Raw genomic sequence first — 144,179 nt, forward strand, 5'->3', positions numbered from 1 at the left:
TGTGTTGCAACTACTTTTAAGCAGTGTGTTTTTATTGCCTTTTGTTATGAAACATTTGCTCCTTGCTCGGAGCCCTTCATTAACCCATGGACTTTGAATTGTAATTGTATGTCCCAGCCCAATTTGCTTGGACGTATTCCTGGAGGTTTCATCACATGACATAATCTTTAATTAAAGATTAATCTTTAATTCCTGGAGACTCCAGGACAACCCTGTAGGGTTGGCAACCCTAGAAACTTCATTTGCAGAGGCTGGGGGTCTGATGCATGAGGTACATAGAGAGTTTTATCCCTGATGCTGCAGTGCCTGGGTCCCCAGGAAGCTGAGAATAAGGGCATGTCTACACTACAAAATTAGATCAACCCCTAACTTGCACTGGCATACAGCCGCCGCAGTAATTACAACACTTGTGCATGTCTACACTCTGCTCCTTGGATCGGTGGTGCGCATCCTCACCAGGAGCGCTTGCACTGATTGAACTGTGAGTGTGGGGCATTGTGGGATGGCTTCTGAAAGCCAGCAACAGTCGATATAAGCAACACAGTGTTTACATTGACACTGCGTCAACCTAACTATATCGACATTGATGCTACACTTCTCGTGGAGGTGGAGTTATTAAGTTGGTTCAGCGGGCAAGTTACGTCGGTGGGAGTGAAATTTTAGTGTAGACACTCGGCTTGTCAACACATATAACGCTGCAACGGCGCAGCTGCACGCATCTGGTGAAGCTGCTCTATGTCACCGATTGGCATAATAAAACCATTTCTGAGAGCGGCAATAGCTGTGTTGGCTGGAGAAGCTCTCCTGCCGACATAGCGCTGTCCACATTGGCGCTTATATTGGTGTAATTTATGTCACTCAGGGGTGGTTTATTCACACTCCTGAGTGACATAAAGTATGCTGAGAGAAACTGTAGTGTAAACACACAGCCTCACATAGTTAGGTTGACGTAAGCTGCTTTGCATTGACCTAACTCTGTAGTGTAGACCAGGTTTGGGTCTACACTTGAACTACTACAGCAGCAAAACTGCAGCTGCACCACTGTGGTGCTTCAGTGTAGACGCTACCTATGCTGTCAGAAGTGGTTCAATCTGAGAGGCAACAGCTAGGTTGACAGAAGAATTCTTCCATCGGCCTACTACTGTCTTCACAGGGAGTTAGGTCGGCATAGCTACATCTCTCAGGGGTGCAGACCAGCCCTGAATTAAGGGGTCTCCTCATGCTTTGCCCTAGAGGGGAGCAAGCCAGGGTCTCTTTGATACCCAGGGCTGGTCTACATTAGAAAGTTATGTTGACCTAGCTACGTCGCTGAAAGATGTAGTTAAGCCAACCTAAGCCCCAGTGTAGACAGCGCTAAGTTGACACATGAATTGTTCCTTCGACTTAGCTACCACCTCGCAAGGGGGTGGATTTACTACAGCTACTTACAAGTAAGGCCTTGTCTAAGCTAAAGGGAAAAGTCGATCTAAGCTACACCATTTGAGTTACATCAATAGTGTAACTCAAATCGACGTAGCTCAGATCAAATTACCGCGGGATCCACACTACGCGACGTCGACTGGAGACGCTCTCCCGTCGACTCCCCTTACTTTTCTCGATCAGGTGGCGTGCAGGGGTGGAAGGCAGAGTGATTGGTGGTCAATTTAGCGGGTCTTCACTCGGCCGCCGATGCATCTATCGCCGAATCCTCCGGTAAGTGTAGACAAGCCCTAAGCGTCTACGCTGCAGTGGTGCAGCAGCAGCGCAGCCGTGGCGTTTCTCAGCAGTATGAGGGCAGCTCCTTGGGGAGCAGGGCTTTCAAGCCACTAGGCAGAAGGGCTGTTTTATTCTTGTGTGGGACGCGGGGGGTTCGTTTTCAAACTCTGAGCAGACCCAGCACTTAGGGCTCCCCCAGCCTTAGGCTTGGCAAAATTCACTTTTTAATTTTTTATCATTCCAATGGATAATATCAACGTTTATTTTTAAGCATTGTTAATTTTTATCCATTTAAATTTCCACAATTGTGGGAAATTGGGGGCGGGGGGGCGGGGCAGGGGGCTCAGCCAATCGGGAGCTCTCAGCTAATAATTAGTTAATGACAATAGACCCTGCCATCAAAAAAATGAAAGCTTTGTACCTGGGAAAACGCAAAGTGTCAGAAAACACAGTGTAAATACCCCTCAATCAAACTCTAGTAAGTTCTCCAGCATTTTTCTTCCTTTGCCTGGCTGTAAATGTTGATGATCCCTGATGGAAATATTTTTTCATGGGACTTGGGGGATGTACAATAAAATCTATATTTACTGAGAAAAATCGAGTCCTTCCAAGCCTTACCCATTGTGCATGCAACCCCCAGCGCTGGCCCCCTTCCCTGGCACACCCCCCCACCCCCCCGCATCTCCGCTCCCCCTACCCTGCTGCATGCCCTGTGCACGCCCCCAGCCCCGCCCCTCCACAGTCCATGTCCCCCTGTTGGGGGCCCCAGCTCCTCCGCGCTGAGCCCTGTCCCCGCCCCGTGCGATTGTCTCCAGCTAGGGGGTGGCTCCCGCTTTCAGCCCTGCCCACCTCACGCCGCTTGGCTCCTGGAGTTACAGAAGGTGCAGCTGCGGGAGCCTGGTGCACAGCGAGGCACAGGGAGAGAGAGCGAAGTTTCCGCGGAAGGTGAGTGAGCCGGTTGCACACGGACTGCAGCTACATGCAGCGGGCGGGAGGGTGGAGGGGGCGCAAACATGCTGTGCCACCAAAGCAACTTGCACGGAAGACGGGGGAGCCTGGCCGCGGAGGGAAGCCACATGCACGGGGCACAAGCCTGCAGATTGTTGCAGGTCACGCGACATGCACCTGGAGCCCGGGGAGGGGGGAAGCATGCAGAGTTCATGCTGCTGTGGTTGCCCGGTACTGGGGTGGGGCAGGGTATTGCTACAGATTGCAGATTGTAGCTGGCTGTCAAGCGAAGCTATCCTCGAGGGGCCGGGGAGGCTGTGCAACCAGTGTGCGCTAGCCGGAGTGAGACATCCGGTTGTAACAATGGGCTGGGGTTGCTTTGCAAGTAACTCTAAAGTAGAGAGCAGAGCTCGGGGAACTCTCCGATTCTCCCTTTTTACTTTGCATCCCCCCATTCGCTGGGCGCACTCCAGAGGCTGCCCCGTATAGCCTCCGTTTTGCCTCGTTTGCTGCTCCGGACGAGCCCGAAGTGAAGTGCGTGTTGAGCGGGGAGGCTCAGTAAACAGAGAGCCTGGGAGGGGACTGTGCACTCCTCGCCCAATGGCTGAAAGAAGAGATCTGGCTGTGTGTGGTTGGGTTGGGAGCCAAGTAGTGGAGCCACCTCACGCTTTCTCTTTGGGTGATGGCTGATGCTCTTGCATGTAGAATCAGCTCGATGGAGCAAATCCTTTCTCTCTTCCCTCCGACCCCCCTTTCTCTCCACCCTCCTCCATTCACTTCTGAATGGTGCCTTTTACATGACTGCCACGAACGCAGACTACCCAAATCCCGTGGCATACAACTGATTTTTTCATCTTCAGACCTGTCAGCATTTGAAAGCTATCAATAAGGACATTTGGGGAAGAAAAATGGAGACCTCCTTTTAACTGCTGAAATTCATTGGAGCGGGAGGGCAAATGACAGATCTTTTGCTTAGTAGAGGCTGTCCCTGCTAAACGGGGGCAGTTAGTATAGAAGTTTTGAAAAGGTCCTTTCATTTCAGTTTTGTGAGTGTACTGTTCTAGATTTGTACTTATACAGGTTCTATAATTAGCAAATTTGGTAACTGGACTTTTAAGTGCCTCCTGGAAAAAAAAATAGGTTTGGGTCTGGACTCACTCCTAACACTCACTGAAGGTGAAGCACACTGAGGTTTCATCATCTCTCTCATTCCTCTGAATTTATTTTAACAAGAAGGAATTCATCTTAAGACCAGTGTTTGCTCTGTTAACCTTTTTGGAATTCACATTTTTTCACTTGCAGACTTTGAATATATAATTATTCCACGCAAAGGAAAAAATTTTCTGCAGTAAACATAAATTTAGGCAATGCATGAGAAAGAAGATCCCAGAAGACAAGCTTTTCCCGTAGGAAGGAAAAAAACAACAGCCCTTCTTACATTATTCTGGACTTTGTAGGATAGACATGAAAAAACAATAAAGTGCACAAAATCTTTTATGTTGTCTTTTTACAGGGACAGTTGCACATTTCAAATAATAACAATATTTCTTGTATTAATTAGCACCTCAGATTATTAAAGCTGGGAAAAAACCTAAGTCTAATTTACTGTGTCTTTTATGCTGTCCATTCACACTTTGAATAGCTCTCAACAGTGGAAACAGACCAAGTGCAACAAGTTTTACTTTTGGATTCCGTTGCTGCAAAATATGTGTTGCAAATATTACTGGGAGTGCACGTCAGTTTGTTTTTTCCCCTGCAGTGTTTCTGTAGGGATTTACAAAACTAATGCTAAGGAATGTTGTTTACAAAACTTTATTTGGGGCCAGGTGTGATCTCTTTAAAAAGAGAGGGTGAACAGTTGTGTTTAAACCGAGACTGTTTGAAATGATACTCTGGACACTTGTTGTTTGTGAAGTTGATTTTTTTACTGTCTGTTTTAGCTTAAATCATCTCTCTTATTTTTATATTCTTCCATTTGGCAGATATAAATATTTCTCTTTCTCCAGCCTTTTATTAATAATGGCGATTGGCTCACTATAGGTCTGAATTAAGTCTGATTCCTGTGTAGCTGCTGTGATGGTAGCATTGAAATATGCCATGAAGCACTCAGATTTGGATCAGAGGATTTACCTGCTGGCTCTTATTTTTCATCCTAGCAAAGTGCTATATCACCTTGGCCAAATACTGTATAAAATTTGGTTGCCCAGATGAATTTTGGCTTGTAGTATTTATTAATTAATTTATGCTAGCACCACGAGGCCCTGATCAAGATCGTGGCCTCATTTGTTCTAGGAGTTGTACAAGTGTGGAAGTAGACATGGTCTCTGCATTTACAAGCTTACAGTCAGAAATATGTTTGAAGGTATACTGTAGGACAAAAAGAATCTGAAAGTTCAAATGTACTCAGCGCCTCCAATACCTATTGAAGTCAACGGGAGTCCTTCCATTGACTTGCAGGGGTTCTCAGAACAAATTTTTTGGTGGCCTCAGAGTGCGGCCACCAACTCTTGCTGGTGGCTGCACTGACACTTTTCCCTAAAATACTTAATTAACTTTAGGAAAAACAAATAAATATGCATGTATACACATCCAGTTCATTGCAGTTTATTTATGTAGGGTTTTTTTGCGGACTCAGTAATTAAAATAATGCTGTGAAAAGTGATATTTGTAGGTTTGTTAATATCACTTTTCACAGCAAGTCCTGGCAAGTTAAGACCTGGACCGAGGGGTCAGGGGTGAGACAGTGGAGGCCAGGAGGATGGATGGAGGAGTGGAGGGTGAGGCAGCAGAGGCCAGGTGTGATGGATGGGGAGCCCCGACACCGTGTAGTCGGAGGAAGGGGTTGGTGCTTGGGGCTGGGGGTCGGCGCCCTGGGCCAGAACCCACGGGAGCCCAGGGTCTGCACCCACAGCTGGATGGCCAGGGACCGGCGCCCAGGGCAGGGGATCAGCACCTACTGCTACGCAACTGAGGGTCAGCACCCAGAGCCAGCACCTGCTGCTGTGCTACTGAGGCCGGGGGTCGGTACCCAGGGTTGGCACTTGGGGTCCGCACCCACTGCTGCACAGCCGGGGCTAGGAGTCAGTGTCCGGGGCCAGCACCCGCCGGAGCCTGCTGCTGCGCGACCAGGACTGGAGGTCGCCGTTCAGGGCCAGCACCTGCCGGAGCCTGGCATTGGTGCCTGCTGCTGCGTGACTTGGGCTGGGGATCTGCACCTGGGGCTGGGGATCGGCACCCATGGCCAGCACTTGCCGTAACCCAGGGTTGACATCCAGGAGCAGTGCCCAAGATCAATGGCCACAGCTGGGGGTTGGAGTGGCCAGGGCTAGGGGTTGGCATCCGGAGCCAGCAACCACCGGAGCCCAAGGCCAGCACTGGGGGTCTGCATCCAGGGCCAGCAGCTGCTGGAGCTCAGGGTCGGCTCCTGGGACCAGCACCTGGGGTCAGTGACTAGGGCTGGGGGTCGGAGCACACGGATGGGGGTCAGCGCTTGGGGCCAGCGGCCGCTGGCGGAATTGGGGATCAGGACCATGCAGCCAGAGCCAGGGATCAGAGCCCGCCCCCGCATGGCAGGGGTTGGCGTTTGAAGCCCATGGCTGGAGCCTAGTCTGCAGCCAGGCTCCCTAAGTCCCCGCCGTCCAACCACCCCAGGGCTGAAGTCCGAGCCCCACTAAGTCCCCCCTGTTCTCCCTCAGGTAGAGAACTCACCTTGCTCCTTCAGTGTTGTGCCCCATCAGTCTTCGCAAAGAGGCGCATCGAGGAGCAACAGGAGGAGGATAGGCTGATGCTTTGCCCCAGCCCCCCATCACCACCCAGGAAGCTGTCGTGGTTGCAGGGGAGCCCCCTGGTGGCCGCATTTGAAAAACGGTGCTTTAGTGGGCTTTGGATTAGGGCCTTGTGTATAACACCAAAGATGGTAACCTGCTGTCAAACATCTATAGACAGGCATGAGTTTGAAAAAGATGATATCTCCCTTGCAGTCTGTACTAATTTCTGGGTACTTCAGTACTGGAAATTTGTAGATAACGTGGAAGAAGCTGGGGGAAGAGAAACTAGAATGATTAAAGACCTGGAGGGCTTGATTTCTGAGGGAAGATTAAAAGAACTAAACATGGATATATTGGTCAAATGGCCACTAACTTCTGTGAGTAGGGGGAAGTGAGAACATGGTAGTGTACAATATTTGGAAGTACTGTAGAAGCATCTCCCAGGAAAGAGGGAAATGTAATCATGATCGTCCAGTAGATTAAAGCTATGTATAATATAGCTTGGTAAGGGATTTGGGGTTCTTCATGATGAAAGATGCTACATATGTAGCATGATCATCAGTGAAATTACATCTTAAATACCAGGAATAATCTCCTGACAGATAGCTAGATTGATTACTGTGGAATAGTCTTTGAAGGAAAGAGGTAGAAGCCCTTTTTAAGACTGGGGAAATCCCGTAGAGAATAACTTTCAGAGGGAGCTAATGGGTTTTTACTGTGGAAATCTAGCTCTGTAGATATTTTGGATTTCAGTCAGGAAAGCTGAGGATTAATCCAGGATCTGCCACTCATCAAAAAGATGCTTGCTTGAAACTCAGTGGGGGACTGGATCTGAATGGGGGGCCAGCATTCGTCAGCTTTTCACTTATTATATATCCAGGAAGAGACTTCTAGCAAGAAGACTGGCTACCGTCCGCCCATGAGGTTGGAACAGCGGGTGTTGGGCTGCACAGCTGTGTGCAGACCATGTCCAATTGATCTGTTAGCCACCAGAAAGTGCAGGAAGTTGATAAGTTTGTGTAAGAAAAAGGAAACAAACTAGTAGTGTGTTCTTCTAGAAGGTGATAGGTTTTAAAAAAAAAAAAGTAAACTGTTTACTTCTCCCGCCGGTCTGTTGGGTAGAATAAAAGGACAATCAAATACTCTATAGAGAAATGGAGGATAGATAATGGTGATTTGGTATAGAATCGTAGAACCATAGGGTTAGATGGGACTACAAGGGTCATCTAGTCTCACCCCCTGCCAAGATGCAGGATTTGTTGTGTCTAAACCATCCAAGATAGCTATCCTGCCTCCTTTTGAAAACCTCCAGTGAAGGAGCTTCCAGGACTTCCCTAGGCAGTTTGTTCCATTTTCCTACCATTCTTACAGTTCGGGAGTTTTTCCTGAGATTTAATCTAAATCTGCTATGCTGTAGTTTGAACCCATTGCCTCTTGTCCTGCACTCTGTGGCAAGAGAGAACAGTTTTCCTCTATGCCTGATTAGTCACTCTCAAACTGCACTAGTTCAGCTAAAGAGAGAGTTCATCCAAGTAATTACCATCTCTTCTGTTTCAGTGCAGGAAAAGACGGTTTCCTAAAAAGATTCTAAAGAGTTGTTTTGTTTTGTATTGCCTGCCTCTGTATAATACTGTCTTTTCATCATGTCCAGGGCAGCCCTCTGGGAAGACCAGTTATCTTCATTTCCTCGGACTTCTAAACTGTTCTCACTTCATTTATTTTTATTACTCTATGGCAGGATTGTCTCTTGAGGGTCACAGAGGATAATTCAAAGCTGAGGTTGATGCTGTAGTAGGTTTGAATTGTTTTCTGGTTCAGATCTGTAATTCCATTGCTTTAAGCTGACCTCTGCTAGCTGGGTAATGGATTTGTAATTTTCTCTCGATGCTCTTTTTCATTTTCATAATCTGTGTGTGCAGATTTGTGGTGTCTGATATCTGACTTATGCCACCAAGAATAACATTAAATGAGGCAAGAGAGACCCTTCACCCCATGGTTCTTGCTCAAACATTGTTGAGGCCTCACTACTTTTGCAGCATTAATTCGTACGGCATGATCTCTGCTTTATGTGAATGAGGAAGTATCCTGGCAGAAAGATTGTGACATGACTCTTCATAAACAAGCATACGCAGTATCACTTTAGAGGAAAACTTCACCCATTTTTCTCAGCTCAGTAGTATGAAAATTCACACATTAAGAAGCAATTCACTAGGGATGAAATTCATCCCAGAGCAGAGAGTAAGGCCCTATACTTTAAATGTGATCAGAAAAGTGTGTGTGTGTGTGTGTGTGTGTGAGAGAGAGAGAGACAGAGAGAGAGAATGTATGTGAGAAAATTGGTTTGTGCTCTCTTTGTCTCTTTGATGTATAAAGAAGGCCTGAAATGTGTTTTTTCCACATAGATGAAAATTATATGGAATATATAAAAATTATACTTGTCCCCTCCCCCCAGAAATGTGAGACATGTCAAATCTTATCTTCCCTGTTTTTGCTGTAGGGTTTATTGGTGACTCAGAGTGGGAGCTTTTTCAGAGCTTAACTGAAGGGGTAGGGTTTAAATAGCCTGAATAAAAATCACTTCCCATCTCAGTTAATCAAGGTTCACTTTAATGGTTTCTCTGATGTCATAATTTTACTAGTTCTTCATTCACCCATAGAGTCTTCCAGGAAAAACAGATCAGACAATACCTGAATTTCTAATGCAAAAAAACAAACAAACAGAAAAAACAAGCAGGGGACGAGATGTTGGGAGGTGGTAGTGGAGGTGGGGGAAACTTTCCCAGCCTCCTTCACACGTCACAAAGAAACAGAAGAGGCACAGACCCCATTTTCTGTTCCTTTGCAAATCATCAGTGATTCCTGCACTCAAGTGGGATGTTTAGGGCCATTGTGCTGCTTCTCCTGCATGGGGATGAATAAAAATGACTGTGGATAAACTGAAATAACAAATCCCTTTTAATAACAGTTGCCATTTCTGAATCTCTTGCTGGGAAGTGACACCAGCCGTGTTAGAACACAGCATTAAGAGACTGTAATCCAGTTTCCAACCTGCGTTAACAATGTAACGGGCATAGGGGAATGAATGTTAAGATACGTTACATTAACCATTGTTTGGATTCTGCCCTTGTGGGGGAGAAAACATGCTGGCTGGGAGAAAGTGCACTGAAAATGTCTGCATTTTACAGCGTTTCGAGGGCATGGTGTGCTTTCAAGCTGATCTGAGGTTGTATAGGCAGTCCTGCTAGATTGCTTAGTGAACTCCCCCCAAACACACACGTGTGCCGGACAGCATGATTGATTTAGTAACCGAGGCTCCTCCTTCAGAGTTGCATGGAACCCTTTGTGTGAGACAGGGGTAGGTGCTATGGGAGAGCAAGTTAACACTGCCGCTAGTGACACCAACTCCCATGTGGGTTTCCATTGGGAAAGATGCTGAATTCAGAGAGGAGCATATCACCTAGAGGATCTGATTTCCAGCCCTCCCAAACAGATGTGGAGAGACATCCATGGACCATGTTGGCTTGGCTCTGCTACTCAGATCCCTGTGTGTGCGTAGGGTGCTCTGCACTGGGCAGCAGAGGAGAGTAATAGAACCGTAAGTGTTCAATTTAAGACACTAAACATTATAAGAAGAACTAGAATAGTCTATTATGTTGGGCTTTGACATTGCTGGTTCACAAAAGACATCCCAGTGCAGACATGGCTGAGGCAATAAGGACTTTTAATTATCCACCAATGGCAGAAACAGCGGAGAGTGTAGTGTAGACAGAAGTCCGCCTTTCTTACCATAGTCCTCTAGCCCTGCTCTGTGTAGAAATGTGAGAGTCCCCTTTTCAAGACACCTCCATCAATAGAGAATTGAGGTCCAGGTGCCTTGTTATCAGAAGGTCCTGTCTGTAACTAAACTTGAACAAAAATGCCTCAGAGGGCATACTATGAATCCCCTGCTCCCCCGGTCAGCAGCAGTTACCTGCACAAGTTCTCCTGTTAACAACAAGTGCTCCGCGGTGAGAGGAAGAGGTTGGTAACCAGATCCAGTGTTTGCTCGTAAATTTCTCTTGATCGATGAACTTCTAGGTAGCTGGTCTGAAGAAAATGGAGGCATTTTTCCTTTAGAGGACAGCATGTGTTGAGTTGTGGAAATGTCTCCATCCCCTTTAACCCAAAGCCCGAGTTCTTGCAGTGCTTCCAGAACTGTTGTTTTTCTTCAGGCCTGTGTATTTTCTGACACTGCTGCAGTTTCAGATAACATCCAGACAAGGAGTGTATTGTGTCCAGGAAACATTAGAGCTTGACCTTCCAGTTTACTTTAAAGTTTACTTTTTTGTATGCTACTGTGTTCACCAGAACCCAAGCATTGGGCAGAGTGAATAAATCATGCTGCTGACAAAGCAAGTAATAAAGCAAAATGTTCTATCTAGATACTAATATAGGCCCTATCACCACAGTAGTTGGGCTCTTGCCTTCTTGGTAGTGGTGATAGGTGGTTTTCCTGGGCTGATGTGTACATGCATGGTTGGTTGTTTCAAAAAACTGCTTAGAGGCAGTTGCTGTGTTGTCAGGTACTTGATGGGAATGAAATAATCATCATATCTGAAGGCCATGTATGAGTTGTAATCAACACTTAGAAATGTAACCTTGGCCGTTAGGCGTTTTCTTTCCACAGATGCTTGTCCATGAAGCAGTTGCTGAAGTGTAAACAAATATGATTCAGCCTTTTCTGACCAAGAGCAGGATGACCATGCCAGTCAGCATAGGCACGGGAACTAGGGGCGTGGCGGGTGCTGCAGAACCCCCTGGTTTTATGTGGGATCCTGGCCACCGACCCAACGCCCAGGGTCCCGGTGCTGCTGGCCCCAGTCCCTGGGTTCTGCTCCTGGCCCCATGCCCGGAGTTCTGGCTGATGCCGGGCCTGCACCAGGGGGTCTCCTCCTGGCCCTGCACCTGGGGCTCTGCTCTGGGGAGAGGAGGCGCCAACAAGGGTAAGGGGGGTGCAAAGTAAAAAGTTTGGGGACCACTGGCTTTCAGCACCCTCATTGTAAAAAGTGTTTCAGTGCCACTGCCAGTCAGCACAGCTCAAAAAAGTATCCAGGCCTGTATGCCCTGCTAACAGCCAGCTAGTAAGATGGAATGTGATCTGCTTTGTAGGTTTTGACTTGAGAATGGTAAGTTACTTCTTATTTCAGATGGTACTTAGAGCAAATCTGTCAATAATGATTACGAAATACCGCACAAGGCCTTTCCAAAGTGCTTCCTCTAGATAGATAATGGTAGATGAAGGATTTTGTTGTACAAAGGAGGCATGAAATACTGGTTAAGTAGAAGACTCTCAAGTTGGAAGATGGGTTCTGTTCCTGGCTTTGCCATTGATTTGTGTGGAGAAAGTGTGTCTGAGAAGTGACCCTGAAAGTGACATTGTAGAGTTCCATGGTTACTCATTCTCATGACTTTGAAATAGTGCTGATGAAGAAAAAGAAGGGCAGCACAAGATTCGGTGTGGACTATAGATAATTAAATGAAGTTGTTTTTAAAGGATTCTTACCATTTTCCTGGTAGATATTGGCAAGTGGAAGTGGATCCAAGAGACAGGGAAAGGACAGGGAAAGGACCCCCTTTTTGTCTTAATGCCAGCCCTGGAAGTCACTATGGGTTTGCAAAGTTAAACCAAGCGTTTTCCATTCCCACATCATCATAACAAAAGTTCAATGCCCCCAGCCCCCTACACCCATTCTCAGTTGACCCCTAGGCACTATCATAATAAACATAAATAATACTTATGCCCTTGTTGATGCCTGCTAGTGCCATTGCTTGTACTAGGTTTATACCAAATTGGTGTAACTTTTGGCCCTGAAATTGGAACTTAGTAAACAATTTTGTTGATGCAAAGAGGTAATAGAATCCAGATTTAACTTTTGGCCCTGAAATTGGAACTTAGTAAAGAATTTTGTTGATGCAAAGAGGTAATAGAATCCAGATTCACACCCATAGACGTTTGGCTCACAATAAAATTGAATTTGGTCACTATTTGACTCTGAGTCTAGCTGTATAGCTGGTCTGCGGAGTAGAGGTGCTGGTTTTGCACTGTTGCTTTTCAGAGTAAAGCTACTCTAACCTTTCTCTGCCTCAGGCCATGTGTACATTATGGGCACGACAGTGGCACAGTTATTGCACTGGAGCTGTGCCACTGCAGTGCCATAGTGTAGATGTGTCCTACACAATGGAAGAAGTTTTTCCACCTTCTCGAGTCACAGTGGCTAGGTTGATGGAAGCATTCTTCTATCAACCTAGCTGTGCCTATGCCATGGGTGAGGTTGGCATACTGGGCTTCGGGTAAAATGGGAATAATAAATTACCCATAGGTATCATTTAAGGCTTAATTAATTAGTGTGTTAAAACAGTTTTGAGCCTCACTAGAAGGTACTGTAGAAGTCCAAGATATTCACTTGATATTACAAGATATTACACTTGTAATTACACTATTACACAGTGTGGGAAAACAGAATTTATTTACTGAACCTACTTGCTGTAGTATTAATTATGCTATCAAGGCCTGGTTGGGAAGGGATCTAATTGGACAGAAGGTAAAGTGGCTACATTCTCTGTAATATAGGTAGTTGGTAATGTATACATTTGAAGAGGAAACAGTTTTGTGGCATTCGAATGTTAAATAGCGCTTGTCCTGTATATCTTAGTTAAATTAACTGAGAAGTTTTGCATGAGACTCTAAACATTTGATTTTGTATTATAGTTGATTAAGCCCTTACCTTGAAATGATGCATAAGTGCTTTTGTATATTACATTGGTCACTATGGTCTGGTCTATACTACCCGCCTGAATCGGCGGGTAGAAATCGACCTCTTGGGGATCGATTTATGGACGCGACAATCGATCCCCGAATCAGCGCTCTAACTCCACCAGCGGAGGTGGTAGTAAGCGACGCCAACAAAAAGCGGCAGAGGTCGATTTTGCCGCCGTCCTCACAACGGGGTAAGTCGGCTGCAATACGTCGAATTCAGCTACGCTATTCACGTAGCTGAATATGCATATCTTAAATTGACTCCCCGCTGTAGTGTAGATGTACCCTATTAGAAGTGTGACTGATGTTCTTGTTCAGAGCTTGAAAATCCAATTGAATCTAGTGCTTCTGGTCCTAAGGAAAATCTGAATGTGAATCTATGTGAGCAGATTTGAGCCTAAGGACAGTCAGCTCTGCTGCCTTTGCTGCTGCAGCGTGAAATTGACAAGATTTGGTTCAGTTTCACTTTGCTGTTGCTTTGCAAAGCCCTGGGTGTATCAACCTGAGCAGGGACTGGAGCTGGTCACAGGGAAGGAAGATTCAGAAGTAACAAGCACTTTCTGGCCCTTACAGCAAGATTACAAGAGAAAAATATACACCTTCAGTTGATGCAATTGTCCGCTGGCACAGCAAAGAGAATAATCATTACTTCTCTCAGTCTGATTGGCAGCCAGTTTATTTTGAACCTGATCCCAATCTGTATCATACACATGGAGAGCAATGAGACAAGAATTGTGGCTTGACAGAAACTTTATATAACATGCTTTATATTTCCTAGCATTAGCATGTCGACAGCACTCTAGTTCCAAACAGGTGTTATGTCTCTCAAGTGCTGTACAAATGCCAGCTAATCCCCACAACACCACTGGGAAGTAGGTAGATATCAGCCCAGTTTTATAGATGGGGACACTGAGGCACAGAGGTGAAATGACTTACAGAGGCCAGATTCAGGATTACAATTCAGTAGTTTCTGGCTCCCTGTCCCAAACTTGATCTGCTAGTTTATGCTGTTCTCATTTAGGTTTAGTTTTTCAGTTTGTTTGTTTTGTGGCCTAACTTTGACTCTTTGAGTTTTTAATATGGTTCTGTTGTTGTGCTCTGATTGCTTGGCATTTGCTAAACTGTCAGGTGTTTGCCTACAGGTTAGGGTAAAATGCCTCTGGGGTTGCAGTAGCTAGAGTAAGAGTGTAGTACTTATAAAATCCTATCATCATTGCTCAATAAATCTGCCTTTTTGCCATGTTTAATATAAAAATGACAGGGGGCCCTGAAGTAGTTTAAAAATTGAAATACATTAATCCTGCCACTCTCTCCTGACTAGTGCAACTGCTGATTTGGTTTAATAATTTTGTTTTTGGAAGTACAGATTCCCCGTCTTCAGTTCAATTGCTTAGGAGAGCTGTTCCATTATATATAAGGTACCTGCAGTAGTTTAAATCATTTAGCAGTCTAAAGTTCATTTAATCTGATTAATAGGGGATGAGTTTCCAGAGTGATACCTGAACCACGTCTGTCTCAGAGGGTTAAATTGGTGAGGATACTATGAGATTTCTTTTTTCTTGTCTGTCCTCATTTTTAGACGTACTCCAGGAGAATCCCTCACTGGAGCTGGAGCAGAGGAAGCTAAGCCCTATTGTGCAAGGATGCAGTGCTGACTATCTCCTGCTACTGGAGGTCTTCTGTGGAGTGGTAGAGGGAGGAGCAGACCCTAAGGCCATGTCTACACTACAGCCTATGTCGGCAAAACTTATGTCGCTCAGGGGTGTGATTTTCCATCCCCCTGAGTGATATAAATTTCGCTGGCATAAATGATAGTATGCACAGCACTATGTCAGCTGGAGAGCTTCTCCGGCCGACATGGCTACCACCGCTTGTTGAGGTGGTGTTATGATGTTGACGGGAGAGCTCTCTCCCATCGGCATAGAGCAGCTACACAGGAGATCTTACAGTGGTGCTGCTGCATCGGTACAGCTGTGCCGCTGTAAGCTTGCTAGTGTAGACGTGCGCTAATATACAAAACGGGAGAGATGCACAGAGATGGGGAGAAAAGCAGAGAAATGTAGCCATTAAATGGGCTGCTAGCGCTTCCCTATTAGAACTCAAGTATCTCCCCCCTCTCCCTGCCTTGAGAGTGTGTATGGAAAATCTGCTCCTTTTGTCTGATGCTAATGGAATTTCAATAAGCCTGAGAAGTTTGTCAGTTAGTGCAGGTTAAGTAGGTGTGTCATTATGTGGTGGGCTTTTTTTATTTGTTTTTTGGTCCGGGGAAAGACACTCAATTTTATGCATGTGGAGTATGGTTCTAATACTTTGTTGTGGTAGAATATCTACCATGGTCTTGAAAAGATTGTTTAGGGACTAATCAATTTTCTGAGGGGTAGGGAGAGTTTGACAGATCAAAGGCATTTCTTCCACCTTCTTCCTTCCTCCCCAGAAATTGAGAATTCTACTCCCTCCTTCTTCTCTACAGAAATTGAGAATTTGTCATTTACTAAGATTATAGATAATTGGATCTTTGTGACTCACTAATTGATACAGAAGTAGATTGGTAATGATGTCTCAGTCACAAATTTTAGATGGGTTGATTTTAGAGAGTCTGAATGTTGGATTAGACTCAGATTATTAGACTCAAATGTTTAGGTTGATTTATAGAATGACTAATATGATGAGAAGCTGAGATGACAGGTGCATTATAGCAGGGAGAAGTATAGAACAGAGAGGCAAAAGACTTTAGTAGCCTGTGGTTTCTTCACAGCACCAGTGAGGGGATCAAGTTATCTGTATAATGTGTAAGCAGCTGCTGGCATCGCACCATAGCACTTGTTTCTTGCTGGAACATTTGCAAGGAAAATGTCCTCATAGCATTAATCTTTCTGAATCTGTCTTTGACTAATCCAACAGGTATTTGTGCTGCATAAATACTTACAAATATAAACCTACACTTTTTAATATGATCTAATTTTTTTATTGAAGACCTTAGTTGGGGAGGAAAGTTATGGTATGTCTACACTTAGAGGAACTATACTGGCATGTAGGTGCAGTCTACATCTCCCTGAAAGATGTTAGCTACGTCAATGGAAGCACTCTTCTGTTGTCATAGCTGCGTCTACACTGGGGGTTATGGCGACATAGCTACGTCAGTTGGGGTGTGGTTTTTTCACACCCCTGACTGACACAGCTATGTCGATATAACTCTTTTAAGTGTAGACCAATACTTAGTCATGTTTTAATTAGTCCTGATACGTCTGTAACCACTTACACCTGACACTAGTGGTAAATGTAATTGGAAGGACCCAGAATTTCAAGTGGTTTGGGAAGTTTGGCACTCGGTAACTTAATAAAACTGTATTTTGGAGCGCTGATGGAGTGGTGTGAGAGAAGCCATCAATCCAGCGCTGTTCTGAATTGTATCTCCCGACCTTCATGTCTGGGAGCCTTGAGTGTAAGACTTCTGCAATGTTCAGTGTGCATGTGTTAGCAGTAGTAATTGAAAGGGCTGGAGAGAGGAAAATATGAACTGATACTGGGCCCCAGTCCTGCAACTGAAACCATTTGGACAGCCCCCTGCACTCCTTGTGGAGCCCTGTTGACTTCCTTATGGTTTTATATGGGCATAGGAATCTGTCCACATGTTTTGAGTTGGAGTCTTAGTTTGTACCGTATGCTTGTGTACTGCAAAAGTAGGAGCTCCAAAATGGAGCTACAGTAACTCCTCACTTAACGTTGTAGTTATGTTCTTGAAAAATGCGACTTTAAGTGAAATGATGTTAAGCGAATCCACTTTCCCCATAAGAATGAATGTAAATGGGGGAGTTAGGTTCCAGGGAATTTTTTTTTTTTGCCATACAGTACAGTACAGTACAATACTATAGTTGGGAGGTGCCCCCGCCTTACCCCACACAGGCACAGCCCACTGGCACTGGAGACAATGAGGCAGGCAAGGAGGCTGAAGATGCTGTGGGCTAGGAGAAGAACGTTGCACAGCAGCAGCGGCAGCTTCCCCTACTCTGCAAGCACCAGGGGCGGGGTCTCAACCCTCGGCCTGCCCACGCCACTCCTTCCCCCAAGCCCCACCCTTAACCCGCCTCTTCTTCCCCTCCCTTTACTCCGCACGCCACGTCCTCGCTCCTCCCCCTCCCTCCCCTGCCTCCTGCCCGCGGCGCTGTGGGGGGGACGTAGGGGAGCTGATAAGGGGGCTGCCAGCTGTGGATAAAGCAGGCAGCCAAACGATGTTATAGCTAAGCATTGCACAACTTTAAATGGAGCATGTTCTGTAATGGAGCAGGGACATAAGATCGAAACAACGTTAAACGAGAGGACGTTAAGTGGGGAGTTACTGTATATCCATACCCTTCAGCGATTAGTCTGCCATGCTCTAGTTTCTAACAGTTGTGCTTGTGAATCCTGAATTTCTGCTGATTTAGCATTGTTCAGAACTTGATGATAGAACTGGCTGTTTGTTTTATGCTAACTTGCCTACGTGATAATATGTAATGAAGAAACTAACTAGGAATTCCTTATAGAAGTAATTTGTTAGAGGTGCCCTGCAAAGGATTAAAAAAATTATTGGACTTGAGTCCCTTTTCCACCAAGTCAGTTCGTAACTCTGGTGTTTGTAACTCTGAGGTTCTACTGTAGGTAATTGACACTTGCAGTTTCTATAGAAAAAGCTCAGTCCTGTTTAAATATATATTTTTAGTTGTATTTCATTTTATTTTCTATGGTGGAAAGAGGGAGCGCCTAAGGTAAATTTTTTAAAAGCACCTCAGTTCATCTTCAAAAATGGGATGTTGGAAGCAATATAAACTAAACTGAAAAAAAGCTTCTCTAATTCCAGAATAAGAGAGTCCACATGTGGCGTCATCCTGGTATAGCTACAGCTTTGTAGTTATACTGGCATAGTTATGTGGGTACATTTCCTCATGTACACAAGTCCTAAATCACTTAGGCACTTTTGAAAAATGTCACCTTTAGAGTCTGGGAAAGGCTTTTTCAGTAGAAATGAAATAAATCCTGGAACTGCATGCGTCGTTATTATTTGAAGTCGATGCTCTGCCCACATGCACACAGTTGCAGAAATGGGGCCTGAAATTTGTAACAGAACAGGATAGGAACCAAAACTCATGCGCTACTCTGCCTACAGAACAGTTGCAGTGAAGGCGCAAGTAATAGCAAATTCAGGTTGTTCAGCTTAATCCCTTTCCATCCGTAGACCAGTTGGGAGGTAGATAAACTCATTGTGATTGAAGTCTATCAGTAAAGAGGGCATAAAAAGTATTACGTATTGCCTCTGTGCTTCAAGAACAAGCATAATAATCAATAATAATGGCTAATAATGAATGGATGTGGGGGGCATGAGCATTCTTTGCCATGGGCCATAAAACATTGATTATGGAAGATCAGGGAACATTGTTTAGGGAACATTGATTACACATGCTGACCCACATGCTTCAAGGTAACTTGTAGACAGGCTAAATCTTTAGAAACACTTGTTATTACCCAGGAGTGTTATCTAGTGGTAAGGTGTGTGGCTTTTTCTGTCTCTTATTTTTTTTTTAACCTCTAGGTGAAAGCCCCCCTCACGCCTAACATGTGCGTGTTAATTACATGAGGAAATTCATTCTTCTTTGCACATACGAAACTGGACCTCCCCTTCCCCGCACCTTCCTGCTCTGGCCTGCCTAGTAGCATCCTGGCACCTTTTCCTTCCCTTGCCCTCATTCAGTGTCCCTGCCCCTCCATTTTTCCTCCATTCCCACCCCCCAATTCTTTCCCCATTGTGAACTCCCTTCTCCCTCCCGTGTTTCCTTGATCCACATGGTCTCTCTCTCCTCTCCACAGTTCCCCTCCACTTTCCTCATGTTCTGTCTGGGCCTTGTACGGGGACAGGTTTAGCTGAGGGCAGTGGACCTCATTCCCACTGGGAACAATAAGGGATGGCAGCCATCTTTACTAGGAGCAGCCTCACTTGTACCTGAAAAGGCTGTGGAGAAGTGGCAGTTGCCTTGGCTGAGGGCAGTATATGGCTTCTGTTCCATTGAGAGCAATGGGACATAGTAGCCATTTTAAGCAAGGGGGAGAGGGGAACGTGAGGAAAGCTCCTGCTTTCTGCTGGCTGGACCTGAGTACAGCGTAGATGCCCAGAACCAGGAAAAATGTAATAGTGTGAAAGTTGGCAACTCTGGAACCGGGGTCTGGTACTGGGACCCCGGGTTCTGTTCCCAACTGTGGGAGGAGAGCAGTTAGAACAAGGGCTGGGCTGTGGAGCGTCTGGGGTCTATTCCCAGGCCAGCTGCTGTTCCGGTGCAACTAGCGGCTTCTAGCTGGGTGCTGGGAAATGCCAGGCTGTAACATGGCCGTATTGCCGCAGAAACCAGCAGGCCGATCTTGCTGGGGCAAGTGCCTCCTAAGCCGGGCTGGGTGCCCTCCTCCACTCCCGTTGGCTTCACTGAGTCAAGGGTGCTTAGCCACAAGGCAGAGTCGGGTCCCAAGGAGTGCAGGTCCTGAAGGGAAGTGTCCTTTACAGGCTTACTTGACTGTCCTGATGTTCATAGGACGATGAGCCATAACTCGGGTCGGGGGTGGAGGAAAGATTGAGAGTGGGGAATAAAGTGGGACAGCATTATAAGTTGCACACAAACTTGTATTAGTTTAATGAAAGATATAGATGATTCAGTTAACCATTGCAAGTTAGTATGTAGATGTTCTTATTTCATGTTAAGGTTTAGCTTAATTCTGTAAAACAAACAAAAATATTATGTTAAAACAAACCACTGAATTTGAAAGTAGTGTGCCCATACTAGGGGCTTGTACCAATTTAAAGCAGTTTATAAATTTATCTTGTTAATTCATTTCTCAATCCATGTAAACAAGGCCGTAATCAGTTTCTAAACCAATTTAGTTAAATCTGAAAAACTTTTGTGTGTAGACAAGACCGTAGTTTTAAGATTCAGGCAAACTGAGCAAATCTGCGTGAAATATGATAGTTTAGATATTCAGATCACTTGGAGAGGGTCTTCAGGGTAGAGGGAGACACTGTCCTCTTCATAGTGTGATTTTAGATTTGAGCCTGGAGGACAAGCCCCTGTACCAATTTACCTGTGGCAGCCTGCACCTAGCTCACTTTTTTCTGTTTGTTTAAAAGCATCATTGCAAGGTTCCTGATGGATTCCCTTCCGCTAAGCCAGTGGAAGCAAGAAACTGCAGCAGCAGTGGTGGATATCATATTACCCAGAAGAGAGAGACTTGCCTTTTTTATTTTTAATAGGCGTGTCTACAGGATATTATTGTATAATGTTCTGTACTCTCTATAAACCATTGAAATAATACGCATGCTGTCTGATACACATTTCTCTTCCATTCTCCTCCTTAAATCTTATATTGCTTAAATGGTATCCTGTGGTGTTTACATTATCAATAGAATATACTGACCTGAAAAAATGCCCCCTAATTTATGAATGCACCTTGTAGATTGTGTTTATGCCTGATTCAACCTTCCTGTAGACAGCTCCTTGCTATGTAGTGGCTGCTTTGTTCTGCTACATTCAAAATCTCCATGGAAGGTTTTAGCTAAAACAAGGTTAACTACATTCTTAAGCAAAGATTTTCTAAGAGTTTGCCTTGCACGTACTGTATCTGCCTACTTTAGAATTAGGTTTCAAATGTACCTGGGGCGTAGTCTGGCAATGCCAAAGTCTTTGTTAACATACTGCATGATTATAACAAATGGGCTAAATGCAAATGGTCTCTTTTCCCATTGCTTGTTTAATTAGACATGAGAGCATGACTTCTGTGTCATAGTGCTCTGTATGTTTTGTAAAATCATTAGCATGTCAGAAGCACAGTGCAACCGCTCTGGACTTTAGTGTTAATTGACGCATCTGCGGGAGTCTTGGAAAGTTTACTCATATGCAAACTAGTATATTACTATAGGGGAAACTTTTGGACAAGCTATTTCACAATTTTTGTTTTGTAAGTACTTGACTTTGCTGTGGTTTGGGAATAGGAGCTCAGTGCTCTCAAAGGATGAGGACTTCGAATGCACCAAAGCTTTGAATGTGCATCTGGCATGTCAGAATATAGTTGAAGGCTGGAGAAACCTGCTTGTCTGGTTGCCTTGGGTGAGTAGAAATTTTGCATGTGTTGAATGGGATAAGAGTCTTCCGAGGGATTGACACCACATGTGGGGGCAGAGCAGTTTCTCCAGGAGAGGAGCGTGAGAGAGCACAGTCTCCTAAGTGATCCCTCTTGGCGGATGGGAGCGGGGAGCAGAGGACAGAGAAAGGTATTGGGGAGAGTCAGTTTCATCAATACTAGTCATTTTCTCCCTTGTTGAAAACACCCTTGTGAACACCAACAGAGGAACAGGAAAACCCTTGAAAAAAGATTTTGAAAAGGAAATAAATTCAGGACATATCATCTATCAGAAACTCGGGTTTTAAAAAATCAGTCAACTTCACAAATGTGGTGTTGACAGTGTCCCTTTAAATCTAATCTCATGCCACAGGATACCAGGCTTTATACAGAATAGCTAAGCAGGCCTGTTTGTGCCCATGCACAAGCATTCAGTACTGTATCCTCTCAGGGACCACTTTCACGCACACTATTGCCTTCTGTCCAGCTAGTGTTGTACCCCAGCTAAAAACATTTACAGAGAGCCCAGGTCTCTTCTTCATGCTCTGATGTTACTGCACATGGAGTCATTGGAATATACCCAATTGAGTGTTCAAATGATAATCCCTTTGAAACTGTATGGACTGGATGTAGATGCTACTGTGTTTTGTGTGTGAAAGAGAAACTGTTCATAAGGAGCTGGTCTACCTTGGGAGCTTCCATCAGCCTAGCTATGTCTCTCAGGGGTGTGAAAAATCCACACCCCTGAGAGATGTAGCTATGCCAACCTAACCCCTGGTGCAGACAGTGCTAGGTCTTGAATTCTTACGTCGACCTACCTACTACCTCTCGGGGAGGTGGATTACGTATGCCAATGGGAGACCCCCTCCTGTCAGTGTAGGTGGTATCTACACCAGTGGTTCCCAGACTTCAACAACCTGCGAACCTCTTTCACTAAAATGTCAAGTCTCATGAACCCCCTCCTAAAAATGAATATTTCCAGGGATTTCTCCCTTAACTCAGCATAAATTATAAAAGCAGTGGTCTTGGAAATACAAAATTTGTTTTTATGACATGCTTATTACACACTATTTATTAATAATTGTTTATCATTACAGTATTTTTATTACATTATGAAAACAGTAACACTCTTCCAAGATCTCACTTTTGTAGCTTGTATCACTTTTGATTAAGCCTGTTATAAGACAAGGCTCCTATCAGAGACGCCAGTAGAAAAAAGAGGTGCGGGGGCAAAGCCCCCACACACCCTGGAGTCTGGGGGGAGCACTGCTGGAAAAGTGGGGGGTCCCGTGAGGGCCGCCAGAAAAAAAGGGGAGGGACTCGCGGGGGGGGGGGGCGGGGGCACCGACACGGGGGCGGCACATGACCCTCATACTGGTGCCTCTGGCTCCTATGTTTCATCAAGGAGTATCAGATGTGAAACGGCAGGAAGGTATTTAAGAAGCCAACTCAAAGAGTCCCTCCTACACAAGTATTCAGGTCTTGAGCAGTCCAGGCAAACAATGCACGTTACAACAAAGCTTAAACTTGTTCTTCATACTAATTTAAAAACAACACTAGCAGCTATAACGATGCTGCCACTGGCAGGACACAACTGAGAGTATCAATTCAGGACAAATTCCTTAGAGCAGGGCATTTACAGCCCAAGGCTGGGTTTCCTTTACTATTAAGGTACAACAAACCAGCCAAACAGAGAGGACTTCGATCTCACCCCTCTGGCTAACCATAAGTCATACAAGCAATTCCCTTAGACACTCCAGTTTCCCAGTATCACCACCAGTGCCACTCGTTATGGGGACGAATGGTTATGAAAACCAATACCCCAGTAAAAGAAAAAAGGTTCTCCCAATCCCGAAGTACTAAGCCCCAGACCCAGGTCAATATACAAGTCAGCTCTAATCCACAAATCACGCTGATGCCAATCCTTTAGAATCTAAAATCTAAAGGTTTATTCATAAAAGAAAGAAATATAGATGAGAGTTGAAATTGGTTAAATGGAATCAATTACATACAGTAATGGCAAAGTTCTTGGTTCAGGCTTGTAGCAGTGATGGAATAAACTGCAGGTTCAAATCAAGTCTCTGGAGTACATCCACAGCTTGGATGGGTCATTCAATCCTTTGTTCAGAACTTCAGTGTAGCAAAGGCCCTCCAGAGGTCAGAAGCAGTATTGAAGACAAGATGGAGGGGTTTCCAGGACCTTTTATATTCTCTGCCATGTGGAAGGACACCCCTTTGTTCTTACTGTGGAAAATCACAGCAGCAAGATGGAGTCTGGAGTCACATGGGCAAGTCACATGGGTGAGTCACATGTCCATGCATGACTCAGTTCTTTGGAGAGCAGCCATTGCTCACATGCTACGTCTTATGTGGATTGGAGTCTCCCAAGGTCCATTGTCAGTTAAGTGTTTCTTGATTGGGCACTTCACTAATGCTACTTAGAATCAAACACATTGAGATACAAGTACATAGCCAATATTCATAACTTCAACTACAAAAATGATACACACATGCAGATAGCATAATCATAACCAGCAAATCATAACCTTTTTATAGACACTTCACACGACAACCTTTGTACAATATTTGCTGCAAATATATAATAGTGGTTGCCACAATGATCTATACAATTATGTAATTAACGTCACAGCAGCCTATTTAATTTTAAACACAGCAAAAAATATCCACCTCCCTTTCTATGTTGTATAAGGAGTCTTGAAGTTTAAATCTCCTCGGTGTGATAGATATGCTTGCTTTGATCTGCTTAGCTCTTGGAAGTCCAGGAACTCCGAGCTGCTGGCCCCATTTGACAGATGGGCAGCCATTTGACAGCTCTGTCCACCATTAGGGAATTTTTTTCCTGAGAACCCCCTGTAACATTTTGTTAACCCCCAGAGGTTCACGAACCCCAGTTTGGGAGCCACTAATCTACACTGAAGTACTACAGCGGCATATATGTACCCAAGCTGAGAGATTTCCTGAAATGTCTCACATACTTTGTCTGTTTAGTTTCATGCCCCCTGTCCTGGTCAAAAGTGAGATTAGATTTCCTCTGTAGTCTATTATGGTGCCAGTAGGAATTCATCACTTTGGGAAAATAGTTTCTGCATTTTTAGAGGGGTTGGGGGCTTCTTTTCGGGTGTGGGGTGGACAAAGAGGACAATGACAATAAAAAGTGACTTTTTATATAGTCTAGAAGTAGGGGTATCTTTTACATAGGTTAAAAAAATGAGAGGGGGAGAGAATATTAACTATCTCAGTAGGTTTTTGCAGCACTTCATAGGAAATTTCAGAATAAAGATCACAATACCCCAGAGTAAGGAATAGCTGTTACTGATGTGACGTGTATTTGACAGATCCTATATTTATATACCACATGTTGGCGTTCCCATGTCATTCAAATGTTCTATTAGTTGTTTGAAAAAAATAAACAGCAAAAAATACGTATCCCTTTGTAATAGTAGAATATTCCATGATTTCATGATCAGTATATATATACATACACACTCTTCGATGGAAGATAACATTTGTTAATAATTACAGAGTATTTTGTATTTAAATCTGCTCGTATCGTAGTTGACATCTGGGTGGGGTTTTCAAAAACATCTAAGTTAAAATCTCACACCTATGTATAAAGTTACATTGATGCTATAAATGGCACCATCTAAATATTTTGCTATTTCATTTATACATATTAATTATATCGGTTTATTGCCCCCAAGCCCCAGGCACCTTTGGGGCTCCACTCTGTAGGCACCAGACAAACACACTGGAAGTCCATCCCTCAAAGTGTCTGCAATCTTAAAAGCAATAAATAAATAATGCAAAATACGAGCATATTGATCCAGGGTTATGGTTGGAAAATGTCCAGTGAAGTGTGTGTGTGTGTGAGAGAGAGAGAGTGAGTGTGTAAGGCTGTTAAAAACAGATAGATTTATTTTTCAGCAGGGAGCAAGAACTCTGCATCTTCACCTTCTGTTTCTATTTATTTATTGGCATTTCCATGGCACTCATCGCCATAGCATCTAAGAATCTCAGCAGAATCCTGAGTTAAGCCTCATAACCACTTTTGAGTTAACAAAGTATTGTTAACTCCAGTTATACAAGTGGGGAAACTGAGGCACATCATCATTAAAGGACTTAGCCACATACAGAGATAGTAGTAGTGCCAGAAACTCCTTAATCACTGTTCTATGCCTTAACTTACACTTTCCTCTCTCTCTTCTGTCTTCCCCATGACTAAAACAAAGGGTAGGTCTACACTTACTTCCAGGTCCGGCGGTAAGCAATCGGTCTTCTGGGATCAATCCCGGAAGTGCTCGCCGTCGACGCCGGTACTCCAGCTCGGCGAGAGGAGTACGTGGCATCGACGGGGGAGCCTGCCCGCCGCGTCTGGACCCGCGGTAAGTTCAAACTAAGGTACTTCGAATTCAGCTACGTTATTAACGTAGCTGAATTTGCATACCTTAGTTCGAAGTGGGGGGTTAGTGTGGACCAGGCCAAAGTGTCATCTACCCCTACCTGTGGCACTTTTGCCAGGGCTCAGTTAAAGAAAATGTTCAGATACCTTCAGAAAACCCTGCATTTATACTTCATGCCTTCTGTTTGGGATTAGCTAGCACTGAACTAATGCATAGGGAATTTTTCACAACGAACTAAACTGCGCTCTGTTGTCGGAGTAGGAAGTGAAAATAGTACTCAGAGATAATGTTTTCTTGCTGATGAAACCCTTGTTTGAAATGTAACTACAAGTGGATTCAAGCTGCCTTAAAACTATATGTTCATTTTGAAAATGAGGGTTAGCTTGAACTTGTGCAACAAACCAACTCTCTTCCTGTGAACCCTCAGTCTTTGCAGAGTTTAAATTTGTTGGCCTAGAGGTATGATTCGTGCTCTGTGGATATGAGGATCAGATTTAAATCCCAGAAAAGCCTTTGAAGAGATTTGTAAAAATTAGCTGCACCTATACATTTGTAAGCAAAGGTCGTCGTGTGGCTGAGAAACCAGAGTGGAATGCAGGAGACTTGGGTTAAATTTCAGTGTCTGCTGTAGATTCCTGTGTGACCGTGGTCCATGAATAAATCACCTAACCTCTTTGGACTTCCATTTCCCCATCTGTCAAATGGGGATCATGCTTCCTGGCTTGCGAGTATGTTGTGAATATAAAATTCATTACAATCGATGCTCAGATACCCCCATGTTGGGGGCCATATTCGAATGTACAGAAAGACATTTTTAAAAAGCCAAATGTAATGAAGAAAAAGCTTTCAGTGGGACCCTCTGCAGTGCTGTCTATTGAGTCTGCAAATAGAGAATCAATAGTTGTGAGAGTTGTGAATTGTCCTCGGTTGTCTTACTACGTTCCCAGCATTAACTCTGAATCCTATTGATGAACACTGAAATATCAACATTAACTCCCTTTCACTGTTAATAATTTTAGCAGAAACAGTCGCCTGTTTGGGATTGTGGGAAGAGCTTAAGTAGAGTGTCCTCCGATCTGGTTGAAAAGGTCATGATAAGATTTCCTTCAGTCAAGACTATTCTAGAATAATTTTATGGGATGGGATTTTAAGAGGAGCCTATGGGAGTTAGGGTCCATTGGGAGTTCATCCCATGATTCCCTTACACTCCAGTGAAATCCCAGCTGTGTTAACATTTATCAGAGTTTTAACTATGCAGCCTGATCCCTGCAGGAACCTATTTCAGCTCAGGGCTTTATGACATGTTTTAAATATATTAGCATAAACTTTGACATGACAGCTTTCTCCTTTTCAATAACATTGCTGATATTTAGAAAATACTTCATCTCACAGAGATAACATAAACTACAGAAATGCACCAAATTGTCCTTGACCAATGCTCCTACAATTCTTCCCTTGTCGTCTTTGACGATAAAGTTGCTGTCGTCAATGGATTATTTTTGTCATCAGAATACATTTTGATTGTGTAAAACCCCATTTCCAAATAGTGTTAGGAATTTATATTTTAATTGGTTGGATTGTAAGTATTTTGGAAATCTTTTGTTTATCACTCTGTGGAAGATATGCACCGGCGGCATCTCTAAAGAATGTGTATGGTCTTGAATGTTATAACGTGTATAGTGAGTTTGTGGTTCTGGATTGTTAGCCCAGTAAGAAGCTGGAGATTAAGCCTCTTAAAGTAGCATTTCCCCTGAGGTTTCAGTGGTTGAGTTGGACCCGAGTCCCTCACTCCGTTGATGATTACAAACCGTGACTGATTTGAATGGACACTGGGTAAAATTTTAATAAGTGACCGAGGCTCCTAAATCCCATTGACTTTGAATGGGATTTAGATGCTTTTGAAATGTTGACCTGCTAACTATATTGTACCTGCAAAGCACATGTTTTAACAAATGCAAACATTTTAAAGCACCAGTGTGTACAAGGAGTGTGATTCTTCAGGAAGATATTGATTCATGTTATCTGTAATACTAATCAGATGCAATCAGGGTGGATATGATTTAAATAAATCACTAGTCAGGATTTCTACATAAAAGTGCATTCTTGTTGGTTGTTACAACCTTAATACATATTCTTCATACAACTCAGAGATAGATGTAGGTTTCATTTTTAGAAGGTACACACTTTACATTTTTAAAGTGATTTATTTTGAAAACTTTTCAGATTAGTTTTACAGCTATATCAGAAAATGAATGATTGTTTGGTTATTTCATTTATCAAAGGTAACTGAAGCAGATATTTATGAAGTCTCTGGGAGGTGAACTATCTCCAATTCAACAGGTTAATCATTAATACTTGGAGAATTTTCTTGCCATGCTGTATTAGGAGGAGAACATCACCAGATAGATATTTAAATTGTTTTATTTAACTAAAACAACAATGTTATATACACCTCTACCTCGATATAACTGTCCTCGGGAGCCAAAAAATCTTACGCGTTATAGGTGAAACCGCGTTATATCGAACTTGCTTTGATCCACCGGAGTGCGCAGCCCCGCCCCCCCGGAGCGCTGCTTTACCGCATTATATCCGAATTCGTGTTATATCGGGTTGCGTTATATTGGGGTAGAGGTGTATTCTGGATTTCTTTCTTCATCAACAAACATATAATATTTTAACAAAACAAGCATATGAGTTTTTGAATTTAGTTAAACATTCAAGTTTTCTAAATTCAGGTTTGTTTTTGTTAAAATTGTTTTTAGCTAAAATAGTTAAATGAAATATTTTACAAAAAACCCACAAAAATTAAATCGACTATGTCAGCCAGTCAACATGAGAAACTTAAAATATTGGATTCTGCAGCTAACATAGGGCTTATCTACACATTCATATATTCGAGGGGCACAGACGCTTCCTCCGTTTCACAGTGGGGCAGGAACACTAGCAATCCTCCCGTTTGGCCTGTCCATTGCCCCCAAGGTATTCAGGAAATGTATGTCAGTGGTGGCGGCCTACCTCAGGCACTGGGGGGTCCAGATCTTCCCCTGTCTGGACAACTGGTTGGTCAAGGGCAGCTCCCGGTAGCAGGTGCGGGATCACATAGCGCTCCTTCTGGCCACGTGCACCACTTTGGGCCTGTTAGTAAACAACACCAAGTCCACGTTAGTCCCGGTACAATGCATAGAGTTTATTGGGGTGGTCCTGGACGCCTTGTCGGCGGACTGGTTCGAGACCCTGAAGGGGCTCATTGATATGGTCAGAAGGTTTCCGGTGACAACAGCCAGAGCGTGCCTCCAGTTCTTGGGTCACATGTCGGCGTGCACATATGTGGGCTGTCATGCCAAACTCAGGATGAGGCCCCTCCAGCTCTGGTTGGCCTCGGAGTTCTCACAGGCTAGGGACAGGGACAAAGCCAGTGATCACCTCCCTACTGTAGTGGTCCTCCCCGAGAAACATGCTCCAAGAGGTCCCATTCAGGGGCAGGGCCCCGTTGCTGAAACTGGTGTCTGACGCGTCGGACCTGGGATGGGGGGCGCATGTGGGGAATGTTCAGACTCAAGGTCTATGGTCAGCTCAGGATCTGACCCTCCATAAACATCAAGGAGCTCAGGGCGGTACGGCTGGCGTTCATGGCCTTCTGCTCGCACCTGTAGGGTCGGGTGGTCAGGGTCCTCACGGACAACATGGCCTCGATGTTCTACATCAACAGGCAAGGCGGGGCCCGATCCTCTGTCCTCTGCCATGAAACCCTCAGGTGGTGGGACTTTTGTATAGTCTACGACATCTGCCTACAGGCCTTCCATCTGCCGGGCACCTGGAATGTGCAGGTGGATCGCTTGAGCAGGGACTTCTCCTCTCAGCACGAGTGGTCTCTCCACCCAGAGGTGGTGCACAGACTTTTCCAAGTGTGGGGAACTCCCTAGGTGGGCCTGTTCATGACTCGGCAGAACTGTCGCTGTCCCCGGTTCTGCTCCAGTGGGGACTGGGCGCCATCTCTGATGCCTTCCTCCTGTCCTGGTCAAGCCAGTTTCTCTATGCCTTTTCCCTGTTCCTGCTGATCGGCAAGGTCCTGGAAAAGATGAAGATGGACAAGGCCCGGGTCCTTCTGATTACCCCGGCCTAGCCCAGGCAGCATTGGTACGGGACCCTCACTGGCCTGGCGGTCGCCCCGCCGTGGCTGTCCCGCCCGGACCTGCTCTCCCAGGACCAAGGCTGCCTCCTCCACCCCAATCTAGTGGCACTCCACCTCATGGCGTGGCTGCTCAATGGTTAGGTAGGGAGGAAAGGACGTTCTTGGAAGGAGTTCAGCACGTCCTTCTAGAAAGCAGGCGCCCTTCCACGTGCCGAACCTACTTGGTTTTCCAGATGGGTGGACGAGTGGGGCGTTTCCCCAGTGGCCGCCCCAATCCAGCTGATTCTGGACTACCTCCTTCATCTTAGAGCCTGGCGCCCTCATCAGTCAAGGTGCACCTGGTGGCCATATTGGCCTTCCATCCATCGGTGCAGGGCCACATGGTATTCTCCCATGCTATGACTGGCCGATTCCTTAAGGGGCGGGATCGTCTCTTCCCGTATGTTAGGCCCCCAGTTCTGCAGTGGGACCTAAACCTGGTGTTGGCCCATCTCACGGGGCCCCCGTTTGAGCCGCAAGCCATGTGCTCCTGGTCACACCTCTCGTGGAAGGTAGCCTTCCTGGTTGCGATCACGTCGGCTAGGCAGGTCTGGGAACTCAGGGCCCTGACCTCTGAGCCCCTGTACACGGTGTTTCCTAAAGATAAGATCCAGCTCCACCCACACCCCTCGTTCCTCCTGTAGGTGGTCTCCACCTATCACATGGGTCAGGACATTTTTCTGCCGGACCTCTGCCCCAAGCCCCGTGCGTCCAGTGAGGAGCGCCGCCTCCACACGCTGGATGTGCGACAGGCTCTGGCTTTTTACCTGGAGTAGACTAAGCTTCAGAAAGTCTTCGCAACTGTTCATCGCCTCGGCCGAGCGCATGAAAGGTCGTCCGATCTCCACTCAGCGGCTGTCCAACTGCATCACCTCGTGCATCCGTACCTGTTATGACCCGGCAGGAATCCCTCTGCCACCAATTGTGAAGGCGCACTCAACTCGGGCGCAGGCCTCGTCGGCTGCCTTTTTGGCCCATGTCCCCATTCAGGACATTTGTAGGGCTGCCACATGATCTTCAGTTCACACGTTCACCTCGCATTATGCGATTTTCTCTCAGACCAGGGAGAATGCCGTGTTCAGCAGGGCTGTTCTCCACCCCAAGAGTTTGTGAACTCCTTCCCACCTCCAACAGATATAGCTTGGAATCACCTATTGTGGAATACACATGAGCAATCACTCGAAGAAGAAAAGACAGTTACCTTTTCCTTAACTGGTGTTCTTCGAGATGTGTTGCTCATGTCTATTCCACACCCCGCCCTCCTTTCCCTCTGTCGGAGTTGTCTGGCAAGAAGGAACTGAGGGTGGGGGGAGCGCTCCCCTATAGGTACTGCTGGGGAAAAACTTCTGGCACTGGTGCACGTGGCGAGCGTGCACACCTATTGTGGAATAGACATGAGCAACATATCGAAGAACACCAGTTACGGACAAGGTAACTGTCTTTTTCCTGTTTGTTCATAATCTGGAAAGAAAAACAAGCTTTCCTGCTTTTTCAGGTCCCAAACGATTTCTGAATTTGGAATGAATTAGTCCAAAGGAAGAAAATAATCTTTCTACACAGGCAGAAAAAGCTACTGCTGTTAAAAGTGAGATTATCACTTCAACAGTCTCTGAATCCAAGTGCTTAAGTGACTTCCACCAGTTCACTTTAAACATCTTTAAAACATCATCAGCAAACATGTATTTCTTGAATGGTTCTTATTCCCAAAATGGGTCTCTTTTACGGCCTGCTCCCATTATAGGTTTTCCCTTCTAGTGAGAGAATAGTATGATAGATCTCAAATCAATGAAGGCTACACTCAGAAAGACCTCAAGACTTCTGGAATATGCTGCTCAAACAGTTTCACTTTTGTTTCTACTACTGCCTGTCCCTCCCTTCTCACATTTATCTCCAGACTTTTTCTCCTTGTCCAGATCTATTCCGCCCCCAAGAATCTTCTATTAATTGAACTTTTTGAAACTTTGCACTTTTAGAGAGAAGTAAGGGATTGACTCTGTTTACACAAATTTGCAGAGGGACAATAGGGTTGAGGTCTGTTATTTCTCACCTCTGTATGTTATTTATTTAAAAACATTTTTGCTGTTAACAACCATGTTATCTCTGGAGACACAAATCCACAATTTGAGAACTGCAAAACTAAGCATCTCTGATGGTATCTTCTAGACTGAGCATTGAGTCCCATTGGGTAGATAGAAAGATTAACCTAAATAATCTATACAGAAGCCCATGGAAACCCATAAGATTGGGTCCCTAATCCATGAACTTTGGAACTCATTTACAAAACTTTTCTTAAACATTACATGAATATATTGTCTCATACTATAGAATTAGATTTTATAATCCCAATTCCATGATGACAACAAAGATTTTGGTGGCACCTTAAAGACTAACAGATTTATTTGGGCATAAGCTTTCGTGAGTAAAAACCTCACTTCTTTGGATGCATAGAGTGAAAGTTACAGATACAGGCATTATATACTGACACATGGAGAGCAGGGAGTTACTTCGCAAGTGGAGAACCAGTGTTGACAGGGCCAATTCAATCAGGGTGGATGTAGTCCACTCCCAATAATAGATTATCTATTATTGGGAGTGGACTACATCCACCCTGATTGAACTACATCCACCCTGATTGAATTGGCCCTGTCAACACTGGTTCTCCACTTGCGAAGTAACTCCCTGCTCTCCATGTGTCAGTATATAATGCCTGCATCTGTAACTTTCACTCTATGCATCCAAAGAAGTGAGGTTTTTACTCACGAAAGCTTATGCCCAAATAAATCTGTTAGTCTTTAAGGTGCCACCGAAATCCTTGTTGTTTTTGTAGATACAGACTAACACGGCTACCCCCTGATACTTAATTCCATGATGAGATATCTTTGAGCTATAATGTATCTTAATTAAAACTATCTTTAGATAGGCTTTTCCCCCAAAAAGCATTTTATCAAAAAATCCGATTTAAATAAAAAACATATATTTTTTAAATTAAAAAAAAAAAAAATCATTGATTTTTATCCACCCTGGATGCAATGCTCAAGCAAGTAAAACCCCAGCAGAAATTGAGGAAAAATCATACAACTTTGAGAATCCTTCCTGAAATGTCTTGTCCAAAGGGGTTCCATGGCATGTAAGACATTGCCAGCAGAGTGCAAACTGGGCAATTGCTTTTATTTCTTTACATCAGTTGATTCACAATTATCTGGCTGTCCTTGCAGCTCTTCTAGTACTGCTGTCTTCACTGTCCCTGTCCTGTTCCTTTGGTTTATTTGTTGCATTTCCTTGTTGCATCATGCTTGAAATTGGATGATTGGCCCTTTAAGGCAAGGGCTGTCTCTTGCCTTTTTATGTAACATCTAGGTTCTGATACTGATTTAGGACCTCTGGCCCTACTGTAATACGAATAATAAGTGAGAGCCAGGGAAATGCATCTGCTTTGGTCATGGTGGTGGGGGGGGAGGAAGGGGAGAGAAGACGGGAGAGAACAAAGGGTTACATGTACATTACAAACAAATTGAAAGCCCTTTTTTGAACATTGATCACATTTTATTTTATGTCAACAATGCAAAGGGCACAGGAATAGGATAAAGTGAAACAGTAACATGAGTCAGCACACTTCTATATCTTTATAGCCTTTTTGTGTGTAAATATCTTTGCAGGTCATCTATATATCAAACTAAAATAGATAAATGTGCTACCGACTGATTCCCATCCTCCCCCTGTTTTACAAAGCACAGGGGAAACACAGGTTTCCGTGGTAGCTGTGTTAGTCTGTATCAGCAAAAAAACCGAGGGGTCCTTGTGGCACCTTAGAGACTAACAAATTTATTTGGGCATAAGCTTTTGTGGGCTAGAATCCACTTCATCAGATGTATGAAGTAAAAGATACAGGAGCAGGTATAAATACATGAAAGGATGTGGGTTGCTTTACCAAGTGTTAAGTCAGTCTCACGAGATAAATCAATTACCAGCAGGATATCAAGGGAGGAGAAATAGCTTTTGAAGTGGTAAGAGAGTGGCCCATTACAGACAGTTGACAAGAAGGTGTGAGTAACAGTAGGGAGAAATTAGTAAACCTCTGCCCCGATATAACATTGTCCTCAGGAGCCAAAAATCGTACCGCATTATAGGTGAAACCGCGTTATATCGAACTTGCTTTGATCCACCGGAGTGCGCAGCCCCGCCCCGCCCGGAGCGCTGCTTTACCGCGTTCTACCCGAATTCATGTTATATCGGGTCGCATTATATCGGGGTAGAGGTGTATTGGGGAAATTAAGTTTAGGTTTTGTAATGACCTAAACCATTCCCAGTCTTTATTCAGACCTATTCTGATGGTATCTAGTTTGCAAATTAATTCCAGTTAATTAATTCTGCAGCTTCACGTTGGAATCTGTTTTTGAAGTTTTTTTGTTGAAGAATTGCCACTTTGAGGTCTGTTATCGAGTGACCAGAGAGATTGAAGTGTTCTCCTACTGGTTTTTGAATGTTATGATTCCTGATGTCAGATTTGTGTCCATTTATTCTTTTGCGTAGAGACTGTCCGGTTTGGCCAATGTACATGGCAGAGGGGTACTGCTGGCACATGATGGCATATATCACATTGATAGATGTGCAGGTGAACAAGACCCGGATGGTGTGGTTGATGTGGTTAGGTCCTATGATGGTGTCCCTTGAATAGATATGTGGACAGAGTTGGCACCGGGGTTTGTAGCAGGGTTTGGTTCCTGGGTTGGTGTTTTTGTTGTGTGGTGTGTAGTTGCTGGTGAGTATTTGCTTCAGGTTGGGGGGCTGTCTGTAAGTAAGGACTGGCCTGTCTCCCAAGGTCTGTGAGAGTGAGGGATCATCCTTCAGGATAGGTTGTAGATCCTTGATGATGCTCTGGAGAGGTTTTAGTTGGGGCCTGTAGGTGACAGCTAGTGGTGTTCTGTTACTTTCTTTGTTGGGCCTGTCTTGTAGTAGGTGACTTCTCGGTACCCTTCTGGCTCTGTCAATCTGTTTCTTCACTTCACCAGGTCAGTATTGCAGTTTTAAGAACGCTTGGTAAGATTCTGTAGGTGTTTGTCTCTGTCTGAGGGATCGGAGCAAATGCGGTTGTATCTTAGAGCTTGGCTGTAGACAATGGATCATGTGATGTGGTCTGAATGAAAGCTGGAGGCATGTAGGTAAGTATAGCAGTCAGTAGGTTTCTGGTATAGGGTGTTTATGTGACCATCACTTATTAGCACTGTAGTGTCTAGGAAGTGGACCTCTTGTGTGGACTGGTCCAGGCTGAGGTTGATGGTAGGGTTGAAATAGTTGAAATCTTGGTGGAATTCCTCAAGGGCCTCCTTCCCAGGGCTCCAGATGATGATGTCACCAATGTAGCGCAATTAGAGTAGGGGCGTTAGGGGACAAGAGCTGAGCAAGCGTTGTTCTAAGTCAGCCATAAAAATGTTGGCATATTGAGGGGCCATGCGGGTACCCATAGCAGTGCTGCTGACTTGAAGGTATAAATTGTCCCCAAATCTGAAATATTTGTGGGTGAGGACAAAGTCACAAAGTTCAGCCACCAGGTTTGCCATAATGGTATCAAACTTAATTTCCCCAATACTAATTTCTCCCTACTGTTACTCACACCTTCTTGTCAACTGTCTGTAATGGGCCACTCTCGTACCACTTCAAAAGTTATTTCTCCTCCCTTGATATCCTGCTGGTAATTGATTTATCTCGTTAGACTGACTTAACACTTGGTAAAGCAACCCACATCCTTTCATGTATTTATACCTGCTCCTGTATCTTTTACTTCATACATCTGATGAAGTGGGTTCTAGCCCACGAAAGCTTATGCCCAAATAAATTTGTTAGTCTCTAAGGTGCCACTGGGACCCCTCATTTTTTTTAGGGGAAACACAGTTACCTTGTGCTTTGCTTATTATACATATATGCAAAATGCCAAGGGTTTCCTCTCTGTGGATTCAAATGTATATAACCTGGTAAAAGCCTTGCTTCTTTGTAAACGTTTGTACTGCTGCTGGTACAACAGCCCGTATCACCTCTGATTTGTTCAGTTTTCAAATTGGAATTTTAAATCACCTCTGTTTTACTTTTGCTTTAGGTTTCATTGGAGACATCTTAGGTCTCTACTGCCATTGGGGGTGCTCAGCCCTTGAGAGCAAAGAAAATAAATCAAGAGAGCTTTTAGGGTTTCAGTCGTAACATGGGGTCTCTTCTTGACTTCCTCAGCGTAAGCTTGCTCAGCAAATCATTGGGAAATCCTATGGCTTTGCCTCTGTTGTTCCAATCCCTGCCAAATGTTGAGCCCACTTACATCAGGGCTGACATTGGCCAGTGACTCTCAGGCTGTTTCTACACTACAGCCTATGTCAGCAAAACTTACATTGTTCAGGGGTGTAAATATTCCACCCCTCCTCCAGCGACATAAGTTACACCATCATAAGCGTTCATGTGCACACCATTGTGTCGGCGGGAGAGCTTCTCCTGCCAACATAGCTTATGCTGCTCGCGGAGACGGGTTTTTTTATGCCAACGGGAGAGACCTTGCCTGTCAGCATAGAGCGTCTGCACCAGCGCAGCTGTATCGGTACAGCTGTGCCACTGCAGTGCTGTACGTAGAGACATGCCCCAAGGAACCATCGATGTCCAAATAATCTGAAAAAAGCATTTATTTCAACAGGGCGTTGGTGCCCTTGAGAGTGTGGTGTGAAAAGTTCAAGCCTTGCTAAAGGGAACATGAGGATCTCGTCTCTTCCAACTTACCCTCTTGACACCTCAAGTAATTAAACCAATAAAGGTTTTTCCCTTGATGTCTTCATTCTAAAGAGGCTGCTTTAATTTTATACTTGATAGTTTCAATAAGGAACTAACAGGAATGGAAATGTTGTATTGACAGCAAGAATGTGACTCTTCCAACTGTCACCTAAGATTCGCTCCATAATTCATGGGAAGGGGTGTGTGGGAGTCTGAGTGGGGTGTGAGATGGGTTTCTTTTGTCTAGTTTGAAAAACTCCAGTTTGAATAAGCTTTTGGTCTTGGTGATATCTCTTCTGGAACTGTTACATTGCTACAGCCTATAGTGTGGATGCAGTTATACCAGTATAGCTCATGCTCCCTTATTCCCAGTGATACCAGTATAGCTATATTGGGGTAAGCACTTTTATTCTGGTATAACTGTGCCCACTCTGGGGGAGTTGTACTGCTATATTGGTATAATTAAGCAGTACAGCTTCTGTGTGTAGAGGAGCCCTTGATCACATTCCTGCAAGTGGATGGGTGATTGGTTGGGGGGGTGTCAGAGAGAGACTCAGTGCTTCAAAGTGCTGTTGTTTACTCTTTTTTTATTCACTGAAATATACATGAAAGTAATAGAAAAGAGAAGCTTAAATCTTAGGTGATGTTGTCAGTGGGTTTCTACTCCATGTACCAGCAGCTATAGCAGTTTTTTATGTATTCAATTAAAAAAAATAATGCTATTACATTTAAAAATAATGAAACCAGGATCCTTTTGCACTGCCATTTGAAACCAATTCAAAAGCTGTCTCACTCAGGAGAAATACACAGAATATAAGCATATACTGTAACCCCAACAAGAAGGTGTCTGATTGTAACTGGCCAAAACCAATTTGGGAAGCTCTTCTTTCCCTGATTAGTCCTTTCAGTAAGAGGTTTTTATTTTTTCTGGCGTTTGTATTCCTCATCACCACTCCCATACCTTTAAATGAGGCTTTTTGTGTATCTGACGTGGTCTCAGTCCTGTAATGCTGGGAAAATAAACTCCTGAAAGTTTTGGATTGTTTGTGTCATTATAAACACAGAACTTGAGATTGGGGTAAGGAAAGGAAAAGACCTTTTTTCCTTTCCTTCTATTCAAAGTGGGTAAGGGCAAGACTGGTTGCTGTTCATGGGATTGGGATTCTTAATTTAAATATGGAGTATTTGCCTCTTGGTCATTGGTGTGAATCAACCCAGGTGGTAGGGACAGACAGTTACATTGAACTGCTGCGTGGTCTCAGGCTAGTCATAGTGGGTAGATATGTTCTTATCAATTTGACACCTTTTTGTGGAGTTTTGGCAAGAAGACCAAGAATTTGACTGGTTGGGAGAATAGGGTGAGTTCTGCACTACAGATGTTTCCCAGCATAGCTCGTCACTCATGGGTGTGATTAGTTTGTGACCTCTGACCAACACAGCTTTGTAGTGTAGATGCAGTTGTACCAAAAAACCTGCACTTTTGTTGGAATAGCTTATTTCACTGGGATTGGGGGTGCATGGAATAAGCTATATTGACAAAGGTTTTTGCTGGTGTAATCTTTGTCTACTCTAGGAGCGCCTTGCCGGTATAATATACTGGCATAGTTCTACCAGCAAAGCGCTCCTAGCATAGACCTGGCTTCACTTATCTTTTCCCTAGCGATGGTTCCTCCTGGTCTGGGCTGAGTTCTGCTAAATAAGGCTTGCACTGCCACTGCCTCTGCTCTGCAGTATCTGTTCTGTGATGTAAACAGATTTCAGTCTCCTATGTTGTGAATCCAGCACTTTTCATATACCTGAAAAAATTCACTTCAAGTTACAAAGCAAAAGGAAAGAAAAAAGAGCTGTGTAGTGTATAGTTCTCCAGACCCTCTGGTTCCAATAGAAATTCCACTTCTCATATGAATGGAGGTAGGCCAGGTAGAGAATGCAGTTTTTAATCTGTTTTATCAAATAAAAAATGTCTTAGGAAGGAACTTAGGAATGCTTTTTAATTTTGTGGGTTTTTCATATAGGTAAATTGTCAATACACATCAAATGAGACTAGCCACATTGGAAATAAGGCAGTGAATCTGTGAGGCAACAGATTGCCTTTGGATATTTTCTGTGGGAATTTCCCGATGCAGTTCATGAGAACTAGCTGATCGAAACTGTACGTCATATGATTCTGCACATAGCAGTATGTCTTGGAGCATTAATATCTGAGCATATGGGTGCATGGAAGTGACCCCGCTTTGATGACTTAATAGAAGCTGGAAAACTATGATCTTTACTGAAAAGGTCAAAATCTTGTACTAAATCAGAATTTCCTTCCCCCGGTAGATATTCTTCAGGGATCAGGAATGTCTTCTGAGCCCATGTCTTCAGCTTCTGAGCAGTCCCCCACTTCTCCAGGGTCTCCACGTTCTCTCCGCCTGCCCGAAAACCGCAGAACAAGAGATCGCTCTCCATCTCCCATGCGAGGTTACCTTATCCCCAGTCCCCTTCCAACTCGACGGACCAGGACGTTTTCAGCGTGAGTATTGGGGGAGCAACGCGGAAGGAAGGACACCTATTGACATTTAATGTGACCTCTTTTAATAGTGTTCTATGAATTTGCACAAAACCCAAGTTTAATAGAGTTATTCAAGGTATATACTAGCTTTCCTGGTATAACTCTGCCCTTGTTGGATTCGGCTGGACGCTGCGTTTGTGGGTTGCTTGAAGCTGCCTTACAAAGTGTGTGTGTGTGTGGTTGTGGTTGTTTTTAATTAGTTAAGACCCTGATCCTCCAGTGCAGTCTGCCTTGTCCTGATCCTTCACCCTCCATCACCCACCGATCCAGTACAGGCCTCTGAGGATTCTACCAAGACAAGGTGGATCCAGAGTGGCCGAGTGAAATAAATATTGCAGGAGTGTCTTCCCCAAAGAGGCCACTGTCTGGTCACTTTTGACTGAACGTATGACATGGACCTGTGATAAAGAGCAAAACTGCACAATAAGGCTGTGCTCCAAAGCCCGTTGAAGGCAATGGGAGTCTTTCCCTTGATTTCAGTTAATTTTGGATCAGGCTCTAACTGATCCAATAAAGGATATTACCTCACTCACCTTGTCTCTAATATTCTGGGACCAACATGAGTACAATTACACTGCATATATATAATATGAAGCTGTGTTCAGCCATTGGACCCCAATCCTGGAATGAGGTCTTTAAGGGAGCAGGGGTCTGTACAAGCAGACCTCACAGTAAAATGCTACATCACTAAGACCTCAGTCTTTCTATTTGTCTATATTTTAAGTGCTTCTGTATCTAGTTGGCTTGGTATGTTTGTCAGCTGTGTTTTGCTGCTGTGTAATCCACCTTCTCTTGTCAGAAGTTAACATTACTGATTCATTGCAGAATTAAGACTGAGGTTATTTATATTAGCAGTTGTGTTCAGTAAGTTAAAAAAAAAAACACACCAGAAGAAGTGAACTTACTATGATGTTAATTACAAAATACTTCAGTTGCTCTGAACTTTTATAATGGACCATTTTATGGTTTAAAAAAACCTCATGAGGTGCTTGCCCAGTTTCATGTCTGGGCTTGATGTGACCATAAAAACCACCTGAGGGTTAGACTTTTCCTATGTCTAAATTATAGGATTTAACTATCAGTCATTAATCTCCACTCCAGCTCTTGAAGACTTATGGTGGGGTTTTTTTTGGAGGGGGTGGGGGGGCTCTTGTAATTCTCTAATCACTATTAATTGTCAGAATCTTGCTGAATTTGGTAACTCTGAAAATTAAAACAGCTGTTAATTTTGATTGCCCTTTTTAAACAAAAGGAGCTCTAAGCCAGTTCAAAGTCCTAAACTGCATGGAAAGAAAGACTGTGGTGGCAAACATCTTGTTGCACCAGGTAGATTTTTAAAATTCGTTTCTGATGCGTTTCTGATGCGTGAGATCTGAAATTCTCCACTTTCAGTTGGTTCATTACAGATTTGAGGTCTTCTCCTATAAACATTGCTGGGAGGAGTGCTTTATTTATTTATTTCCCTGAATAGGCTGATTTGAAGTCAATGGATTACTCAGGGCAGTAAGTGTTATACCCAGTAATAAATACTTGCAGGATCAGGCCCTTAGTTCGCTTTTGGAGGTAGAAATGAAGTTATTCATGGATACTTTTTTCAATACTTGGTATTTAAGTTTTCTGTCCCATTTCCCCACTGCTGGGGCTTGTGGCTTTAAATGAGTGATTCAGGAACAGAGCAGATCTTTTAAGAGATTTTTCAATTCACTCAGATCTAAATAAACCCTCTGAAGGTGACGTACATTTTGAAAATTATGACATGTCTAAGTGGCAATACAAATGACTTACTGGGGGTTGGCCAGCTTATAATGGAATCCCCCCAGCAGCTCAGAAATGAGAGAGAATCGGCTACAGTGTGAGCAAGGGAGAGGTCAGAAGGGCTATTGACAAACTGAAACGCTACATTCCCGCCTCCCGCCAGCTTTAGATTGGATTCCACATGGTAGCAGCAGCACAACAAACAAACAAACAAACAAACAGTACCGCAATAGCAGGGACAAAGTGAAAGATGGGGTGAAGAAGCGAATGCAGCCGTGAGGTTGACCATGTTTCATGTCCTGCTGCTATGTAAGTGTAACTTTATCTATTCAGCCACATCAATATGCCTCAGCTTCCTCAGGGCCCCCCAAATCCATGTTTCTCATTCTTGGCTATTACCTGGCATTTCCACTATTTTTTGCACAAGGCCTGCCATTTTCTGCTACTACATTATTTATTTATCTCCACACTCTCTTTCTTACAGTCCTTTACGTAGCTGAATGCAGGACATTGGGCGTATCACTTATTCCCCAACAAGGCACAGAAAGGTTATCTGTAATGTAGGTATAACACTTGCCTATGAAGGGCACCTGAGAAGTGATGGCTGGGGTGCAAACTTCTTGCACAGTCTTTTTTATTCTGTTTTTTTTAAATAACCATTCTAGAGAGTCACAGGTGGAGAAGAAAAAGAAAGAGAATGTGTCGATATAAAGATAAAACTGAATATTGGCCAGGCGATCATAACAATCACAACAAAGGAAAAAATATTACAAGTGGAGAGCACAATCAGTGAAAATGGAGTGAACTTCATTACAATCTTGTGGATCTGTAAGGTATTTAGACAGGTAGTTTGGCTGCCTGGGTATCCAAATAAGCATAGCTGAGAGGACAAAATGGCTAAATCATAAAATTTCATGAGCATATTTATCCCTGTTCACTGGAGTAAATTTCTTCATGCTCAGTCCATCCCATGCTTTGTCATGCCAATTGCCTATTCAGCTACAGCTGTTGTAGGTCTGGGGAATGGCAGATCAGCTTTTTTTGATGGGGTGGATGTTATCCGCACCAGTTAAGAGCCTGATCCAAAGTCCATTGAAGTCACTGGGAGTCCTTATATTGACTTCATTGGCTCAGGCCCTATAGCAACAGTTATATAAATATCTACATGGGAGCCTGGACAAGACTGCTGCTCTGTATGAATACCCACTTCCAGAAAATCTGTACTCTAAAGCAATCCCAGCACATGTGTTTAAAGGTATCCGCTGCTGGACTACAGCACCAGCATAGATCGCTATTGATTTTGACCCATTTTCAAAGGCCATTGGGGTGCTAGATAAGATGTATGTAGCATACGATACTGTATGTTAAAATAGTTTGCACAGAGAGACATGTTAGTGGTGTGTAACTGAACATTTGGACTGTTGTATTCAGTGTGGATGGTATTCTCTGGCTCTGGTGTTGGTGGAAGCCCACATATAACTGAATATGAACTGCTTATTTGTGTCCCTCTCCATGTGCAGGACCGTGCGGGCCTCTGAAGGCCCCATCTACAAAGGAGTCTGTAAATGCTTCTGTCGCTCCAAAGGCCACGGCTTCATTACTCCTGAGGATGGAGGGCCAGACATCTTTGTACACATTTCTGAGTAAGTCTTTCAAGTTGAAGAGCTGGTTGTTGTAACTTACAGTTGATTGGCAATGTCCTTTCCCCCCCTCTCTTCCCTCCCATTACTCAGTTATAAAGGGGTCTGTGTTGTGCAACTTTAACCTCAGTGCAGAAAAATGTGCAAATATTATGGAAAGTAGTAGGCTAAGCTGATTATTGAGCAATACTATAAAGTCATAGATTTTTAGGCCAGAAGGGACTGTGAGATCATCTAGCCTGACCTTCTGTATTTCACAGGCCTTTACATTTCACCCAGTGTGTTCTGCGTTGAGTCCAATTACTTGTTTGATTAAAAGCATATTTTCCAGAAAGACCAAGAACTCCCAATTTTCATTCACTTTTTTCCCTCTAAGTTTTCTTCCCAATCAATTTCCTCATAACGTTCCTCACCTTTGGGAAATTAGCCCTTTTGAAGCATAAAGTATCTGTATTACTGATTGGGACAGTCCTCTGTTTGCCCACAATAAATGTAATCAGATCATGATCACTGGTCCCTAGGTAATTTCCAGGCCAATGGTTAGTTCATCGTCATTTGTCATAATGAAGTTCAAAATCAAGTTAACCTGTGTTGGGTGCAATACCTTTTTTGTTAAAAAATGATCATCTATAATTTTTAGAAACTCCAAGTGGTGTTTCCTACTGGCTTCATGAGACCTCCAACATGGAGGTCATGAGACCTCCAATTTTTAAAAAGGGTTCCAGAGGTGATCCCAGCAATTACAGGCCAATAAGCCTGACTTCAGTACCGGGCAAACTGGTTGAAACTATGTAAAGAACAGAAATATCAGATACATAGATGAACATAATTTGTTGGGGAAGAGTCAACATGGTTTTTGTAGATGGAAATCATGCCACACTAATCTACTAGCATTCTTTGAGGGGGTGGACAAGCATGTGGACAAGGGGGATCCAGTGGATATAGTGTATTTAGATTTTCAAATAGCCTTTGACAAGGTTCCACACCAAAGGCTCTTAAGCAAAGTAAGCTGTCATGGGATAAGAGGGAAGGTCCTCTCATGGATTGGTAACTGCTCTCTGGATTGATTTGGTGGCCTGTAACATGCCTCCACCAGTAGCCCTCCCTGGGTTTTGTTAGTTAGCAATTGATCCATATGCATTCAAGGTCCTGTAGTTCTTAGTTATCAGTAATCCTAAAACAGGTAATAGTGTCTTTAACACAGAGTGACCCTCTCCTCCCCATCTCTTTAACCCACTCTGTCCTTCCTGAGCAGGTTATAACTGACGATTTTAACAGTGCAATCGTGTGAATCATCCCACCAGGTTTCAGTAATACCAGTTACAGCAAATTATTTCTCATCAATGAGAATTTACCTAACACGGCTGCTACTCTGAAACCTGTTCCTCTCACTTGTATCCCACACACCTAGCGTTGATATATAAGCAACTGAAAATTTTCTTCTGTTCACATCCTTTCCATATTGGTTCAGTTTGTTCAAACACATGGAATTTGAGATTGTACCGTGTTTGCCTCCTCAGCACCTCCCCTTGTGTTGATCTTTCAGTAATTTTTTGTTTAAATATGGGCACTTATGTATTCTGGCTCCACCTGACTCCTATTTCAGTGGTTCTGGTGCTGTAGAAGTTGGAGCAAATGCAGTGCTTGATAAATATTTACCACTTCGATAATGCATGTCTAGAGTTGTCGTGTGCATTATCAACCTCCCTTACTCCTGCCAGATTTGCAAACAATGCGTGTGCTCTTGAAAACGTATCTCTGGAAGAAGTGCTTTACTGCTGGAGCTATTCACTGCACTGTCCCCAGTAGTGAGTGTCTGCAGGTTCAAGCCCCACTGATGCTGGTGGTGATGATTTATTTGTATTACAGGATTCCCTAGAGGTCTCAATTGAGATCAGGGCCTCGTGCTAGGCTCAGTTTGGCTCTGCACAAGCACATTGGAAAAGATGATCCCTGCCCTGAAGAGCTTACAGTTGAAATAGAGAGGGCAGACAGAGAGTGGGAGGGAAACAAGGAGGCCATTGGCAAAGTTGGGAATTGAACATAGATCTCCTGAGTCCCAGTCTAGTGCCTTATCTACTGAATCACACTGCCTCTTGTTTGTGCTTTACCGAATAATTCCAGGATTGGCTCTTTTTGCCTGATGATCCCACTGTTACTAGTGTCCAGTTTTTCTGAATGCGTCATGGTCTGATGCAGAGTGGCTTTATGTTTTCCTTCATTTATGTTTTATAAGCAGGTTAGCAAGCTTAACACTTCCAAGTTTTGTGGGACTGGAAGGTTGTATACGTCTAGGGCCTAACTCTTCTCTCATTGAAGTCAGTGGGAGTTTTTCCATTGATATTAATAAGAACAGGATTGGGCCTTTAGTTTAAATGTTCAGTTTCAGATCTACAATTTTAAAATAGTTGACATTTCCCTCCCTCTTATTAATATGTGCAATTACCAAAGTGCTGAAGATTCTGTATTCTTTAATTATTCTAAAGTACGGTTCAGGTAGGTGGAAATAGCTTTTGTGGTTGAAAGTGAATGGAAGTATCACTGTCTCTTACTTCTGACACCAGGCAGTGCAGAAACGATGATTTAATAACTCTTTTCTTTTCAGCATCTTGCATTGGGAATTAGAAACACTGTTCTTCATTAATGGGAATTGCTCATATCAGGAGCGTTGTATAACCCATAATGGCTCAGTAGATTCTAGTGACTCAGTTATCATTATACAGTGTCACTTTCAACATACGATCCGTGTTTATATGGGTTCACTTCTTCTCTGTGTTCTTTTCAGCCTCTGGCCACTCTCCAGTGTGATTTGACTAGGAGTGGCTTGAAACTGGTTGACCAGGTTTGCAGCACAGACATTTTGGAACAAAACCTGAATGCTTTATCTGCACTCACCAACTTTAGGGCTTAGATAAAAAGGGACCCCATTGAAGTTTGCTCATCTCTACAATGGGGGAAGGTCAGTGGATATTCTAAACAACAACTGTTAATCTGGCTGCTTCCCACAGATGAACATTACTTTAACTTAAAACCGGAAGCCCTGATTTTAATGTAAAGAAATGCAGTGTCATGGTTGGGATTTTGTTTTGTTTTTCCCAAGCAACTTTGGTAAGATTGTCTGATCCTCTTTTGTTTGCTCCCACAGCTGTGAGGAATAGCAGGGTTACATTTCAATGCAAATGTGTCTCATAAGCCCATCAAACTAAAAGGATCTCATCAAATTAAACGATTCTTCTGTCTGTTTTACCTACCATTGTAACAAGTAACTCCTAAATTTATTAGAGTTGAAAGAAATCAGAGGGGAAAAGTTCTCAGGTTCAGTTTGTTTTTACTTAGATAGCACATGTGTATATTCAGTTTCACTCTTTCTCCTGGTGTAGGCAGTCAGGCCCTGATCCTGCAAACTGTTCAGCTTGGGCAGAACTTTAGGCCCATGTGAAGCCCTGTAGTATTGGTGCACACAGCGGGGGAGGTGGGGTGGAATTTCCATTTGGAAGCATTTCTCAAATTATGACTCTCCGTAGCGTCTGATATGGAAACTCACTATTGCCTGATATGTAACCAGACCAAAGGCTGATCCACAAAACTGGTGGTTTCTACTTTTTCTGGCTTTCTGCATTAAGTATTGATGCCAGAAAACCAAGTACCTTTATTGAAAAGCTTCCTGGAGATTATTGGAAATGCTTTATATTACTATAGTAAAAAGTAATTAAACTAGAAAGACATTATGGCCCACCGAGTGCAGTAAGGTTTTCATGCACTTTGTCTTCGTTTAGAACTGGGCTTGAAAAATCCACTTCCCAATGGGGGTATGAATCTCTCCCTGGCAGGGTCTTCTAATCCCTTCTCTTCTCTAACCACAAGGCAGTGCTTTAAAATGAACCACTATCTCCAAGGTAACGGTGTTATTGTAGCAGCAATGGTTATAGCAAATTTTCTGTCCTTTTGAATATCCTATCTCCATTGTTCTGGTTTCATAGCCAGCAATTGAATGGGGGCTAATGGTAGCTCACGCAAATGCTGGCTTCTTGTCTGTCATTGAAGCATAACAACTCATATGACTGTAATTTATTCTTCGTTCTCCATCTGTCTTTCCCAAAAAGACTGGGCGCAGTTCCTGATGGATGACAATTTGAGGGCTTTGAAGCTTTTGTGTGGTAGTCAGTAGTAGAGGAGATCCCTGCAGAGCTTGCTGGTCAGCAGTTTCCCAAACCATCCTGCGGGTGCAGAACAGAATAGCCAGGGAAGTGTGTGGAAGACTACAAGACAAGCTGCTGCGTAGTATGAGCTAGTCACTGCAGCACGTGCGCTGTGGGTCCCTTGGGGCTGTGGAGTGCCCTTGGTGATGGCTGCCAGTGTTCTAGTGAGCACTAGGGGGCACGCAGTGAAGGCTTGTTTATCCCCCAACCCTGTACAGTGCAAAACAGGATTTGGCCCTAAACTGGCCTGATTATAGAGGTGAGACTGGAAGCTAGCTCAGCAGAGAGCGTTACAAGTGAATGAACCAATGTCTGCTTCAGAAAACACCATTGTAGGAGCAGCTGATTTCATGGAATGGGAAAGTGATGTGCCTTGCTTCTGTGGCTTTCTGCAATTTGTTAGAACTTGGCTGCAAAGAGGAATGGCTGCATTGCAGAGACCTTCACACTGTCCTTCAGGCTGGAATGTACTGATCACAGTGTTAGTGAACCAGTCCTCAGAACTGTGCTCTGTTTGCACTCCGTACTGTACCTCTCTCTCCGCCCCTCTGCATCATACACAGCCTTGCAGAGATCTCCGACTTGCTGTAGTTTCCTAACATACTGGGGCATGCATTCTGGAAGAACTAGGTTCATTACATCCATAACTAAGGATGCGATGTTAGCTGGAAACAGTTTGTAAATAGGGATGCATTTCTGTTTCAGGCCACACATTCATACATATGCGATCAGAAGAGATTACTGAAAGGCAAGAGTTTTACTTTGGGCCATGACATCCTGCTTTTACACCTAGATATGTCCATGTCACACTCCCATTGCATGAAAGAAATCAGACATTGCCTTTGTTACCCTTCCAGGCTCTTTGGCAGGAATATAGAGATCGTCTTTTTCAAACTCCTCTTTGACTTGCTGTCAGTTGCGTTGCAAGGTCAGCATCTTGCCTTAACACTCTTTGGGTTGTTCTTGTATCTGTGGAGTGGGGTATAAAATCATGTATTGGAGACACGAGAAATAGTATTTTTTCTCCAAAAGATGAGTCTAGTTCTGAGCTGAGGGACAGAATTGAAAGTGAATATTCCAGCAAAAGAATTGAAGCTTCAGCACCCAGGAAAACTCGCAGTGCAATAACTCTGAAATTGTCTTGGAATGGAGAATGTTTCTTTGCTTATTGGAATCTGCCATTTTAGAACCTCATTGAGGTAAGCCAGGCAAATGTAACCATATCTCTTAAATGACAAAGAGCTACCAGGTTATGCTGTGGTGTGATTCCTCTTAAAGCACCTAACCTGGCCTTGGTCTTTCTCACTGCTTTTCAAGTTTGAAGTATTTGTATTAGCAGGGGTTTCTCCAAGTGCACAGTTCATAATGTTTGATTGAGTACTCAGAGCTTCTATGGAAGCAAAAAATGAGGACTCAGCAGTGAGCTGAAGTGATGCATTGTACAAAACAAGTGTGATAAATGGCTACATACTACCTGTTGCTATGCACCAGTAATGAAATCTGTTCATGTTAAACTAAGAGTTGCCATCCCATTGCCATGCCATATGAACATGCCCAAAGGTGGACCAAGCATCCCTTTGGATTTTTATAGCTTGTTTTAGACTCCTCTCTCCCCCCCCCCCCCCCCCCCCCCGTTTCTCTGCTCTGTGAAACACATAGGAGAGTCATAGCTTGGATTTTATAATTTGAATATCCCAAGTGACTTTTTGAGTGGAAGAAGGAAGCGGAGAGCTGCTCTGCACAGCCCTGCCTGTGTTACATTTTAAAAGGAGACGGTCCTGAACAATATTCCCCAGTTGGACCTCTTGTCTTCTTATCCCTCCGCCCACCTGAATCTTGGGGTTGTTGAAAATCCAGGTGTGATTATTCTGACTTGAGTCCATTGCTAGTTCTGAAGGCAGGCTGTGGCTTTGCCTAGCCCAGGGCTGCAGTGTCTCTTCTTCCCACCCTACCAGTCAGATGGTTTACTTCCATTGGTATACTGAAATATATCCAAAGCAGGAGCTGTTACGGCAGGTAGAACTAGCTCCGATGGGAAGAGAGGGAACAAATCATTCAATGTTATTTGGAGGGGTATGGAAACGAGAACATTAGTGAGCAGGATTTTCCGTAGGTTTTTCTGCCATTCATGTATTTTCCCTCCTCTCAGTTTGGTCAGGAAATTCACATAATACTAATGCAAAGTGGGCTTCCCATTGAAAACTACAACAGTATGTGCCCACAATGATGTTCATAATACTCCAACCCTAGACCCCTTGTCTGATGCACCCCAAGTAGCCAAGAGAAAAGATAAGTTTTGTGGCATGTCCTGGGGGCTGACAATTCTGTGGCTTGGTCCAAAGACAGGATAGCAATTACAGTGTCTCACATGGGCAAACAGGCAGCTACTCAGGTAGCCAGAAGCCAAAACCATGGTTAAGTACTGGTGCCATGTTCTCTGCGTGGTGCGCTGCTTAAGAATGTGGCTGCCTGGATTTCATCTTGCAGGTGGCCTCATGATGCAGCCCCACCTTGGATGTGTACATGCAGAGCTTGTTCTAAAATCTAGGCTCTCATCCCGTGAAAGTTCTGTCTTTCGTGCTCATGAGTTTTCTCCTATTGGTCATCAGTTTCCTGCTTCTAGTTCAGTGTCGCTGTTACAAAGGTGGGACGTAACTGGCATGGAACAGGCATTCTCTTTGGTAGCTAGGGTCAGTCTCATAGATGGCTCTGAATATCAGGACATGGACAGTGTTCACTAGAGAGCTGACTCCAAGAGCTGGGAATCAGGATGAGATATGTCTATGGAGATTGCTTCGCTGGGTACCATTTGCAGCTTTCCAGGGTTTGTGGCTTTATTCAGTGGCATCAAGTGTAGGTTTCTTTGGAATTGTGGCTCGTAGAACGAAGCATTGATTATTTAGCAGGGGGCTCTGTTGTTCTTATCTAACCTTCCCCAGGTGCAGGGTCTGCTTCACAGGTGGTAGGGTAGAAATACCTCAAAAATTCCAAGGTTTCTGTTTGTGTGGTTGGCTCAGACTCCATTAAGGAAAGTGGATTGGGCAACTCTCTCTTTCCCTTCCATGGCTTCCATGGCCCCTTGTTAGCTCATCCCTTCTTTTGTTGATTGCAAGACTGGAGCCGTTTGCCTGGGACTGAAGTTGTACGAAGGCATTCAGGGTTGTTAACTCAGGGTAGCTCTACTGGTCTCTCATGTCTTGCTACTCAATACAAATATTAGTATTGTAGGGATATTAAATGAGCGTTACAAAGTGTGCAAGATATATAAAACTTAGAGGCATGGAAACTAGCTATCTAGGGCAGCTCTCTGCCATGCAGGATTGTTCCTTCTGACATATTTTGACCACACTGAAAGCACTTACACTAAAAGGTTTCCCTTTGACCTTGTCTTTGTCCCTGGAGAGCTAAGTAGAGCCTTACTGATACGAATAGCGACTGTGAGCCTGTAACATTCCATATTTAGACAATTTCTTAATAAGAGCCCCTCCTTTGATTCACGTGCAGACCTCCTTAAAAATAGTGCAGTATAAGATACTCACAATCATCACATTGGTATTGTGATGGGAAATGAGAGTTGCCGGATAGCATAAAACTTAATATACATGCCCTCGGTTCTACGCTGAGTCAAGGACCGCATTTTCTATTTTAATATTTTTGGCTGAGATTTTCAAAGTACCCTAAAGGATTTAGATGCAGAATTCAATTTACATTTAAAATTAAAGGCAGTTCATGTCCAAATCCCTTAAGTAGCTTTGGACAAACTCAGCCTTATTTTCAAATATTCATCAGTCCATAAGAACAAGACATCTTTGTTTTATCCTCCTATCAGATCCTCTACTAGATTACATCTATAATCTGAATTGCATTTAATGCAAGTATAGTCAAAAAGAAAATAGCTATCACATACTGAAACCCTTTGATTCTTCTTGCTTAGTTTATCTGATCTCTTCAAGTTCACTTGATTTCCAAAACTAAGTTTATTGCCCCCTCCTGTAACTCAAAGAAAGGTTTCAAAACAACCTCTGAATTATCCCTTCATCTTAGACGCCATCACTCAATGCGTTTTTCCATTCCCTCTCTACTGCTGATTTGTCATCTTTCCCATAGCTATATAGTTTTCTTTTTGTCACCAATGGAGAGACTAATCCAGCTCGAACATTGCTTGCTCTTTAACATCAAAACATCATTTAACCATATCACAAGGCAGGAGCAATTCCCTGTCCAGTGTTTTGCAGCCTGTTTGTGTACTATGGACACAGAGTTAACATTGCCATATCCAGCGAGACACGCAGAGAGAAGATGCAGGGGAAAGAATCTCCATTCAGTAGGAAGCCAAGCGCATCCGTGTGTGAGAAATGAAGTCTGTCTGCAGCCCTGGGCCATTCTTGCTGGTTCAAAAGGACTGTCCTGTTTTTGATCAAGTAACTTTATGTCAACAGGAAAGGGAAGATGTGAGGCAGAGAAGCATTAGAGGGAGGAAGCACTTAGAGCCTTTCTAGGGTGGAGTGAGATTTTTCTCATAAACTTCAGTCTCCTGGCATGTCGGTTTGTATAAGTTTGGAAAAACACAACATTGATGCAGTCAACATAATGCTCAAACATTTCCTGCCTCTCTTACTAACAGTAGTGTCGCTTAAACTGAAACTGGACGATGGTTCTTACTGATTGGGTGTGCTCACGGGCATCTCCATTTTGGAGTACGGTCACCAGGAGTTAATTTTGCCTTGAACAGCATTCCAAGGCAACTAGCCTTGCCCATTGGGTTAATTCCTCTGACCCAAGCTCTTTTAAGTTAAGTCCAGCTTTATTAAACTCACAATTTATGGATTACAATGATGCCAGCTTCTTGTTCTCTGTGTGGGCGACCAGTGGGCGAATAGCTGTGTGGAGAGAAAAGGTAACATGGTAATGGAGAGCGTAACCTTCAACATCTGTACACATCCCATTCGCTCTTCTCCCTAAGATATAGTCTGCACTGCAGGCCGGTGCAGCTCTCATGTTATGTGCATGTCGGTGCATATGCTCTGGATTATTAGGAAAAGCTTTCTGTTAAAGTGCACCTGGTTTCCCTTTCATCTCGAGAGCTGGCCACATACATGTAACTATATGTATCATTCAGATTTTATCGCTAGTCAAACATCAATACAAAATAATAAACCAATCGTTACCACTGAGGCTAGTCTTTTTTTTTTTTTTAACTCTGCTTTGACAAGAACACAAGAGACTTGACTGCTTGCTCCGTTGCTCATGTACTTAGCACGTTGCGCTGTGTTTCGGGTTCACAGTACTGCAGGAGACAGTTCAGATCCTTTCAGGCTAAGGCTAGTTGTCAGTGTCCCTTTTCAATGCCTCAACATGCCCAGTGTTTAGATCGATGTCACCTGTGTTCAGAAAAGTTTTTAAAGCCAAAGTTGACACCTATTTGTGTAGCAGCTCCTTCAGCCAAACCGACGACAATGCTTGGGAATGGCACCAGTTTGGGCTGAAGCCTATAAAAGAGTGATCTGACTGTACGCTCTCAACACCTATCGTGCGTGTCAGTGAGATGGCGGAGTGTTTGGCTGTAGGGACGAGGAATAGATGCTGCTTTGTTTCCAAACCTTTCTAACTTCTGCAGCTGTTGCTTTATAAAACGTTGTCTGCAGTTGGCAGAGTGTGTGTGAAGCCCCATGGAAAAGAATGCCTCACTGCTCTTTGCTCCATTGCTTCCACTGGCACAGGTTGACCATATCTTTTCTTATGTTTATGTTTTTGGTCACTGTTTTAGGTATTTTCTTCTGTTGTCTGGAGTCCCTCACCAGGGGGCTGTCCAGTGCCCTTCATTGAACGGCATTTGGTCTGCTCAGGTGCATCTCTAGGCCCCAGGGACACTGGAAGACAAAAGAGAGTGTGAGTTTTGTTGCTAGTAATAGCTAACGGGGATTCTCCATTAGCCCAAATAGTAGAAGCCTGTGGGCTGTTGGGAGCTGATGGTCCTCAGGTTTGTTCCTCATGTACATGCATGATATGGTGTGACAGTGGAGTTATAGCATAGCTGATGATTTGTTACATCTTATAGGCAACTGGCATTCACCATTGTGCCCAGACTACTTCTGGGATAGCATGCCCCAGTGCTGAGTCCTTTAGGTACCCACGTAAGTTATGTTCACCTCAGGTACTTATTGTAAACATGCCATCCCCAGATGGGTAGTGATGAGTGGAACATGAGTCTTCTGTTTGAATGACTCAGGCTGATTCATATCAGGCTTATCATCTCCAAGGGTATGGCTACACTGCAGTAAAACCCCTGTGGCTGGCCCGTGTCGGTGACATGGGCTGTGGGGCTATAAAATTTCAGTGTAGATGTTCAGGCTTGGGCTGGTTCTGGGACTCGCAAGTGGGGAGGGTCCTAGAGCCTGCGCGCCAGTCTGAGGCTGAATGTCTACAATGTAGTTTTATAGCCCCAGAGCCCCACAGGGGCCAGCTGCAGGAGTTAAATTACAATGTAGATAATACCCCTAGCTGAAGAGCAGCCACAAAAGCTGCATCAGCTCATCTGTCAGTGCTCATTAGCTCATTCTCTGAATTTTCCCACAGCACCTATTGTTCTTCAGTGATGCTCAGATTAACCTTTTGACACTGGGATTTTGGCTTTCTGGTGCCCCCTAGCACTGTGATGCTGCATTGACAGTCAGGACGTCTCACATTGGTATCTAAGCCCCTGGGAGCGGCTTGTACTGCCAGGTACATAGCAAGAGTGTCTTATTGGGTCACATTGGAACTGTTTGGGATCTAAAGGCTACAAGGCCGACTGGATGCTGGAGGGATGGTAGCCATTTCTTTTGAGCACTTCCAGTGGTTTCACTGAGGGTAGTCTCAATAGTCTCTGCTTTAAAGAAGCTGCTTGTACCCATTCTCTACAGCAAGCTCCTGGAGCCAGGAGATGCGTAAGGCCAAGTCTCAAATAATCATAGGGTTAGTGTGATCAGAGGTGGATTAAGCTTTACTGGGGCCCTGGACACAAAGAACTCTCCCTCCCCCTCCCCCGGGGTCCCTGCCCCATGCTCCTCCTCTCCCCCCTCCTCTCCCCTGGCACCCTGGGAGGTTGCTTGGGTGGCTCACCCCTAAGGCCAGCCCTAGAGCTGCCCAGGGAGCCCAGGCCACTGTGGTAAACCCTGGCCCCTCCACCTGCCCTGGGTGGCGCGCTGCGGGGAGGGCAGAGACACGGGCCAGGGGGCTGCTCTTGGGCCCCCTGCGCAGGGCAGGTGGAAGGTCCGGGGGTCCCCACAGCGAACCGGGCTCCCTGGGCAGCTCTTACCATGGCTCAGATCCGGCTTCTCTCCTGGGCAGGGGGCGGGGCCAGGGGAAGAGGAGCAGGGGGCGGGGCCAGGGGAAGAGGAGCAGGGGGCGGGGCCAGGGGAAGAGGAGCAGGGGGCGGGGCTGGAACTGGTCCCCCCCCCACCTCTCCCCAGGTTCCGGTGCTCCTCCGGAGGCCCCCAAATTGGCCAGGGCCCCTGGGCATAGGCCCATGCATTAATCCACCACTGAATTGGATTTAGCTTGGGTTGGGAGGGCAGCCTGGAGCCATGGGAGGTAAAGATCAGTTGGATCAGGCTGTGTGGGGAAGGTGCATTGAATTTGGTGGAGCTTGTATTAAATCATAATGGAAGACTTTACTTAGATTTCCCCTGGGAAAGCTTTTTCTGCCTTATGTTGCCATTCCTCATTGCTGTAAAAGGCTGATTTTACGCAGGGATTGCTTCTGCAGAGGCCCTGTGTTGACTGTTTTGCTCCATGCTGGTCTGTCTGGAGTTGTATTCCCGTGGGAAAGAGGAGCTTTTCTGCAGCTATTTTTTTAACCTAGTGATAGGAGAATGTGTGGCTGAGAGTTGGCTACACAAGTATTATTAATCACTTGGGCTCCCAGAGCCTTCAAGGGTGAAAAGCTTGTTCTGAGCTCTAAGCCCAGCTTCTTGCTATGTTTGCTCTATTAGTGGCAGGCTGCTGGGGGGCAGGGAGGAGGGTCCTTGCAAAAGTTAGTAGCAGTCAGTGAAAATGTGGAGAGTTAGTAACCTTTAATGTTCTGTATGGCTGACCCTGATATTGGGATATAGGAGGAGGAGCTGCGTTATTTTCAGGCGGGTTCTGCTTGGATTGCATACAGTAAACAGCTACCAGTTAATGAGGTGACTATGCAGCGTGGGTGTACTTGCTCTGAGGGCCTGTGTACCCACCTTAACGCTACTGATGAATAACAGATAAAGGGAGCGAGTGTTGTCAGTGGAAGTTGAAAATGGCTCAGCATTTGACTGTTTCATGAGGCCCACGTTTGGAATTTTTAGGGTTAGGGTTAGGGGGTTAGGGGAACTCTAAGGCATTTGACACTCCCTTGTATATTAATTTCGGTGTCCATTCCGTTCTCCCGCCAAAAATGTTAAGAGGGAATTAAGGTTGAAAGTACATCTCAGTAACTTAAGGGTTAACATCATCACAGGGCTGTTGTAATTCTCCCAAAATCTAGGAGTGGAGATGATGCTTAAAAGAAATCCAAACAAGTTAAGGTAAGAACTGCGCATTTAAGGGTTAGGCAACCTTTAATTGTAGCCTGCAGTGTTGTCATGGAATAATCATACAATTATGACTTGAGGCATTGATTCATCTGGTTCAGCATTAGACCTTGCCCCTCAGGGTGTGATGCTGACTGGCTCCTCTGCAAAAAGCTGGGTTGAGAGCTGAGGTGCGGAGAAGGTGGGATATATCTGTATTTCTGGAAGAATAGATGTGACAGAGTTTCCCACCTCACTAGGTGTGAAGGGGTTAATTTCTTTCCTGGGACAGGGTACTGGGGAAGGAGTGACATAGACTGTAAGAATCTCTGGATTGGTGGGAAGCAATGCTCAAGAACCCTCAGCATCTGAGTGGCTTGGCCCTTGGAGATACTGTGGCGGACAGGGACCAGTCATTAACTTTTATGCGGAACCAGCACAACTGCAACTTGAAACCAAGACACTGAGGTGTCAGCTCGCTGTAATAAGAACTTGGCTGCCCAGTGCAGTACCGCAAATTGAGTCCTGGATGCTCTGGGCTAGAGGCAGGGTCTACTGCTAACATGGACATCTGTGTAAGCTTTGCTCTTCCATTCTAACCTTCCCATACTGTGGTCAGTGGACTAATAAATGCTGGCTTGTTTTGAGAAGGCCACCCTATGTTGCTGCAAAACTTCTGCCGGTTGTATGGTTCCCAAAAAGGGGTAAGTCTCCAACAGGGGCATAAAGTCCTTTGGACCCGCTGGAGAAACCACAGCAAGAAACGGAGTCGTGCAGCGTGGGGCTCTCCCTTACAAAAAGTGAAGGCTTAGGGCAGAGCACTAATGGGGTATACTCCCAGAAAGCGAGGATAAAGGTCAGAGGCCTGGTAGGCCCTGGGGAGCCATAGATAGGAGTTTAATGTGAAAGAAAAGTGCAGGTTATAGAGTTGATGAAGCAGCTGTTACAGAACAATAGCAGAAGCGGTACAATTAATTATTCTGCAAGTGCCAGAATACATTTACCTGGAGCTGTTCCCCCCCCCCCTTTTTTTTGTTTTTCCCTTAACAGTATTGAAGGAGAATATGTTCTAGTGGCTGGCGATGAAGTCACCTACAAGATGTGCTCTATTCCACCTAAGAATGAGAAGCTGCAGGCTGTAGATGTGGTCATTACCCACCTAGCACCTGGAACAAAACATGAGACCTGGTCAGGACATGTTATTAGTTCCTAAGTTATCCTGCATGGAGCTGTATCAGCGAAGACACTCAACAACTGACTTTCACGTGAGACTGACAAATGAATATTTTGCATATTGAGTGGGAAAACTGTTAAGGTAGGCATTGGCCAAATTACCATTTTTATAATAGGCACGATACTTAAAAACAACATACAAACTCTAAGGAAAAGAATAGCTTAAGGAAATTTCCATGCCGGACTTGTCTGCTTTTGTGATCTGTGACCTGATGATAGTGGCTGCCCAAAGGTGTTAGGAACTCTCATGAAAACAGATCCGCAGCACCAAGGGACATAGCTTAGAGACCCAATATCCACCTGTAACATTGTTCCCGTGGGCTAAATTTCAGTAAATGTGATGAATGCTCAGGCAGCAGAATGTCAGCAGAATACTGCTAAAAAGTCTCTGAGTAAATGTACTTGAGAGAACGAGAGAGAGACATTCGTTGCTGCAATTTCTTTTCTTCACAAGCTAAATAACAAGCACACTGTACAGTCTTTATCTGACAGTTATCAGTTTTGACAGCACCTTCTGGTTAACTGTCAGGTGGAACAGTTGCAAATTAGCTAGCTGCAGGAGTGTGGAATTGTTAGCTTTATTAAATGTGGGTTGTTTGTGAATTTACTTTGTGTGCCTTGATGGGTGATTAGCAACAGATTTACAGGCCAGTAGTTACAAAAGTAGGTTGCTTCACACTAAGCAGTAGAAAAACAACAGAGGTGGGAGTGGTTCACAGCCTCTGATGGTGCCTGAATTTAATGAAATCTTTTAACTGCCTTGATTTTTTTCATATATCCATGTTTGATAGAGTAGTTAGTGTCTACCATGGTTCGTTAGCATTTACACATTCACATCACTTGTGAAAAAGCGAACTCTGCCAGGTTCAGATCACTGTATATAAAATGCTCTGTGAATTATTTAGTAGCTTGCGTTATAAAGCCTTGTAGTGGATTCTGCAGTCATGTTTTCCTGCAAAGCTTGCTCGGTGGTATATAGTGCTACCACCACCACCTAGAATCTCTTCTCCGCTTCTGTTGCTGCAGGTGTTCATGCAAACTATTGTAACTGTTAATCTCTGCACTAGCTCTGATACTGCTTGTCCACCAAGTTTTCCAAATGAAGCATTGTCCCCGCCTATTCCCCCCCCCCCAAGGTAGCAGAAATTAAAATGGTTGGAATCAAACTCTCTTCTCTTAGTTACGTGGAATTTGCCTGTTCACTATAGTAACAATGAGTACTTGTGCTGTTGTGGAATGCATGAAGATGCTATTTCACAGAGAAAGGTGAAATGTCTCAAGCAATTTCAACCTACAGTGATTAAAAGAAAAGAAACGTGAAGGTTAATAATTACTGTGATGTTTTGTTTTACTTTTATTTCATCTATATTGTACTAAATAGTTTGTAAGCTAGTTTTAAACCTGTATTTGTTGTGGGTTTAACATGCTGTAGATTGTAGATTAGCCTACACTGCTTCCTTCACAATAAAAGTTTATTTCATAACTGGTTGATAAGTTATCTTCCGCGTACTCACTCACGACCTATTCTGTAGTTAAGACTAATACTAATTAAAAGTGGGGGGGGGGGGGGTGAGTGTGTGAGAGAGTGGTGAAGTTGTTTGCAAAAATCACTTCTGTGCAATATCAAATTATGGGTGTTGGAAAATGAGTAACTTTACAGTTTCCTAGCTGCTCAGAACCTTTGGTGTATTTTATTAGACGACTTTAGGTTTTAAGTAAAATCTGTATTTTTTTTTTTCAGGTGTTTACTTGATAATCACAAAGCTTGTTTATTTATGAGCAATGCAATCATGACCAATGAGACTTTTGCTGTCTGCAGCCTATATCTAGGTCAGGCGTTACACGTTTAAGACCCAGCACACAAAAACACAGTGTAATTAGCTTGTGTTTGTAGAACAGCCACATTGGTGATTATAAACATGGTGCTAGCTACGTTTTGATATATGTTCACAGCAAGAAGTCACTTCATGCTGACGCTCGGTATCACTAGGGAATCCCTGCAGGTCTAGTGGAAAGTGCCCATCTCCCCAGGCATCTCTCTCTTCCCGTCTCCAACAGTACAGATTCCTCAGACCTCTTTCCCTCCCCCCCTCCACACACCAACCCACCCACCCACCCACACACGTTCAGCTATAGGGACCAAAAGAAAAATAGGCCACAGAGGTCTGGTGTTTTCAGGTACTTTTCTTTCCTGGTTTGTAATTTATTTTATCAGAACATGGAGGTTGAGTGAATTTCTCTACAGTCCCATGACTGCAGTTTTTCTTTAAGGGTCTCCATTGTAAAGGGATCTGCAGCCCCTTACATGAGGAACAGCACTTAAATGGAATCCAGCACCTGTTCACTCTGTGTGATGCATTACTGCAGCATCCTTATTTCTTGAGTCTGCTCTTTGTTGACTTGTTTTCCACCTCAAGGGTTCTCAGACAATCAGCAAATTCAATAGCTAGTGATGTGCCATAAGGTTCGGTTTCAGAGTTACCATCATACCCTGCCCTCATGTCCGCACAGTACAGAGCTGTATTGTGGAGGAAAGGTACCAACACACTACTGGCATGGGAGCCCTTAAAGCTCTTCATCATGGCAGGGGATGGATCAGTTGATGATGGCCTGCACCTGGCATTGGCCACTGTTGGAAGGCAGGGTACGGGGCTAGATGGACCATTGGTCTGAGGCAGTATGGCCATTCTTATGTAGAATTTAAAGCTGCTTTGCAAGCCCTTTTCAGTGCCTGAGAACTTTGAGAGGCAGAACTGGCTCCCTGACAAGCCTCCCCCACACTGAGCAGAACTTGGCACAGAAAAATTCTAGCCCATCTCATGCCGGGTCAAAACAGAAAATAAAATAAAAATACTCCTAGTAATCTGTGAGCAACAGCAGCTGGAGGCTATCAAATAGGGGAAGGATCGTCTGCTTACATAGTAATCCGACCACAGTTTGGCTGAAATGTTTTCTAGGAAGTCTGTTCAACTAGACAGTGGGTTTGAACTGTTGTAAAAATCAGAATCTTCATGTATACGTCCCTGTGGCTGCCCCACTGTAGGATGCGTGCACACGCATGCTCTTACCTGCCTGCCCACTGTTCTTAGCTTCCCGCCTTTCTTAACACAGCAATTGAGTCTTGGTTTTTTCCCTTTGTTTAGTTATTTTATTATTCGTATTTTGTTTCAGCCCAGTTGTGTTTTGAACAGGAGTTATCCCTTCCCTGCCTTTTTTCTTTAAGGCAGGTCTCGGAAAAACAGAGCTGTCTGAAACGCCTTCTAATGGAATGCTCACTAGCACCAATAGGTTCCGCTTCTCCCACCTTGTACATCAGCCTCAACATCCCAGGCCGTGCCAGTGACTGTTGCAGCTTAAGCAGCACTTTTAGAGACTAGGACACTGAAGAAGCCTCATTCCCCCATCAGGGAAACGTGGAGGAGGGGTAGTTCAGCCGCTTAAATCCTACTCTAAGGAGACCTTGTCTCTCTCAAAGGGTGCAGCTGAGGCTCTATCTGATTCTGGTACTGACCAAAGAAGCAGTGTGCAGAACTCTTCTAATAGCACAGGGCGCCTTCTTCCTCGGTACAGACTGACACCTCTTGGCACCAAGATGCACCTGGCCCGTTGATTCAGGCTTCGATACCATCACCTTCTCTGCTCTGATCTCAGAGCATGGGTCCTAGACGGTTCTCGAGCATGGAGCTAACCTGATTGGATAAGGTCCAAACAAGCTAGCAGAAAACCTAGTACTCGCAAATACCTTCAGAAGTAAAATGCTTCCATTCCTGGTGTTCTCTTGGGAACTTCTGATGCTTAAGAAGAGTGCTCTCCCCCGATCCTAGTGTGACAGGGGTGCCAGGGGAGCCACACTGAGGTTGCTCCATTAGGGAAAACTGCAAAGAATGGGGCAGACAATCCCCAAAGCTGATATTCCAATACTTAGATTTACCAAGCCTGCACAAAAAAGCTTCTACAGTGCCTTACTGGTTGCACAGAAGCCAAAACACAGTTCTCTTAAAGCAACTCAGCCGTGGGCTTCCACCCAGACAGCCAAGTCAAATATGAAAGTTCTACCAATCCCAAAGGAACGGACACATCACCTCCCAAGTTAATGAATATTTCAGATCTTACCCAAAAGGCCAATCCTTATTAACTAAACTAACATTTATTAAAAAAGAAAAGGGAGTGAGTATTGGTTAAAAGATCAATATACACACAGACATGAGTACAGTTCTGAGATCAGTTTCATAGTAGAGATAGTGAACTTTGGCATTAGAAAGAGTTCTTAGAATCAGTCCATAGATTCAGTCCATTATTCATATCCAGGATGATTCAGCTGGGACTGGAGAGCTCAGTCTTACAACTTGAGCTTCCCCTGCATAAAGCACCAAGCAGATCTGAGATTAAAAAGGATCAGGACCTAAGCATCACCGGTAATTAGCTACACAGATTAACATAAGGCAATTGCCTTATATGCTTCAATGAGAAATCACTATGCTGCTATCACTATATTTACAGTTCATGTAAATGTTAAGATCTCTGAATTAGCAGAATACAGCATAGACAGGAACAGCGAACTGCAGTCACTGGGTGCCGCGATCGGCCGAACCTGCAGACGCAGCAGGTACACAAACCGGCCCAGCCCGCCAGGGGCTTTCCCTGCACAAGTGGCGGAACAAGCTTGGGAACCAGCGTGTTAGAGGTTGACAATGCAAAGACTGCAGGATGCTTAACCCTTTCTGGCCATCTGGCACCCCTAGACTGCCTGTTGGATTTAAAGACAATGCGCTCAGTCAGAGTACATTTGGCCGCTATCACAACTTCCCATTTAGGGCTTGTTGGTTGTTGCCCACACTCCTACAGCCAAGTTGCTGAGAGGTTTACACAACTTATTTTCTCCCTGTATAGAATCCAGCCCAAGTGAGACTTTAATGTGGGTCTCAGTGCCCTGAGGAACTCTCCCATCACCTTTGAACTGATGGCTTTACCTCTCCCTCAAGAGTTCATTCCTTATAGCCATCACTTGGCTAGATGAATGGGCACACTGAGTGCTCTTAGGGTATACCTGCCATTTACTACCTTCTGTAGAGAGGATTTCACTGTGTCCCCATCCTTGTTTCCTGCTTAAGGTCTCTTTGGAAACCATATTAATCACACAAGCTGCCTACCAGTGAACTATCCCAAAGCCTCATGCCACCAGATAGGAAACCAGCCTACGTACACTAGATGATAGAAGGGCTCTCAGCTGCTACCTTGTCAGTACTAAGACTTCTGGGTCTCTCCTAGATCATTTGCAGAGAGGATGAAGGGACAACCTATTTCAACTCAAAGACCATCAAAGTGAGTTTTGGGTTGCCTTTTAACCTGTTATGAATCTGCTGGAAGGCAGGCTTGCCCTCCCCCCTCCTCCCCAAAGGACCAGCCTATTCAACTAGCACTCAGTCCACAGCTATAGTTCTACTAAAAGATGTCCCAATAGCAGAAACCTGTAGGACTGCAACTTGATCTTCCATTCACATTTGCCAAGCATTATGCCATTTTACCTGCTGCTGCACTCCTCTGAACAGTCTTGCCTCCTTGAGATGTTTTGTCCCTATGAGTGTGCCACTGCCTGCCCCTCAGCGCTGCTGCTCAAGTGAGCAAGCATAGCTTGGGGGTGGGGCCATGCCTCCCCTTGTTTAGTGTTGCAGAAACTGCTTTACATTCTTCGGTTGCACGTGCATGGGTGACGCTTACAGGGGTGCGCCCATAGGGATAAAACATCTTGAACGCTAACGTCACCTGACAATAGCAAAAAGCTCGCAGCTTAGTCTTTATATACTAAGGAAGAAAATTCAGACCAATACAGCTCTCACTAGAACCAATTTATCCTGAGACAGACTCAGGAAATTGTATGTTGAAACGTCATCCAAGGCTGTATCAGATGATTCTCTTGAATGGTGGGCTGAGGAACACAGGAAGGGTTGGAGCTTCCTAAAGTTCTTTTTAACCATATTCTAGAAAATGGATTGGCAACAACAATACAAAAAAAAAAAAAAAAAAGCGGGAGTGGGCGGAGAGGAGACCGGAGTTTAGTTCTGTGCCTTTTACATTGCCAGTGAGACTAACAGGCATAGCTGTTCCTTTTTTTAAAAGGTAATTTCAATGTGACTGCAGTGTTGCTAGAATACACACGAGAGGAGAGAAAGTGAGCCAGTCAACAACTTTGTACAAGAGAGGGAAAACAGCAATACCATAGAACAGGGATACTTAATCATTTTTTGTCTACAAAACCACCACCACTAATAATACTGTCCATTCAAAAGCGACAGGCAGTCTGCATTTGGCCCGTGGTCTGCTTATTGACTATCCCTGCCATAGAAAATGACAAGTTCAGCCCAATTCTAGGTCACTTCAGCAATAATCAGTATTTCCTCTTACTAAGCTGCAGATTGATTTTTTGTTATGAAGAGGTTGTGTTTACATATATAAGGCAATGAAAACATAGGTAATACTGGAACATTCAATACTCTGATACAAGACACGTGCACCACCGTAACTGAAGATTAAAAAAATATGGGGCTGCAGTGTTCGCAATGCAGGTGCCTATGACAATCTTTCCACTGACTTCAATAAAATTTGCATTGCCTTTTGACCAATGAAATTACACGAAGGCTGAACTAACCCCACTTGTGGGGCATTGTGGCACATTCTGAGTACTTTGGTCAGCTTTAGTCATATCCTGTTCGCTGGTTCGTCTGCAAGCTGTTTTTTGTTTACATAGAGGCTTATTTGTATGCATGAGACAAAATTCAGTAGCTAACCTGTTTCTCAGTGCATTGAAATCTTCAGCTCACAGTACCAAATAGTAACTTGTATCCTGGGTTTTCCAACTTTCATTTTCCATTTAAGCTTCATACAAAATCTAAAATAGTTTAAAACCTTCAGTATGCAAGTTACTTTTAGTGTGCAACGCAGTGTGAACAATTAGTTATACAGGGAAATGATAGTATGTTTAGTGCTGCAACAAACACTCTAGGATCTGCTCTTAGACCAGAATGTACAATATAGGCAACATTCTGCTTTGCTACCATCTCTCAGTTGATTCTTCAACTTGTTATTAAATATACAAACCCCTCTCTCTCCGTACAGACTAGTTTGTAAGGCATGATTAATGTTCTGACAAGTTATTTAATTATCCTACACTGCCACTCATAGATGTGACAGTTACACTTTGCAAAGAAAACACAGTAAAGGGTGAGACATTTTAAAGGTAATTTACACAGAGATAAGGCTGCTGGGCCTTTTGTGACAGTCTGTTATATTTAAACCACATGTCTAAGCATCAGTAATTTTGCTGGAGTTATCCTTAGAGGACGATTGGAGCTGTGTTGGATCTTTAGGTCAAACAGGTTGGAGGAAAAATATTTGGTTGAACTGCAGTAAGCAAAACAGCTTAATGGAAGAGATGTGGGTTGATGGCATTAAAAGAAGGAAATGGAACTGATTGGTTCTCCAGGCTTTCAGGTAAAACAAGGAGAAGACCTGGGGGAAAAAAAATCCCTACCCCAAACAAAAACTGTGGTGTTCTTTATAAAGTATAGAAAGCAGGAAAAAAAAGAGAGAAAGGCATAAGTTAGTCCCCCCTGCATCCCTTTGCAGGTCATTTTTAAGGATCTTCCCTCAGAAAACAGAGAATTCACTGTAGCTTAAGTCTGTTTTCATTATTTCCAGTGTTAAAATGCCCATTTCTTAATGGCCATCTTATCCCCACAGGTCCCATTTCATTAGTTAAGAAAACCTCCTTGGATGCAGAAAGATTACTTTATTTGAAGGTGACAAGTCTCGCTCCCTGTTTTTTACTACACCTATTTTTAAAGCACATTCACTTAATGGTGTCATTTCTCCCTTATCACAGAATCCACTAAATCTAAATCCAAAACTAACATTGCTAAGAATCAAATATGCCAGTGAATTTTTAATTTTAGCTTATGAGGAGTTAAATCAGGTAGTGTTAATTTGAGCCAAAAATGTCTAGTTGTAGGAGTTTTCAATTATGTTCCCCAATGTACCACTTCAGAGAAAAAACAGCTGAATCTACATATCCTAGTTAGATAATTCATTTTTAAAAAGACATCAGTACATAACTGAATTAAACTTGCGGCTATGGGAATACAAAAGATTGGTTCCTAAACAAATTTTGCTATATTTGACAAATCAACATTGAATTCTCGCTAGTGATGTATGATTAACAGGACATTTGCTGTTTGTGAACCATTAAGAAAAAACACCACTGGAAGGAAGTGAAATATTTCATGTTTGAAGGGATTGGTATTTCTTCTTGACTTTAGCTGAACACAGTGTTTGGCTGCTGTCAAATCTAAAGGAAAACAAAGTCATTTATTTAAAAAAAATAGCTCTTCACAGATTCTTCTTGTGTCCTCTGGTGATGTGACACTGTGGCCTATTGTTCGGGAGTCTGTGTAGATTTCATAATCATTTCCACCCTGTGGACAAGAGAGACAAGTAAATCAGCTGCCTTCTTCACAGTACACATGCATGCCTGCTTACATACATTAAGGAAATTGTGTGTGTTGCGAAAAGGGTGGATGTCAATGGTTTTCAAACTCAAAGGGAGCAACAGTCCACTAAAAAGGTTGCTGGAGAGCCAGATCGTGCAGCACATAAACCACATACAGGTTAGGCTTAACCAGCATTTGAATTGTTGTTTACTGCGATAGTAACTTAACACATTTGTAACTTAAGGTACTCACCAAACAGTGTATAAAACAGAAAAATACTAAACGATTGGAACAGTATGCTAAAAGCTGATTTATATATAGATGACTAGACGGTGTACTAAAGTCAATCTGTCACTTACTGGTCAATATGCTCAGAGTAGCTTTTGATTATTTTCTTAGAAAAATCTCTCCAGTGTACCATTTAACAAATTCAGTGACCTTCAAAGATGGGAATAATTAAAGATATACTAAAATCACTTTTAAAAAGCCTGAGCTAAATAGTACAAACCTTTAGGCCAGGTCTAACACTACAAAGTTTTGTTGGTCAGACGTTTTTAAGGTCAGGCTTGACAAAGCCCTGGCTGGGATGATTTAGTTGGTGTTGGTCCTGCTTTGAGCAGGGGGTTGGACTAGATGACCTCCTGAAGTCCCTTCCAACCCTGAAATTCTATGATTCTGTGTGTGCCAATAGGCCCGCAAAATCCCCATGTATATGCTGCTATAAAAACTGTCAGCATATGCTGTGTCTACACAAGGGAGATTAGCCCTTCAGATTTTACTGGCCCAATTGGACACACACAAGTAACTTACTTATACAGCAAATAGGAAGCCTGTCTGTAAAATGCCTACTGTAGAGTTGATAAGAGTGACAAATCACAACTGAGTTATGCAGGTTATTTCCAACTTGTGCTAATAAACTTTTATCCCGTCCCACATCTTGTAATTTCCCTATCACATTTTATAGAAAACTATTTTAGATTTTTTGTTTTAATAAAAGGTGCTTTTTTTAATCAGGCTGTCTTACTATTGCGAGTGTACAGATCTCACCGCTACAGATAGATAAATGCTAATCTTTAAAGCCTCTTTATTTAAACATCTTGATTTATAAAAAAAAACACCCTCTTTAGCCCTAGAAAGATGCTTAATACCTTCTGATGGAGGGGATGTGAAAAGGCCGGTGTGCAGAGGCATTGTTTCCCCCCACAATTTGATGTTGGGAGGGAGATGTATCAGGCCCTTTGAGCTAGAGAATTTTTATTAGTTTACACTGAATGGGTTAGAGCTCATGACTAGTACAACTTTTATAAAGGTAGGGGGAGAGATATTTTATTCTGTCAAATGTCTAAACGGGAATTGGCTTAAATATTTTTGAGGAAGAAAATGCAGGGTATTAAATGGAGGTAAAAAAGTTCAGCAATGTGAGGAGGTGCCAATCCCACAAATGGGAGTAGGCAGAGGCAAAACTCTTGAACAGTGTCAATTTGCAATAAGTAACCCCTCTCTCACAGTAATACTCTCTCACAGTAATACTAGAGAGAAAGAAGCCATTCTTATTTTACCAGCTTGAGGACAAAGCCTTCTCTCCTTTGCTCTGCTTGGGTACAAGTTAACTGTCTCAAATAATACAGTGAAACAGTTTTTATGGACACTTACACCTAGATGTAATAAATATAAAGTTTTCAGCTGGCTCTTTTATGAACTTCAAAATGGAATTCTGTTCCTTCGCCGTTCTCTCCAGCAAAGGGTATGATCTGAAACTTACTGAAATCAAGGGATTCTAGCTGGATAATTTACTAGATTTTCTAATCCTTTTGCTCATGTGCGCAGAAACAACTCTGGTGAGTTAAGAATTGCTACAAAAGAAGCTCACTGTAGTAGATTAAAAAAAAACAACACAAAACTTCAGAGAATATTCATCAGTATATTTTAAAATAAAGTCTAAATTGGGGCAGACATCATTGATTTGCCCCAAGAAAAGAATAGTTTTAGAAGCTCTTTGCTAGCAGAATACACAGTAATGAAAACACCAGATACAAGATTTTTCCTTTTAAATTTTCTGGACTGAAATTTATTAACTTCATTTAGTAGTTTCTACACCTGCATTTTCATCCTCAAAACAAAAATATCTAAGACGATTTCTGTTTAGCCATGGCAGAATAATTTTGCAAAATCCCAGAAGTAAATTGAAATCTTTCCATACTGTGATTTCGAGGTTAGGTGACATTTCACATTATAGCCCAAGAGGCAGGCAGATGCAAGCACCTTAGAAACATCTCACTTCTGAACTGATTATGAACTGCAATAGTTTTAAAGAAAATGCTTCATAAAATTTGATTAGCAATATTTTCAAGAAATATTTTGAAAGGACATTCTGAAAATACACTAATGTTATGAAAATATTTCAATAGTAAATGCTGGAGCTGTTTTCATATCACTGAATGTTATTACTTAGATCAGAAGAAAATCTGTTTTCAAATGGAAGATTTAATATATTTTAATAAGAGTGTTTTTAGGTCAAACACTTCCATGGTATTAAAATATGTTCTTGCTGAATAACTATACTGAAAAATCTTTGTTTTTAAGTATACAGCCGTCAAGGTGAATGGTCAGTGTAGCTGGTTATGCCTGTACTTGTGTGTCAATTACAAACCCATGTCAAAAACAGAATGGAAATAAATCATTTAGTCTGGAGAAGGATTCAGAATAGGTCACCAAGTTCTCACCTATAGATCTCACCACAGTATGTTATAGCCTTGAGTACAGAGCACTGGTGTTGATCATTAACATTTACCTCTTTTACTAAGATGCTCCTCTACTCAACATTGTTATGAGCTAGATGAAACTTTATTATGGGGTTGTGTTAAAATCCCATTGAACTCACCCATCAGTTACCATAATTGTAAGCATAATCCCCCACCCAAGAATAAAAGTGAGAGAGAACCTGCCCAAGACATTTTAGCAGAGCACTGGTTTTGGTGGGGATATTGGGGGAGAGAGAGATCACACAAAATGAGAACAGAGAGAGGGGCAAGAAAGCCAAGCAGCAGACTAAGCACAATCTGACACTGGAATAATCCACACACCGAGCTTTTGGGTCTGGTTTTCGCTAAAAATGCTTGGGGGCTATAAACTAAGCAACTGCTCCTCTTGATCTTCTGCACTCAGAAAGTCAGGAATTGATACATTCCTTGTAAATAAATAAGATGGCATCAAAGAAGATACCAGACTACCAATTTCTATTTACAACCGGAACATCTCATGGGCCCTAAGGTCTAGCTGCTCTGGTCAAAAAGGGGCAACAGTATAATTTAGATCACTTCAGTGAGGAATGATGAGGTTCAATAAGTTACTCCCAGTTTGTAGACATGTAGAATCAGAATCAGGCCTAGATGTTTGAATATAGGATGACAATAGTAACATTTTTCTATCATCATCTCTGGTACTTGTATTCCTTTCAGAAGAGGGAAAACTGCTCACGCTCTAGAGGTAACTTGCTTGCTGTGCTGTGACTGCCTTATACTACATAAGGGAGGGAAATATGTTTGACAAAAGATTAAAGGCATAGCGTGGATTCAGTCTCTAATATAATTGATTAAAAAGTCCTGCTTATGGAGCTTTCAGTTTGGGAAAGAGATTCTAAATGTATATGCAGAAATAGTTCAGTACTCACTGGCATGGTCTTATCTCCAAAGAAATAGATAGTCTTGTATCCATCGTTGCAGGCAATTCCTAAGCAGTATGTCTTATCCCAGCCATTTGGAAATACATCAAAGCTTATCTGCCCCCCTAAGGAAAAGGTAGACAAGAGGTAAGTGTTAAGGGGTGGGGGGAAGGAACTCTATTTTTATGAAGGGAGAATGATGGAGGCTGAACTCCACTGAAGCAGATTCTGATAGAGGAAACTGAACAAGTTCGAGACAAAAACTACAATGAAACGGAGTTAAGGCTCAGAGAACACATCAAGACTTAGTGTAAAACACATTACAGGGATGTTACAATTGTTACCAACCCAAGTGTTCTACACTCAGGATATTCAGATGTTTAAATTTAAAAGAAATCCAAACATCTTTGGTACACCCAAACAAACCAAACTCTGGCCTGTAGCAACAGGATGCAAGAGCACAGGATTTTGATCTTGGCATGTTAGTGTTTGTGGTCCCACATTAAACTGATTTTTAAAGGTTTAGATTTCTTCCTGTCTACAGTATCATGCATCTACTAGGACCAAACTTCAATTCAGACAGCTCTCAAAAAATTTAAAAATAAATGTTTAAAGTTCAAGTGCCTGCTTCTGAGTGAAAGCAGATCATGCCACACCCTTGTTCTACATAGCAGAAAGGGTGACAGGCTTGGCAGATTCAGACATTGAAGAAAAAGGCAAGTGAAGCCTTTACTCCATTGGTCCCCTTTTTTCCCAAGCCTGTAGAAGCTTCTCAGGCTTGTCTACACTTAAAACGCTGCAGAGCTGCTGCGCTTCAGTATAGACACTACCTATGCCCGCAGAAGGGATTCTCCCATCGGCATAAGTAATCCACCTTTCCAAGAGGCAGTAGCTAGGTTGATGGAAGAATTCTGTGTAATGCTGTCTACACAGGGACTTAGGTAGGCTTAACTACATCGCTCAGAAGTGTGGATTTTTTTACACCCTGACCGATGTAGTTAAATCAACCTAGTTTTCTAGTGTAGACTAGGCCTCAGTGGGAATCAAGCTCTACAAGTGTGTCTGAATATGGGCTAGGGGTGTGTCAGCTACTCTCCCTCACCAACTTTGCAACCAACTCAGCAGAAAATGAGTGTTTTTGTATTAATGAGGACTGTCAGGTTATCACTTTATGCTTTGAACCAATTCATTCTGAAGGGAGCCAATGCCAGAATCCCCATCACCTCTACAAAAACAATGACCATTTTCAGGGACACCACATATCAGGGACTGTATGATGCGGAGTATAAATGTTTATGCTTGAGAACTTATAGATATACAATTAAGCTCATCCATTGAGATAATCCCTCAGCACCGTAAGGAACCTACATGACTCAGTGCATACCATCTTCTGGAAGGATGCTCTCAAACACAAGTAAGATTTTCAGGTAAGAATTCCAATCACTGAGAAACAAATCCCTTTGAATAGCCGGTGTGGAGTGCACACGACCTGCTCTTACTCCTTTTCTCTATGTTCCAATGGAATATACAACATTGTGGATGAGTTCCTGGTTCTTTGAGTATGACTGTGCTTACACTGTAAGATTTCATAAGAGTTTTGAAATAGGCAAAAAGGAGGAAGTCAATCTTTTTAAAGGCTTGTCTAAACTGGCACTTTACAGCGCTGCAACTTTTTCGCTCAGGGGTGTGAACCCCCCCCCCCCCCGAGCGCAGCAAGTTTCAGCGCTGTGAAGAGCCAGTGTAAGCAGTGCACCAGTGCTGGAAGCCGTGTTCCCAGTGCTGGTAGCTATGCCTCTCATGGAGGTGGGTTTTTTAGAGTGCTGGGGGAGCTCTCTCCCAGCATTCTGCCGTGACTACACAAGCCACGTTAAAGTGCTGCCACGGCAGTGCTTTTGCATTGCCAGTGTAGACTAGCCCTAAGATAGTGGTCTTATAAAGCAAAGCTTTTCACTCTATTACGGTGATCTTTGAGTTGCTACTTTTATTCTAAACCTGTATTTTTCCAAGGGATTTTTAATAATGTCAAGCTTAACACTGGGCTGAAATTTGACCCAAAGTCTCAAACAGGAGGATTTTCTTGATATTTTAAAAATGTTTTGCTCAGTTTAAGTGGATGTCATCATAGAGGATTGTTCATGGCAAGCCCTGTTTGAAACTCATTTTGCCCCAAATGTTTAACACTGCCGGAGGTAGAGACAGACAACCATTTGTTCTTTCTACTGTAAATGAAAGAGAAAGTGGAGAATTTGCCCAGAGATTTTCAGTAGGAAAAAATAGGAAAGAGAAGCCTAGAAAGACACATTCTTACTGTGCAGAATCACTGTGCATCTTGTGTCTCCTGTTGAATTTCCTTTCTGTCTCACACCCCTCCCCCCTCCTCACACACACACATACACACAATACAACCACTGAAATTAAAAGACAAGGGCTAGTAATGGAGGCAGTGTTAATGCAGTAAGTATTTGTAATGTACGTGGTGGTCAGAAGCAGCATCTCTCATTTGTAAAAATGTATTACACATTTCTGACTAATCAAGCAAAATCACTGTATGAGAGACATCAGAAGATAATGAACTAATGAAAAGAGATGCAGTTTTCCTTTTGTTGTGGTGTCTTCTACCACAAAGTACCTAACGAAAAAGACTTCATGTACAAAATGGCAGCAGCCTGACAACTGAATCATACAGCAGGAGCAATCTGGCAAGAGGGTATGATTTTTTTTAAATGAAATTCTTTTTTTTAAAAAAAAGTGATACCTATAGAAAATGTGAGGCCTTTTCCTGCAAATTCTCTTTGTAAATCAGCTACAAATTTCTCTCTTATATGTTCCCTCTGTTAAAAACAAAAACAAAGACGGATCAGTTAAGTGATTTCTATTTAGCAATCAGTATCAGAAAAGGCAATATTAAGCAGGGAACTGCGGTTCTATCTAGCTGCTCCCAAGTCCATGAATGCAATGGTGCAGTACTAGTATTTTAGAGATATGTTCTGCTCAGCATACACCTGTGTAGTGTGGAGTATCTCCATGGGGCTACTATGACATTACACAAGTGTACAGTAAATACGAACAGAATTTGATCTATACCATGTTATTTTTCACTTCCATCTGAGGATCTCAATGTATTTTACATACTAATGAATTACAAATTAATGAATTATGTATTATACCCTTGCTGAAAAGCTCAATTTCACAGATGGGGAAACTGAGGCACTGTGAGGTTAAGACCAAATTTTCAAAAGTGGTCTCTAATTTTGGGTGCCTTACACTTTTGGGCCTGAGACACACTGAAAATCAAACCCTAGTTGTCTAAAAATTAGGCATCCAGTAACTGAGGTACTCTAAGTTAGAGACATTGTTTGAAATCTTGGGTCTTGGTGACATGCCCATGGTCACAAAAGAAGTCTGAGACAATATAGGAAACAGAGCCCAGATTTCTCAATTCCCAGTCTTATGCGTTTAGGCACAAAACTATCTCTGCCCTGGTAAACATAACTGTATTTTAAAGAAGGATAATGCTGAGTAGTTTAAGCCTCAAGTTTAGGTTTTGTTTAAAAAGTATTGGAGAAGGTAATAAGAAATTTTTTTTATTTTCATTAATTTTCAACAAACATAAAAGCTAATAGTGATCGGTACTATAAAAAACCCAGGATACACCGACAGATGAGCATTTTTTGGAAGGACTGGTGCAGGGTGAGAAGGAAGGGAGATTTATAGTGTTGGAAACGCCTCACAACAGCATTGTGCTAGAGCACCAGAAAGAGAAAGTGAAATCAGCTAATCTGTTTTTTACATTTCCTGCAGTTTGAACAATGAAACTCAACCAACAGCAGGGAGAAAGGTGTTAAACACAAGAAGGGGAGTTTTCGAAAATATAGTTTGACCATGACAGTGTCCTTTAGAACAGTGAGGAATAAGAGATGTAAACCATTTTAAAAATTGACTCACTTTATCAAGTTCATAGAACTCGATTCGCTCTTCTTGGCTGCAGCTTCTCCCAACAGGGCAGACATTCAGCATCCCATTTCGGAACTCAATAAAAGTACCCCTGAAAAAAAAGAGTCAACTGTCACTGCTGAAAAGGGACACAAGTCCACATATATCTGAAAGACAAAAACAGTTATGATCAGATTGCTGAATCTCAAGAACTTTTGCTCTATTACTGAGATCTCCAAAAATGGCATTATGTGATGAAAATATTACAGTTTAAAGGAATTGTGTTTGCCCATTACATTAGTGATAGCTGAGGAAAACACGTAAGTTTGCATTTCAAATTGCAAAATGTAATTACCCAAGTAGAAATTTGCTTAGGACGTCAGAGTAAATAGGATTACTACATATCCTGCACATTGTTGATAAAAACAGTTATAAGTGCTCAAGACCTTGTGGGTCAGATGCTCAGCCCCATTCCTCTTCCTTTGTGTAAGCAGCCAGAAACCCAGCAGGATTCGATTCCCCTGGCGTGGAGGAATCTTTGCTTGGTGCAAAGCCCCTACACTACCCGTGCTAATCTCTGGTATAGAAGACACTCCCAGTGAAAAGGACGCATGGCGGAAGCACCCCTTCACTCTAGTAATCGCTCCTTGGCTGCTGGATCAGCTCTCCTGAGACTGTGGCTGGACGGAACTGAAAGCAACCTTAGGACAGTTCTTAGCCAGCCCCAATATTGGGGAGTTGCCAGGGTAGCTGAAACCTGTCCTTCACACTCCTTGTCCTAACTGTGTGGAGCAAAGGATCTAGCTCAGCATCTCCAGCAGCTGCATTCCCAAGTACGGTGCAGGGCAACTGCTCTCAAATTTTAGAAGAAAACTTGCAAACTTATAATTTATGGAGCAATAATGCCTTTGAATTCCAAGTATCAGAGGGGTAGCCGTGTTTATTGCTTTTTACAAATCCAGACTAAGAGTCCTGTGGCACCTTATAGACTAACAGACGTATTGGAGCATAAGCTTTCGTGGATGAATACCCACTTCGTAAGATGCATGTAACGCGTGTGACAAAGTGGGTATTCACCCACGAAAGCGCATACTCCAATACATCTGTTAGTCTATAAGGTGCCACAGGACTCTTTGCTGCTTTTTGAATTCCAACTGCGTCAAGAAAATTCCTTTTACACCAACTTTAATTTTCCCTCCCTGGGAAATGAAAATAGGAGGTATCCCAATCAGCATCCAATGTTCTGTCTTTCTAGATTTGTATAGAACAATTTGTTCTATGGGGAATAAGTAATTCTCTGTTCCCTGGCAAGCAACTTTGGACAATCTTTTCTTTTGATCCTTCTTCACCTGCTCCAATAGCAGAACTTGTCTTCCTATGTATGGGATTGCTGGAACAATAATATATATCTATCTCAATTATACAGTGTGCCCTCAAACACAACCATCCAGCTCTAAGTAGACTGGACATTGTCTTCCAATTGATGCTCAATATCCCAAAAGTGGGAATATCCTCTCCCCTACGAGGTGCATGCGCATATACCTACCTTTTCTTTGGCAGTTTAATCTTTGCAATGTAACTCAGACAATAGTTGATTAGATCTTGGAGCAGGTCCTCACCCAGGTGACTTTGAATGCTCTAAACATACAAAAAGACTTATCAGCTATAGGTCCAGAATTCAAGGTTCCGAAAGTAGCTAATTGACAACACAGGTTTTGGATATTCATATATAGCAGATCCCAGAAAAACATGCCATAGATAAGCGATTCTCCATTAGTATGTGTGCAGCACTGGTATGGTAGGCTCCCATTCTCTACCTTAATTATATACTGCTGTGCTGGGCAACTGATCATCTCTCCTTATAACATGCTCCTCCAAGCCCCTACTTCAAACTGTGGGTTAGAAAATGCAGGATTGAATGGAAAGGGGCAGACAGTGGCAAGTACAGTGTGAGATACCACTGCCTTAGATATCAATCTGGGTCCTGAACTATTTTATTTTCCATTCTGAAATAGCTAGATTGAAACACTTAAGCTCATCACAATATTAGATTTAATCAACAGTATTTTCTCATCCACTTACAGTATTTCTTGCAGTGATTACACTAATCAATCAAGAGTTCACTTTATGAGCTAGATCCTAAGCAGCAGCCAGTACATTGCACTCATTTGGAGGGTGGTGAGGGAACGAAGATGAAAGCCACCTTTCCAGCTTCCCAATTCTCAGGCCTGTCAGGGATCAGATATAATTTAGAGTAGCCTCAAGGTTGCTCTAAATGAGACCCAATTGCCATGGAAATTCTATGAGCTGGGATCACTAGAGGGTTCCAGCTAGGATCCCTATGCCAGCGGCTAGGAGAGATGTCACTCAAGAATTTCCCATGCTGGAAAAATTGTCATCTAACCAAATCTACCAGGTTTTGAGCAGCACAAAACAGGAGGTTTGCGGCAAGGATCTGGCCCCATACCTTGTGTCAGTTTACAAAGAGCAAAATGAACAGTCAATTACACAAATAAAAGACAACATATAAAATAATTTCAGATTTTATTAAAAAATGAGCACTAAAACTGCATACATACCTGCTTGCACAAAAATTTCCCATCTTTGTATGATACAAGACCATTTTCTGGAAAGACGTAGTCAAATTTTTCAACCACTAAAATACAAACAAAAAAATGCTGCAGCTTATACATTGTCTTTCCTCATACTTTATAGTATGCAAACCCTTTCAAGTCAAAATACAGTAGTTTTTAGAATATTAAGCACAAAAGTTACACACTTGTAATGTCCAGTGAGAGACTCCAAGGACCTAATCCTGCAACTCCTCTGTATTTATTCCTCCTTCTGAAGTTACCAGGCGTCTATCATGTGAAGAGCTTGTAGTTAAGTTACATACATTTAGTGTTAAGGATCTGACTCCATCCTTAGCACATTTCTTTGTGCTTTATTACTGTAAACTGTCCTGGATCCAGTAAGTATTGTAAAACCTTGGAACAACAATCTGGATTTAAATTGATACGAGAATGAAGGAAAGTTTACCTATTTGAGTGTGATTTTTTTAATGCAACTCTGCCTTATTAAGATTTGTGTGTGTATTTAAATTGAATTATAGGAGTATTGAGTCTCCTGAAATATGTAATTCATATTAGAAGATGAAAATATATGGTTACAAAATGGTAAATCCAAGCAGCTTGTTCTGCGCCACTATATTTCAATAGGAAAATGTACAGTACTATTTCTTTCACTACAAGCGGTGTGATATTTCTGCTAAAACTAAAATTCAGCATTCAGATTCAAATGAATTTTGCAGGAATAGGTTGAAAAACACTATCAGATCTTTTCTTGAAACAGAATATTCTGTTCCACAACTACTGTGAAATCACATCCTTATCTGAACATTTGCAGTAGTTGTAATACTGCTGGAGATTATTTCAGGGTATCAGGATCTTGCTAGTGTAGGACAAGATGACTTCCTAGAGGCCATGTGAAACAATGATTAGAAAAAATGTTCGTGGTATGTAATGGGCTTGCATACTTGTGAATTATGGAAGGCTATTAATATTGATCTTTCACATTAAAAATATTACATAGAGTTAAAAAGGAAAAGAACCAGATTTTCTTTTCAGAGCCACCATCTAATAAAATCAGCTCCTGCATGGATGAACACATTAGATAATTTAACAACCTATGTAATGAGATATATAAAGATGTTAAAATATATATGTTACTACAATGCTAGTGTGGAGTCAGTAATTCATTCTCAGTAGCAATCCCTTAAGAAGAAATGTCAAGATCTTTAAGATATAAAATCATTCTACCCAAAAGCATAGGTACTAGATAGGACTTTTAATCCAGCTGGTAGCTGTCCAAATAGGGTATAAAATTCAGCAATTGTCATATGCTAACCTGAGCAGGTTCTGAGTGGGACAGTAAATAACTAACATTTCATGAAATTGGTGTGATATAATAAAAACAGAGAAACTGATACTCAGAACAAGGAATAAGGAAGCTTGCATTTAATGAACAACTCCACTAGAAAGGGTTTGTATTTACGCATCAGGACTTCCTCATAAGCCATTCATTTCAACTTGGATTGCATCATCCTCTTTTCTTACCATCGTCTCCCAGCTGCTCTTGAACTTTGTCAAAATCTGAACCACCTACAACTCCAACTCTCACCTTCTTCCGCAGCTTCTGCAGAAAATCTGCCATTTCTGCTGTGATTTTCTAGATTAAAAGAAGAGTTTACAATTTTTAGGTAGTCTAGGTACTTTTAGCATGAGTTACCAGTTGACCGTAAATACAACAGTGCAGTGGGAGAAAGGTCACTGGGAACTAAATTGTGTAGGGCTTTAACAAACAATATGTGAGCTTTTTAAAAAATGCCTTTGATAAAATCTTCGCTTAACGTAAAAATGCCTTAAATAACAAGGAAGCCACTATAGCTCACTAATGTACCTCGTTCCCTACTGCTAAAAAGTAAAAAAACTGCACTGGCTTCTGAGGTGTCTTCTAGGGCAGCCTCCACATAGACTGAACTAATCCCCCTCCTGCCCCCAGTTTGGAAGTCAGAGACATCAGTAAGTGTAGCACAATGTCCATATCAGAATAAATGGCTTACAATCATTACACTGAACTCATAGGTTAAAAAAATGGCGCTTATGAGCAATGCTGCTTCCTGAAACCAAGAAAAATTGAGAATCCAGGAGCTCCCTCCCCTAAACTTCAAGCCAACAACATACTATACACCCTCAACTCTCTCAAGATGGAACAGTAGGCATTTCCTTCAAATTACTGGCATTATCTCCATTTGTAATTCATGGAGCTTCAGTCAGCTCACTCTCATTCCAGCCAGCCAGCTATTATTTATTGGGACAAAGTTACTCCTAAAAACAGAACAAAACACTGTAAATAATACTAAGGTACGCCATCATCTTAAATCTAATGAATTAAAAAAAACTGAGTTAAATTAGTTTCAGGCCAGACAACTGCCCACGAGCATCCTTGCCAAAGTTTTGTGGCTTTATAACATTTTTTTTTTTTTAAGATGTCTCTTCTGTTACTGTGTGAAACACTCATGCAAAACAAAGGAAACAACAAAACTGGCTATATGCAAAGTACTGTCAAAGGTACAAAGTAAATAAACTGAAAAACAGTTGAAAATGTCATCCGCATTTTCGATTATAGTTACACTGAATATACAAAATATTCAAAAGGAATAGGATTTTTATTTTGAAGCGATTACAAAAAATCTTGTTACAAAAAATCTCAGTTTGATATAAACTCAGTGCATATGACTATATAATTATTAATTTCCTAAACATCGCATGCAGCTTGTTACTTTTAAATCAATAGAAAATAAATATTCCAGCCCTTTGGGAAAAAAAACATGAACTGCACTTTTATTTATTTTTCTGAATCTCAAAGTGAGTTCTATTAATGTCTGTTCAACAAAATCCATCCTCCAGTGTAATATAATTAGTGCTAGCAGAAGGGTTTTGGAATAATTAAGGAAAGATGCTCCTGTGACAGTTAAACATTGGAGCTGACAACACAACATGCTTCTTAAAGCAGAATCCCAATACTGACACTGAACTCATCCCATGTGGCAGCAATGGATACTTTAAGCTTGCTTTATGTAACAACTCCTCTGCCACTCCGACCCTCAGTGTACTGGTTCCTATCCTTTCTGGACTACTGTACCAGTTTATCAGACAAAGGCCTCACGTGAACTAGTCAAGCAGTCTCCCATTTAGCAGTATGCACTATAATATCATGTGGTTGTTTGTTTTAATCCATGTCTCCAGTCTCAAAAGTCACCTAAATCAGAATGGACAGGGCTCATCATTAAAAATAGCAACACAGTACTAATCACAAAGCCCTAAGTTTCTGGGTGGCTACTCTTTCAGAGTTTGCACATGGGACAGAACTGGCGATCAGGATGTCACAGCAACAAATGATTTTTGTAGTGTAGTGGCTCTTTGAGCTGTGGTCAAGTGAAAAATTATCTAAGTTGTATTTTCTAAATGGAAAACCAACCTAATTCTCAATTACTGGGGGACAATCCCCACTCAATGATGTATTTTGCTTTCCACAGCCAAATCTCTGTACAACTTTTCATGAGTGATGTACCCAAGTATTCGAATTCTAATACCTAAACTGTATTGTTCAATCTATTCACCTACATTTGGGTTATTGCAGATTATGTACTCTCTGTATCATATGACTTTTAAAAAATAACTTTGTATATGTGGCTAATCTAAGATGTAGACACTCTTTTCCCAACCTAGGTTTATATAATTTTTTTTAACATTAGCTTTAATACAAATATTAAATCTATCACAAGTGCAACTTGTGTGAATATTTTCAGCCAAAACCTATTTTTACTGAAGAATATAGATTTGGGTCAACCAAAAATTAATGCAAAGCCATGACAAATTTGCAGAACAGTTTCATACCAAAAAACTTTTTAAAAGAGTTTTGATTTTTTTTGTATTTGAAATGAGTTTTGTTCTGAATTTTACGTCAGTTTTATTTTAAAAAGTTTTAAAAAGCTCTAAAACAGAATGAAATATTTAGTTTGACCCAAACTAATTTTTTTTTAACATTTTGGGTAACTGAAAAGTTCAAAAAATGTTCATCCCACATCAACCTGAAACTATTTTCCTCTCCAATTTTTCAGCATAGCCAGTTGAGTTGAGGGAGTGGGGAAATCAGTTATTTGCACAGCTCTAATCACAAGTCACTGTCACATGGTGTTGACAAGCCATAATACTAAAATGCAACATTCCCATCTTCCATCAACATGACAAACTCAGCATGAAAAGAACATGACTGTAACACAGGGTCCCCCTACTGGTGTAAAAGTGATACAGGGAATGGTAGCACAGGAGGGCAATTGTAGGTGCCAGATCTTTGGTGGGACTGGAAACTGCTATTTTCTAGGTCTTTGATAGCAGGGCTTTGGAGCGGAGCCCAGAGCTGGAGTGCGGACCAGTGGAGCTGCAGGTTTTTGCCTGGAGCTGAGCAGGAACACAGCTCCAAAACCCTGTATAGTGTAGCTCTCAGGGTTTGTCAATTGCATATGTTAGGAGTCAGAACTGACTGGTCCGAGACCGTATCACTGATAACCCCGCCCAAACCACATCTCTCACCCCAATAACCGACCCTATACCCTCCCCAAGCTCCTAGTCCAGCCAGAGACTCCCCTAATAATCACCTGCCCAGATCCTTCTGCCCTGCAACTCCAGACTCTTCCCCCCGCAGCTCATCCCTATATTCCATAACCTCCCATATGTCCCCCATGTAACCCCACAGCCCACCCCAAGCAACTCCCCCACACCCCATATTAGCCCAGCCCTATATCTCCCACAGCCCACCCCAACCCCATAACCTCCCCCACACCCCATATCAGCCCAGCCCTATATCTCCCACAGCCNCCCAACCCCATAACCTCCCCCACACCCCATATCAGCCCAGCCCTATATCCCACACAGCCCACCCCAACCCCATAACCTCCCACACGTTCCTCCATGTGACCCCCCAGCCCACTCCAGACCCCTCTCCCTGTGACCCCCTCCAGGTCCGAAGCCCCAGGGACGCCCCCGCCGGCTCACCTGCCTGGGGGCGGTCAGGGTCCCGTCCACATCGAAGAGGCACAGGACGCTGCTGCCCGGCGCCGCCATACTGCGGATGAATGAGGTGGCTCAGCCGGGAGTTGCACTCACTTCCGGCTCTGCGCGACCCCGCCGCGGTGGATGTCGGGAACCCAAACAGCTCCGCCGAAAGGCGCCCGCAGGCCGCCACCCCCACGAGCCCGCCCACAGTGCCACGCGCCAGCCGTGACGTGGTTCCACAGGGCGCCGGCGCAGTAGAGCGACGGTAGCGGCGGCGGCGGCGCAGGCGCAGTGTGCGGTCGCGTATCCTCTCTCCGCGTCGAGATGGTAAGGGGCCGGGGGCTGGCGTTGGGGGATGCGGCCCGGTGCTCGCCTCGCTTGTGGTTCCGGCACGAGGCCCCGCTCGGGCCCAGCGCCCGCTCGCGGGGCACGGCCCTGGCGGGATTCGCAGCAGTGCTCGGTGCTAGGCGCTGTACACGGCGCACAGCGGGACGGGCCCCGCCCCCCAGCGCTAATACTCCGCCTCCCAAGGTCCGGCCCCAGCAGCAGCTGGGCTGGGGAGAGGGGGGCAGGCCGCCCTAAACGGCGCGGGAGGGAAGGCGCGGTAGTAAAGTTTCCTCGGAGGAAGCACATAGCACCTTGCTGGCAGACACGCCGGGGAGGTGGCGCTACCTAGCGCCTGGGCAGCCCCGACAGGCATCATGACGTTTCACAGTGTGCTGGGGCCGGTGCTGGTCACCTTGCTGCCCTAAAGAGAGGATATGGGGCACCCCTGGGCCCTTCAGCCTGTATACACTGTGCATTCAGGTGCTTCTGATCAGATCTACACCTCTATAGCAAGTAATTTTGGCTCTTTTGTGCTGTGTAAACAGGCCTCAAATTGAAATCTGCGCATGACTAAGTTTCTCAACACAAACATGAGCTTCACCAATTCACTTAGAACAAGTTAGGAATGTAACTTCTATACACCAATTGTCCCAAGCTGCTTAAGAGACAAATATTGTAATAACTGCAATTCTCTTGTAATGCCAGTATTGAAGGATTTAATGGTGTGGTATGGGAATGTTTTCTTTTAGGCTGGAATCTTCAAAATTAGGACTAGACTCCATTTGCTACCTTCCTTTGGGAGATCTCTACCAAGGGAGCTTTCAACAAGATTGTGGAAAAGAGAAGACACGTGCCTACCCCATTGCTTTGGGACCCATATGTTCTTACAACCACAGAGATGGCAACCTGACAGTGCTAATTTTTATCCTGGGACAGGGCTGGCACCGTACAGATGTACTGGCAGTTTAACCCCCACTAACAGAGTCTTGGACAAGTCGATGATTGAGAACAAAGAACAGTTCAAACTGGTCTACAAGTTTCCCGGAATTAAATATTGTAGAATATTTTCAAGAATGAAGTTGCTACAGACTGCTATAACCATAGTCATCCTCCCGCCTGTCTATCACCTCTATCTGCAGGAACAAGTTTCTCAGGCTTTTGTGTTGTATGTCACTGGCACTGCTTGCTTTGCTGCTGCAATGCTGTATGGTATAAGTTATTTTCTCAGACGAATGATTGGACTGATGTACTTAAATGAAGCTGGCACCATGGTAAAAGTGGCACACTTGACATTTTGGGGAAGAAGGAAAGAAATTTATTGTCCAGTTGAAAGTGTGATGACCTTGGATGACACTGGAGATGCCAAGAATGAAGTACTGCTCCAGTTTAAACAGCATAATAGTACACAGGTTTTATATTTTACTCTAACATTTGGCCATATTGTGGATAAACAGAGGTTTGCCCAAATATTTGGAGGATTTTAGTAACTCAGATGCAATGACCAACATTTTCCAAGAGTCTAGCTTGTTTAATGTTTTCCATTGCTCTTCATGCTGAATTCATCACATCCATAGCTTAATAGATTTGTAAGCACTCAAATACAAAACCTCTATGAGCAAATATGCACACCGGTGTTTCGATAAAGGGGATACAGTGATGTAGCAACCCACTAGATAGATATTCCTGTACAACTAGTTTCAGATGAAAGCGGAATCTTATCCTACACACAACCATTATGTAAAGAAATATAGTTTAATACTCATGTCTGATGGTAACTTACACAGTTGAAATCTTAATTGTTTCACCTTAATGTGCAGTTGCAGTCGAGCATGGTGGTGGTTTTTTTGTGTGGCTCTCTCAGCTTGGCTTTCAGACTGTAGGATGGCAGTTAAAAAATATTTATTGGTAAAACTGAGCAAATATAATTTGCTATCATAGATACAACCGTAGCAGCCCACAGTGCCATTTTTAGTCTCTTCTGAGACTGCACTTTCAATTTATATCAACTTTTGATCAGGAGAGTCTTAATTATTTATATTAACATGAAATATTAGTAAGTTATTAAAATGGTATCCTGGTACAAGGATTTGCAAAAATATTGTCATGGGGATGCGGTGGAATTGCTTGCTCAGTCCCTTGTCTTCTGGACTGGCACAAACTGGGAAGTGTGCCTCTCACTTTTTTCTTTAACAGTTCTTATGTCAGATCAAAATGTGTTAATAGGATCCTGAGTGAATTTTGGCCATTGTTCATCTGTGGCTTGTGGGTTCAATGCTTGGATGATCTTCACAAGGCTCTAAACCTTGCTTGGAGGAAAAATATGTTCAACTATGTGAAAGCAAATAAAGTAGCTGAACAGTGTCTCAAGAGCCCTAGTAAAGCATTTTAACTTGTGTACACAGTGAAAAGGATAAAAAATTCTGACGAGAAGTATCTTACAGTAGTACTATTTACAGACACATCATCAGGTCCCTGTTCAAGTTTAAAAAATATTTTCTTACCCTGCTCTATAGACAATATCTTAGGTTATTGAAACAGAATTTTAAGCATTTATTTTTCAGTGCTTATGCTCTGTTGGGATTTTCTTTTTCAATTTAACCAATTGAAACGGTCAGTTTCATTTTCTTAGGCGTAGCATCGTAATATGTGGGTTGCAAAAACAGCAGGGAAATGGTTATTTTTAAAAGATTTACATTAGAACATAAAGAATCATGGAAATATTTGAATTGGGCTGAGATTTTATAAAAAGTGTGTGCATGCACAGCTTCATTTCATCACTGGTTGGGATCTTTCAACAGCAACAGTGCCCATACAGGAGCTAAATGGCACATCAGTTCAACATATCCTTTCACTGACTGGACTACAGTTAGAATAAATTTGCTTTTTGTTGTATACTGTACTTATCACAAATTAAAAAACCCAAAGTTGTACTGTATAAAGTTTTAACAGACTCCAGTTGTGTTGCTTACTGATATAGAATGACAGGTAATTAAGCAGATTTATACAGCACAGTATGTATTTTAATAAAAATGTAATGGCTACCTTTATTACTATCATGTGAAAAATTACAAGTGTTAACACAAGCAAACCATATGGTATAGCGGGAGTTGTTTAATTAAAGCTGCACAACTTCACATAGCATGAAAGTTCACAGGAGTAAATCTTGCCCACTGCCTCTCCAGATATGGAATGCTCTGGTTAGAGCAGCAGTATCTGTGTTTGTGTTGGCTTTTGGCAGTCTCACAGAGGGCATATAAAGTCCCATCCCCCACCCCCCGCAACTACTTGCACAGCTATGTGCACCTGGGGAGGCTGGAAGAACCACTATTCAAATCCTCTACTTTCCCCCCTACCAACTGAGGACAGCAGCTTTACTGCTCCATGGCCTTGGGTGGGGAATAATCCTTACCAGCCAGCTGGAAATCAGGAGCAAGATTTATTCCATAATGAGAAGGAGGCCTGTACATGGAGAAAACATGGACTCAGGGCAACCCAGGGTGGGGCAAAAGGACAGTTTGCCCAGGAGCCCTTTTTGAGAGGGCCCCCAAACCTAGTGGCATTGCAAGGTGATGTATCACGTTGCAACATCACTCACTGAAATTTGGCCCAGTGAGCCTTACCCTGGGGTGAGTGTGGGGCAGGCTCACCAACCCCCACCCCTCAGTGGTAATCTTTTTGGAAGGGTGGGGAGCCTCCATTTTAGATTTTGCCTAGGCCCTCAAAACCCTCTGTGTGGCCCTGTATGGACTTTACACCTGTAATAAATTTCATTATATATTAATGAAGAGCCTAATCCTGAGAGGGGCAAAGCACTGCAATTTTCTCCTTTTCACATTAAAAGAATTAGTAAAGGGAGAGGATGGCTAGTGGGATAAGATAGATTACTCTGTACAAAAACACTTTAAATTGACCAAATAAAGTACTACATGAAGTCGTGGTCTTAGAAGCACAAAGTATCCGTATCTAAGCTTACCCTGTCAGATAAGAGCAATTACAGAGCAGCTGCCAAAGGAGGTCACTAAGGCATCATAAATGGAAATGTTCAAGAAGAACATAGGTGATCACATGCATTAGGTTAGCGTTCATTCCACCTTTAACATCTTTGGAGGTTCCATTTCTCATTACATAGCTGCTCTTGGGTATTACTGGTTTCTGTGACAGCTTTACAATTCACTGTCAAATGTTTTGCCTAAAGTCAAATAATTCCTAAAAACGTACTGCACGTTAGTGCAAAATCCTCTCTGCTGCACTGGTATGCAAGAGAGTGGAGGAAGAAAGATAAGGATTAGGGAACAAGCTGCAAGGCAGGATCTTATGAGTGCTAGGATAAAAGGCAAGCCAATGTGAGATTGCCATGTCCCAAGGATATGTCTGCACTTTGAGCTGGGGTTTGATTCCCAGCTTGAGAAGGCATCTCTACTAGCTATGATTGAGTTAGCACACTAATGGCTTATCTACACTGGCAATTTACAGTGCTGCAACTTTCTCGCTTGGGTGTGAAAAAAACACCCCCCCTGAGTGCAGCAAGTTTCAGTGCTGTCACGTGCCAGTGTAGACCGCACTGTGAGCTATACTCCTTGTGGAAGTGGTTTCTTTAGAGTTCTGGGAGCACTTTAGAGCGCTCTGCCGCAACCACACAAGTCCCGTTAAAGCGCTGCCATGGCAGCACTTTAGCGTTGCCAATGTAGACTAGCCCTAAAAATAGAACGTAGCCACGGAGGCACAAGGGGCGGGGAGGGGCTAGCCATGCCAAGTACAAACCTGTCTAAGATGCTAGGCACATATTTGGGGTGGCTACCACCTCCTGCTGCCACAGCTACATTTAGTGCATTAGTTAGATCAGAACTAGCACAGTTATGTCTCCTCAAGATGGGAATTATACTCACAGTTTGAAGTGTTAGACATACCTTAAGGGATGGAGATGCCCTACCCCACTCTATCAAATGGATTACATGCTGCAGTCACAGCAGCATGATGTGCACAAAGTGCACTTTGCTTCTGCTTGTGGGAGCATTTCCCAGGGCACCTTCAAACCTGTCTTGTGAAATCCTGCTATAACTGGATAAAGTTCATAGTAGGACTTTGCAGGGAGTATGTCTGCTCCCTCCACTGTGCTGAACCGGGCAGGATTTGCTCACTGATGTACTGTGAACCTTGAGGTCTGAAGGTGGGGATGAATTGTGTCTACAGTAGAGAAATGGGAGTTTGGAGTAAAATGTTCTAATCCCAGTTATCACTGACTCACTGTCTGAATGCTGACTGATATTTAAACTCTAGGTCTCAGTATCCCCATCTATGAAATGGATAATTTCTTAGATTTTTTATCTGTCATGCATTTTTACTTCATGGAGCAAACCTAGGACAATGGCAAATAATTCAGCTCTCAATCTTCACTTACATTGGAAGAATTAGCTATAATTTTCAGGGTTATTTCCACACCTCACCCGTGGCTCTTTTTTTTTTTTTTTTTTTTTTTTTTGGTATTTTAGGGGGAAAATCACCACCACTTAAACACATCACTCAGGCTAGGTCTACACTACCCACCTGAATCGGCGGGTAGAAATCGATCTCTTGGGGATCGAATTATCGCGTCTCGTCGGGACGTGACAATCGATCCCTGAATTGACGCTCTTACTCCACCAGCGGAGGTGGAAGTCAGCGCCGTTGACGGGGAGCCGCGGAGGTCGATTTTGCTGCCGTCCTCACAGCGGGGTAAGTCGGCTCCGATAGCTGAATTTGCGTATCTTAAATCAACACTCCCCCCCCCCCCTCCGTAGTGAAGACCTGCCCTCAGACCAACCCTGATTTGCAGTCTACTAATGCAGAGCCAGTAGGGGGAGTTCACATCATTCCTATGCCTTGGCAGAACTCAATACTACTGCAGTAAAGCAAAGGGAAATGACGAAGCAGTCATGTTGGCTTGTGCTTCCTCTTGGCTTAAATACCAATGCAGCCAGAGGAATCACCTGAATGAGTGGGCTATGTGTATGGTGTACAATCCTCCATAGAGTATATACAAATACAGAACTATGTAGTGAGCATAACATTTATGATTGTATATTTTTATTTAAAAAGTGTATTTCTAACAATAAAAAGGGCTACTTACTGGAGGAGTTCAATTATAAATATTTTATTTAAGAATACTGATTACACAGGAAAAACTTATTTATTTCATGGATTCGTGTACATTACCACCAGTTACATCATGAAGTGCAGTTAGGTATTTTTGTTTAAACATTTATTTGGCACTGTCCACAATATGCTGTAAACAATATTACTTTATTATGCTTAGGCTGCAGTGCTCTCTGAGTTTGTTTTCTAACATAATCTGATCAACATACATTGTGCACAATTTTACACAGTTACTGAGTGTCAGTAAAAGTTATTAAAAACACCTAGAGTATTTATAATAAAAGTGAGGATGTGATAAGACTTCATTACTGGACCTTTGATTCTGTAGAAGTACAAGACTTGCTAGAGACATTTACTAAAATCTACTGCACTGATATGTTGAATGAACTAATTCCCAAAATGTTGTCAAATGAGGAATTTCTTAGTTTGACTTTCTTCTTGATAGCTTTATACCTACTAGGACTGTGATGACAATGAGGTTTCACTGTACAGTTATTCACTAACCCTCCATCAAGTCTTTTGTAATCTACATACAATTCCAAGTTTTACCCTGACTTTTGCTGGCTATTTCCCTAACTATGAACTTTTACAGATAATCATCAGAAAACTTACAGTCAAAAGCCCTGTCTACACTATGAAAATTCTGACCAACAAGTTCTAGAACAGTGTGTAGCACAGACAGGCTTACATGAACCTGCTTATTTTTAAATCAGCTGAAGTGAATTTCCTTGGTTGCTAGTTGCCAGTAATTATGAAAGTTACTTGTTAGGCAGAAATATTTTCAAAGCAGACCAGAAGACTTAGACACATCTTTCACTGAACTTATCAGAACGTATGTCTAAATCGCCTATGTGCAGGTCTCAACCTAAATATTTAAGTGCTTCTACTGAATTGCACTGTAGAACCTACTGGCCACTGGGAGCTTAATAGTTTAATCTGTAATACTTATCTATTGTTTCAGGACATGAAAAATTCACAAATCAGTTCAAAATATTTTTCACCCTGAATAACGTTCAGTCATCATTCAGTCAAAATTCAAACGTTCACTAGTGAAGAGAAAGGGAATACATAACAGTATTAGCTCAGCACATCAGCTTAATGAAAATGTCCTTTCTACTAGATCGAGGAAAGACATATATAAAGGAGCTACCCCAAAACAACTGTCTGAAAGTGAACAGATTAACAGACCACTGACATTTATAGATCCTGTGATTTTCTAAAGGACCCCCTCAAGTGTGAGAGAAGAAATATACGAAAACAATAGAACTATTTTGCATTAGAACTGTGCACTTAGTAAGGACTCCATCACAACAGATCTGATGTCAAGTAATGGCTCGGTACAAAACAATGCATCTGTGGTTTTGCAAAGTATCTTGAATATTTGCTTAGAAATTTTGCTAAATCAATGGCTGCATATTATGGGCAAGCCAGTTAAATAATCCTGTAGCCCAACACATTTTAGATTGCTAAAATAAGGCGGCAGTACATGCTTCATTTTATTTCCTAAGTTTCAGCAATTCAGAAACCTTTGGGTACAGGTTTGTGTGCACAAGGCTGACTGTTTACATTAGGAATAACTAATCACGGGCCAGAAAGGAATTATTCCCCCCATCACTTCCATGTACTGCTCAACTGGCCAGATGCATCAGTGCCTCTGAAGAACTAGGTATAGGCCAAAGGCAGGATAGCAGATCTGATGGTCCCTTGGCCCAGTCTGGAATGGCAGATTGTGTGTTAGTATTTATGGGAACACAGCTGGAAGTGATTCTCTGAAATACCGTACTTGGCAGTGCTGGAAAGCAGAGCTTACTTTGAAACATCTGTTCTTTCCTCCCAGTCTCTGTCAGACAATGGCACTTTCTGCTTGGCAGACACATCTCCTAAGCTTCTACCCCACACTCACAAGACCTGCTGCTTCGTCTGGACACAAAGTGGAAAATGGAAAGTTACAGCATTTACCTATGAAAATATAGATATTATTGTGTTATGTTTAAATAATCAAATATGCAAGGCAGTGCGTCTGTAGGGTTATTCCTTGTTTCCTGCTCTGACCCAAGGCTGAAAATGGAGTGCAATCTAGCACTCAACAAGTGCAATATCCCTTGCAAACATACTGCTCAGAGCACAGGCATTTGGATGCACTTGCTGGGGGTCTGTGAAACTCCAAAGCTCCATGTGCGTCCAGAGTTTCAGTTTAAAGCAGCCTGACTTGCTGGTAAGCATGGGAAAAAAACAACAGCTTCATTTTATGAATTCACATTTTGTCCTGTAAGTGAAAATATATATCAATTAAGTAAACTAATTTCATAATCTTAGAGGACAGGACAGGACAGGACTGTTCAGTGCAAGGAAAATGTGTGTTTACTTGAAGTCTGCTAAGATGTCACTGAAGATGTTCAGAAAGAGGTGCGCATGGTGATCCTTGAAGATCAGAGTTGGGCGGAAACGGATCGATCTGTCGCCACTGCCTCCCAGCACAACACCTAAGGCAATAAGACGTACCTTAGTGACTTCCCTCTTTGTAGGATACACAACACATACCATTCTCTCAGGATGAAGTTCACCGCAGTGTGGAGGGCCAGTACAAGCTTCTCCACAGCACTGCAGACCCATGTAAAGCCATAAATGGGGTTTCAGTGGTGCAGCGGGGCCTGGAGCTGATCACCTGACACAACAACAAACATAAGCAGCATGGTAGCTGTTTGATGCTGTTCACCAGATGTTTGAAATGTTGGAAGTAGTCCTAGCCGTGACAAGGGAGGCCAAATAGTATCACAAAGAGAGTGATGCTCAGGCAGTGACAACGACTGAAAACGATCATTAATACTCTTAACACAGTCACGGCCTACATCACAGAACAAGATGTTTGCTAGTTTTCATCTTTGTTGTGACGTTTTAGGGTAACTGTCCAAAGGGACTGGCCAATCATTTAATCCCTGTTAAGTTTTTTAAAAAAATGTGAAGCGTTCTCCTGATTCTGAAACAATCTATCCGTTCTCCCAATCAAAGGCTGCAGTACTGTTGAAATCTCTGTTGCTCAGCTGGCCATGTCTACACTACAGAGTTATGCCACCTTAACTAAACCGCTTTAATTAAACCGCTATTGCACTTCGACACTATGCTCCTTGTGTCGGCCGAGTGCTTCTACACTAGCAACTCTTGCATTGACACAGAGAGCTGTGCATTATGGATAGCTATCCCACTGTGAAACTGGCCACAGGATGCTTTGGGAAGGCTTTGCAATACCTCATGGGACAGGTACAGTGTAACATGATGTAGGTTTCTCAAACTCATTGTTCCATGGGCATCCTATGAGATTGCCAGCCGATTTTCAACTGAAGGTGGGGGAAGGAGGGACTGTGTGACAGGGATATGGTTGCCAACCCTCCAGGATTGTTCTGGAGTCTCCAGGACCTAAAGATTAATCTTTAATTAAAGATCATGTCATGTGATGAAACCTCCAGGAATTCATCCAGCTGGCAACCCTAGACTGTTCTATAAACTATAAATTATTGTAAGCTACGACGCAAGAACAGTGGATTATATAGGGATACACACACACACACACACGTGATTATGTGGTTTTCGATACATAAATACATTTAGCGTATTACCAGCCTAACTAGAACATTCTACTGTTATAGAAAAAAGATCTCATTTTCTAATTAAAAAATTCAAATTATAAATGGCATTATAAAATATTACTTATAAATACATGATAAATTAGCGTGGTGGTGTAAATGTATTCACTAACAAAAAACAGCCTTGGTAGAACTAGCCTCTATTTTAATATAAAAATTAAAATCTCCACTGAAGTGATATTAGGCTGTACGTAGAACATAAGGGGAACATTTCTGTTGTTGTACATCCTGAATGTGAAAACAACTTGAGGCTTTGGCATCGTGCTTACAGAAATAGTATGTTATTTCCAAAGCCAGGGAAAACAATTTTCTGGAACTTTTCATTCATACGCCACAGGAGAAAAATCAAATGCAGGGGATGTGATACTGAAAGCGGACATGCGGACAGACTTTATCATACCTTTGTTTCTGGCTATTGCAATTAGCTTGTTCCTAGTTGTATCATCTGGAGTATCAAACGAACAGAATGTCCCTCGTCCTCTCGCTCTGCTGATGAGATGTGGGTAACGAGCCTAGAATAAAGAGTTATGGGAACATTACTCTTATATCTGCTGTCAGACCTTTCCAGCAGAGACTCCAGGGCATTTTACTGGTGAGCTGTGCCCCTTGGCATTCTACAAACTGGAAACTTTGCCTTCTTAGTTTCTGCAGACATGGAAATATTACACAGTTTTAATTTCTGACATAGGGCCCTATGACCTATTTACCCAGCTGCAATAACTGCCTGGTGCTGCTGGAGAGTTTAGTAATCAGAAGATTGATGTCTATGGCTGGTAGAAATGTGTGTTTTCTCTCTCTCATAAGGATGTAAAGGAGTCTGACAGAGTTTACACCACAGAACAGGATCAATAGGCAATATTTACTTGGATTTTTAAAATGCACCCATTCTATACATTTAGGATACTGCCAAGGCAAATCTGAGCCCAAACCGCTTATTGAATGGTGCTAGAAACCAGCTTATCTTCATGTTGCAATATGCTGCAAGTTTTGCTAGACACAAATATATTCAGTTGCTAAAAATACATATGCACAGTAGGTATATTCAACCCCTTGGCCTATATGATGCTTATTTCTAGTGAAGTGATAACTTTGTTTTCTAAGTGAGACTAGTAAGAGTTTAGCTCTTTATTCCCCAAGGAAGCATGCACTGCTGTGTGGTTGGGACATAGCCTTTTTTAATGAAAAGAGAAAAATGAAAAAGGGCAACAGCGGGAATTTCTGTATAGGAAGAAAAATCTCATTTCCCAATATAAGAGCATAAGAACTGCCATACTGTGTCAGATCATGGTCCATCTTGCCCATATCCTGTCTCCAACAGCGGCCCAATAGAGCTTCAGGGGGAGTGTACAGAACAGGGCAATTTTGGAATGATCCACCCCATCTTCCTCTCCGGGTTGTGGTAGTCAGAGGTTTACGGTTGCTCTGAGCACAGAGTTGCATCCCTGACCATCGTGACTAATAGTCATCCTCCATGAACTTATCCAGTTCTTGTTTGAATCCATTATATTTTATATGCACCACACTTTGAGGAGATGGCCTTATGTATGACTGTCTCTGTGCAGCACATTGAACTAATGTCTGGTATATTCTATAGGATTGCTTTTAATTAAAAAAAAAACAAAAAAAACCCCACAACAACCCATGATCAATAGTTTAGTACAGAAGCCGAGGCAGGGAGATCTGTCATGTCCACAGGCTGAACCCATCATAACTCAGCTTCAGGACACAAATTCTGCAAACTGAAGTTAAGAGTAAACAATTTTAATTTGCCCCATAAAACTCAAAGAAAAACAAACCACATTGTCACTTCTCCCTGTCTGCTTAGGCAGGATCATTAATGAGTAGATCCTGAGGGAGAACAGCGTTAACTATTTGCAAACAAATGTGCTGACTGTGCTCCTCTCTGCCCACCTACTATTCACAGATTGGACAAACACTTCCCCTATCTTAGTCACACAGCTTCTAAGTGCCAATAGATTTTCAGTTCAAAAGTACTTCTAGCATTAGCTTAGTATCTAACAATAAATACCCATTCAAAAACCTTTTGTGCTAGTACAGATTGCCCTGATTATTGTAAAGGCATCAGTAAGCCCAGATTTTATTTGTATTAAAAACAACTTCAGTGAATGCACCAGGATTGTATGTATGAGGCAGTCTGCAGGTGATCACAATGGGGCTCAGACTCTATGTTGAGCAGTGCGATAGAGACCTCAGTCGATAAAAACTCTAATACTTGCGATGGAAAAGGCCCACCATCTCTTCATTTTCTTGTCTAGAAGACAAGTGGGACTTCTGTAGTACAAGGAGATACTTAACCTTAAAACAATAAAACTAGGACAATTAAACCTGTGTAAACTGACTGTACACCACATAGTAGACTCATAGACTTTAAGGCCAGAAGGGACTATTGTGATCATCTAGTCCAGGGGTGGGGAACCTACTGCCCGTGGCCTGGATCCGGCCTGCAGCAAGTCTATATGCCCTGGGCTAGAAGCCACAAGCTTCAGCGCCCCCACACCTCCCCGGTGGGGCTGGAGCCGCGAGTGCTGGCTCACCAGGAAGCTAGGATTGCCAGGCCGTTAAAAGTCCAGTCAGCTCCGCGTAGCTCCCAGAAGCAGCCGGCATGTCCAGCCCTTAGGCACAGGGGCCATCAGGGAAACGCTGCATGTTTCCCCTGCTCTCAGCACTGGCTCTGCAGCTCCCATTGGCTGGGAACTGTGGCCAATGGGAGATGTAGAGGCAGCACCTTTGGGCACGTGCAGCGTTCAGAGCCACTTGGCCAGGCCTCCGCCTGCCTTAGCCTTGCTGTGCTGCCAACTGGGAGCCGCCTTTGGTAAATACAGCCTGGCTGGAGCCTGCATCCTGAACCCTCTGCCCCAGATCGGAATCCCCTCCTGAACCCTGTAAGTCACCTGTAAGTCCAACAGCCCGGCTAGTAGAGCTTTCCCTGCATGGGTTGCATTGTTTAGAAGGTCTTCCCTCTTAATAACGTTAATGACTTCAGCAAGCATGAGGTTCTTGGAGGGATCTCCAAGCCAGGTGTTAAAAATCCGATATGGCTGGAAGGAGAGGGGGGAAAAAAATTGTGGAAGATGGTGAGAGGCAATTTGAATCAAAGCAATGCTCTACACAAAGGAAAGTGAGCACATGGATATCAACAAATTTCTGGGGCACCAGAAATGAACACTAGGCGCCTCTTCTGTGCTGTAGGAACAGAAAGCCTGCCCAGAAGAGCAGATCCACAGCATTTAGGAAGAACTAGGGAGAAGCCACTCTGCGCTGAGAATGGCACCCTGTCCTTTGTGACCTCACTGAAATGAATGTTTGTGTAATTGAGGCCAGCAGTTAGCATGGTGTGGTTTTGCCTCAATGTTTCCACTGTTGTCCCATTGGCTCAGTTTCCACATGTTAAGTTTATAACTATGCACAGATTGCTAATTGTCTTAAAAAAATTCTGAATAAAAGAATCTGCAGATCTTGAAGAAAAGAGATATAGCTCCCAAAAGTACAGGATCAATTCTTACTCACATTTGGTGCTGAAAATAAAGCATATTAGAAATACCGGACCTGATTCTCCACTCCCTGACACCAGTTTTATAAGAGCGTAAGTCCACTGAAGCAGAACTTTATTGTAGTTAAACTAGTGTAAGGGCATGGAGAACTAGGCCCACTATCTGTGCCTGTGAAACTACAGTAACTCCCCACTTAACGTCCTCTCACTTAATGTTGTTTTGATCTTGCATCCCTGGTCCATTTAAAGTTGTGCAATGCTTCACTATAACATTGTTTGGCTGCCTTCTTTGTCCACAGCTGGCAGCCCCCCCATCAGCTCCCCTACGCCCCCACACAGTGCCTCCTGCCCACCAACCCCGCGGATCAGTGCCTTCCCCCTCCTCCTCCCGCCTCCTGCCTGCGGCAATCAGCTGGCTTGTGGTGTTCAGGAGAGAGAGGGGAGGAGCGAGGACTCAGTGCGCAGGTTCCTCCTTCCTCCCCCGCTTCCCGAATGCCGCAAGCCAGCTGATTGCCATGGGCAGGAGACAAAGGAGGGAGGGGGAGGCTGCGCACCGAGTCCTCCCTCCTGAACGTTGCAAATCAGCTGATTGCCGCAGGCAGAAGAGAGGGGGAGCCTGTGTGCCATGCCCTCATTCCTCCCTCCCCTGCCTCCTGCCTGCGGCAATCAGCTGGCTTGCGGTATTCAGGAGGTAGGGGGAGCCTGCGTGCCATGTCCTCGCTCCTCCCCCCTCCCTCCTGAACGCTGCAAGCCAGCTGATTGCAGCGGGCAGGAGGCAGGGGAGGGAGTGGGGAGGAGCGAGGTTGCGGTGCGTGGAGTAAAGGGGGGGGGAGAAAAGGCGAGTTACGGGTGGAGGCTTGGGTGAAGGGGTGGCGTGGGCAGGCTGAGGGTTGAGCCCCCCACCCCTGGTGCTTGCAGAGTAGGGGAAGCTGCCGCTGCTGCTGTGCAACGTGCTTCTCCTAGCCTACCGCACCTTCAGCCTCCTTGCCTGCCTCATTGTCTCCAGTGCCAGTGGGCTGTGCCTGTGTGGGGAAAGGCGGGGGCACCTCCCAACTATAGTACTGAACTGTAATGTACTATATGGCAAAAAAAAATTTCCCTGGAACCTAACCCCCCCATTTACATTCATTCTTATGGGGAAATTGGATTCGCTTAACATAATTTCACTTAAAGTCACATTTTTCAGTAACATAACTACAACGTTAAGTGAGGAGTTACTGTATACAGAATGTGTGTGTCAAATAATAGCTCCATCGTACTCAAATAAGCCATGTGCATTGCCACATATCAGATGAACTCAGTTGCAGGACAGCTGAGTTTACTATAGATGCAGCAATACTATTCACCAGGCATTTGATGACAGAAGCATGTCCCAAGGTTCAGCATATTTTAGAATCACTCCCAGAAATGGACCATCTTCCTTCACTCATTAACACTTAGGACTACAGAATCCAAGGTACACTAAAACACTTACACCATTGGGCCTGAACTCCTCCTTGTGAAAAAATCCTCCTGTCATCATCTTCTTACTAAATGTTACCACATCGGCTGGGTCATCTAGGCCCCAGTGTTCATGGGCCCAAAACTTCCCAGTGCAGCCGCCTCCTGTCTGCACCTCGTCCACCAGAAATGCACAGCCATGCTGTTCAGAGAGATTGAAAGATCAGGGAACTTGAATCCATGTTTCCAAAACAAATATTCACCTCTCTTACTAAATACATAAATACTAAGAGTTAAAGAATAGTGCACAGAACAATATGTCAGGAGAACTGTTTTGAACACCTCTCTCACGTCAGTCTGTAAAATATTTTATCTTTTAGGTCTTTGTGACTACAGCTTCAAAAGAAATTCAGCTATTTTTTAGGAAGGTACACAATAATCTGGTTTCTATACAAGCTTGTGAGGACAACAGGGAAAAGAACCATGTTTTAGATAGACTGTATCAAAACATTTATAAGGGATATTAGAAAACGTTAAGGAAGCAATTTTAAGAAGTTCAAAAAGCAGTTAGACTTTAAACTCCCAATGAAAGTCAATGGGAGTTTAGAGCCTAACTTCCATTTGTACTTTTGAAAGTTTCCACCTACAACACTGGGGGCCAGTCACGTTCAATAGACACAGACAACATCCCAGCACATCTGTTCTGTAGCGTAAAGCACTTTGGAATGGTCAGCCAATCAGGTCACCCTGACTAGCTGAAAATTCCAGCCCTTTTTAAAAAAAACAAAACAAAAACATGTTACTTGCAATGGACTACTCCACTGATCCTGTGCGGGCAAGGAGATTTTGAAAAATCACATTAAAACAGATTACTAAGTGTTCTCAACACAGTATTGTTACAACATTGGCACATCCTCAGTTTGGGCAAGACAAAAACTGCTCGACTTAGCCTCATACTTGCCCATCTAATCTAAACTGCTCAAATGATGCCACACTGAGAAAAATGAGTGGACAGTGAGAGCACTTGTTAACAAAGGGAAATGATGCTGCTTCATCCTACAGAACAGGGTTACTCAAATGTCATTAACATGTTTTTCCATGAACACGCATTCAGGTTTCTCGCCCGGAACATTTACAAGAAGAAAGTGAAAGGTTGGTCTCATCTCCACTTTTAAATGGTTCCTATGATATTCCAAATGTCATAAGACATCTTGTCCATTTTTGTCATTTACTGGAACATCTGAACTTACATCTGGATTCAACTTCTGCTTTTACTGTTGCTGGGTCTATATTTGCAAGTGCAAATGTTCCAGAAAGAAAAATACTTCTTCACCATCCCAACTACTGTTCCTGGAATTGCATGAGCCTCTCTATGGAAGTTAGCTTTATAGCTTAAGGACACTGATGTGGAACCACGATTTATCAGACTGGACCAATCCCTTGGTCTCCCTTGAGAGTGGGGGAATTTATTCAACAGAACAAGTCACTGCTAACTCTCTGAGAACACTTCAAATGGAACCGGAGGTGTTACTGTGCTGGTGAAGAGGCACTGTTGGGTATGAGCACATATGCATCATTGCCACCAGTGCCATTTTAGAGGTCTTCCAGGATGTTTGGACTCTTATGTTAGTCTTCAGAAGGGGAGTATGGGAAACCCATTGAAATGGTCTGGAGAAACCAGTTAACTTGAGAAGCAGGAATGAAGTCTTGCAGACTCAACTAACCAGTTAGTGGACCTCTAAATGTTTGATTTACCTTTCTGGTAATGTCCCGTAGCTTCCTGAAGAAGTCATCTGAAGCATGATTGTCTCCCCCTTCTGACTGAATTGGTTCAATGATTATTCCAGTAACAATCCTCTTCTTTTTCCTGTACTTTACAATCAGATCTTCCACCTGTATATCAAACATGAATATTACATTTTCCTCCCAAGACATAATGGCAAGTTTCCTCTCAGGAAAAACTAGTCCTTCCGGGCACCAGAAGCTGGACTTCTTTGGTGCAAAGAGCATTGGTGGTATCAAAACCCACAAACATTAAGATGAAAAAATTAACATGTGGTTGCTGCAGAAATTAGGATGGTTACCTACTTCTTAATTTTAATTATGTTAAAGTGCTATAATTTTAAACCATTTTAACACAGCTCACATTAATTTACAATAATGCTTGTTTGAAAGCTGTAGCAAAACTCAGGGAAATAATGGACACCACTTTTATTTGAATGATCCTGCTGTGGAGTGATAGTGCTTCATTTAGGACATCCAAACCTGTTGAAGTATAAATAGTTATGAGGTGTCAAATTCATCATTGTTCTGTCTGAGATCACAGAGCTGCTATGCCTTGTAATCCTCTGCAGTCTCTTGTGAGGGCATGCTTCAAGGTGATGGGCTTGGGGCCTCCACTTCACTGCCACTCTCAGGGCAGGTCTACACTACAGCAGGGATTGATGCTCTGAGATAGATCCACTGGCAGTCGATTTAGCGGGTCTAGTAAAGACCCACCAAATCGACTGCAGATCGCTCTCCAGTCGACCCCTGTACTCTACCCCTGATGAGAAGAGTAAGGTAAGTCGACAGGAGATTTTCTCCCGCCAACCCCCTGCGGTGTAGACCCTGCGGTAACTCGACCTAAAGTACGTTGACTCCAGCTATGTTATTCACGTAGCTGGAGTTGCGTAGCATAGGTCGACTTACCGCAGTAGTGTAGACATAGCCTCAGACTGGGTGTACCTCAGCTGTGGCACCCGTTTCCCACCATGGCTTCTTTATCAGGGCCAATTTGGCTTGGCTCCTTGCAGGAGTATTCTCTCTTGGAAGTTCTGTAACCACAAACTGTATGCAGCAACACAGGTCAGCCTTTTCAAAACAAAGTACTACTTATTAGTCAGCAAGAACAGAGTAGTCAGAGAAATGGGTTAAAATAACAAATAAGGCTGACATGCAGGAACCTTATTTAAACTTCATTTTCTCCTTGCAAGTTATGGATAAGTTCCAATCAGCCGAGACATTCCTACTCTTGGGCTGGGAGAGACAGCCCATGCAGCATACTCTCAGGGTATGTCCACACTGCAATTAAAACCCCACAGCTGGCCCATACCAGCTGACTCTGGCTCGTGTGGCTCGGACTAAAGGGCTGTTTAATTGCAATGCAGATGTTTGGGCTCAGGCTGCACCCTGAACTCTGGGACCCTCCCACCTTGCAGGGTCCAAGAGCCCAAGCTCCAGCCCAAGCCTGAACCTCTACACTGCAATTAAATAGCCCCTTAGTTTAAGCCCGAGTCAGCTAGCATGGGGCAGCTGCGGGTTTTTAATTGCAGTGTAGACATATCCTCAGTATCTCTGTCAGAGCCTTACGTCCAGCTGCTCCTGCCTGCTCACCCCTTTTCCTCTCTAGACAGAGGACTTTAAGGATTTAGTATCCTTTTGATCCTATGTTTGGGTCTTGGAAAAATAAACTAGCTAGCCTGATTGGTGCCATGCAAGGGCACATTTCCCAATTAATAGCTCCTCCACTGTTCTGTTGAGGACCCTCGGTATTCTCGGCAAAAATACCTTATCTGTCATTGTTTTATTTCCTGTTTGTTTTCCCCATAACAACCTCCTCTGCTTTACTCACATGCAGTTATACAGAATAACACTGAGCATCTAAAATGGGCAAGATATAATATTCATAGAAATAACACAGAAACCTACCATGTTCTGCATAGCTTTGATGCAGGATTGTGCAGAGGAAAGAAGGTGGTTTATAAGGAGGATAAAACTCTTCCTGAAGCACAAATATCTAATGATCAGGAAGAGTTGGCCAGAATACTGGGAGTCATGAAAGGGGAATATTTAAGCTTTGTTAAGATCATGCTGAAAAGTGGCTATGAAAAAAAACCATACACCTTTTTACTCAACATGTGTCTGCCCTGAGTCATTTCTACTAATAAAACAAGCATTTACTTATCTTAGCACAGCAACCCGGACTCTATTCTGCATTATGCTTCAACAGAAATATCAGCTATATTCTGACTGCAGGATTGCTATTAGTGCTGATTAAGGCTCCGTGTTTGTCACAGAGGTCACGGATTCCATGACTTTCCGTGACCTCCATGACTGCTGCAGTGGCTGGTGTGCCTGGCCCGGTGGCCACCTGAGCAGCTCGGGCAGCCTTTGGGCCAGTTTTGCCTCCCCTGCCCCTGCCCCGCCCCTCCAGCAGCAGGAGTTTGGGTATGGGGAGACGGGGCAGTGTTTACCCAAGGCGGGTTCCCTGGAAGGGCTACAGGATCTCCCCTCCCTCAGCTCCTAGCTCCACGGGCTGCCTATGCGGGCAGGCACCGCCCCCTCAGCTCCCATTGGCCACGATTCCCAGCTAATGGGAGCTGCAGAACTGGGTTTTGGGGCGGATACGAGGAGCATGTGGAGCTCAGGAGCTAGGTAGGGAGCAAGCACCAGCCTCATCAACCCCACCTCCTCCGAGCAACCCCACGGGCCGTCCCCCTCAAGCCACCCCCGCCCCCAAAGTTTTAGTCAGGGGTATATAGTAAAAGTCATGGACAGTCACGGGCTGTGAATTTTTGTTTACTGCCCATGACCGATCTGTGACTTTTACTAAAAATAGCCGTGACTAAAATGTAGCCTTAGCGATGATGTAAAAGGCAGAATGGAACAAAGCTTGCTTTCCAGATTTAATTTGGAAATGAAGCCTCAATCCTGCAACTGGCTCTGCATAGGACCCCACTATACCTGCATAGGCAGACCTCATTGGCTTCACTGGGGAGCCACACCGGCATATAACTTCATGGAGCTGGTTATAGGATCAGAGCCTGAATCCAGAAATTTTACATAGGAAAGCAGGAAAGTCCATGTCACTTTTACAGAGTTGCTTTTCAGAGGACTCAGCACACTGAGGCTCACCCTTGTGCACATTTCCCCTCTCCCAAATTTGGGAGAGAAAATTAATTCAGATGTTTTTAAACAAACCTTTCCTTGTATGCGAAATTTCACTCTGGGGCAAATTTCTGCAGACCATTCATAATTTCATAGTAGACCGTTCTTTTTAAATGGCAGCGGAGGCAGGCTATTAACTGTAACAGCTTAGGGAGTACTGCTTTCATCCAAGGCCGTTCCAATTCCTGAACATTTTCTTCCAAGTTAACAGCAGTTAATCCCACTAACTTCATTATTTCAAAATGAAAACAGAATGCAGACAGAGAAGTACTCACCTCTTCTAAACAGCGGGCTTCTTCCTGTTGATTCTCTTTCACAAACTCTTCCAGGGGGTATTTTAGTCTTGGGAATGGAGCAATCGGCCAGTCAAATGATGGAATGTCTAATTTGTAAATTGCTTTAGAGTGAGTTGTAGCTAAGCAACCTAAAAAACAGAAAAACAAAAATTGAAACAAAATCTCACTAGAAATAAGGAAAGAAACATTCTGAGAGGTGAGAAATTGTCTTCTACTGGGCTACTGGAAAGAACTGGATGATTCCGTTTTAACTGCAGTGTTCAGATTAATTTATATTTGATTATTCTGGAGTACTGATTGATTGGGTTTGGGGATTTCTATTAGGCGGAGCATCATTCTGAAGAGTTGGATGGCATCTATACTATTTAAAATGTAATTTTAAAAAAGCTAGGAGAATCTGGTTACAGGATGGGAATGGCCACTACAGTTAAATCTGGGTTTCATCTTCACAGTATTGATAAGACCAAACCACGTTCTAAATCAAGCTACAGCCCTGCAAAGTTCAAAGCAGTAGCACAGTTAGGTAACATGTTTAAAATATGAAACTCTCTCTTCTGCACTGGCAGGACCAAATGGTATCAGACAATATCCTGTAAAAAAAACAGGTTCCCCCCAAAACGGTAGATTTTTAATAGTGTGGATGGCAAAACTATGGGCCTAGAATGAAATTGGGCCATCTCCCGAAGGTGAAAATCCACAGTTAACCACACCTCCAGTTGAAATAAAATGCTGTTTTAGTACATTTCTAACAAATTCCATTAGCATCAGATTTAGGTTCCAAATATTTTAATAAATCTATGGTTTTTTTTACTGATAGTATTTCTATCACCAATTCATTGCAAAAGAATCTTTCATTTAAAATATATAAATACAAGGAGATAAATATGCACTGCTGTGTCCAATATCATCCGAGAAAGGACGAGGGCAAAAATATATAGGTTACTGGGAATGTTTTTCTTACCCATGGTTCTTCCATGGAATCCACCCATAAAGGACAGAATACTATAGTCAGGGCACCCTGGAGACTGAAATAAAATACAGGATATGTCAATGAACTATTCGAACAACAGGAAGGTGGCAGTGTAGCTTATTGGAATGGAATCATAAACAGGATTACATAACTGGACTGAAGAACACACAAACATTCTACTTGTAATCAAATTGCCAGTCAAGAATATGTCCATCAGAGCATTAGGAAAGACAGCAAGATTTTTGCTACTTTTGGCTGTTGCCTCAACTAAAATGCAAACAAGTTTTACTCTTCAGGCAGCAAGTTCAGTAAAGTATATTCACACATTTCTTTGCCAAGAAATATTCTTCATCCCTTTAAAATTATCTGACCTCCTGTAAATACCATGAATATTAAAGACAAATATCGGCCAATTTAGCATTCCATCTTCAGATTGCTTTGCAAATACTAACTATTTAATCCTCCCAACACACCGTGGGGGAGGGGGGAGAACAGGGGGGGATCAATCAGCCCAATTTTTTAGAAATCAAGACAGATGGTAAATTGCCAAAGGTTACAAGGGAATTAGTGCCCAACACATGGATCAATGACTTCAATACTTATAAGCGTAAGCATGTTGTGACGAACTGGGACTGTTCTTGCTGGGGTGTGGGAATGCTGACAGGGGAGTGTGACTAGGATGGTCTGCATCGGAGGATGGGAGTCGGCCCGAGGGAACATACCTGAGCTTGTAACATGAGAACCCAGGAGGGGGTTGGAGATCAGGTGACTCCGGGGCCCGGGAAACTGAACAAAGGCTGTGGGAGGGGTCGCTGAAAGCAGAGTGCTGGAAGCAGGCTGGAGAGATGGCTGGGAGGCAGAGATGGCTCTGACCCCCCAAGGGGGGTGGGCTGGCATGCCCTGGGACCCCAAGCTGGACCTAACTGAGGGGGGCCCTGTTGTCTGTGCCTGCAAGACCTGTCTTGGACTGTATTCCTGTCATCCAAATAAACCTTCTGCTTTACTGGCTGGCTGAGAGTCATGGTGAATCGCAGGAAGCCGGGGGTGCAGGGCCCTGAGTCCCCCAATACTCCGTGACACATGTATGTAGGTGTTTGCAGGATTGGGTCCAAAGAGGCAATTAGACACAGGAACACCTGAGTCCTCAGGGCTGCACTCAGATCACCACACACCTCTCTATTTTGATTTACTTATTGGACGCTGAATGAAAAATAAACTAATATAAAGCGTATGGAAACTTTACAGTAGCTGAACTTTAAAAGGGACACTGTTGGGTTATTTTAAAGAGACTAGTCCCCTTCTTTGTGATCTAATCTTAAAAGTGAAAGAACTGCCTCCACTCCTGCTCTTGGTTTATATCTTGTGCTAATCAGTCTCTTTCTCTCTGGTTCCCAAGTCGCCAACATTTAGTTTCCAAACACCAAAGGTGAATATTAAAATTAAACAAACCCCTCTTCTTTCTGCATTTGTTCTTTTCTTTTAGGATTTCATGGAAACTCTTCTACTATTATGTTTTGTAAAACTTCGTAAGGTCTGTTTCTGTTAAATGCAAATCCTAGATTTGGGGCCTAAAAATATGCAACCAGTTTTTCTTTAGCCATTAATAATTCAATCCCACTGCATGGTGGGGAGCATTGGAGAGAAAAGCAGGCCCAACACCCCTGGGAACAGAGGCAGGGAGTGCCTTAACTTCACACTATGAAAGGATGGCCCTTATATATCACAAGACTGGTGACCTCAGTGGGCCCTTTGCAGCTTTGGAGAGGCAGAAGATACCCTTCCTAGGAACAGCAAAAAAATGCTTGGATCAAACACAATGTGGGTTTAATCCTAAACTGAAGTGAGCTCACACAAGATGTAGCTGTGGGCGGGATAAAAGTACTTCTAGCACATTTACCACCTCCCTCAATCCTATGGTTGCTGATATAAATCAGATCAGTCATAGGGCAGCTTTAACTCATGCCAGCTGGAATGGTCCCTATGAGATCATTCTATCATTCCAAGATTGCAAAAACAGAGTGTGCTCCAGTACCCAGTTCTCACCCTGGCTTTGGCGCAATTTAAAGCACATCCCAGCTCCCCTTCCAGCAGAAGAATCTCCAGGAGCCTCTTCAAGACAGTTTAAAACATTGCACCACTGAAGCAACACAACAGGAACGTACCCTGGGCCAAGGATCTGGCCATGGAGTTAGAGATTCTGTAATTTCCAAGATGCTCACATCTTAGAAGGTATCCCAAATTAAACACATTCTCCCACTTCATTAGTAACCTTGTGTATTAAGGTTTGTGACTGGCTAGAGCAACACAATCTGGGTTAGAGCTGAATTGGCACTTCACAGGCTTTCCAGCTGCATCTTAATTTCTTGCTCCCTTGTGATTATGTGATTATTCCATTGCAAACTAGCTTCTTGATTAATTTTAAGTCATCAAACCACAGTTTTGGAAAAAATTAAGAGGACTGTTAATGTTCTTAATCTTTATTTATAAAATCTGTGTATATTAGTGCTCCCCACAGTCTCTCTCAGCACATGCACGTCTCTGTAGCAGATGGTGTATCACATAAAGAGGGCAGTTTTAACACAAGTCACAACTATTATCTCGGGAGGCAGCAGGATGCCAGTAGCAGGCCTAGAATTTTGGTTGGGAGTGAGTTATAATTGACCATTCTTGAAGCTTTTAGGTACTAGTATCCATTGCAATGTTAGAAAGCCCTGGATTTTTTTCTGTAAACAAATCAAAAACTAACAATCTGGGTAAGATAACAGAACAGTAAAGTTACCTGGTTAATCATGCATGTCTCCAGTTCTTCCTTTGTGACATTATTATTACCCCTTTCTTTGTTCTGCAAAAGTAATGAAGAAGTTTTTATGAGGTGTCCTAGATGACTCTCTCATTATTTGCTGGTGAAGTCTTGCTGAAAAATCCTACTGTAATAAAGTGTCTGAAGGATTAACCAGCAGGTAAAATGACAGACTTGATGAAACCATATATGGATTTTTAAGCCACAAATTACATAAAATCTCCAAAGCTTAACAGGCACAAGTCTGTCTGGAGTGGGCATGAGAAAATAGTCAGAAAATCCTTTTTATGTCTCTCTTTTTAAAAAGAGAATAACTCTTTTCAGTATTTCAGATGTAGTGGAAGCTCCAGGGTTTGTCTGTGCGACCCCTCTTCATTGCCCGTTTGTCTCTCCTTAAGCTAATTATGAGTTTGTTTAGTCTAAAGCGGACAGTAACTTTTTCCTCTGAAGAGCTCCATACATTGTTTCTCTTGAGTGTCATGTTGTGTGGGATGATCTAGCATTAGAGGCATTATATGCTCATTCTGAAAGTCAAAAGGAGAATGAAGGGACTTACCTATTTTGTTATTAGATGAATTTAGAGGGGGCAGAGAATGGCTTAGGAAATTAGTAAAAAGATTAGCTTCTTTTAAATGGTAAGCACTACAGAGCAGGGACTCTCTCTTTATCTATGTTAGCACTAGGGACAATGGGGCATGAATCCTAACTGGGACCTTTGGGCTCTACTGTAATATATAAGCAACAATAACAGCATATGGATTTAAACTAATGGTTGCTGCAGCTTTAACTGGTTGACTGTATGATACCGTCACTCAACAACATTCCATTCAGTATACATCTTCTATGCACAGAGATGTTAAAAGATTTGGCCAGCTCTAGTTTAGTTCACGATATTAGGAGAGAGACTGTGAATGAGCACAGCCACTTGTGACTTAGGCTTTGTTTATACTAGCACTTTTTCACACCCCTGACCGACAGAAGTTTCACCAAGAAAAGCACTGGTATGGACAGCACTATGTCGATAGGACAGCGTCTCCCACTGACATAGCTACCACCACTCATTGGGGGTGGTTTACTTATGCCGGCAGGAGAGTTCTCTTCCACCAGCACAGAGCAGCTACGCAGGAGACCTTACAGTGGTGCAGCTGCAGCAATACAGCTCTGCCGCTGTAAGGTCCGTAGCGTAGACATAATTTAATGCTGTCTTTCCAAACTAGGGCCAAGGAAGATTTTATACCAGACCCTTGCATGTTTAGTTTAGGCAACACATTTTAAGACAAAAGCTTGAAAAAAAATGTTTGTTTAAAAAGATAGCCTCACTGGTACTTTTGTAACCAACTTCTTCTAACCCCTTTTTGCCCTAGAATCACACACAGGCCTTGGAATGCCCGAAACAAAAATGCACTGCAACAATTTTAAAGAATGAAGCTTTTCCAAAATAGTTTTGCTATGAGCCATATGGGCCTACTGGCTTCAAGGTGGAATTTCAGGTGTTGGTTTTGACCTAAAAAACCCAGAAACTGCTTGGTATCTGTCCCTCGCTCTCTCCACTTCCAATGCCTTACTGTCACAGTTGCATCAGCAGCTTTCCTTTCATTTGGAATGCTTTTGTCCCCTTCTTCCCCTCACTGCACCCAAGTCTGAAATAGCCCAAGTTTATACACTACAAAGCCCATTTGTTTGCATAGGCATTGTCAGAAGACAGACCAGTTGAGGGTAGAATTTCTGGTTGGTGAGAAAGTGTGCTGGAGGGTTTTAAGCTGCATCAGTCAAATGATTTGTGATGGTAAAAGGGAGGAAGGGGTGCGGCTGCACTGGCTGATCTTTACTTTGTATCTCCTGTGTTCTTATGTTTTTAAAATGCGTGTCAAGGAAGCCCAAAGCATTGTATGGATGCCTTTCAATGTGGAGTTTGTAGCAGACCGGAATCTAAATAAATATTGTAGAAACCAGGATAGAAACACAGGCTCTGTTTGGAGCCCTGCCAGCTCATGAGAGAGCAGATCTTTAAATAATCACTTGTTCAAGCAAAATGTGAATTTTATATCTCTATTTTTACCTGATCCACCTAATTCTGACCAGGGAGAGGAGGCGGCACAGGGAGAAAAAACAATAGTTTTGTAGCGAGAAAGCTGCTGACACATCTGGGATCTTCCAAGTGAGAAAGTCAAAAGTACAAAGGTCTATTCTGGTTTCTACAGTTTAATCCATAATTGTATAACTAAAGGAACACATTCCATGTAGATTCAGTTCTTACGAAGCACTGTTGATGTCTAGGTTCTGCAGTTTTGTAAAGAGTCATACTCAGAATTTTGACTCACCCTGTACCACATGAATATTGCTTTAAAGGCGTTTTCATTAGAGCAGGATCCACAGGACATGGTGATAATCTGTTGCAAGCCTTTAGGAGCCACCTGTCAACAAAGACATAATAAAGCTAAAATAGCAGTTATGGAACAAAGCAAAAATACTAACCAGCCCCATTTAATTCCCTTACTCAGAATAAATCCAGTGCAGTGTCTGCATGCAGACACCACCACCACCTCTCACATTCAGCTCTTAAGAGAATAAAAGGTTTGATTTCATCACGGTGGAGGGTGGGAGATTCTCTTTGAAATTTCATCTGCAAAGTTCTCTGCATGGGAACATCCAGCTTCATTTACGGATCCCATTCTCTTGAAAAGGGGAAGGCAGGTGATACAGCTGCTAACAGTTAAACCACAACATTTCCTATTCAAATGCTTTTATTTTTACCCTGGTAAGTCTGTACCCTGAATACCACATGTTTCTTCATAAACATTGATCACAATTTTAACAAAGAAAGATTATTCCTTTACAGAATAATTACACGAATAACCACCATCTGGAGAAAGGCACACATGGAAAATAACCTCAATGCCAAGCTCCACATGCTCGGCATACAAGGAGAAGAAGGTTGACAAACAATGCGTCACTTGGAGAAAGCCTCTAGTGAAAATACAACAATGGAAGGTTTGGAGGCCTCATCTTTAGCTATTCACACTTTGAGCTAAAGGATTGTTAGACAGAACTTTAGCCTTGTACTTTCTGGGTTCCATGTGAAATTTCCCACTTATGAAAGGGCATTCATAAACTGGAAAAGGGGTAGAACACCAACAAAGCAAAAACATTGCTTCCTTTGATGTTTAGTTCTTCAATCTGTAAGCGATGATTACTCTCAACACTCAGTCTCATTATCCATAATTTCAGTAGATATCTTCAAGAATATAGAATAATGATTATTTAATAATAGTTCCAACTTTTGAATCTCTTCAAGAGCAGAAGAGCAGCACCATCTGGTCAGTTCTCTGATGATCTTTTAAAAAAAATCCTGTCGTTCCTTAAAATCTCTTCAAATCCTGTTTCCATCATGGCTTTAAGCATTGTAGGTTGGATTTTGTTATGCTCTTTAGGCCCTGATCAAGCAAAGCAGATGCTTAACTTTAAGAATGTGAGTAGTCTCATTAACTAAAGCAGCTACTGCATTTTTCATTGTGTTTCATACCTTCTGAACCCCTTCATCAGTGTTAATATGGATGGTAGGAATATTCTAATGGGGGGTGTTTAAGATAGTTACACAGAGCTCTATTTCTTATTTGTGATTAAGTAACTTTGCAATTTACTGATGCAACAGAAATTTCAGATCCTTCCTCTCGGGGCGGGTTCATACCATACATGCACTTTGGAGAATATGCAGACTTAGAATATGGTAAATCATCATAGTTCATTCTTAAACTTACCGAAAGCAAAGATTCCTTTAAGTTTTCAGCAAAATTCTCTGGAGGTAAAATCCCAAGAGCAGGTCTGTTAACAAATGTACTCTAAAAAGTGAAGGAAGAGAAACGGTAAGTATTTAACATCATAAGAAAAAATCTGTGATGTTGAGATTGCGATTCAAAAAATGTAAATATAAATTAAACTAAGTCTAAAGTTCAAGTACACTAACATTAGGCAAATTCTTAAATATTTGCAGTTATGATACAGAAGTTTTAAAAATAACTGAAAATATTCAAGTCTCAATAAATTCACCCATTTTTCTGTCTAAGCCCAAATTTTATTTTCTTTGAGGGTCACCTTTAAAGAGAAATATTCTAGACTGCACTAAATGTTTTTTCTTTAACACTGATCTTTTATCCCTTCACCCTATTCTTTCACCAAAATCTCAGTTCCTTTTATACAGAGGAAATAAACTTTAAAGCCTTAATTATTTGGCTTCAGTTAGAATGGCTAAACCCAAATTTAATTAAGATAGTGTAACAGTTTCTTCCTTATCAGGCTTCAAGGGAGACCAGTTCTGAACACTGTGGGTATAAACACCCTCCAGATATTATGACAGTATAGGATTTTGAGGCTGGGGGAACTAGACAAAGATATGTTCAAAGGACAGGAGAAAGATAAGCTGCAAGAATCAGCAAAGCAATTCTTGCAATAAAATAGTTTCCCTGCAATAAAATTATGCACACAAACACACATGCTCTTTCCCTTATAAAATCCTCTCACATTTACAATAGTGAGTAGTACATCAAGGGAGCAACATGTTAGGCAAAACCATGTCTGGATGAATGGATGCTGTAGGAGGAATGGGGATTTCTGTTCTGATTTAATGAGAGATACTGCTACACCAGATTATGTAAAATTGCATTCAATGGCTTTGTGCAGCTTAGTTTTAGTAGCAACTTGATTTTGCGCTCAGAGGTTGATCAGATTGGTACTGGATTGTGAGAGAAGGGGGTTAAAATCATCCAAACTACTGGCCATAGTTTACATTTTGAGTTGATTGTGTCTACTCAGCTGCACATGAAGTGTCTCAAAATGCTGTTGCAACACTGAACCAGTTCCAATCCCCAATACTCATAAAGGTAATCTAACTGGTGAGACAGAGCTACGCAGAGAAGACTGACATGAACAATGGCTGAGAAAGCAGATTTCAGAGTAGCAGCCGTGTTAGTCTGTATCCGCAAAAAGAAGAACAGGAGTACTTGTGGCACCTTAGAGACTAACAAATTTATTAGAGCATAAGCTTTCGTGGACTACAGCCCACTTCTTCGGATGCATATGCATATGAGAAAGCAGAGATGATATTCATAGAATCACAGAAATGTAGGAATGAAAGGACCTCGATAGGACATCTAGTCCAGTCCCCTGCACTGAGGCAGAACTAAGAATTATCCAGCTCATCCCTGACATGTGTTTGTTTAACCTGTTCTTAAAAAACTTCCAATGATGAAGATTCCACAACCTCCCTAGGTAATTTGTTCTGGTGCTTAACTACCCTTATAGTTAGCAAGTTTTTCCTAATGGTTAACCTAAATCTCCCTTGCTGCAATTTAAACCTATTCCTTCTTGTCCTGTCCTCAGTAGTTAAGGAGAACAATTAAATCACTCGCTTCTTTATAACAACCTTTACATACTAGAAGACTTCTGTCCCCCCCACATAAGTCTTCTCTTCTCCAGACTAAAGAAACCCAATTTTTTCAATAGTTCCTCATTGTCATAACTATAAAGGGAAGGGTAACAGCTCTCCTGTGTACAGTATTATAAAATCCCTCCTGGCCAGAGACTCCAAAATCCTTTTACCTGTAAAGGGTTAAGAAGCTCAGGTAACCTGGCTGACACCTAACCTAAAGGACCAATAAGGGGACAAGATACTTTCAAATCTTGGTGGGGGGAAGGCTTTTGTTTGTGCTCTTTGTTTTGGTGGTTGTTCGCTCTTGGAACTAAGAGGGACCAGACATCAATCCATGCTCTCCAAATCTTCTGAACAAGTCTCTCATATTTCAAACTTGTAAGTACAGCCAGGCAAGGCGTGTTAGTTTTATCTTTGTTTTTTTAACTTGTAAATCTACCTTTTGCTAGAGTGTTTATTTCTGTTTGCTGTAACTTTGAACCTAAGGCTAGAGGGGGTTCCTCTGGGCTCTTTAAGTTTGATTACCCTGTAAAGTTATTTTCCATCCTGATTTTACAGAGATGATTTTTACCTTTAATTTTCTTTAATTAAAAACCTTCTTTTTAAGAACCGGATTGATTTTTCCTTGTTTTAAGATGCAAGGGGATTGATCTGGACTCACCAGGAATTGGTGGGGGGGGGAGGGAAAGGGGGGAGAGGGAATGATTAATTCCTTCTTGCGTTAAGATCCAAGGTGTTTTGGATCAGTGTTCACCAGGGAATTGGTGGAGGAGTCTCTCAAGGCTACCCAGGGAAGGGAGTTAGCACATTGGGAGTGGTGGCAGCAAAAGCAGATCTAAGCTGGTAGAGAAGGTTAGAGGTTTTCATGCAGGTCCCCATATCTGTACCCTAAAGTTCAGAGTGGGGAAGGAACCTTGACAGTCATGTTTTCTAGACATTTAATCAGTGCTTAATTTGTAATGAAAGAGGTGCCAGGGCTCAAACAATTTTTTCTTTTTACTTTTATAACTGATGCAGCAAGCCCAGAGGTGCCAGAGTGATGAACTGCCAAGCCTAGAGGTGCTGGGTCTCAGCCCTGGCAAGCCCAGACACAAATTAAGTACTGCCTTTAATCATTTTTGTTGCTCTCCTCTGGACTTTCTCTAATTTGTCCACATCTTTCCTGAAGTGTGGTGCCCAGAACATGACACAGTACTCCAGTTGAGGCCTTATGCTGAGTAGAATGAAAGAATTACTTCTTGTGTCTTGCTTACAACACTCCTGCTAATACATCCCTGAATGATTGTTTGCTTTCTTCAGTTCTGTTTTCCATGCCGTCTTTGGGAGATACCTGGAAGGCTCTATTGTACTATAGTATATTTGTGTTTGCCGTTTAAAGTAAATGGCATGATAAGTAATATTTAACACCTTTCATCCATAGATCTCAAACACTTTGCAAAGGCGAGTATCATTATCCTTATTTCACGGATGGGGAAATGGAGGCACAGAGAGGTGAAGTGCTTTCTCCAAGAGTCCACACCCAGTCAATGGCTAAGCTGGAAGTAGAATCCAAGACTCCTGGATTTCCAGTCCAGTGACCTATCCACTGGACTGTTGCCACTGTGCATGTAATTCTCTCACACATTAGGATGTGTGGGTAAGGATAAAAGGGGTAAAAAAAATAAGGGTGATGTCTTGGTAGGGGTCTACTACAGAATACCAAACCAGAAAGAAGAGGTAGATTAGGCTTTTTTTTAAAAAAAAACAAAAACTAACAAAATCATCCAAAGCACAGGACTTGGTGGTGATGGGGGACTTCGACTACTCAGATATCTGTTGGGAAAATAACACAGCAGGGCACAGATTATCCAACAAGCTCTTAGAATGTATTGGAGACAATTTTTTATTTCAGAAACTGGAGAAAGCTACTAGGGGAGAGGCTGTTCTAGATTTGATTTTGACAAATAGGGAGGAACTGGTTGAGAATTTGACCGTGGAAGGCAGCTTGGGTGAAAGTGATCATGAAATGGTAGAGTTCATGATTCAAAGGAATGGTAGGAGGGAGAACAGCAAAAAAGAGAATATGGATTTTAAGAAGGCAGACTTTAGCAAACTCAGGGAGTTGGTAGGTAAGATCCCCTGGGAAGCAAATCTAAGGGGAGAAACAACTGAAGACAGTTGGCAGTTTTTCAAAGAGACTTTATTAAGGGCACAAGAGCAAACTATCCCACTGCACAGGAAAGATAGGAAGTATGGCAAGAGACCACCCTGGCTTAATCAGGAGACCTTCACTGATCTAAAAATCAAAAAAGAGTCCTACAAAAAATGGAAACTAGGTCAAATTACAAAGAATGAATATAAACAAATAATACAAGTATGTAGGGATAAAATTAGAAAGGCCAAGGCATAAAATGAGATCAAACTATCTAGAGACATAAAGGGTAACAAGAAAACATTCTTCAAATACATTAGAAGCAAGAGGAAGACCAAGGACAGGATAGGCCTGTTACTCAATGATGGGGAAAAACAACAAGAGAGCATGTGGAAATGGCAAGGGTGCTCAGTAACTTCTTTGTTTCGGTTTTCACCAAAAAAGTTGGTGGTGATAGGACATCTAACATAGTGAATGCCAGTGAAAATGAGGTAGGATCAGAGGCTAAAATAGAGAAAGAACAAGTTAAAAAAATTAGTTAGCAAATTAGATGTCTTCAAGTCACCAGGGCCTGATGAAACGCATCCTAGAATACCCAAGGAACTGACTGAGGAGATAGCTGAGCCATTAGCGATTATCTTTGAAAAGTCATGGAAGAGGGGAGAGACAATGAAGCAAATAATTAAGCAATCAATTTGCAAACATCTAGAAGATAATAAGGTGATAAGTAACAGTCAGCATGGATTTGTCAAGAACAAATCCTGTCAAACCAACCTGACAGCTTTCTTTGACAGAGTAATGAGCTTTGTGGATAAGGGGGAAGCGGTAGACGTGTTATATCTTGACATTAGTAGCTTTTGATCCTGTCTCGCATGACCGTCTCATAAACAAACTAGGATAATGCAACCTAGATGGAGCTACTATAAGGTGGATGCAAAACTGAATGAAAAACCATTCCCAGAGAGTAATTATCAGTAGTTCACAGTCATGCTGGAAGGGCATAATGAGTGGGGTCCCGCAGGGATCAGTTCTGGGTCCAGTTCTGTTCAATATCTTCATCCATGATTTAGATAATGGCATACAGAGTACACTTATAAAGTTTGTGGATGATACGAAGCTGGGAGGGGTTGCAAATGCTTTTGAGGATAAGTTTAAAATTCAAAATGATCTGGACAAAGTGGAGAAATGGTCTGAAGTAAATAGCATGAAATGCAATAAGGACAAATGCAAAGTACTCCATTTAGAAAGAAATAATCAGTTGCACACACAAAATGGGAAATGACTGCCTGGGAAGGAGTGCTGTGGAAAGGGATCTGGGGGTCATAATGGACCACAAGCTAAATATGAGTCAATAGTGTAACACTGTTGTAAAAAAAAAAAAAAAAAACATCTTTCTGGGATGTATTAGCAGAAGTGTTGAAAGCAATACATGTGAAGTAATTCTTCCACTCTACTCCACACTGATGAGGCCTCAGCTGGAGTATTGTCTAGTTCTGGGCGCCATATTTCCGGAAAGATGTGGACAAATTGGAGAGTGTCCAAAGAACAACAACAAAAATGATTAAAGGTCTAGAAAACATCACCTAGGAGGGAAGATTGAAAAAACTGGGTTGGTTTAGTCTGGAGAAGAGAAGACTGAGAGGGGACATGATAACAGGATAGGAACAAGAAGCAATGGGCTTAAATTGCAGCAAGGGAGGTTTAGGTTGGATATTAAGAAAAACTTCCTAACTGTCAGGGTGGTTAAGCACTGGAATAAATTGCCTAGGGAGGTTGTGGAATCTCATCATTGGAGATTTTTAAGAGCGGGTTAGACAAACACCTGTCAGGGATGGTCTAGATAATACTTATTCCTGCCATAAGTGCAGAGGACTGGACTAGATGACCTCTTGAGGTCCCTTCTAGTCCTATGATTGTATGACTCTATGATGTGCATTTATTCTTACCCAAGGAGGCTGGCTTTCACCAAAGATTGGTTGGACATTGAAGATTCTGGTTGTCTCCGTGCTGCCTTCCACTCAGCTTAGCAGCTCAGGTTCAAAATGTTTCCAATAAAATCAATGGTTTGGTGTTCTGGTTCCTTTTATTTGTGTGGCCAACCTCCTAGGAGCCTGAAGCATGCCCCTTTACCATGACTGCATTTTAGGGAGGTTCTCCTTTGTGCACTAGCATGGTAAATTTCTTCTTTCAGATTGTAACAATGGGCTAAGCAGATGATGGTGTTCTCTACTCATCGCATTTATGTTGTCGGTAACTAGTCTCTCGTTGGCCAACAGCCTCTCCCAGCATTACGTCTGAGTAATCTGATTGGCAGCTGCAGAATTCCCAGCAGACAAGAGAGAGGAATCTATTCTCTTCGTCAAGCCCTGAGCCATTCAGCACCACTAAGGCTGGAGTAGCCTCCATAGCCGTAGCACCCTCTCTCGAAGGCGTGGAGAAGATTGGATGATCTTTGTAGCAATGGAGTCTCCAGCTCTGTCAGGGTTCCCTCCCTACTCTGAACTTTAGGGTACAGATGTGGGGACCCTCATGAAGACCCCCCTAAGCTTATTTCTACTAGCTTAGGTTAAAAACTCCCCAAGGCACAAATCCTTCCTTGTACCTTGGATTAGGTAACGCTGCCACCACCAAGTGATTTAAACAAACATTTTAGGGAGGGCCACTTGGAGCCCTACTTTCCCCAAATATCCCCCCAAGCCCCTACACCCCTTTTTCTGGGCAGACTTGAGAATAATATCCTCACCAATTGGTACAGGTGAACACAGACCCAAACCCTTGGATCTTAAAATAATGAAAAATCAATCAGGTTCTTAAAAGAATAATTTTAATTAAAGAAAAGGTAAAAGAATTACCTCTGTAAAATTGGGATGGTAAGTACTTTACAGAATAACAAAAGACTTGAGAACACAGAGGATCTCCCCTCTAGGCAAAACCTTAAAGTTACAAAACCTGGTATAAACCTTCCTCTTAGACAAAGGAAATCACAAGCCAAAATAAAAGTAAGCTTCCTTCGCTAGTACTTACTAATACTAATGGAGTTGGTTTGCTTGCTTTCTTGATCTGTCTCCGGCAAGCACACAGAACAGACAGACAAAGAACAGACAAAACAAAGCTCTTCCCCTTCCCCCCCCCCCCCGATTTGAAAGTATCTTGTCCCCTTATTGGTCCTTTTGGTCAGGTGCCAGCTAGGTTACCTGAGCTTCTTAACCCTTTACAGGTAAAAGGATTTTGTGCCTCTGGCCAGGAGGGATTTTATAGTACTGTATACAGGAAGGTTGTTACCCTTCCCTTTATATTTATGACAAGCTCTATCCCCAATTTTCTTCTGTGCAACAACATGCAGGGACACGCTGTGGAGCTGGACTCCTCTTTGCTTCCCAGAGGTGGGGTCCTCCCCAATTCTTCCCTCTCTTACTCAGTAGAAACAAAACGTCTCCACTACAAGAGTCCTCAGCACCTGCAGAGGTGCAGCAGCAAGATTTGCCCCACCACAGAGAAGCTAGCGAAAGACTAACTACAAGCTCATCTAAGTGAAGCCAACATACTAGACCCAGCACAATCTGGCTTTAGACTCAGACACAGAACTGAAACTGCTTTAGTGGCACTGATGGATGATCTCCTCCTGACAATGGATAGAGGCCAGACATCCATTCTCATCGTCCTAGACCTCTCTGCAGCATTCAACACTATTGACCATGAGATACTGCTGTTTCACCTGACAGAGGTGGCAGGAGTTCAGGGTGATGTGCCAAAATGTTTTCAGTCCTTCTTGGAGTGACACACCAAAGACCAGTAATGGGAACTGCACTTCCATCACTAGATCCTTCAATTGGGGGGGTTCCACAAATATTAATTCTCTCTCTGGTTCTTTTCCACATCTATATGGAAACACTGGGTGAACTGGTCAGATGACATGGACTCAAGTGCCAGCAATATGCAGATGATACACAGCTCTTCAACACTTATGACCATGTCAACCACCACCAAGATGGCCAAGGGCTTGCATGAGATCAGCTTATGGATGAACAACTGGCTGAATCTGAATCCAAGCCAAAGAGGGCAAAGGAAAGTATTCTGAGGAGTTTTCAGCCATGGTAGAGTCTTCTGTGATTGAAAGTTCACGTCCAAAATTGGTCAATTCAGTCCATAGTCTAGGAGTACTCTTGAATTCCTCACACCACAACAACCACAAGTAATGCTTTCTACCTAATCTCTGGTTGGCTGGGAGACTCCATCCCATCCTGATGGATGAAAACCTGGCCTTAGTTATTCAGGACTTCATCACCTCTCAAATGGACTATAGCAATGTAATATATCTGGGCATGAAACCTTCAACACTTACATAATTCCAATTAATACAAAATGCTCTTCAGCAACACAGGACAGGTGTGATATGCGCACAGTAGCCTCTGTACTCTACACTAGCTTAGGAAATTAACTCCCCAGGATAGGACTATCACAAACCTCAACACTTCCCATTCCAAGTGCAAAGTGGATTTCTTTGACCTTGCTTTCTCTAACATACACACACAGAGAAAACAAACAAAATAAATCCATGCTATCAAAACAAGACACTCCACTGCTACTTCCTCTGGGAACAGGATGAGTGAACAAAACATATGACAGCAGTTAGTCAAGTTGCTTAATGCACTCCTAGAAGGTACTCAGATACTATGGCAATGACCATGGTATAAAAACCCTTATAGAATAGAGTTTGGTGTTGGTGGTCTGTAGATGATAACTGAGTGGGGAGTCAGTGAGCACCAACTTGTACAGTAGTACACTGTTTGAAAAACAGTTTTTGTTCTTAAAATCACTGTTAAATTATTAACACAGATGAATTTGGTAAATTTATTCAAGTGACTTGAATGGAATATCATGGATTGACGTGTTCCTCCATAGTACAGATTTTAATCTTTGCAGATGTTCTATTGTCAAACAATATGCTACTTTTCCCGGTATATTAAAAGTGAATTAAGTACAAGTCAGTAATGTTTGGCAATGAATTCATGTATCAAAGCAGGCTCAACAACCCATGATTACTACAAAACAATGCTACTTTTCCCAAGTTCTCATTAGAATTACAGTCTGAGCTCCAGTGAAGTAAGTCCTTATAGGTCTCCAGAGAGAAGAGAGTGTTTTCCTAAATCCTCTATGTTTTTCAGTGAAAGGCAGTCTGCATGTTATTTGATATTTTTCAATCTCTTTCTTGGGGAGTGAAGCTCATCTTATTCAGGAAATGCATGGAACATGATCAGAGCAACGAGAGATGTGAATTGCAATATTTACAATGTGTAAGGAAATCATCAGAATTCTTGAAAAATACACAGGATCTAACTGGACACTAGCCAAAATTTCATAATTTATAAAAATATGTAATTTCAGAAACAATGTTTACTTCTGTAGGCTCAGACTTAAATAAATCTAAATACAGATATTCCTCTCCAATTGTTTGAACAGCAAATTTTGTTTGGTGTGTACTAGAGCTCTTATTTAACTTTTGTCTTTACTAGAGAAAAGTTGCCACATAAAACTAGATGCTTGAGAAAAATTCACAACAGATTAATGGATTATGGGACATTCCGAGAAGAAAGTATGTTTTTCTTTTGTTGTTAAAAAGAGATAAGCCCAGCAACAAGAGAAATAGAACATTTAAATCATCTGCCACCATTTCAAATTAGCGAGAATAGATTCTTCACAATGGGATACAAATATAGTACATGATGCATTAAAAAAAATAAGGACATAATCCTCAGAAGTAAATTTTATTCTTATCATTAACAATAAACAAAGTCCCTGGAATATTTTTGGTGCCTCAGGGGAGATTACTCCGGTAAGAGTAAGACTAAGGGCTAGTCTACATGAAGTGCTACAGGGGCGCAGCTACGTGCTTCAGCTGCACCACTGTAGTGATTCAATGTAGACACTACCTATACTGACAAAAGGGGTCCTTCAACTGGTGTAGACAATCCACCTCCATCCATCTAGTACTATCTACACAGGGACTTAGGTTGTCTTAACTACGTTGCTCAGGAGTATGGATTTTTCACATCCCTGAGTGACACAGCTTTGTCAATCAAATTTTCTAGTGGAGACCAGCCCTGGGAACGGGAATGCATTTTCACAGTATGGCTGACACTCAGCAGTCTGCAATCACACCCCCATATATCACTGTTGGCTGCAGTAGGTTTCCAGAAGCCCTTGCTTTTCGTAATTCCCTGACTATGGAACTAAATGCTTTCAGTATACTTCAGTGCAAATGGACATATTGCCTACAGTTGCCAAGACAAAGCATTGCCAGAAATGGACAATGCACAGACGGGTTCTGGGTGACTCAATTCTGTCTTTTTTCCCACTGAACTGATGGAGGCCTATATCATCCACTCTAGAAATAAAACCAGGATACTAACAGTGTCTGTGCAGATCATGTTTAGGAGAGATGGGCCTAGCTATAAAGTTCCTATCTGGACTTTGCAGGCATTCTGATCTGCAATTTCTTCCAAACTTTTCTCTGACATTTAAAGTGCCAGTAGACAAATAGGCTAGTGCCACCAAACACCATGGTGGTAGACCGCTCTTTGTTAGATTAATGCTGCACTGTATTAGGGCGTTTTGAGCTGACCTAGCTCTCCATGTCGGTTTTTTAAAAAGTTTTGAGGCATTTTGTTTTACTTTCAGGGAAGGTAGAATCACCCACCCTGGAGAAATGAGAACTCTCCTTGAGAATTCACTAGTCTGGTCTTTCACATCTACACAGTGTTGCTGAGCTTTTGCGTTCAGACTCTCATACAGTTCAGGGCTTAACTTGGAATCATGCAAGGTTTTCAATTAAGTTAATTCAGTTCATCATCCGATGTATCCAGGACTGGCTCCTGGCACCAGCGAAGGAAGCAGCCAATAGAAGGGGTGGCACTCCGTCCATTATTGGGGCGGTACAGCCGGGTCTTCGGCGGCACTTCGGCGGCAGCTCAAGCGCTCTGTTTTAGTCTTCGGTGGAAATTCGGCGGCAAGTCCTTCACTCCGTCTCTTCGGCGGCACTTTGGCAACCACTCAATTGGGTTTTTCTTTTTTTTTTTCCTTCGCCGCTTGGGGCGGCAAAAAAGCTGGAGCCAACCTTGGATGCATCTACCCACATGCACAAGCTAAACTGTCAAAAGTCATGGAAATTAAAAAAAATATATACAAAAATCATGGAACCCATGACTTCCAGAAAGGCCATGGCAAAAAAGCAGACTGAATTATAATGCAATATTATTCAAACATCTTTCATGTGGGATTCCCCCCCATAATTTCCACTTCATAAGAAAGAACAGCATCCTACACCCTTGTTGCTTAAGACATAGGCCTTGGCTACACTTGCGAGTTACAGCACAATAAAGCAGCCCCGGGCGCCCTAGCTCACTCCCCATCCACACTGGCAAGGCACATAGAGCGCTCTGACTCCGCAGCTACAGCACTGCTGGAACTCCACCTCGGCGAGTGGAATAACGTTTGCTGCGCCCCGCTGGAGCGCCACAGCACCAGTGTGAACAAGATTTTGCATTACTGCGCTGTGATCAGCCTCCGGAAACGTCCCATAATCCCCTTAAGTCAAGTGGCCACTCTTGTCATTGCTGTGAAATTGGCTACAGGAATGCGGAAATGCCCTTTCAAAGCTTGGTTTCGGAGAAGCCAGCTGCTTATCAGTTCCGAGAAAAGCAAACATTTACTGTTACTTTGAGTGAGTGAGAGAGAGGCTGGGAGAGGGGGGTCTGAACTTACAAGACAGCACGCTGACACACTCTCAGGACCCCAAAAACCCACTCTCTCTCCCCGCACATACACACAACACATTCCCTGTCACATTCCACCCCACCCCCCCCATTTGAAAAGCATACTGCAGGCACTTGTATGCTGGGATAGCTGCCCATAATGCACTGCTCCCAATACTGCTGCAAGTGCTGCAAATGTGCCCACGCCGGTGCGCTTGAAGCTGTCAGTGTGGACAGACTGCAGCGCTTTCCCTACTGCGCTGTACAAAGGCGGGTTTAACTCACAGCGCTCTGTGTAGTGTAGCGTACATCTGCAAGTGTAGCCATGCCCTTACACTGCTAAGCAATATATTCACATTATCTGCATAATTACTCCATATCTGACATCCCAGTCCTTGTCCTCAAAGGACACTTGCACAACACTTTCAAAAGACAAGCCTGAGAATTTAAATTTACAACTCTGCTAGACACTGAAAATCATGGACTTAAGACACTGAATTTATGGCTCATTACAACAGTCTATAAGCCACAAACCCTCCTTTTCCTTCAACTGTAGAAGTGTTTAACTGCCCATTATCACTTTGAATGGTCTTTTGCAATATCTGGTAAGTCCTTATCTGTTCCACCATCTATTTAGCTGTAACACTCTGAGTACCTTTCCCAGATCTGAATAAGAGCTTTGTTTAAGCTCAAAAACTTGTCTCTTTCACCAACACAAGTTGATCTGATAAAAAATATTACCTCACCCATTTTGTGTCTCTATTATTTGCATAGATAAACTGGGTGAGGTAATATCTTTTATTGAATCAATTTCTGTTGGTGAGAGAAACAAGCTTTCAAGCTACATAGAGGAAGAGCTGAAGAAGAGCTTTCTGTAGCTTGGAAACTTGTCTCTCTCACTAACAGAAGTTGGTCCAAAAAAAGATATTACCTCACCCACCTTGTCTCTCTAATATCCCGGCACCAACACAGCTATGACAAAACTACAAACAATATATTATTTGTATAGGCATTTAAAATAATTACCTTACTCCCAAACTATCTCACTGCACTAGCCTTCTTGTTTTAATTCTACAAGGATATGACAGTGTATCAGTACCTGTATGGCATCCCTTCTCACAACAGTGAGCAAGGCACAATAAAAATCCAGGATCCTGGATTTAAATTACCATTTTCACGTTGTGACTAGAAGATAGCATCGATTTTTTGCTCTCTTTCAAGGAGTCATGCTAGATTCCAAATAAGCAAAGCTTGCTAACAGACTCATTCAAAGTGCTTTGTTCAAGAACACAACAAAAAATAATTAATTCAAAACAGCCTGGCTTTGAAGGGAGCATTTATTTGAATTAGTCTGTATCCACAAAAACAACAAGGAGTCCAGTGGCACCTTAAAGAAGTGGGTTTTTTACCCACGGAAGCTTATGCCCAAATAAATCTGTTAGTCTTTAAGGTGCCACTGGACTCCTTGTTTTTATTTGAATTCTCTCTTTCAAGTATGTACAAAGTGATGCATAAATATGCCACCTCAAACTCCCTTCTTCTGGAACTTACATAAAGTCTTTGTTGTTATCCTTAAACTTTACAGAGCTTTTTTAAAAATAGTGAGGTCCCCCACCCTTCCCCCCCCAAAATTAAAGCATGTCTACTCACATACTAAACTGATTTGCGAACAAGCTATTTTTAAAAAGTTAACACAAGATAAAGCAATAACAAGGGTGGGAGGAGTGAAGAACTGATTTAAATTATTTTGTGTCTTTTATACAAACTACTTACCAAGTTCTGTGGCTGCTGGAGAAGTTTCATCAGAGATGGATGGCTGTAACCTAAAACAAAAGAAGGAGACTATTTCCATCTGGTTTCAAGTAGCCTTTTTGAGATTTATTCATCAGTATGTACTGTAGAGAATAACTTTATTTTCTTAACTTGCTGTTTTCTTAGTGTCATTTCCAACCTTTCCACGTATTAAAGTATTAAAGGTTGGTTCTTTTCTAAAGTGGCACAAATTGTTATGCCCCTATGACTTACATTCTCTTCGGTGGCTGAGGGACAAATGCAGCATCTGATTACAGGGAAGCGTGCGATACCACCAAACACTCTGGTGTAAGACTTCACTAGTGTTGGGGCTTATCACCAAATTGACAATTAGGTTGAAATGGATCAGTTGCCCTATTAAAGTTTGATTAAAACAGATAAAACAATTACAGACAGTTTGAAAAGGAATCAGGCCCACAGGTGACATATGTGAATCTTTCTTGTATAAATGAAGCTCTTTGGTGATTAATCTTTTTAACCATCAGTTTGAAGTGCTGCCATCCACTTGAGTGGTGGAAATTTGCTTCCTCTTCACTCTGGGGTTACCAAGTTAACACTTCCCATTTCTCTTTAGTACCAAATGTATCTGTCACCCGCTTTCTTTTACTGAGAATGGTATCACTGTTGCTAGATCAGTGCCACTAATGTTTTTCGGCTCAGATTCTATTACTGTAAATGTTTAAAAAGCATGCACTGTGGACTGCTTATTTTCCCACTCTGAAGAGATTCTTTCCAAGAACAGAGGGATAGTAATCATAACCATGACTTGTTTGAGTAAAATGACCTTCATCAAGCACTGAACATTGTATTGTCGTACAAACTCATTTGTCCACTCAAAGTCAGTCTGGAAAATTATGCTCCATCCTTATGCTTCTCAGACCATACTAGTCCCTCACTTCCAAGCACAGAAAGGATACAAATATCACCCAAAAGTGGCCAATGATCACAAAGTGGGAGGAGAGAACCCCAAGTAGCATCATTCCACCTTTCACCCTTGAACTTGTGGAAGTTCTTACACAAGAATGGTGCATAGTTTGGGCTGCTGGGTTTGGTGAGGGGGTATCTGATATAATCAGATACCAGGACTGGCTCACAACATTTTAGCACCTGAGGCAGGGAGCTCAAATGACACCCCCAAGCCCTCTCGCTTGGGCCAAAACATTGAAAGGTCTCAATTCTGCCTTCTTCCTGTTCTACTCCTCTCATTGTACTGCTCTGCTACCTACCCCAATAAAGGAGAACTAAAAACTTAAAATGCCTTGTTCAAAAAAGGATAGTTACCTGTTCTGTAACTGGCATTCTTCGAGATGTGTTGCTCCTGTCTATTCCACAGTAGGTCTGGGTGCTCGCCACATGCACCGGTGCCGCAAGTTTTTCCCTTAGCAGTACCCGTACTGGGGGAGCACCACGGTGACGCCTGGAGTGGCACCTGCATATCGTGGTATAAGGGGAGCCGCGGGCTCCCCACACCCTCGGTTCCTTCTTGCTGGACAACTCTGACAGAGGGGAAGGAGGGCAGGGTGTGGAATAGACAGGAGCAACACATCTCGAAGAACGCCAGTTATGGGACAGGTAACTGTCCTTTCCTCTTCGAGTGATTGCTCCTGTGTATTCCACAGTAGGTGATTCCAAGCAATATCTGCTGGAGGTGGGTAGGAGTTCACGATGGTTCGGGACGAAGTACCGCCCTGCCGAACCTGGCGTCATTCCTAGACTGGGAGACGATCGCGTAATGCGAAGTAAATGTGTGAACTGATGCCAAGGCTGCCCTACAAATGTTCTGAATGGGGACCTGGGCGACGTAGGCAGCTGAGGAGGCCTGAGCCCTCGTAGAGTGTGCCCTGACGATCGGTGGCGGGGGAATCCCTGCCAGATCATAGCACGTGCGTATGCACAAGATGATCCAGCGGGAAAGCCACTGGGTGGAGATAGGTTGCCCCCTTGCCCGCTCGGCTGAGGCAACAAATAGTTGAGAGGATTTCCGGAACGGCTTAGTCTGATCCAGGTAAAAGCCAGCGCCCTATGCATGTCGAGGCGGCATTCCTCATTAGAGGAGTGGGGTTTAGGACAGAGCATGGGGAGGAAGATGCTCTGCTCCATATGGAGGGCGGAGGAACGCTGGGTGTGGGCGGAGCTGGACTTTATTCCTATGGAAAACCATATAGGGGGGTTCCGAGGTTAAGGCCCTGAGTTCCGAGACACGTCGGGCCGAAGTGATCGCCACGAGGAAGGCCACCTTCCACGAGAGGTGTGACCAGGAGCACGTGGCCAAGGGTTCGAAGGGGGGCCCCATGAGACGGGACAAGACCAGGTTGAGGTCCCATTGCGGCACGGGGGGCCTAGTGTATGGGAATGAATGGTCAAGGCCCTTCAGGAAGTGGGAGGTCATTGAGTGGGAGAAGACTGTGTGGCCTTGAATTGGCAGGTGAAAAGCCGACATGGCTGCCAGGTGCACCCTAACTGAGGCGGGTACCAGTCCCTGGGCCCTAAGGGATAAGAGGTAGTCCAGGATGACCTGGAGGGGTGCGGCAGTGGGGGAGACCCCCTGCTCACTCGCCCACCTGGCGAACCTGGACCACTTTGCCACGTACGTCCGATGCATGGACGGCTTCCTGCTTTCCAGGAGGACTCGCCTTACCTGCTCCGAACACCTATTCTCCTCCTCATTCAGCCACAGAGCATCCATGCTGTCAGGTGGAGCGCGGCCAGATTGGGATGGAGGAGGCACCCTCCATCCTGGGAGAGGAGGTCTGGGCGGAGAGGTAGCACCCTCGAGGGGGGCTGCTAAGAGGCGTAGGAGGGGCCCGTACCAGTGTTGGCGGGCCCACGCCGGGGCTATGAGGATGAATTCTGCCTTGTCTGCTTTCACCTTCTGAAGGACCTTGGCGATGAGGGGGAACAGGGGAAAGGCATAGAGGAGCTGGCCCGACCAGCTCAGGAGGAACGCATCGGAGATCGCGCCTTCTCCTCCCCCTCCCCTGGAGCAGAACTGGGGGCAACGCAGGTTCTGACGGGTTGCAAACAGGTCGATCTGGGGAGCTCCCTACTCTTGGGAGAGTCGGCGAGCGACCTCCGGGTGGAACGACCATTCGTACTGGGGGGAGAAGACCCTGCTGTGGCGGTCTACTTGTGTATTGTGGACGTCTGGGAGGTGAGCGGCCCTTAGGGAGATATCATGGGTGATACAGAACCCCCTTAAGTTCAGGGCTTCCCGGCAGAGGCTAGGGAGCGAGTCCCGCCTTGCCTGTTGATATAATACATGGCGGCAGTGTTGTCCGTGAGGACTCTGACTACCTTGCCGTGGAGGTGCATGAGGAAAGCCACGCAAGTCAACCGAACTGCCCTGAGCTCTTTGACATTTATGTGAAGGGGCAAGTCCGGGGCCGACCACGTTCCCTGGGTCTGCATGTTCCCCATGTGGACTCCCCATCCGAGGCATCGGACACCAGGTCTATGGACGGATTGGCCTCTCTGAAGGGAACCCCTTGTAGCATATTGCTCAGGCAGGACCACCAGAGCAGGGAACCCAGTACCGGGGACGGAACCCTGAGAACCTTATCCAGCCCATCCCAAGCTTGGGAGAATCAGGAGGCCAGCCATATCTGGAGGGGCCTCATGCGGAGTCTGGCATGGCGGACCATGTAAGTGCACACCGCCATGTGTCCCAGAATCCGGAGACACGCCCTCGCCATGGTCACCGGAAACGTCGTGATTGAGGCAATGAGATCCCTTAGGGTCTCGAACCTGTCTAGGGGAAGAGAGACTGTGGTCCTGGAGGAGTCCAGCAGGGCCCCAATGAATCTATGCACTGAACGGGCACTAATGTTGATTTGGTTTCGTTCACGACCAGGCCTACATCTGCGCATGTCAAGAGGAGCAGCTCCACGTGGGCCTCCACCTCAAAACGAGACTCCCCCTTGAGGAGCCAGTCGTCCAGGTAAGGGAAGATCTGTACTCCCTTCCGCCTGAGGTAGGCCGCCACCACAGACATACATTTCGTGAAGATCCTGGGAGCCGTGGAGAGGCCAAAGGGAAGGACCGCAAATTGGTAGTGGTCCAACCCTACCATGAAACGGAGGAAGCGTCTGTGCCCCTCGAAAATATGGACGTGTAAGTACACGTCCTGAAGGTCCAGGGCCGCATACCAGTCCCCTGGGTCCAGGGAGGGAATAATAGAGGCAAGGGACACCATACGGAACTTGGAACGGGTTAGGAACCTGTTCAGGCCACGCAGGTCCAGAATAGGCCTGAGACCCCCTTTCGCTTTCGGGATCAGGAAGTATCGGGAGTAGAACCCTTTGCCCTGGAACTGAACTGGTACCCTTTCCACCGCCCCGACGCTTCTGGTCTCTGGGTCTTTTGTATGGGGGCTCATATCTGCTCCTCACAGGTTGAGCCGCCGGGAGCGATTTGGCCTTGTCCTTAGCCGGGGGGATGTAGAGGCCCAAGGTCTGCAAGGAGGTGCAGGAATCTTTCATCCCATGCAGCCTGACGTCCGTCCGGTCTGCAAAGAGCGCCTTGTCATCGAAGGGGAGGTCCTGCATAAGCGTGAGGTTCGCTCCTGGGCATAGAACGGCGACAGGAGTCGCACGACTTGAAGCCTGGGGCACGGGGCATGCCCCGAGCCCCCTCTAACAACTGAAGGACGATCTACCAACGGTACCACTAAGGTCGAGAAGAAGGGCTGCAGCAGAGCTGGAGCACAAAAGTTCTGACTACCTTCACTGGCAGCAAGAAGGAACTGAGGGTTGGGGGAGCCCGCGGCTCCCCTTATAGCGTGATATGCAGGTGCCACTCCAGGGGTCGCTGCAGTGCTCCCCCAGTACGGGTACTGCTAAGGGAAAAACTTCTGGCACCGGTGCACATGGCGAGCACGCACACCTACTGTAGAATACACAAGAAGAATAACTTTAAGTAACACTTAACTTTCAAATACCTGCATAGCAAATGTAACTTTTCTTGTCTGCATAGTAAACACTGGCATTTTTATCTGTTTGAATAATCAAAGTGGTGCTTTCCATGCCTTCCTGGTTGCAAAGATTTGAACTGCTTCCTGCTGAAGGTCCACAGTCTGGGCCAGCTTATGCTCTATTGAGATGGTTGCAAGGCCGACCAGCCTCTCCTGTGTCATTGTGGAGCATAAATGTGTTTTTATTAACTTCAGCTTGGAGAAGCTGTGTTCTCCACTGGCAACTGTTACAGGAAGTGTTAGAAGTATGTGCAGAGCAACAAAAGCATTTGGAAAGAGGGTGGTCATCTTATTTGTGCACATATATTCCAGAACAGCCTTTGGAGTTGATCCTGCTGAAATGTATCTTGAAAGGGCTTTCAGTTCATCACTTAAATCACTCGCATCAATATCGTGCATGTCATCATGAGTCACTGTCTCTAGTGCCCTGCATTGCTAGTGTAGGTCTTCTTCAGGTATAGCGAGGAGTTTTGGAATATCATACAACATCCCAAATATACTGCTGTGTTCCTTGAGCTGTATGAAATGTTCTTCAACTGACTGTATTGCACAATCTAGCACCTGGTTAAAGAATTCAACTTTGAATTGTTGTTTGGGGTCTCTTATGGGATTATCCCGTGCCTCGTAATCAAAATGTCTTCTTCTTTGGTGACTCTTGTATTCTTGAATGGGTGGGAAAATAGCTTCAGTGTGAAGTTTCTCTGCCAATTTCCGTGCACTCTTCAGAACATTTTGAAATCCCTCACCTGACCGGGAAGACTATAGGTATGACTTTGCTTTGTCCAGTTGTTCCATTGCTCCAGATATATCAAGGTCAACACCTTGGAGTCTCTTGCTTACAACATTTATTTCAAACAGTATGTCATGCCACAACACTAAGCCACATAGAAATTTTAAGTTATGTATGTTTCTGATGATTCCATTTCCCTCTGCCACTGTTCTCCCACAAACAGTTCCTGTCATAGCATTATCCTCCATAATGGCAACTAGGCATCATCTATCTTCCCAATTTGGTGTTTGATAGGCTTTATCGCCTCCACTCGACTTTCCTGTCGCGTGGCACTCAGTGGTTTCAGTGTCAGAGAGGATGTTCCCAGATGTTGCTTCAAAATTTGCCATCAATAAGTTGATGCAGAGAAAAATACATAGATGCTTTGAATTACATTAAAAAATTCAGCAGTCTCACTAGAAGCTGAGGCAGCATCACTGACCACCAAGTTCAATGAATGAGAGATACACGGGACAAAAAAAGCTTGACGGTTTAACTCTCAGATCTGTGTTTGCACTCCTCTGTTCTTTCCTCTCATGTTGGCACCATTATTGTAGTCCTGACCTCTCATGTCAGCTATCGCAATTCCCATATCTTCCAGCTTTTTAAGAAGCACATGTGTCATACCAGCACCTGGACTATCATCAATGTCACTAAATTCTAGAAAATACTCTGACAGTCACCATTGCAGGGACATTTTCACTAGGTTCTGTTGTTGTTACAAAACGTACCACTAAAGTCATTTGTTCCGTATGGCTGATGTCAGGTGTGCAGTCCAGAAAAACAGAGTAATATCTTGCTGACTTCAGATCTGCCACAATCTTCTGTTTGACTTTTGTTGCCAGTAACTATATGATCTCATTTTGAATTGTTTTTCCAAGGTAGTGGTGTGTGTACATTTCTTGGGTGGTGACTCTTCTTAGATGTTCCTGGAGTACAGCAGCAAACTCAGCCATCAGCTCCACAATTTTAAGGAAGTTTCCATTGTTTGGCACATACAGCTGATCTGAAGTGCCACGCAATGCTAGGTTTTGGGTAGCAAGCATTCTCACAATGGCAATGAGCCTTTTCAGAACATTTTGCCAATAAAGAGACTCCGATGCAATCTTCTCTTGATGCTGATCATCCATGGTGGCCTTTAACCTTAGTCTCATCTCAAGCTCTTTCCACCTATGGAATGCTCTCTGGTGATTTGCTGCCTTCTCATAGCATGCCAGATTTCTAGCCAGATTTTTCCAGTCCTTTGTTCCTGTAGAACCCAAGAGTCTGCAACAAAAACAGCATGCAGCATTCTGGGTTTTTGAGTACATAAGCCATGGCCTCTCCACTTTGTCACCATTGGGGATTTCATGCCAGTAATGTGTTGGATGGAAACTCTATTTTCATTGTCTTTGGGGAACATGAAGTTTTTCACTTGCTGTGGCCCATCCAGTACAAGGAAGTCCCTCAGGCTACAGCTCAAGTGGGTCCACAGTCCTGGATCATCTAGACTTAAGAAATTAAACTCAGCAGCAGCTGTTTCTTGCGCCTCCACCACACTCTTTTCTGAGCTACACTTTTCTTCAGTAATGTGCATGGTTACATCCATTTGAGAGGGAGATATGGATGCTGCAGTAGCTGCCAGGTCACCTGCATCCTAACTGGAAGATCAGGCATCTCTTTACCACTCACATCCTCACTGGGGCCGGAAGGTTCACCGTGAACATTTGTGTCTATGCATCTCAGAAGAGCTCCTTCCTGTTTAGATAGAAAAGCTTCCTTTGCTTTCTTTCTTTTTCTGAATGCTGCCTGAGGGGCATTTTCTTCTTTCACTCATGACTGCTGTTCTGTGCCAGCTATAGTGGCTCTCAACACTCAATTGAAGGGGACAAATAAGCAGTCTGGTAGTAGGGCCTGAGTGAGGGAAGATATCAGCGGCTTAAGGGCCTAACTGGCTCCTACTACTTCAATTGACTGCCTGTTCTCCTCAAGTGGGTTCAGGGAAGCAGCAGAAAACAGGAAGTTCTTTGAGAAGCTGGTGTTAATCAGTCCAGGCTCCCAGGGGTGCTAGAGAGGTACATAAGAGGCTCCTCCTCCTCTCTCTCCCTGCAGCTCCTGCTGCTTTCTGTTATTCCCTCTCACCTTTTCTCCTGCCTGCCTGTTATGTCTCTTGTGCCCTCCTTCCTCCAGCACAGCACTCCACCATCTCTGTGCATCTAGAGCAGAGAGAATACATTTGCACCAGCAGCAGACACAATTTTCTACACTCTGGGTCCTAGTGGCACCCCCCTAGAGTCTGGCACCTGAGGTGGCCGCCTCAGTTCGCCTCATGGTAAGGCCAGCCCTGTATAATCCCTGGCAAAGTAGCATATTATATCCAAATGAACAGCATGAACTGACACTGTATAGCAATAGGGTCTGGTTCCTCTAGAGCTATAAGAGTTCCTGTGGCCGATGGATAGCAAGAGCATCCAGTGACCTGTCACCCAACAGCAGACCCACAAGTTCACGGTTTCTTACGGGAACTTTTGGCCAGGCCCACTTCCTCAGTGACATGCTGCCTCAGAAAGCCAGCTTCAAAAACATGAAGTTGTTAGAGTTATTGTTCCCTTCTCCCCTGTTTCCCTCCCCCGCCTCCAAAAAAAAAAAAAAAAAAAAAAAAAAAAAAAAAAAAAAAAAAAAAAAAGGGAATAACAGTTTGCAGGAGAAATAGCACTTCACTTAATACTGAGGACTATAGTTACTCAGACAGAGGTTATGGCCCTACTACAGTAGTGGATGGGTAAGGTTCTGTGGCCTGCAATGTGCAAGAGATCAGACGTGATCATGACGGTCCCTTCTGAACTTAAAGTTTACAAGTCTATAAAGGAAAGATAACGCCAAGCAAGTCTGCATTAAAATAGGTGTGGGTGGCAACTACACATTTACTGAACTCCTCAGGTAAGTTCATTTAGCTATTACAAGTTTCATTACATAATGCAGCCTATCACAGAATTATGGACCAGGTTTAAATATGCGCTTTTTTGTCCCTAATAAAAAGATCCAGTTATAATTGTATAGTGCAGGGGAAATTCAATGGCACAACAGCACTGTTCTAGCGAACGTTTTGTACAGATACCAACAATGCTGAGGCCTACCCAGCAGTGAGAAACACTAGGCATCACACAGAGCTCTGCCAATGGCTTGACAGCTCTCTCTGGCACATCTGTTACATTTGGATAGCATTCATAACTACGTTCCCACATTAAGTATTCATTCCACACAATCTCTGAAAGATTCTGCCTTTTTAAAAAAGAGCATATATTGGGCCACATTCTTAGCCGTGCCTTCATTTGTGCACATGCATATACATAAACCCACAATTTGCAGGTGCAGACACCAGTGCATGATCTTTGACAATCCTAACACAAGGTGTGGGTAAATGTGTGCACATACACCAAAGTACATGGACAGGTGCCTGCCAAGGCTATAAGTCAATCCTACTGTATTTGTTTGAGGTGTGACACACGCAGTAATGCACACAATGGCAGTGGAGTGTACAAGTCTGTGTAACATGTTATAACAGTTGTTCACCTCCATTACCACTAGAGATCCCTAGTTATGTATCATGATTTAAAGTCAAGAAAACCAAACCAAAACTTGTTAGATGTGCTGGTTTTATCATCTTCCATTATGCTGGGGATGGGAAGAGAGAATGACAGGGGCTAATGTATTAGTATCTTTATGCAAGATGTAGGCAAGTGCAAGATCACTTAATCCATTTCAGTGTACAATAAATCTCTCCTTATAAAACTGCTGCTAATGATCTCTTACTCACGCTATACATTTCCAAATAAGAGGTGGCAGACATTTTTCATACATGGAGGTGAAGTACATATTGTGCAGGATGTGGTCCAGGGGCTTAGAAAGGTACTCATCAAGGTACCATCTCTGCTGAACTCAACTCAACTCATCTCTGCTGAACTCAACTCCTTACTCCCTTTCATTCCCTGGCAGCACCCCAGAACATGCCACAGACCTAAAGTGAGACCAAAACCAGGTCATCCTCACTACTTAAAAGTAATATTCCCAGTGTATTAGAAATACACAGTTACCTAAAGAAAAACTACACATTCTTCTACCTTTCAGAAGTGCTAAGCTACAGAATATGAAGAATCCACTCAGTAGTGTAGTTGACGATAAACTCATTTTAAATTCCATATTCCCCACTTCTCATTTGGGGAATATGAAGTTTAGTTAGGTTAGCTTTTTACCACTTTTTTTTTTTTACCACAATACCACCTAGTCCAGTGAAAGCACAATGTGGTCTAAGAGAAGGACAGCTCTAAGGCAAAATATTTAATGTTATCTAGTGCAGGGGGTATTAACTTTTTTCCTTCTGAGGCCCCCCACACCATGCTATAAAAACTCCACAGCCCACCTGTGCCACAACAACTGGTTTTCTGCATATAGAAGCCAGGGCCGGTGTTAAGGGTAGCAAGCAGAGCAACTACCTGGGGCCCCACAGCAAAGGGGGCACCACAAAGCTAAGTTGCTCAGGCTTCTGCTTCAGCCCCGGGTGGAGGGGCTCATGGCTTCAGCCCCATGCAGTGGCCTCAGCAAGTCTAATCTGGTCCTGCTTGATGACCCCCTGGGGGCCCTGGACCCCTGGTTCAGAGCCACTGATCTAGCTTTATAGATCCTTAATTTTTTTTGCTGTAATTAGTAAAAAATTAAGAAAATATTTACTTAAAACATATAAGCCCATGTCCTACTACATTTCCATAGGAAGGTCAGGTGACACCTGATAACCAGATACCAGCTTGCCTCTAGCAGGGGGCTGGGAAGGGGGGAGGGAAGAAGCAAGCCAGAAGCCAGCCAAGAATATTTTAGTCCTGGGAAAATTCGGTGCCACTGAGCAATGCAGAATTTGTGCAGAATTAATGTTCTGCACAGAATGTCATGTTTTTCCTGCAGAATTTGGGCTGCAGAGCTGCTGGCCACCACTAGAGGCTGCTGGACTCTGCAGAGCCTGGCTCTCAGTGAGCTGAGTGTCTGGCCTGGTGGGGATGGAGGCTCTGCATGCTCTGGCTCCAGGGCTTGCTTCTCATCCACCTGGGGACAGGCGTGGGCCTAGGAGACCTGGCTCTGGCAAAGGATGAGGAAGGGCAGGGCTGCACCGTGTCCCCTGGCACGAGTCTGGGCTGGGGGGTCTCTGTGGCTGGGCTCTGGAGAGGAGAGGGGGGATCAGGTGGGGGAGAGACACGTGTCTGGACCAGAGGGGGCACCATGCAGCCCTCTCCAGCACCCCCCCAACTGGAACTGGGTTGTCATAGGAGTTTCTTTAACTCTACTCCTGGGGGAATAATTTTGTTGTCTATATTATTGACATACTTGCTGGCAGTTAATTTGAAATAAATTATGGAAATAATTGAAACTGGGGTGATTATATTGTGTTATTTTAACAAAATATGGAGAATTTTAAAATATTGTGTGCAGAATTTTTTATTTTTTGGTGCAGAATTTCCCCAGGAGTAATCTCTTCTTGCTTTGATAGCATTTTAGGTACCAGTCTCCTCACCTTCCCAACCCCTTCTGCCTTCCTGTCTTGTACCAGTCGCATTGTTCCCTGGAATTTAGAAAATGTGCCTCTCTATTTGACATGTAAGAGGAACTAGAGTTTAAGCTCAAAGAGAATGCACTCCCCCTAATACAGTGGTCTCCAACCTTTTTAAGCACAAGATCACTTTTTGACTTTAAGTGCAACACAGGATCTATCCCGCCCCTTCCCCGAAGCCCCGCTCTGCTCACTCTATTCCCCCCCCCCCACACACATGGATACAGTAAGGTGGCAACAATTAATGCTTTCAGCTCCTGTAGCAGTTCAGGTATTCTCTCAGTAGATATCATTGTTGCTGGAGGCTATTGTGTTAATCTAAATGACCAACAGAAAAGTGCATTAGCATTTTGTTTCTTTTGCTTGATGCCTTTCCCCCCCATTTGTATTTGAAGTGTATCGTAGACCAGTTCAAATGCTAGAGGAGCCTTGGAGGCCATGCAGAGTAGGTTATAAATTTAAACTAGCCACAGCTGGAGATCACATGAGCTGGAGGCCCAGCTAGCTTTTCCACCAGCTCTGCAGTGGTTGCTGTGGTATTAGAACAGCGGTCACCAACCAGTAGAGCATGATCGACTGGGCGATCGCGAAGTCTCTGCCAGTTGATTGCAATCTCTGGCCACTAGAAGTCCGGCAGCGCAGCAGGACTGAGGCAGGCTCCCTGCCTGCCCTGGCCCCGCACCGCTCCTAGAAGGGGAGGGATAGCTCAGTGGTTTGAGCATTGGCCCGCTAAACCCAGGGTTGTGAGTTCGTTCCTTGAGGAGGCCATTTAGGGATCTGGGGAAAAAAAAAAAATTCAGGGACAGTACTTGGTCCTGCTAGTGAAGGCAGGGGGCTGGACTCAATGACCTTTCAAGGTCCCTTCCAGTTCTATGAGATAGGTATATCTCCATATATAAGATGCTGGCACATCCCAGCGGCCCCTGTGGGGGGGCATGTGGCTCCACGCGCTGCCCCTCCCTGTAGGCACCACCCCCGGAGCTCCCATTGGCCACGGTTCCCCGTTCCTGGCCAATGAGAGCTGTGGGGGTGGTGCCTACAGGGTACACACACACACACACACACACACACGCGGGATGTGCCGGCCACTTCTGGGAATGGCTGGAGCAGGATAGAGGCTAAATGAAGGGGTTTTCAGGGCCATTTATATCCTCCACCATGTGGAGGGAAACCCATTGTTTCAAACAAAAACCTTAGCACAGGGAGTGGAGAATCACAGGTGACCAGATAGTGTTTGGAGTCACATGGGCAAGTCACATGTTCATGCCCAATTTCGCTCAGTCATTGCAGCACGTTTACAGGACAGTCCACTCAGTGTAGACAGGTGTCTCCCATGGTCCATTGTGAGTTACGTGTCCTTTTGATCGGCCACTCAATTTGAATAATCCCTCCAAGATGTGCTGGCTAACTACTTCGTGGGCGTTACCACCAGAGCAAACATTTGATATCCAGGTATAGAGCCAATATTCGTAACTTCAAATAAAAAAAAAAAAGATACATGCATAGAGATAGCATAATCACAACCAGCAAATCATAACCTTTTCATAGATATCTTACATGCCACATTTTGTACAAGATTTGTTGCAAATATATAACAGTGGTTGCAACAATGATCTATATGGTCACACTTTAATCAGATAATATCACACTTACACAGAGACCACAGAATCAGAGTCTGGGCTTCCTCACAAGCCTGTATGTTTCTATACTGTACATTTCATCACAACACACTAGAGCAGAAGTGAATTGTTTTTAAGTAGATGAATGGGAGAAAAGTCGTCGGTGGATGGAGAGAAAGATCATAAATGTGATCAGGTCCATCCCTACCAGGGATGCGGGGCATGAGGCAGAAATGACAAACCTGTCACTTCTGGGACCAACCACGCTGGTCAATCGTGCTGGCCCGCGGGGCCCCCCATAGCTCAGGACCCGGAGCTGTTGCCCCAATTCGCTGTATCCTAGGGATGTCTCTGAATGTGATATTATATTTGCTCACAGTAGTTATTTTTAACACTACTTCAGAATATCAAAAGAGGAGGATTCTTCTTCAACTACCATAAATTCAGTACATCTGGAACTCAACCTGTATGACCTGTGGCTATTGATATATAACATACAGCAGGAGTTAGTGGAAAAGGAGAGTTAAAAAAATTGTTTTGATTTTCCAACAAGCTTTGTTCTCCAACATCATTGCAATGAGCTCTCTATGAATTGAAGGCCTGATCTGATAGGGTGCTGAGTGCCATCAATTCACACTGATTTCACTGGAGCAGAGGGTATTCAGTACCTCGCAGGAAGTACTTAACATCTTTCAGGATCAGGTCGTTAGTTATCACCTTTCGTAATCCTTGTTACCAATTCCATCAGGTAGACCTTGCAGTAAGGATATTAAAAGCAGGGGTTGATGCCACAGCCAAGACAAGACAATCTGGCAAAAATATCCAGTCTAAATATTTGCCCCAAACTCAAACAGACCATGAACATTTCTTTAGATTCAAGAAAGTTCAGTTAAAATAAATCTAAAATGTAAATTATTCTCACAGGCCTTGGTGCTATTTGGTTTCAGATGGCTCCAGAGACAAATACCAAAATGCCTCAAAAAATACTATTGCCAGGTATTTCCAACATAATTGAAAATTACAGGAAGTTACATGAAAGTTTGCCCTCACCAGACATGCCAAACTCGTGGAAAAAAATGCAGAAATTGGGCTTGTTTTTGGCTTAAGTGGCTTGTGAGTTGCTTGTTGGCTAGTTTTTGGCTTGTAACTTGTTGCTTGTAGCTTGATGCTTCTTTTTTTTTTTTTTGATCGGCTCCTGGCAAGCCGGGGTAACAGCGGGCCCACCACAATCCCAGACTGCTCACAAGCTGGATCTAGTCACATAGAGTGTTAGGGTTCTTAGGGATTGGCTTGTTTTGGCCTTGTTTTGAAATGGGATTAGCTTGATTTTTGGATTATTGTGAAAGTTGGAATGCTTATTTACTGTGTGAAAGTTGGCAACTGTGGTCCTCACCAACTTTTTAGATGGAAAAGATTCAGGAAAGCATCAGATCTTTAGAAGTTAATCTGAAAAGAACCCCCCTGACTCTTTTGAGAACTGAACTTCCCTAATACGACACCACAGTTCCACATTTTCACAATCAAGAATGCAGATCTGATAATAAATAATAATAATAGGACAAGTAATTAGAAGTGGAAACAATTAATACATTTGTCTTCAAGCCACCTGACACTCAGTTATTGGTCTGACATCTGGGAACACTAGCATTCAGATGAATTTTCAAATAAATTGCTGACAGTAAAAATCAACTGAACCCAGCGTTTTCTTTACCTTTAGCCCAGACTGGAACTTTGAGTCCTTTTTAATAACAACCCTCATCAAATCTTGGGCATTTTGTTTCAACAATCAATACTTAAACTTCTACATTAATATTTCTCTTCCCTACTGCAACATTTTCAAGAGAATACATTAAAATGTTAAGACCCAACTCTTTGATAAAGCCTGGAAATGCTAAATATGAAACAACTCTCATATGACACATGGTTCATTTGTTACAAAGCAACATGTCTGAAGGTAGCATTAGACAGAAGTCAAGCAATGCTAATTGCTGTAGGTTGGGCCCCAGGAATTTCTCTGAACTTAGAGAGAAGTCATGATCAAATTTTGTTTCAGAACAAAAAAAAGGACCCATAATCTGGGCCTCAACCCACAGTTGAGAACCCCTGTCCTAGTCACACCTTCTCAAGGCTTAACTTTTTCTTGAACATCCTTCCCACTCTATATATCAAACACTGCAGTGCTCCACCACCTAACACCTAAATGCACCTTTTCAATCATGATGACCAATACCACGCACATTGGACTAAATTCTGATCTCAGTTACTCTGATGTAAATGCAGAGTAATGTCAATGAGGTCAATAGAATGACCCAATTCACACCAGTATAATGGAGATCAGAATCTGGCCTTATATTTCAAAGGAGTCCTAATAAAGACACTACATAGGGACACCATTATTTTCTTGAATTAAGTTGCTCTGAAAATACCGCCTATCTCCTGTTCTCCTCTCTGCATGTAGTTCCTTTTATACTAATTTCTCCTTATCTCTGTTCCAGCTATACAGTACAACATCCTTCATTTGTCACTGATTCTACAGAAGATAATTATTTTTCAAAGAAGAAAAATCTGGCAGTTAGGAGTATCAAGGAGGAAAAACCAACTTCCTAACACCCTAGTTTTAAGTACCAAATACATCATACTACATTCTTCCACAGTTAATCATCACACATTTCTCAAACGCAAGAAAAAGGAAAAGGGAAAACTACATTAGAAACGCCCCCACCAACCCACATACTAATGAAAACATCTCCCTAATTAGCTCTAGTATAAAATTACATAACCACAAGTGGCAACTATGTACCTAACTGAAAGACATCTGCCCCGTGTTCTGATACACTAAACAATAGCTCTGACTGTTCCAAATGCATGGCCTTTCATAGACTCATAGACTCTAAGGTCAGAAGGGACCATTATGATCATCTAGTCTGACCTCCCGCATGATGCGGGCCACAAAAGCTGACCTACCCACTTCTGGAAGAATTCTCTCCCTGGACTCAGCTGTTGAAGTCCCCAAATCATGATTTAAAGACTTCAAATCGCTGAGAATCCTCCAGCAAGCAACCCCTGCCCCATGCTGCGGAGGAAGGCGAAAAACCTCCAGGGCCTCTGTCAATCTACCCTGGAGGAAAATTCCTTCCCGACCCCAAATATGGCGATCAGCTGAACCCTGAGCATGCAGGCAAGATTCTCTAGCCAGACCCTCTGGAAAAAGTTCTCTGTAGTACTTTTAAGATCCCATCATTGACCATTGTTACTAATTACCAGCGATGGCACGTTATTGACCTATTGACTAAAATCACGTTATCCCATCAAACCATCCCCTCCATAAACTTATCAAGCTTAATCGTAAAGCCAGAGAGGTCTTTTGCCCCCACTGTTTCCCTCGGAAGGCTGTTCCAAAACTTCACCCCTCTGATGGTTAGAAACCTTTGTCTAATTTCAAGCCTAAACTTCCTGACGGCCAGTTTATATCCATTTGTTCTCGTGTCCACATTAGTACTGAGCTGAAATAATTCCTCTCCCTCCCTGGCATTTATCCCTCTGATATATTTAAAGAAAGCAATCATATCCCCCCTCAGCCTTCTTTTGGTTAAGGTAAACAAACCGAGCTCCTCGCGTCTCCTTTCACATGACAGATTTTCCATTCCTCGGATCATCCTAGTGGCCCTTCTTTGTACCCGTTCCAGTTTGATTTCATCCTTTTTAAACATGGGAGTCCAGAACTGCACACAGTACTCCAAATGAGGTCTCACCAGTGCCTTGTATAATGGAACCAGCACCTCCTTATCCCTACTAGAAATACCTCGCCTACTGCATCCCAAGACTGCATTAGCTTTTTTCACGGCCACGTCACAATGCCGACTCAGTCATCCTGCAATCAACCAGGACTCCGAGGTCCTTCTCCTCTTCCGTTACTTCCAACTGATGTGTCTCCAGCTTATAACTAAAATTCTTGTTAGTCATCCCTAAATGCATAACCTTACACTTCTCACTATTAAATTTCATCCTATTACTATTACTCCAGTTTACTGAGAATGCCCTCATACTATGGCTACAGGGATGTTAACCCCAGGAACCAACAGCAAGAAAGACTCTCCAGATCTTAAAGTCTGTGATTGGATATGGTTTTAAATAACTCCACCTCAAGCTATTATAGGGCTTTACAGATTGTACTTGTGACGGGTTCGGTCACAGAGACCCCCTTGGGATTATCACTTGATGTGCTGAAATCAGCTCTGAGCCCCGTTTTCCCTGCCAGTTTGGGACTTTCAGAACCCTGTCTTGTTGAGCCAGACACTCTAGCCTGCTACAACACAGACCCAGGGTCTGGTCCATGCCCCAAAAGCTGCAGACTTAACTGAAAACAGCTTAGCAGGTTATCAGTCACACCCAGACACCCAGTTCCCAATGGGATCCAAACCCCAAATAAATCCATTTTACTCTGTATAAAGCTTATACAGGGTAAACTCAAATTGTCCACCCTCTATAACACTGCTAGGCACAGCTGTTTGCTCCCCCAGGTACTTACTCTGGGTTTATTAATAAACAAAAGTGATTTTATTAAGTATAAAAAGTAGGATTTAAGTGGTTTCAAGTAATAACAGACAAAACAAATTAAGTCACCAAACAAAATAAAGCAAAAACATGCAAGGCTAAGCCTAATACATTAAGAAACTGATTACAGGTAATATCTTAAACTTAGAGATGTTCCAATAAGCTTCTTTCACAGACTAGACTCCTTTCTAGTCTAGGCCCAATCCTTTCCCCTGGTGCAGTCCTTGTTAGTTCCAGCAGACATCTCAGGTGGTAAGCAGGGATTTCCTCATGACTGGCAGCCCCTTTTGTCCTGTTCCACCCCCTTTTATAGCTTTGGCACAAGGCGGGAATCTTTTGTCTCTCTGAGTCCTCACTCCTCCTTCTAAATGTAAAAGTACCAGATTTAAGATGGATTTCGTTATCAGGTGACATGGTCACATGTCACTGTAAGACCCCTAGTCTCCATTCCCCATGGGCTGGCCCACACGTACACAGGAAGGCTTTCAAGTAACTAAGGCCCTTTACAACTGATTGTTTCTGAAGCACCCTTAATGGCCTCCACTTAATATGTTTACATCTGTGATACAAGTTCGTATCTTATTCTCCTAACTCCAGATACAGAAATAATACATGCAGACAAATAGGATGAACACACTTAGTAGATTACAAGCTTTCTAATGACACCATACAAGGGGTATTTAGCATAAAGCATATTCCAGTTATGTCATTCATAAGCATATTTCCATTAAGCATATGGAGTGCAACGTTACAGTACTCACACATCTGCAAAAAGATAGCCAATGCAGAGCAGAAAGCAGATTGGGTTATGAATTCAATGCGGCTCACCAAACTCAAGAGAAGAACAGCTACATTCCATACTAGCTGACGGTCTTGAGTCCTTGTTATGGGTAGCCCCAACCAGAGTGCATATAAATAATCTAGCCTGAGAGTCATAGGACCTTGATCAATGATGCATAGTCTGCTTTGAAGAGAAATGTTGCCAGCCATCAGTGACTACACCACCTATGGTAGCTACTTCCTATCTGTGAATCTACAACCTATAATGGATCCAATGTAACCTTGAACAGGTATCTATATTGGTAAAGGTCAGACACTCCTGCAGTCAAAGCTGTACTCTCAGCCTTAGCCTGTTCATCAAAATGCTTTCCTTACCTATTAGCATCAATTTGTCTTAACTCAACTGAGCCCCAGCCAGTTCGCATGCACCCAGTCTCTTCCATTTGCTATCAGATGCTGTTCTTTCCCATTGTTTAAATTAGAAAAGATGTAAACCTAAAGCACTTATCACTGCAGACCAAAGTATGTTCCTTAAACAGGCACAGATATACATTGAACACAAGAGTCACAAAATGGAACCCCAAACACAACATCCTGGGGAAGAAAAAGCATCTATTACCTTCTCTTTGAGCACTGCAGACAGAAGGAGCAAACCTTTGAAATACTATTCCATCAACAACAGTAAGTCACTGCACGAAAGAATCAAGCCTTGTGGTCAGTGGTAGCTTTAATGTATGTTGTATAACTTATGATTTTATTTTCTCTGTACTGAAACTTTAAATTCCTATGGTTCTGCCTGTCTGCAGAAGCATTTCTGTTCTCAGAGTTGCTGTGGCGTATTACAGCCGAGACCATGCACTCTCCTGGTTTCTTCTTGCTTTCCTTAAACTAAAACAAGAGAGTCTATTTGAGATTGAAAGAATATATTCTGCCCTTTTCACAGGGAAACATTACAGTATTGCAGGCTGCTGATAGGGCTAACTAAATCAAGGATGCTTAACTTATGCCCATCACTAGTCAATGGGACTACCCGCATCCTTAAGAGTAAACAGACATGTAGATATATGCAGGACTGGGGCTTAGTATACCTATTTTAAAAACTGATTTTAAAATAATATAAGACCCTGGCAGGAACCAGCATATTATTTTATACTCCCTCTCGTTGGTAATTTGGAAATCTCATTTTCCTTGGTATTGACACAGTCTCACTTCATATTGATTTCATAACTAAGCACATCATGCCCCTAAATTCCTTGTTCTAGTTTCATCACAACAGCCTATCTTTTCTTTCCAAGCACTGACACATTAGACTAACATGAGAGAGGATCAATTTTAAATACTGTTTTGAATATTTTGGTCTACAATGAGTAAAATCTCAACAGTATTTTAACTGTGTGTCATGCTAGCAGGAATCAGTTAAGATTATTATGAAGAAAGAAGATCTGGTTACTCAGACACAGATTCAATGCATACTCAGTTGTGTTGTCTATCAGGGGAAGTATCAGGGGTATGTTGGCGGGAATGAAGTGATTAGCTGCTGATGTTGAAAAACTACCTGCTGTATGAGAGACCTCCAGATTAAACCCTACGGAACGCTGACATTAACAGAGGCTGCTATCCAAGATGCTTAGATACTAACTTTCATTTTGCTTGTAAAAATGTGTAGATATGCTGCCTTTATTCAGATGTCCCCTCCCTCTCCAAAGCACCAATTCAGAGTGCCCTCTCCCCATTCTCTTTAATTTTTCCATCCACATACAATGTCCATCCTAACTCATGCCATCCTCTTCTTATTCTCCATACCTCAACCTCTGCCATTCTGACCCCCTCCTCACGTTGTTCATTCTTCTCTCTCCTCTGGTACATCTTGTTGTTTTCCTACTCCGCATACAAACCCCAGATAAGTGAGGTGGAGCCCCTGAAGCCTGACTCTTTTCCCAAAGCAGGGCAGCTCCTACTAGGCTGCTGGATTTGTGGTCCCCCACACACTTCTGAGCAGGACTTACATCCATGTGAGATTGATAATTCAGTTCCTCTTCGTGCCATTTAATCATTACATAAATATTATGAACAAAGAAAAAGTCCAAGAAGCAGAATATAATGGACATTTTAGGCTGGAATGGCAAAGAGGTGGCAGCCTGTTCCACTGCCAACAAGGGCACTTGGGTCAGCAGCTCAGGGCTTCCATTCTCCTAGCTTATGTCTATACTACAATTAGACACCCACGGCTGGCCCGGGCTCACAGGGCTAGGGTTAGGGTTAAGTGACTGTTTAATTGTGGTGCAGACGTTCAGGCTTGGACTGCAGCATGAGCTCTGGGACCTTCTCGCTAACCAATTCATCCCTGTTGCTCAACCCCAGATCCAAAATGGATGACCCACTAGTTGTTTCCTTGTCTTCATGAAAAATTGTGCATGGGGGGGGTATGCCATAAATGCTCCAATTTCACCAACCCACCAGGCAGAGGTGATAGCAACAAGAAATGCTGTTTTCATGGGTAAATGAACATAGGAGCATATTGCCATTGGTTCGAATAGAGGTCTAGTAAGAGAGTGTAGGAAGAGGCCAGGGTCCCAAGCCAGGGTTGGATCCCATATGTGAGGGTAAAGATTTTGGAGGCCTTTTAGGAATCATTCCATGAGAGGGTGGATGAAGACCGAGTGGCCGTCTATCTCGTAGTGAAAGGTCATGATGGCTGCCAAACGCACATGAATGGAGCTTGTGGATAACCCCAATTGCTTAAGTTGTAAAATATAGTCCAGGATAAGTGGTAATGGAGCACTCATTGCCTCGACCTGATTGGAGGCGCACCAGGATTGGAATCTAGTCCATTTGTGGAGGTAAGTATGTCGAGTCATCGCGCGCCTGCTAGTAAACAGTACTTGTTTAACTGAGTACTTGTTTAACTGCTTCCAAACAGGTTATTTCCACATTCCAGAACTATGGAGGAGCCATGCTTTCAGGTGGAGCAGGTTGATTGGGATGAAGGATGCAACCTGTGAAAGGAGACACGGAGTTGGAGGGAGAGAGATCAGAGGGCTTACCATCATGCAAATGAGGGAAGTATACCAGATCTGTTGTGGCTATGTCAGAGCTATAAGGATGACATGGGCTCTGTCCCCCAGGATCTTGTGCAGTACTCTGAACAGAAGGGGAAAGGGAGGAAAGGCACAGAGCAGCAGCACATCCCATGTGATGAGGAATGCATCTCCCAGAGCCTTGTTTTAGCTATTGGTATTTGGCAGGAAATAGTCCAGTGTCTTTAGTCTAAAGAGTCTTTCAAACTTCATTTCTTATCTCTCTGCACAGGAGGTTATTACTTCTCGGTCTTTGCTGATAAGAATGTTCTAGCCTGGCAGTCCATTACTAAATCTTGTGGCGTACAAAGTCTAACAGATCCATGCAAGGTTTATTGGATTTACTTGCAGAGAGATAAGTACAAAAGACTAGTGCCCTGACCCAAGTATTCACATTCATGCTGACTTTTCGACATAATTTTGCTCAAGTATCCTTTTCCAAAACATGAGATCTACAGCCTAGCTCCACCTGCATCTGCCACATGTCTAGCAGTACCTTCGTGCTCCTAGAGGCCAGTCATCTCTACTGACATTACGTTGTTTTTCATAGCAGATCTCCAACAAAGATCTACACAATTTATTAAATATGTAGTTCAGGAAGCTTGCTGTTTCTGCACATTTTAAATCCATACCCTGAGCAGTTGTCAAGAATTAAACTATGGTTCCTTAATTGCAGGATTTTCACCATGCTCCCTAGGGAGCAAAACAAGTGGCTTTTGGAGCATGAGAGTTGGGCTTGTGGTAATCAGCTATGATTTCTGATACCCAAAGCAGATCCTGAGAGGTAGAGCTGTACTGATCAGAGTAGAGAAAAGCCAGTTTACACCATGTCATTGTATAAGAAAGCTGAAGGGTGTAAAAAAGGCCAGGGGAATTGTTTGGAACAATTAACTTTTTTTTTTTTTTAAGATGCCTTGATTGCGGAGACACTGCCAATGGATTCTGATGTCTTACAATTTCATATGGACAGAGTGAGAATGGAGGAGAGGATTTTTCTAATAGAAAAGAGCCCACAGACTTTCTTTGGGATGTATACAGTTTTTGTACCACTTTACATTGGTTTAGAAACCACTAAAGTTAAAGCAGTATGACCACTGAGCATGGGCGCGGTTATACCAGTATATAGGCATTAGTATCTACATAGCATGTTTCTGTAAATTTACAGAAACTGATATAGTTAATGACTTTGCTGCATTGCACATAGGGGAAGATTGGTATAATTTTAAATGTTCGTTTGTTGAAAATGTATGGTAATGCAGCAGGTTAATGCTGAAATACAAAAATCCTACTAGGGTCATTACAAAAAGGAGTTGGTGCCATTATCATCATACGTCTGTGGCATTGTGGCCACATTTTTAATCCACTGGCACAGTTAGTTCCTGCTTAAGAAAGGCCCA

General features: G+C 43.2%; 4 protein-coding genes across 9 annotated transcripts in view; 2 read left to right on the top strand and 2 right to left on the bottom strand.

The window, feature by feature from the left end:
• The first annotated feature begins 2,541 nt into the window (after nt 1-2,541).
• CARHSP1 (calcium regulated heat stable protein 1) lies at nt 2,542-58,070 on the top strand. 2 transcript variants are annotated; one of them, XM_034783795.1, is made up of 4 exons: nt 2,542-2,640; nt 38,998-39,190; nt 42,505-42,627; nt 56,399-58,070. In XM_034783795.1, exons 2-4 carry the CDS (start codon nt 39,018-39,020, stop codon nt 56,559-56,561), a joined length of 459 nt encoding a protein of 152 aa, XP_034639686.1. In that variant the 5' UTR covers nt 2,542-2,640; nt 38,998-39,017; the 3' UTR covers nt 56,562-58,070. The 2 variants fall into 2 exon arrangements, with proteins under 2 accessions (XP_034639686.1, XP_034639685.1); XM_034783794.1 differs by lacking the exon at nt 2,542-2,640 and adding an exon at nt 36,643-36,700.
• A 6,772-nt stretch (nt 58,071-64,842) lies between these two features.
• PMM2 (phosphomannomutase 2) lies at nt 64,843-80,430 on the bottom strand. 2 transcript variants are annotated; one of them, XM_034784074.1, is made up of 8 exons: nt 80,275-80,430; nt 76,774-76,885; nt 75,238-75,314; nt 74,205-74,296; nt 72,671-72,770; nt 71,481-71,556; nt 68,735-68,850; nt 64,843-65,049 (listed from the first exon to the last, which is right to left on the bottom strand). In XM_034784074.1, the coding sequence occupies exons 1-8, from the start codon at nt 80,341-80,343 to the stop codon at nt 64,939-64,941; spliced, it is 753 nt and encodes a 250-aa protein (XP_034639965.1). In that variant the 5' UTR covers nt 80,344-80,430; the 3' UTR covers nt 64,843-64,938. The 2 variants fall into 2 exon arrangements, with proteins under 2 accessions (XP_034639965.1, XP_034639966.1); XM_034784075.1 differs by having other exon boundaries at nt 80,279-80,404.
• A 79-nt stretch (nt 80,431-80,509) lies between these two features.
• On the top strand, nt 80,510-82,923 carry TMEM186 (transmembrane protein 186). The gene is made up of 2 exons (XM_034784076.1): nt 80,510-80,601; nt 81,351-82,923. The coding sequence occupies exons 1-2, from the start codon at nt 80,599-80,601 to the stop codon at nt 82,083-82,085; spliced, it is 738 nt and encodes a 245-aa protein (XP_034639967.1). The 5' UTR covers nt 80,510-80,598; the 3' UTR covers nt 82,086-82,923.
• Nucleotides 82,924-86,715: 3,792 nt separating this feature from the next.
• Nucleotides 86,716-144,179, bottom strand: part of ABAT (4-aminobutyrate aminotransferase) — a 150,834-nt gene continuing 93,370 nt past the window's right edge. For all 4 annotated transcript variants that reach the window (XM_034783527.1, XM_034783530.1, XM_034783529.1 and 1 more), the window contains exons 6-16: nt 121,401-121,450; nt 108,079-108,159; nt 106,642-106,734; nt 104,300-104,362; nt 101,512-101,575; nt 100,530-100,678; nt 97,081-97,218; nt 95,360-95,527; nt 93,287-93,433; nt 90,775-90,886; nt 86,716-89,216 (exon numbers count right to left, since the gene is read on the bottom strand). In XM_034783527.1, coding sequence (XP_034639418.1) covers nt 89,095-89,216; nt 90,775-90,886; nt 93,287-93,433; nt 95,360-95,527; nt 97,081-97,218; nt 100,530-100,678; nt 101,512-101,575; nt 104,300-104,362; nt 106,642-106,734; nt 108,079-108,159; nt 121,401-121,450 — 1,187 coding nt within the window. In that variant the 3' untranslated portion in view covers nt 86,716-89,094. The remainder of the gene's footprint in view (nt 89,217-90,774; nt 90,887-93,286; nt 93,434-95,359; nt 95,528-97,080; nt 97,219-100,529; nt 100,679-101,511; nt 101,576-104,299; nt 104,363-106,641; nt 106,735-108,078; nt 108,160-121,400; nt 121,451-144,179) is intronic.

Source organism: Trachemys scripta, chromosome 10 (genome assembly GCF_013100865.1).
Source record: "Trachemys scripta elegans isolate TJP31775 chromosome 10, CAS_Tse_1.0, whole genome shotgun sequence".
Classification (NCBI taxonomy): Eukaryota; Metazoa; Chordata; order Testudines; family Emydidae; genus Trachemys; species Trachemys scripta.

Excerpts from the sequence above, each read along its gene's own strand:
- CARHSP1 (XM_034783794.1), top strand. The coding sequence starts at position 36,658 with ATGAGGATCTCGTCTCTTCCAACTTACCCTCTTGACACCTCAA. Across the intron at positions 36,701-38,997 it reads TTACCCTCTTGACACCTCAA|ATATTCTTCAGGGATCAGGA; the intron begins GTAATTAAACCA and ends TTCCCCCGGTAG. Across the intron at positions 42,628-56,398 it reads ATCTTTGTACACATTTCTGA|TATTGAAGGAGAATATGTTC; the intron begins GTAAGTCTTTCA and ends TTCCCTTAACAG.
- PMM2 (XM_034784074.1), bottom strand. The coding sequence starts at position 80,343 with ATGGCGGCGCCGGGCAGCAGCGTCCTGTGCCTCTTCGATGTGGACGGG. Across the intron at positions 76,886-80,274 it reads CCCTGACCGCCCCCAGGCAG|AAAATCACAGCAGAAATGGC; the intron begins GTGAGCCGGCGG and ends CTTTTAATCTAG. Across the intron at positions 75,315-76,773 it reads AGAGCAGCTGGGAGACGATG|TGGTTGAAAAATTTGACTAC; the intron begins GTAAGAAAAGAG and ends TTTGTATTTTAG.